The sequence below is a fragment of the Plectropomus leopardus genome, chromosome 17 (genome assembly GCF_008729295.1).
Source record: "Plectropomus leopardus isolate mb chromosome 17, YSFRI_Pleo_2.0, whole genome shotgun sequence".
NCBI lineage: Eukaryota > Metazoa > Chordata > Actinopteri > Perciformes > Serranidae > Plectropomus > Plectropomus leopardus.
In genome coordinates this window covers 17,853,288-17,977,790 of record NC_056479.1, presented here as the reverse complement: position 1 = coordinate 17,977,790, position 124,503 = coordinate 17,853,288, and the positions used below count along the sequence as shown (strand labels likewise).

Sequence of the window (124,503 nt, the reverse complement as noted above, 5' to 3'; positions counted from 1 at the left end):
ATGACATATCCCCAGAAAGGCTTAAAACACCTACAAACAGCATAAAAGAGCCTGCTGACATATGCCCTAGCATGGTTTGTTTTTTAAACAGCCAAAATCACCACACTTTGGCATGTCGAAAAAATGACCAAAAAAGCAAGGCTATAGTATGGCAAAAAAGTCAAAATATGACAAGTAGTAAAAAAGGCTGAAAACACCTCAAAACAGCATAAAAGAGTCTAATGACACATGCCATGGCACAGAATGTTGGAAAAAGGGCCAAAAACATCATAATTTGGCATGTTGAAAAATGACCAAAAAATCAAGGCTATAGTATGGCAAAAAATGTAAAATTTGACATATCCTAAAAAAGGCTGAAAACACCTCAAAACAGCATAAAAGAGCCTAATGTCACATGCCATAGCATACACTGTTGCAAAAACGGCTAAAAACACCATAGTTTCTTATGTCGAAAAAAATGACCGAAGAAGCAAGGCTATAGTATGGCAAAAAATGTCAAAATATGACATTTCCCAAAAAAGGCTTAAAACACCTCAAAACAGCATAAAAGAGTCTAATGACACATGCCATGGCACAGAATGTTGGAAAAAGGGCCAAAAACATCATAATTTGGCATGTCGAAAAATGACCAAAAAAGCAAGTTATAGTATGGCAAAAAATGTCAAAATATGACATCTCCCAAAAACACCTTAAAACATTTCAAAACAGTATAAAACAGCCTGCTGACACATGCCATAGCATAGAACACTGCAAAAACAGCCAAAAACACCATAAAAAAGTATGCCAATATAGCCCGGAAGGCCTCCTTCTTCAGCTTGAGGACCCTCTTCACTGCTGATGTCCACTAGTGTCCACTTCGGTTGCCGCCTTGACAAGCACTGACAAACTTCTGACCACAGCATCCAGAAAGCGCCTCCACAATGGAAGTTTTGAAGAAGGACCACTCAGATTCCATGTCCCCAACCTCCCCCGGGATGCAAGAAAAGATCCCTCTGAGGTCTAAGTTGAGGATCTCGCGGACAGGGGCCTCCGCCAGACGTTCCCAGTTCACCCTCACTACACACTTAGGTTTACCAGGTCTGTCCAGCAGCCTTCCCCACCACCTGATCCAACTCAACACGGGGTGGTGATCAGTTGACAGTTCCGCTCCTCTCTTCACCTGAGTGTCCAAGACATACAGCCACAAATCAGATGATACGACTATGAAATCGATCATCGAACTTTGGCCTATGGAGCTCTGGTGCCAGGTACGCTTATGAACATCCCTGTGCTCGAACATGGTGTTTGTTATGGACAATCCATGACTGGCACAGAAGTCCAATAACAAAACACCACTCGGGTTTAGATCGGGCAGGCCGCTCCTCACAATTACGCCCCTCCAGGTTTCTCCGTCGTTGCCCACATGAGCGTTGAAGTCCCCCAGAAGAACTATGCAGTCCCCAGTCTGCACCCTTTCCAGGCCACCGCCCAAACTCCAAGAGGGCCGGGTACTCTGAACTGATGTTGGATGCATACGCACACACGACAGTCAGAGACCCTCTCGTTCCCTGGGGTAAACTCTAACACAGCGGCGCTCAACCGGGGGCTCGTGAGTATCCCCACACCTGCCCCGCATCTCTCACCCAGGGCAACTCCGGAAAGTCCAGCCCCTCTCCAGGGGTATGGCTCCAGAAAGTGCTCTGTGTGGAGGTGAGCCCAGCTATATCTAGTTGGTACCACTCAACCTCCCGCACCAACTACGGCTCCTTACCCACCAGAGAGATATCGTTCCACGTCCCTAGAACCAGTTTATGATGCTGAGGATTGGCACATCCGGGGCTCTGCCCCCGCCTGCCACCCAGCACACAATGCACCCGATCCCTTCCCTGCGGACCCACAGGGTGGCGGCTCCAAGGCATATTTATGATATGTCAAAATTTGACATTTTTGACATGGCCTTTGTATATTACGGCACGTCTTCACAAGCTATTATATGCCGTTTTCAGCCATTTTCATGACATTTCAAAATTTGACATTTTTTGACATACTATACTATGGCGTTTTTTTTGCCACATTTTTCAACATGCTACATTATGATGTTTTTGGCTTTATTTTGCCTTTTTTCCACCTTGTATACTATGACACATTTTTATTAGCTACTATATGTCGTTTTCAGCCATTTTTATGACATGTCTATATGTATATGACATACTATACTATGGCGTTTTTGGCCTTTTTTTTTTGTCTTTTTTCCCCACATCGTATACTTTGACTTGTCTCTACAAGCTACTATATGTCGTTTTTATCCATTTTAATGACCAGTTATAGTTTGACATTTTTCGACATACTACACTATGCTGTTTTTGGCCATTTTTTTGACATGCTAAATTATGAATTTTTGGACTTTTTGGCCTTTTTCCCCACTTTGTATAATATGACGCATCTCTACAAGCTACTATATGTCAATTTTAGCCAATTTTATGACATGTCGAACTTTGACTTTTTTGACATACTATTCTATGGTGTTTTTGGTCATGTTTTTGACATGCTATATTATGAAGTTTGGGGAGTTTTTTGAAATTCTAAATTATGACACTATTTGCGCTTTGTTTGATATTGTATACTATGACGTTTTGCTACAAGATATTACAAGTCATTTTCAGCCATGTTTTGACAAAATTCGATATTTTTTGACATACTATACTATGGCATTTTCAACCATTTTTTTTTACATACTAAATCATGACTTATATAACATTCATTTTGACATTGTGTACTATGGCGTGTCTGTACATGCTATAATATGTTGTTTTAAGCCACCCTTGTGACATGTCTCCATGCCCTCGTGACGTTTTTTTGGACATACCATAGTATAGCATAATCAGCATAAAGCGAAAATATGACAAAAAAAGTCATACTTTAGTTTGTCATCGAAAATATGACAAAAAAGTCATAGCAAGGCTTGTCGTCCAAAATATGACAAAAAAGTCATAGTATACTATGTCGTTTGAATAAATAATTTTCATGCTCTTCCACAACTCCATTAAACTTCTCCCATTTGTTTCTCACTTTTTTGTCAAACAGCACACAGAGGGCTTTAAGAAGAGATGGTTCACAATGGATGACAGGAGGGTCATGTACTTCAAAGATCCACTGGTATCAAAACCTCACTTCATAAGTGAACTGCTGTCGTTACACACTTTGACCAACAGATGCTGCTATGCCCTTTTCTGTGACCTGTATCTGTCTCTCTGAGTGTTTTTGTTCCTTTATGAAACTACACACCAGTTTCTTTTGTTACATTCAAGATGGTTGAAGTATGTGTTTCTCCCTTCGCCTTCAGGATGCCTATGCACGAGGCGAGGTGTTTATTGGCAGTAAGGAAAACAGCTACACTGTGCTTTCTGGCCTCCCCCCAAACATTCAGGGCTACCATTGGCAGTTTGGAATTACTATAGTGACCCCAGACAGGAAGTTTCTATTTACATGTGAGACTGAAGAGGATCAGAAAGACTGGATTGCTGCATTTCAAACTGTAATCAACAGACCAATGTTGCCTCAGGAATATGCAGGTAAAATGAGAGTCCAACTCAGTCATTAGTTTATCTAGCTCTTCTTAATTTCTGTGATATGTGATTTTTCCCATTCTCTTTGCAGTGGAGGCCTATTTTAAGCACAAACCATGACTGTCTTAGTGTTTGATGACCTGTTGGTGCGGGACGAGGAGCAGGCACTGGAGCTGGAGAAAACGAAGAAACTAAGATACGAACTTTATGTCATCATAGAAGTCTTTATAAAGACTTAGGCCAGAGATATACTTGCTTTAAACTATGGGTTGGCATGTGCATGATGGCTATCTTGTGTACCCTTTGTTCGTTTGGAGTGTTTGTTATGCACATTCATAGAATTATGCAATACACTTATTACCTGTAGGGGCAGTAAGAGAAACATACTTGCCATTGTCAAGATGTGCCTAATATAGGGGCCCTGCATACCATTTACAAGTGCACCACTGTTGCTTTTTCTGCTGTTGTCTCAGAATTAACAATTAAGTAAGCTCTTCAAGTGTTGCTGTAGTTGCCAAGTGTTGTTTATTATCTACATCATGCAAATCACACAGCTCTATATAGTTTGAGTTCTTTGGTGCCATCTCGTGGAATCCTCTTCTAACATGCGTAGTAAATATGAGTGTATGTGAACATTTACATTCACAATGCAGCCGGTTGTCGACGCGAACACAAGGTTAAAAAGCAAGTATATATCTGGCCTTAAGGGTGTCAGAGCAAGAGACTGAAAGGTGAGACGTTACCATTCCAACAGTGACTCCTTTACATGCTATTCTGCTCAACGTCACCTCCATCATGTGCCAGACCCATTTCTTAGGGCGTCCAAATCACTTCTAAACTCATGAATGTCAGCTTAACTCACTCTTCTTTTACGTGATGTGACTGAAATACTTGAAAGAGGTCAGTCATCCTGACCTGACCTGACCAGAAATTGTTTGTAGAATCAGATTTGCTGCTGCTCAGATATCAAAATTTGTTTTTTTCCTCTGTAATCAGTAATGTACGCATAAATACTTAAATTGCTCAGAAACAACTGAATTAAGTGTACATTGCAGCAAAGTGTAAAAGCTGAGCCCTTCTGGAGAGGTAAATGCAGACTAAAACATTATGTACGACTCTAATGAGAAGGAATAATGTATACATGGTCTGCAGATATTCACATCTATTTACAATACATGTGTACAATAATATTTAATTCTCAGTGTATTTATTTTTTAACAGTCTAATTTGTTATAAGCAGCTTGTAATGTTTAATAAGTTATTTTTTTCATTTTTGTACACTCAAGCAGCTGAATGTAAACTGCTCTGTGTCATGTTTATTATCACTTTTAAGGATTGGCTTGCATTCCCTTTGTCTCTAGTTTTTGTAAAAGTATTACAATTGGGATCCCATATAGTATTTACATTCATGTGGTATAATTATTTATCCAGCAGAGGGAGACAGAGGAAAGGTTCTAAACTTACTACGGCCCCCATGGAAACCCTTGGAGCTCATTAACATCATGAAACCAGTGACTGAAGGTGTGTGTACATTAAATAATTTGTGTAAGTGCTGAAGAGAAAAGTGTGAAGATGTTTTTGAGCAGTATTACGATGAAGCAACAATGCCTTTGTTCAAACATGTAGAGCTAGGATCAAGCAAACTATGCTTAAGTGTCACTGAATCTGTACGACACATTGTTTTGTCTCACTCTCACTCACTGTGGAGTTGTCTAAGGGGAGAATGTGTAAGAAAATTTGAATTATGGTCATTATTAAAAGGGTAAAAGCCACATTAACTTCTGTTTTTATTGTTGTTCACTTTCAGTTACAAGACAGAAGTTGCACATTGAAAAGTAGTAAAAACAAAAAGCTAATACATTACTCTATCAAGATTGGAAAAACATTTAAATGTACAGTAAACACTGTACAGAGAACCAGTTTCTATGACTATGATGACATTGACCAAAGCAACTTATAAAAAAGAGGCCCTCTTTTATGAAGACCAAGTTAAATATTGTCAACTGATTATAAGAAACTTACTTGTCAAATGCTTAAGAAAACATGGCACTATATACCCATTTATATATTTATGAATGGAAAATAAATGCAGCTCAAGAATGTTTGCACATCTGACTACAAATGAAACATTAAAAATATGACAAATATACACATCGGTGTGTCATATACAATACTTTAAGTAACATTGTGAATATACTGTAGATCTTAACTCGCCCAATAACCCCCGAAAATTCTACTCGTACGCTTATTTACCATCTAAAGTGCTGCTATCCTCCTAAATCAAAACTTTTTTTTCATGCAGAAAAAAAATGTAAGTATTTACAACATGTTTTAAATAACAATTTCAAAATAATATACATATATTAAGAAAGAGGTTGCATTAGAGCTTTCCAAGATTCAACAATGATCCTTTAATACTGGAAAACTCCCCAAAATGTTTTAGGTTCTAACCCATGCAATGCCATGTTTCTGCAGGTCTTTTTTAAACTACTGTATACTTAATTTTTGATCTAAGGAGTTCAAGTCTACTACAAGAAGAACTGATTGTGGCTAATAATGCTATTATTTATTTCATTTAATTGTATACAAAATGGCAACATCAACTACTAGATGTAAGACATATTCCCAAATATCCACAGCTGAATCATGGAAATGCTTGGATTAATTTTATGCTGGTGAGCTAAAGTGGCTCAAAAGAGCCTGTTGGAATTACTGACATGAACACAGAACTCACGTCACTATATGTCTATTAAATGAACATTCATCCAAACGCTGAGCAAGATAACATTAAACCAAAATGTTGACATTTTAAATGATGTGATTGATTGATGTGAAAAATACTGTATATGGCTTTACAAGAAGACCATAAACTCCTTGCACAATTAAATAACACAATGTAATGCAAAGGTAGGTGTCTTTAGTTAAAATATCATGCAGCAACAGTCAAAGAAAAAAGGTGAAAGGGTAAATTCCAAAATTTTCAACCTGGACCACATGTTTCACATTTTTGTGTCTAAGTTACTAATAGCAACAACAATTTTTGACAGTATTGTCCACTATTAGTACAAGGGGCTGTAATGGTGAAACAGGCTGCAATGTGACCACCTGGGGCATTTTCGCACCATCACATTACATCCACTAAAAATCTTTTGCTGAGAGGCACAAGTTATTCTCAGTGTCAGAGTTAGAGTAAGATTCTTTTTATTTAAGCGCAACGGCCCAGAAATCGGCATCGCCAAACCCACCAGACTCCATATAAATGAACCGTACTTTTATTGTGTATGGAGCCAGTATGTTTTTACATCTAACCAGGTGAATTCAGGGTTTTCTTCAACCAAACCAGAGTTATTTTTTGTTTTGGAAAAGCGAGAAGATAACCAGGATAGCTTTTGTGAGATTTGTTTTGTGTGAGTCAACTTTAAATGAAGTGTGTTTTAAAATGTTAAAATTCCTGTTCATTTCAACAGCGTCTGGTGGCTTTGTTAATGGTGATTTTGGGGCTGTTTCTGGTGAAACAAAAGGATCTTACTCTTTACAAAAATGCCATATCAGTTAGGCTGCCCCTCTCAACTGTTGTAAAACACTTAAAACTGAAATCTATGCAAAAACAAGCATTTTTAGAAGACCTTAGTTAACAGTGCGAACAGGCCTAGAGTGTTTACATTGCACCCTGTTTTGACTGCAGCAGTCTTGCTTAATACTGGACCTGCTTCATTAATGGTTGTCACCTAGATACAAAAACATTGAGAAAAGAGGGTCAAGTTAAAAAAAAAAAAAAAACAGTTACCCTTTAAATACTGAGGTGTGTAGCGTCTAACTTTGTTTTTTGCAAACCATAACCTGGGACTACATGCACATCTGCAGAGGGAAGTGGAGGACAAAAAGCAGGACTTACAAAAATAGTGTAGGGCAGTGTGTGCGCAGTACGACAGATGAAGGTCATGTGGACTAAGACAGGGAGGTTTGTGAGTGAAGAAACAGAAGGACAAAAAGGTACCTCGCTGGAGCTGACTCCTCATCTCTGATCAGGTTTAAATATGAACACCAACAGTATGAATGTGATCCACACTCACAGACATATAATCTCTCAGATCCAGGTAATGACTGGGGCAGTCTTTAAGACCTGCAGCAGCTTGTGGTTTTCATCTCCTTGTTTACGTACTCCTGGAGCTTAAACTTGTCACTGGGATCCTTCGCAGACCGGTGCTTCAGCTCTCTAAGACAAAGGAAGAGATGGTGAGGTTAAACAAAACAAAGCCACCCACCGTCGACACTACAAATGTTCAGTTTATGCCTTAAGTTTCCCCAAAAACTAAGATTAAAACTTCCATTATTATAACTTTACCTGGAAGTCTGACCTTCACTATATTTGATTTGACACTATAGTGAAGTAGGAGACGTGTTGTGTCCAGTACTTATAAGTTTTGAAATTAAAAATAAAAAAAAAAATAAAAGTAAGTAAATAGTTTCTAGATATGGTGCTCCAGGGTCAAGGTCATTTGCACCTTACAAAAAATGTTGGTGGCCCTAACTCAAGAATTGTTACACTAATCTTGACAAAATGTCATACAAATGTCGAACAGGATATAATGATGACACTTTATATCCAAATGGTCAAAGGTCAGCTTCAGTATAACATCATGTTTAACCAAAACACTTTTCTGTTCATTACTCAGTGTCATAACTCTGGAACAGAAGGGGAGACATTTGGTCGGATACTCGATTTGTGACACTAATCTTGGCTTTCCACCTTGAAACTGCGCTAATTGTAGAGATCATCTGTGCTGCAGCGGAGAAGATGTTTGTGAAGCATCCACATTTTCATGGACATGGAAGTACACTGTAAGTGACGCTTGACTGATTCATGTTAGTTTCAAGTTTATGTCTAGAGGGGAATTGTAGCAAGTTCACCAAGCAAGGAGGTTTTTGGTTAATCATCCATCTGGTCAAAAATGAACGAACAAATTCCTTACGTACCTTAGTATCAAGTATATTTACTAGTTTATAAAGACATGATTTATGCTGCATTCACATGGACGGAAGACGGTATACTCCTTCTCAACAGCACATTAAAAAAGCAATCTGACGGAATGACAAGACGGCATAAAGAAACATGCATGACAATGTTTTGATGGCTATATTATATTGTTTTCAAAGAATCATATAAAATAAAATTATTTCTTGATTATTATTTTATGTAATTTTTCTAGTAATGTAAAGTAATTGTCCAGATCACCCCTGTTTTCTTCAAATGGGAGGGAGCTATGTAACATCCAGATGTAAATTCTGTTGTGGAGGACAGCAAAAAGTTAAAAAAAATTAAAAACAATATCCAGTTTTTCATCTTCCATCTCCCTGATTCCATGTGAATGCAGAAGTAATCAGACTGAGCCACAACACTTGCAGAGAAACTGATACTCACTTAGCCACAGCAGTGAAGGCCAGCTCTACATTGAGACCCGACCTGGCGCTGGTCTCCATGAAGGGAACTCCGAACTCCTGAAAAGTCAAACCAATGATGGTTATTGGAGAAATTCACCATTTAATGCCCAAAAGACTCCAACATGTATGATAATTTCACATTTTTAAACAGTCTGCTGCTTCTCCGATATGCCAAAAAATTGCATAAAAACAGTGCAAAAGTTCACAACCGAACTTCACAGCACAATAGTGAACTACTTTCCTTTGGATAAACTCAGCGCAGTTGTGATAAATTTGTCTCCCAGATTTTCCTCAGCAGGGGAATTTGTCTTAGCCCGCAGTGATGATAACTGATGTGCTTTTTTCCTTCCCAGACTGAGCCTTAAGTTACTTAGTGGCACTTTATTGCTCCCACTTCTGGGGAGACTTGCTCGGCTGTCTGCTATTTGTTTCGGTGTGCCATATTGTAAAGCAACAGTCGGGGAGGTCGATAAAAGGAAATGTTTGCTCCTGGTTTCAGCGCTTACAGGCTGCATTTGTAGCAACCAAGGCTGTGGAAGTCATTATGACTGACATGGCAAAAAAATGTTTTGCAGAAGGTCAAATTCCTTTATAAATCTACACAATAAAGAAGAATCTGTACAACTGATATTTGTTATGAAACGTCTACAGAACGGTAATACACCTAAGGTGTCTGGCCTTTCTTTGTCAAATCTATCTTTTGGTATGCAGGTGATACATTTTCCTCACAGGGCAGAAATAAATGTGCAAGTACTGATCTCAAGATAATCCCACCTCTCTGTAATATTCATAATCTTCTCATCTGCCATAGAAATTCAATCAGCCATACAATTACCTTTGGGAAATTACATGAAAGGAGAAAGGCTTATGTTGAAAACCTTTGGGTTTCAGTGTGTAGCTTGTCACCTGTGGCATCTGTACAATGAAAATTGTGCCCATATTTTTGTAAATTTTCAATTACTCACCTTTGCAAGTCTCTCACCATCTTCTCTTTTCACCACCCTCTCGTGAGTGGCATCAGCCTGGTGAAACGAGAAAAACAAGGTCACATGTACACCAGCATCAGTGATAAACCACAACAACCACCCACCAACTGTGCAGATCTGCTAGCTATTTGTCCACAGTTTACATACAAGCCTCTTCCTGGTGTTCAGGTCTGACGGCAGCTAATGAGTCAAGATTGACTCCCAGGATGCTAATTAAGCACTGATATGGAGTGTGGGGAGACTGAAACAGGACAGAGCTCCAAGGCAGAGACATCTGTTCTCTGTTCGGAGGGAGGGATGTGAATGGCAGCGCTAGAAAAAAATGTGTAACACTGATATTTGCAAATTATCAGGTTGAGATATTGTCAGATGTTTGTATGATTGGAATGAAAAAGAATAATTGAACTTGTGGAAATATTACCAGCCAAATTGTCACCAGTGATTGACTGACTGAGCGTCAAGTTGGTTTGGTTCCTTTTTCTTAAATGTAGTTGTGCTTGAGCATTTACTGTATGTGCTTGATGGTGTGCATGTATCAAAGTTGGGGGTCATAAATGATGCCAATAAGAAAACTTCATTTTGGAACAGATACCACAACATTTTTATCCCCCAATACATGAGGAGCATTAAAATGTGATTTTCTCTTTTCTTTTGTTAGATTTCAGAGTGTTTGTCTGTCTCTTAACAATTTCTGACTTCCCTACCCTGTATGTGGCACCAAAGCCCCATGGTTCCCACTAAAGATAAGAGCTTTAATAAAAAATCTTATATATATACCTTCATTTACACATACAAGGGTGAAATCATTTCCTAAAACAGCTGGGCACTGTAGTTGTATTTTTGGGGACTATTTTCCTCTCTGGATTAATGCACACTTGGTGCTTTTGGGATTATTTACAGGAGCAGAAAAGAATGTGTGTGTGTGTGAATGAACTACAGTGCCCATTTTTGCCGTAATAAAGGAGCCTGTCACCAAGTACATTAATGTGTTTCAGCTGCGACCAGCGGCTCTATGTGTGGCGCCGTTGGTTGGTCTGCTGTTCCACAAAAAATTCTCCATCCATCATTTTTTCATCCAGTTTTTGCCTCAAATTTTGCATGGAGGTCAAGTGTGTGTGAGAGAGAGAAGGTGTGTTTGGGTTCATGCCAATTGGTTAAAACCTTGGGGGTGGAAATGGGAGCATGTTATCTTAAATGGGTGCATAACTTCCAAACGGATTCCTCGACTTGCCATAGATTTTGTGGAAAGTATGGTCGTAACCACAGAAAAGATGATTAACCATTCATGCTGAATGGCAAAAAAGAGCAAAATATGGATGCATGAACGTACTTGGTTGCAGCTATTTCTATCTCGAGCTTTTAATAGAGTTTTGGACAACATGGAGGTGTACAGCACACACTAATGAGCCGTATATCAGACTTTGGATAAACACACAATAGGCTACTTGTTTGTAAGACCAATTCATTGTTGAAATATATAGAATATAGCCGGATTTGTCCTATAAATTCAACACTATTAAATTGTGCCTGAATTTAAAGCTGCCATACAAGAATTCTGCCTGATTAAAATATATATTCAAATTAGTAAATGGTTTATTCAAGCAAGAAAAGATATTATTAATTAATAAGAGAACTATAAGTTAGGTCCAGTTTGCAGGATTTGGTGGCAACTAGAGGTGAGGTTGTATATTGCAACCAACTGAAACTTCTCTTGCGTACTAAGTGTGTAAGAGAACTATGGTGGCTGATGCAAAAATTCAAATAGCCCCATCTAGAGCCAGTGTTTGATTTGTTCTTAGTTACTGCAGAAACAACATGGCTAACTGAAAAAGGACCCATTCGGTACATAGATATAAAGAGCTCATTTTACACTTAAGAAAATATAGTTGCAAGTATTATTAAACAATTCTGGCTCATATATCCCCTTAAATCCTGCATGCTGGACCTTTAAATGCTATTATCTTAATACTTCATTTGGCACCAAAAATATTATATAGTACTTAAGTTTGATTCACAGCCCTAGTGTGCATGTTTTTTGTTTGTTTGTTTTTTTACAACTTTCCAACAAGTCTTGCCTTGTTCCCCAGCAGCATCAGCACCACATCCTGTTGGGCGTACTCATGGATCTCAGTCAGCCATGCCTAGTAACATACAGGACAAAGAGACAAGAGAGAGACAAACAGAGAAGCTGTTAGACAAGATGAAGGCCATTATGAGTATGAAAACCCCAAAAGGAACAACCTGAGACAAGAGACAAGAAAGAAGAAATATGTAGTACACATAAAATGGGTCCAGGAAGAGAAATCCTTGTCTGGGACTTGTCAAGGACAAGCCAGAGCATTAAATCTAATAACATGAATAAAGAGGAAGAGGAAAGTAAGAGTGACTGCAGCATTTAGAAAATGAAAATGGGCAAAGGAAGAAAATAAAATGTGCAGACAGGAAATAAGGAGGCAAGGACAAAGAGATTAAAGGGATAAAAGCAAGAAATAGTATGTGAGAAGGAGAACAACTGTGAGAGTTACTGTAACAAACTCTCATCATCAGTTTAATCAACACTGTCTGCTCCATGCTGCCTTAACTACAGTAAACACACAGGGGAAAGATAAAACATTACAGGCCCACAAGCAGCACTTCTGACAGTATGGGCTCCGACAGCACCTGCACCATCCATTCACGCTTAGTGAGCATTTAATCAGCTCAGACAGACACCTGCAAACCCCTCCTGCTGAAAAAAATATTCCTCGTCTCAGCACAAAGCTTAATTGTACCCACAGTGAATAACACCACATTGGATTTCTGACTGGCTGGTGATCAATCCGCCTTTTCTTTAGTAGTCCTACTCCAGAGCTGTTTCCCCCTCAGGCAGCTCCTCTGTAATTAATTCTGGTGATGACTCTGTGTTTGTAATAGGATTTCACTGGGGTCACCTCCAGCCAAAGGTCAAGTTAAATAACAGGAGATGGGATATGCAATGTGTTGACACTGCTGCCTATGAAAAGCAGAGTGGTTCAGGAAGACTATCCATTGAAATCTTTATTTTAAAAAAATGGTAATGAATAGCATCATATAAAAAAAAAAAGTAAGAATATGAATATCAATCATCCTGCTTGCGGTCCATTTCTCACAAAGAAATCGACCCTAATTCACGTCATTTTTAAAACTTTCCTCCAGCCTATCTGAGTCTTCAGTTGTAGTCAAACTATCCCACATCCAAACTCAGGAGCTTCACACCTTCATCAAGTCAACTCCTCATCCAACAGAATGATGCATAGCCCTCTACAGGCTCATATGATTAGCATTGCATGTCCATTGCCCACATGCAGGTGCTTATAAATAAAAGATCTGGACTTCAGTCAGCTACCACCTCCCCATTGTACTGCAAATTGAACTCATGCAGTAAGTCACCCACTTTTACAAAGGCTGTAAAAAAGAGTTATTTCTCATAAGACTACATTTGGTTCTAAATGTTTGTTTAGCTGAACGGTGTTTAAAAGAAAAAAGAAACACAATATAAATGCAGATAGAAAAAGGAAAACACATAAATCTTGGCTCTTTCATTTTGGCCTTTTATTTAGGTAATATAAACTGAACTTTGGTTAGCTTACTAATTGTATTAATAATAAACCGAGCAATGATTAGCTACAATTCAACTAGGGAGCTTTTTTTCCCATACTGTTATACATACACTGCCACTAGACTATGTCGTTTGTCTCTTTAACTTATCCTCTAGTACAGTGAATGTCAAATATAGGGCCCATAGGCCCTTGCTGGCCCACCAATAGATCCAATCCTGTCCAAAGGATTGCTTTTTTACACAAAATATTGATGCACTTGTGAAGGTTATGGTTCTCTGAATGAAGCAATGAAACAATGAAAACATATTGTGTCATATTTAAAGATATTAAAAATTGAGCAAAATATAGTCCATAATCACCTTCAGTGCAAATGAATCTGTATCAGACTAACAGTATTAGTCCTCTGTTTTGTAATCTCTATAAACAAACACCTGCATGTCTTTTTTAATGGAAACACTTAAACTATGAGATCCATGAGATGTAATTTAAGATAAGTTTGGTTTGTTCTTTAATATTTCTGTTTCGATATCTACCTGCTAAGTAGTCACTTTTATGAGGTCAGCATACACATATGTTCTACAATTAGTTACAAGCTAAACTGTTATGGTGCGGGAAGCTAAAATAAATGGTTAGAACTGAAATCACGGCTCCGTAACGCATGAGAGGCTGTTACTTGTGGTGTATGAGATGTGTGGGAGAGTATGAGTGCCATATCTAGTGCTACCACTATTTCAGTGTGTCTGTGACTGACTGAAGTGTCTGTAGCTTATAGGTTAAGCTAATGCTACTGTATTTCAATGCTGGTCATAGTGGTGGTGCTTGGAGAGCCTAATATTTTCTGAGGTGGTGCGTGGTGTAAAAATGTAGGTATTATTTATAGGTTATTGTGTAATGGCTTTACTGTTCTGGTCCATTTTAGATAAAATGAGCTGTATGTGGCCGATCAACTGAAATGAGTTTGACATCCCAGCTGCAGTTTATTGTGTTGCCTTTAAATCAATGCTGACTTATGTTTGTGATTTGATGTGCTTTGGATTTAATGAGGTCAAGGAGGTTTGGTGGTCTGAGGGACCAGATGGTGGCCCTGAGGAACTTTAATAGGAGTTCCACCTGTAGGGAGTGGAGGACTGACTGAAAGGACCATGAGAGACGTTTAGAGACAGTTCCAGGAGAGCCTGTGCTATTCTGAGATTGCTGAGTAAAGACTGGGTTGAGCTGTTGAAATTTGCATCACCAGTGCTCTTCAACATAGTGCTGAAGGGGCAAAATGTTACCGAGGAACCTTTTGCATATGGATAATTACCTGAGTCATGCATAATTCAAGTTTTTGTCAAGGTCTCTCATCAGTCACTAAGGTCAACTGTCTGTCATTGTCGCTTCTCTTTGAAGTTGGCTCATCTTTGAATTATGTGCATCCTTTATAGGTGGGGTGTTTGTATAAGGTGACACATATGAGACAAGTTAACATTTTGCTGTGTATATTTGGCCTTTGTAAGAGAAGGTTATTGTTCATCTGTTTTCCCCCTTTAATCCTCCCACAAAGAATCTGACAGCCTGCCTCTTGAGTTACTCTCTCTATATGCTGAGATTGCCGATGATGAACCATAGCTTGTAATTAGATCATTCAGCTGCTTATAGTGCAGAAGAGGAATGACGTGGAGTGTCTTGACAGCAAAGATGGATCATCGCAGTAAATGTGATTTAGACATTATCAATTCAATGAAAGGAGATGATGGGTTGGTGCATTTATCCTGTTTGTTAGTTATAGGTGCTGGTGGACCTGTAATGGCTCCACTGGTACCACAAAATTAATCAAATTGGAAACTAAAAAATGATTCCAGTTAATGAATTAACCTGAGTAAATGCACATGTACTTGTGTGAAAGAGAGCAGACTCCAGTTTTGAGGAAGTGATAATTGACGAGTATACAAGCTGACATGAATAAAGATACAATGAACAGCCTGCTACTGAGAGTCATTACATATCTGTAAAAGGCTGAACAAACAGTGACTTCTTGTTGTCAGAATCTCTTACAGTGCAAACAAGGCTTGAATTATGAGGCTCTGGAGTGCCGCATTTTACATAAAAAAAAATCCTGTAGAATCTCTTATATCAGAAGCTACCTTTATATCATATCTTAGTCTCTCACTTCAGATTTACTCTTATATTCTTGAAGATAAGATTCACACAATGTGCATTAAAGCCATCTGTAGACTGTAAACACTGAAAGCAGTCTCTTTTGCTGCAACTTGTTTAAGTTGGCTAACTTGCTTGCTAACAAAATGCAACATATAAGAAACACTGCTGTTTCTTGTGATTGTCTTCTTTAAATTTTATACTGTAAGTGTTAAAGGAGTATTTCACTACTGGAAAGATGGTCTTTTCATATTAAAGCCAAACAGTGCACTAAAATTTTAAGTTAAAGTTTCTGAAGCCATTTCAAAGAGAGAAATAAGTGATACAGGAACACAACCTGGGTTTATATTTGATCAGAGCTGCCTAGTGTTAATGTTTGTTCAGAGTTTGGTCTAATTTTAATAGAGAGGGAGAGAGCAACAGGCCTCCACTTCTGTCCTCTGTTTCTGTGGTGGTGGGCATACAAAACTGCAGAAGCACAATCTTCCATTAAAGCAACAGCCCTAAAGCTGGGAAATGAGCGGGGATATCTGGCTGCTGGTCACAGTTCATCTATACATACTATTCACGTTGTAATGATAAAAAGCTGCCTGGAAATCCACAAAGATTATCCTTTTAAGGGCCATCGACACCAAAAAAGACTACTGTAACTATAACCATAACGATGTAAGTATCCACACTGATGAACGCTAACGTTTTGTAAAGAGTGCTGTCAAGCACTTCTGATTGCTGTGCGCTCCAGCCGTGCTGGCAGCTCAGGGAAATTGATACTAATGACACGTTACTGCTGTACCTTGCTCAAAGAAAGAAAAAGAAAACCAGAAGGGTATGGATTCACAATCAGGTGGTGATTCAATGTGTTGCACAATTCAGGACACTAGCTGCTGTGATGTTCCAGTATTTACAGACCGGATTGCTCCAGAACACAGACCAACAATAGCAGACATTGGAGAGTAAAATCGGGCAGATAACCAGCTTTAATTGTGCTGTGGATTGCCTACTTTTATGCTTTGTTTTTTTTTTTAAAATTATAATAGAGAACAAACTATTACGAGGAGAGAAAAATCTATCAAACAAACCTAAGAAATCACCTCTGGGTGTCATTCTTCTCCAATTTCCAGTGCATCAGTCAACATAGAAGAACGGAGCAAAACCTCATTAAAATAAAAATGTAGTCAGTTTCCAAAGGCAAGATGATATATACAAGATTTAAAGTTTTATTGGATATGCCAGGCTAGGTGGAGACGTTGTTTTGCATGCATGGTTTTTGATTCTGATGGGCTGTTCCTGCCGTTATTGTCATATTGCTCTGAAAGTACTCTCATTGATACTGTTTGCCACTGTCACTCTTGTTATAGTTGTGGTGTGGACTTATGGCTATCCACTTGAGACAGGACAGTAATTATGTGTAAGCGTATGGTGTGAGCGGTCGAGCCAAAACGAGCTAGCAGGCGATACGAGTGTCAGTGAATGCATCGGAGTATACAGAGCACAGCAGAAAAATGGGTCTTTGCCTAGCAGTAAAAGTTGTCAGCTTAGCGTACATATGCAGCACAAGTCATAGTTTTAAGTTAATAAATGCTGCTGATTCTCAAGACCAAATAAAGCTCCCGTGTGTTGCTTTCCAGCTGCTGGTTAAAGTGAGAGTTAACCCTGAAGTCACTTCAGCTGTGGGGTTAAACAAATATCCCCTGTGCTAGCTGTCTACGATCAGGGAGCTGAAGAGTGGTTAACAATTGGTCATGTTCAAGGTAAGAATATTAGACAAGCCAATCAGACACAGAGAACAGCAAATAACTCTAGTATCCTCAGTGGCCATGGCTGAAGGAACTGAGCTGGGTTCATCTTTTATTCAAGACTAATATCATGATCCCTGACCAAATGCTCAGGGTATCAAATGTCAGTGACAACGTGGCACTGTTCCAGAGGAGGTAGTACATTTCTCTTCTCATTGCCCTTTACAATGACAGATCACTAAATAGTGAGGCAAATCAGATGCAACTGGAAGTCTGGTTTGTTTGTAGCAGCAAAAAATCCCTCTGTGTACACCACTTAAGGTTTTTATTCTCAGCAACGCGTTGAGTTAAAACTTCAGTTTGAAAGTTTCTACAAAATTTCCAAATAACCCATTCAGTCAATACTAACAAAATGAAAAATGATTGTTTGCTATACTGAATTTCATAAAGCTAAAATGCCAAATGTAGGGCTGATACTCGGGCTACCTTTCCTTAACAGTGGAAGTAAGAGATGATAATGACAAAGAGACTGATGTGACGGAGGGAGAGATAAAGGCAGAGGGGTGACAGAGAGACAGAGAGGGTGCCAAAAGGAAACGAGATGGAGAGACAGACAGTGACAGTGAAAAGGTAAGACAAAGACCAAAGGATCTGTATCAGAGAGGAGAGAAGATAAAAGCCCAGGCAGACAGCTGCTTGCTGCTGCGTCGTGACATTGGCGAGACAACTTGTCACTTGCAGAGGTATGTGAGGGTACTTGTGATGTTGCCTGTTCTTCTTTTGTCACTGAGATAAAAAAGCAGAGCTGTGTCCTATCCTGAGATACAAGACTAGTTGGCTCGACTGAACGTGCAGAAATATGTTTGTTTTTTTTCCCAAAGACGTTGTTTTGACTTTTATAATAGGCAGAGATGAAAGTCACAAATTAGATTTACTCTTGTCACTGTAACAACCCGTGATGTGTCCATGGCATAACAATCAAAAACTGTCAAGTACCAAGACCATCTACATCATGTCTGGTCAGAACCGTAGATTTGTTTTCCTACTGTTTGATCAGATAGTTTAAATCAAAATGTTGCATTTGACATTAAACACATCAGAAGTCTGGCTCCTCTTGTTGAAAGAACAGTTATGTAGAAAAAACCCCCAACATGTTTCAATTTCTCAGAGTAAGAGATCAGTAATGAAACAGAAGCTTTGTACTGACTGAATGAAAATTTGTAGATTTAACAGAATGCTTGTTGCTAGTAATATAATTTAAAAAAAAAAAAAAATCATTTTAAGGTATGCACAGCAGCAGTTGTTGGTTTCTGTTTGGGAACAGTATCGCTAGCAAGTAAAAATCAACTCTAGAGTCACTGGTCACTACCTTTATAAATTCCATACCTATTTATATGGTCTATGGTTCGGACCTCCCTTGTATGCTGCCGTGCCCAGGAACACAACAAAATAAGAAATAAAGTAGAATTACCACCTTACGATTGTTTTCAAGTTGTATTTACAGTCTGTGCAGACTCATACATGGTATTTTGTTTTTAAGTGTTTTTTTTTTTTTTGCAGAACATTATAAAGTCACAGTGACGTTGACCTTGGATCTTCACATAATCATTTTATTCAATCAGCCAATTGTGTAAAATTTTGTCATATTTAACGCATGAATACTTGAGTTATAGCCAAATTCTAACCAGTTCATCTTTGAGTGAAAGTAGACTTCTGTGTCAAATTTAAGGAAATTTGCCAAAGGCAGATTTGAAATATCAGGCTTATGAGAATGAGACAGACATGAGGTCACAGTGATCGTGACTTTTGACCACCAACCAGTTCATTCTTAAGTCCAAGTGGATGTTTTTGTGAGTATTGAAGAATACCCTCAAAGTGTTCAAGAGAATGGGACTTTGTACGTACAGATGGACCTTTTAGGCAGTGGTACTATTTCAAAAGTACTGCATTAGCAACATTATTGAAAAACCTAAACAATACCAAATCCTAATAGCATATTTTTAAGATACATATGTTTCAAATCTGTGGAAAATCTTTTAAGGGATTGTCAGAATTCTGCAGCTGCAGATTCTGCTTGGGCCTGGTAACTGTTTACTCATAACAGTATCCTTGTTGTTTCCCCCAAAACAATGAAAAAATATGTAGCATTACCAGATAAATTTAGATGATTTTCCCTGAATTTCCAATGCATTCTAGTCACTGACCAAAAAGTATGCTTTCCTTACGCCGTTTACTGAATCTCTTTCCATCCTTCTAAAACTCGGGCAATACTTTGCTCAATACAATAATGACCGTGACTTAAATCTCTCAGGGAGCCGCAGAGTGACTTTCAACATGACCCAACTTCCCCTCTGTTGCACTTTTGTCTAAGCAGATTTGCTACGGGTGACAAAGCTATTCTTGCCAAGCTTTGATCAGAGTATTACACCAACAGACAGAGTGCAGAAGTCTGCACCAACAACACGCAGAGTCAAAGTGAACCCACCCTCAGGAACGTAGTGAGAAAGTAGGACTTCTCCCCTGAGAGGAGGTTTAAGCTTGGCGAGACAGCTGAGCTAAACGGAGTGGCACAGTGTCAGTGTCTGACACACGAGGAAGACACAGAGAAATCCTGTCACACTCTGGGTCGTGTGTGTATTCAAACATTCATACAGGTACAAAACCAGGCAGCCAAAAACAAATCAATACTTGACTCACTGAAAACTGGGGTTAATCATGTTTGTATTAGCATTTTTTTAATCTATCTATTGACCTTTGTGGAAGCGCTTTGTGTTTTCTTCTGCAGATTTAATAGGCACACGCTATCTCTAATAAAAGACATCAGTAATTAAGTCCCTTCTGTGTTATAAAACTTCACATCATAAAAAACAGAAAACAACAGCCTTGCATGCTGATTTCTGTGGCCTGACAGAGAGGAGAAAGGCTTTTATGTTTATAAAAGAGCAGCTGACACGTCTCTCTGCCAGCAAACAAGAGTGTGAGACATGTCTGGATGACTGATGAGCACTGAAAAGCTGCAGCCACAGAGTGAGAGGTGTCTATCCTCACTCCTCTTGATTCGCTCTGCCAATTTGTTTGTGTGCCGTAGATGCTGAATATATGCGCTGACCCTGAACCAGTTTCTCTTTCAGTCAGATAAGTTTACAGTTTTCAGAGTATATAACCCTGAATAATAAAAAAAAGTGAGTAATACTGAATAAAGTAATTGCTTCAGCTCAATGGAAAATCCCCCCCTTGTTATTCATCTATTGAAGTCTTTACAGATAATGTGATTCAGCTTGGCCCTCTGACCAAACACCACAAAGACAAAAGAAACACAAGTGCACATTGCCAAAGGGAAGAAAAAAAAAATACATATTGAGATGAAACAAGGTCAACTCAGAGCATTTGCAGATCAAAGTCTTTTCTTTGGAGAAAAACCAAACCAAAATAAAATATAACACTATGCCTGGGTTTCCAAGTTGCTCTGAGACTGTAAGTAAGCTTACATACATGTGACTCTTCTGTTTTTAAAGTTGAAGTGTTAAAGGGTAAGTATCTTACATAGGCTGTATAAAATAATGGACACAATGACCGTGACGTCGACTCACTGGTTTGTGGACTGCCGTATTAAAGCCTAGAATTGGACGAATTTTTTTTTTGGAGCCGGAAGTGACCATATTTGAACAAGAGGGTGGTGCTGTGGAGGAGCAACTGTGGCGATGCCTTCGGGACAGCCTGTCACTCAAGTGGACTGCCTTTAAATGTGCATATCTTTACACCTTAACAAAAAATAAATGGGTAATTTATATAAAAATGAACTCCCTGTTCAGTTGTCCTAAATGTTGACCATTAGCTGTAGATACAAAAAAAAAAACAAAACAGTTTTTTTACCATGCTGTAAACATGTTCATTTCCACTGTACAGTTGAGGCACTTTAACATGAGGGGCTATGTGGATTGCATCACTCTTGGAGCCAGCCTCAAGTGGCCATTACAGAAACTGCAGTTATTGGCACTTTCGCTTTATTTTTAAGCCCTGGAGGTTGCCGCCAGGTATCTCCACATTCATACATAAAAATTTGTTTTGAAAGTTCTTTTCTACACTGTAACAAGCAAAAAAAATCGTCACGGTTCCCCAGTAATGTTGTCACAATATGGAAATTGGTAACTCTGATACAACCCTCTGAAAAATATCAGAATTTAATGCCATTTTCAATGACCCTGGGAAATCTGACATTGAGGGCACACAATTAAAATTTATATGAAAAACATAAATATAACACAGCTAAAACATTACACTGATGAATTTTTTTGGTTAGTAGCATAGAAGAGCAGAGCGGCTATAGTAAACATTAACAATGAGAAAGAATGAGATTCTATTTTCATAGAATAGATAGAATTAAAGATACTTTATTCATCCCTGAGAGGGAAATTCTGGTGTCCAGCAGCCCATATTACAAGACAGCAAAAAGTAAACATTAGACACTATACATTATATGATCTTAAAATAAAAATCCTTTAGATAGAATAGAATATAAAGAATAAATAACGGTGAATGAACAAGGGAATAATGAGAAAAAAAGAGTTCTATAGTAGATTATAATAACCCATTGCTGAGTAAATAATAGTATATTCAAAGGTATATTGGAGGCTTTTGGAAATGCATGTAAAGGGTAATAATCAGTTAAAAGTATGTTTTTTAAACAGATTTTTAAATTGTAAAAATCTTTTTTTCTTTTCGGTTTCTCATCAATTTAAGATGAAATTAAAGTATTTCTTACTGATGACACTTATTCAGTTATCTTATAATGAAGAAGAATATAGTGAATATTTTAGAAAATCTTCATAAACGCTTTTCTTTCCTTGAAATGACTGCATTAGTGCACACGTTAAAATGATTTCTTTGTTTTGCTTTTTTTCTTCTGAGCTGTTTGAAAAGCCTACCTTTCACTGTCTTGTTATATATTAAAAAATAAATTTAGAAGAGCTATTGGAATATACCCCTCTGATTCAGTATGCTGTGGTTTTGATTCTCTTTACCTACTTTTGTGACATTTTCATGGATCTCGTGTGTCAAACGACATGCATGACGGCGAGAAAAGCAGAGGTGAAGGACCAATTATGTGTGTCATTCGTAGTGAGTCAAGAGGTAAACGAAATCAGTCCACAAAAACCTGCCAGCGCAAGACAAAACGTTGACCTCATGAATGGATTCCCCCAAATTCTGAATGTCTGAATATAAAAGAGGAAATCAATAATTTAAGACTTTCAATATATGACGAATTGAAAAGAATGGAGTGTGAAATGTCAAGTGCCAGCAAAATGGAGATTCAGCGTGAGCAGCCTGAAAGGTTCCAAAGCTGCATAACAAAAAGAACTGAAGTCATTAACCTGCAAATGTGTCACTTTGCCACATTTTCATTAAAATAAATTGATCTGTGCGGCATCTAACCTCATGGCAGGACTGTAGATGTAGAGCTTCCCCTGTTAGGTGTGTGCCAGTTTTGAGATTGTGTGCACACACACGGTCCTCATTATCATGATCCTCCATGGCATGTGTGCCAATTGTTACCAGAGACATGTACTGTGTGTCAGAGATGGGGTGTGGAGCTCGGCGCCTTCCTGTCAATCAAACTGATATCTTGTCAGTCCTCATGTCAGTCCTTGTAAACACAGTTCCTCTCTTTAAAATTCACATTTTTTTTTTGGTCTAAAGAAGCTTCTCTTCGTGGAGATTTTTTTTGGCATTTATCAAGTGCATTCATTGTGTTAAGACAAATTTTATTTCAGATCTCACACTGGAATTGATACAAAATAAGCCACAATAAAATAAAGAAGAAAACAAGTGTAGAAAAGCTCTGAAACCACCTAAAGCCATATAAAGACTTCACTGACTTTGAGACATTGATAGTCACCCTGTGTGGGAGGACGGTGACCTTTGCTGAGATACCTCTACTTTGATCCACCATTTCTTCTTTTGCTATTACGATCCCAACAACATCTTAGACCCAGCGCTAACGTCTTGACATGCTGCAGGCTTATTAACACTTCTGACACCAAGTGGATTCTGCAACAAAACTGTGCACTGCAAACACATGCAGCAGCGCACATCCACAGTAGTGATTAAATCAAAATCTCTGGTTCTATCTGGTTAGAATTTATGGCTGCTGGCAATTTTAACTGTATAAAAGCTTTCAGACAGGTTTAGAAAAAATCTTTTGTAAAGAAGCTACAATAAACTTAAAAAACCCCACAACATTAACTGTTGTTGTCTACTGTATTTTGCCTGTTTTCCTTTCTCCCTACCCACTTTTAGGACGGCTGTGGCTCCATGTTAACGTTTATGTAGATTATGTTCGCTAGCCTCTAACAACAGAATGTCCTCCACCACTCCAAGCCACTACAATCCATATATAACCAGAAGAAAAGCTGGCAGCAGCCCCAGAGAGAGACTTCCAGTCTGCAGCCTCAGCAACACAAATCAAGTCAGCTCACACCCCAGCTCTGGAGGATTGGACAATTTTTAAATTGCCTACCCCAGCTTTAAGAGATAGATTTGATTTGGTAACTGCATAAGTATTTCAGGTGGTGGAGTTGTAAAGGACAGATTACAAAAAAGATTAAATGTTTGCAGCAGCGCTAACATTTGACAATAAGCACAAAACACATCATGCAGTATGCAGTTTTGCAGGTCTTTGATCATAAACAGAAGAACTGGACAATTTCAGACTGTGACCTGATGACGGCACTGGATGAAAAGTCAGAGAAAGTGGTTACAGTTTCTCATGAGGGCCGCTTTGAAAGATTTGGAGAGCAACATGCTGCTCCACAAACACAAACATAATTACTCCACATAATCCACACAACATGCTGTGTTAATAGTATTGTATTGTCTGTTTATCACCAAAATTTAATTTGTTTTTGTCATTAGACCAAAAGTAATATAATTAGTGTTGGTATTCAAATTTGTAAAAGCCACCTACACTTTTTTTAGAAGTCACTTACTATTGTGCTCAAACATATAATTGAAATCCATTTTCACACTCTTTCAAACAAGGTCCTTCTGTCTGGATGATAAAGGGATTGCAGATACGTGATAAAAAGCCAGAGTAACCACAACAACAATGATGACGCCTCTGCATTTTCTCAGGCCAGTTTGAGATAAAACACTCTGAAAAGACAACAGAGATAGTGACAGAAAAACAGAGAGCTTTTGTATATCCGCTGGATCCTGTGAGTGTTTCTGCAAAATATTACCAATATTTGTCTTTGACCAGCTGTTTATGTTCCACAAGATATGTTTTTTCTCTTCAGCACAAGTTAACTGGGAATCGGAAGGGAAGCAATAATATCAGCAAACAGAGGAAAAACAATAAGGTTTACAGAGCCGAGTTTTAGAGGAATCACACATTTTCCTCAAACTGCTGATAGTTGGTGTAACTAACAGGATTCAGACACAGACAAACAATGTGGATGATGACTGCAAGACTGGAAGAATACACATTTTAGGACCCCTGGATCTCAGATTATTTGTTTGGGTGTTGCTAGATCTTGTCAGATCCACCCCTCACTCTTCCACAGCTCAATGTGCTCATCCACATATGGTCACCTCTGGCACCAAAAAACCAAGATAGAGATGGATGAAATGCTTGACTCGAGGCTTCAAACCGATAGTCCCCAAACCAGTGGTTAATGGCACAGTAGCCACGTCTATTATTCATACAGTCAATGTGTAAAACTAAGCGGCAAACTAAGAAGCTGAGAAATGAAGCCAACTGAAAATGCCAAAAACTGCAGTTCCTCACATGGCCTCTTGAGCCTGGCTACAAAAGCGAGTAAATCCCTCATGTTAAAAGTTAAAGTTCTGCATAATTAAAGGTGTCGCTATAGTGCTATAAGTCAGATCAACCCTAACATCCAAATATGGTCATTTCTTGCTCTTTAAATTCAAGATGGTGATGGCCAAAATGCTGAACCTGACGCTTCAAAATAGCAGACTACAATCCTGTGGGTGACATCACAACAGCTATGTCCGTTATCTTATAAAGTCTATTCATTAAAGTGACTTTGTTACAGGAAACTCTTTGTTTAACCCTGCATCTTAGATTGGAGCTGTTTTTCCCGAAACAGGAAAGACACTTGCAGCATAATTCTTTATAGATCCAAAGCTCTGTCAAGGTTATCCCCAAACTTTTTTTTTCTTAAACCGGCCTTTTAAATGGATTCCAAAAGGTTTAGCCTTGAATATTTGTTCTTTTCAGTACTACTTACTCCAGTTCATTAAAGTATTTTAAGGCAGTTAAAATGCAAACAACAGCACTAATACATGCCCGTCCTTTTTGATAAATAGACTCACAGTTCAAAAAGATGAAGGGGCCGTCAAGCTCTTTAATTTATGAAAATCTGACTTTGATTTGTTGTGCTGAAAGAAGAGCTACATAGACACAGTTGGCAAATCATTTCTTTCTGAGAGCATTTGTATAACTTTGACCTTCGTCAGCCCCCTCACAGGTAAAGAGCTTCCCTCTGCAGAGTTGCAACAGGGAACATTAAAAAGCACTTTTCTGGTGAGCAGGCAGAATGAGGCGTTATGTAACAAAGAACAGCGAGATGATGAAGAGGAGATGGCCGTCCCTTTTTTTCAGGCTCTCATCAACAAAGTCCTTTTTTTTTGAGCAAAAAAAGTGAAATAAAAAATCGTGCAACAAGGACACCTATTCTGAAGTTATTTTCACAGACACATTCATACACCTCTGACATGAATCCCTCCTCTGAGGCATTCCATTTATTTTACTCCTTTTAGGAAATTGAATTGCTCCAACAACAGCATCTTATGAGACATCTTCATTCATCTTGCTGTTTTTGTGTTCTTGTATGCACATAAGAGCCCCATCTGTTTTGTCACTTTGCAGCTGACATCCAAGTAAATGGAAATGTCCACAGAAAGCAGTGAACACTGACACTTTGCTTTCACAGGGCTACACTCCACTGGCTGAATCATGTGACTACAGTCAAGCACAGGCAGTAATCTACTGAAGCAACGGAGCTGACACACTAATAATGTTCCACACAGGAGACCGAATTACAGGTGATGTGTGAGTGAGAAGGTAATGATTGCTGATTACAGCGTGTCACGCCCTCGAAAACGTTATGGTCTGCAAAAATCAATGACATTCTTCATACAACGTTTGAAATGATACACTTCTAAAACGGCCAGAGTGTCCTCTGATTATAAATGAATGGTATTTGAATTCATATTGCTGCATTATTTACTGACACTTTCTCTCGTCACCATCTGGTGCGGCGGTGCCATGACATTTAACTAAACAGCTATGAGGCAGGCAGGCAGGCGGCCATTTCATTTGAAGCCAGTCCATGCCCAGGGGGCAGACAGAGAGAGATGAATGAAGGTCTTATCTCTCTCATTGCTTTCATTGGGTTTCTACAACACAGACATATAAGCATGATCAAGCATTCAGGCATCAGCACGTGCACACACACACACACAGATGCAAGAGCAACTGCAGCTGCAGAGTAATACATCATTTAACACTCAGCATCAAAGCTAGACGGTTCAGTAAGAATCATTTTATTATACTTATAGAGAATGTATTCTAATCCCGGTTACAGCTATTGATCTGCACAGTTAATATGAAACAGAGTTTGTGTCTTATGAGGCTGCTTCACTTGGACTGGTGCCCGAGCGCTGATCAGTTCTAACGCTATGAGAACACTGTGGGGATTTCAAAAGGTTCAGCTACAAAACAGCACCACTGGAGCTGGTGTCTTATTAAGGACACGTCAGCAAGTCCTATGGAACTAAGTGTTAAAATATGTTGTTGGTCACGGCCTTCAAAAATCATTATGACTGTTTTCGGATCGGAGTTCCAGTTAAAACTGTTCTAGTCTGATATAATATAACGTCTTCATTAACAATGAAAACAAAGAGGATTTCATGTAGTGACAAACCCACTGAAAATCATCACCTGGGACTGTAGTTACCCTTCAGCTCTATGGAGCAATTTTTGCATCTTTCAGTTCATTGTTTTGTTTATATACTAGGAATACTGGATTTTTTGCCGATATCCAATACGCATTTGGCCGATACTGATATATCCACTTTTTTTCCTCCCACCTGATTTTAGTGATCACCAGGTCTCTTCTGTAGTGGAATCAACATCACAAGAGGTGGTATAACATTGTCAAGCTACTTCCATTGTTGCAGCTGACAGTTATCTTTCACGCTGTTAATACGAGCTCCCTGCTGTCAGGTTAATGCAAACATTCCAACAAACCACCACTCTGGCCAAAATCGCAGCTTAGCGTGCGATCCTAAAGCTGACGGGCAATCTCTTTAATCACCAGAACAGTCTGCTGCCCTTTCTAAATGGTGGGTTTCAGGAACTGCAGGTCAATTAACAGACAGACAGACCACACTGAATTGTTTTGCTTTGATAACCTTTCTGATTCCCATCAACAGCAAAATGATTCCAGCTTTGAATGAGAGCACCACAGGAGCCAGGCTGCTTTTTAACTGAGTAACCCAGACAAATGATTTGCAGCAGGGGGCTAAATGGACTCTTATAGTCTCCCTGAAGCACTACCTCTGACAAGACGACATTCATCACATCACTAAATGGCTTTTGTATTCCTGCTCAAGTGGCTTACACCAATAAATTCTTGCCATTGTGTACAACATAAACAATAGGTTGATTCACGGTGCTGACCACAACGGACTACATGAAACACCTGAGTAACTAAAAGCCTTCAGCGCACAAACAAGATAAAATGTCAGATCTGTAGATTTTTAAAAATTGCACTTTCGTCTTTAAACCACATAAAACACAATTAAAAGATCCAAATGGCCACAGCATATATTTCAGATGTAGTGAAGTCAGAGCATGAGATGAACTGTTTTGACCGAGTGTCTCTCGCCTGAAGTGTTAAGTCTTCCTTCCTCAGATGATGGACAGCTCGTATGACGTTAATGCTTTGCTTGCCTAAATGTCTCCTAGCTGGGGAGACAATAATACACCGCAGAGAGGAGCGGAGGAGGAGAGAATGATTTGCGCCTCTCGTTTCTCCCTCTCCTTCACGGTGGCATTCATCACCATTAGCGTTCATTAACATGAGTTAGTGCTCGTTAGGCAGCGGTGTGCCAGCAGGCATCTGTAGCTTGCTGCCAGCATCTCGTTGCTGTAATAGACAATGACTTAACATGGATGTGGGGTTGAGAGAGTGAGGAGGGAGGGCTAAGCAGGGCAGAGAAGGACTTGTCAAACTTTGTCTCCAAAGATTACCCCAAATGTATCTCTGGGAGACGAAAAACAAACAAAACTCTACAGTCTGAGGCACAACTGTGCCAATGTAAAGTGAGATACAGCAAACAAAGTTTCTAAGTAGGAAAAGAGGAAAAGAGACTAGTGTTGTAAAAATCTTTTGGTGTATTGGGGCATCTATAGAAAGAGATTCACCTGCTACCCCCCAGGGAAGGGAAACAGAATCAACTCACTAAAGACAAAAAGGAACACCCTCATGTGAAACTTTGGACACAAAGGGCCAGGGTCTTAAAAATTTTCTGTAGTAGCCTAACACTCTGATATGTAAGAATTAACAATGACATCTTCTAAGTCAGGTACAGCCCTACATTCCCTGTCAAATCGGATTTGGCTGTTGAATACAAATATTTGTCGGGTTTCAGGGTGACAGTGACATTCATTTAATATCGTAAACAAGGTAGGGTATCCAGCCTGACCTCATTCTGAGCTTGTGAAACACCACCACTTTGACAGTGTTTTTGATGTAAGAATGGACAGAACCGGTTGTGTGTGTTGTTATATGCTGCTGGACAACCAGACATCACCCACCATGTTCACCTGATAACAGAATACAGCCAAAGGGAACCTTTCGCATTTGCAGAGAACGCGGCAGGATGGTGTGAGGTTGAAACGCTGCCTGTAATGACATAATGTGAGGAACACAAGGCACCTATAGAGCAGGCGGGAGGGGCGATGGATGGGTAAAACAACACACACAAAAAAAACAGACCTTCATGCAGGAGTCTGGCTAATAATAATTTTCATTATTATGGGTCTTTGCATTTTCAAACACACTAGCTTTATCCTATTATCCTAACACAATTTCAGCTAATGGGCATACATAAAGGAGGACACAGAACGCAAGAAGAAAATAAAGAAACGTTTGTGATGGTAAAACATCACATATTGAAGCTTATCAGAGCTACGGTATCTCAGCAGCCACAGAAATTAAATTTGCTGTTATGTCACATTTTGTGGAAGGTTACCAATGTAAGATTATTATAACAATATCATTACATTCAATAAAATTCCATGACTTTTCCAAAACTCTCAACATTGTTTTTTACCAAGCAAATGGCTTTTCCAGGCCTGGAAAGTGTCCTGTGAAATATCATGACTTTTCCAGGTTTCCCATGACTCTGGGAACCCTTGGGGCAACATTTTTTGCAGACACTAAATATCACACAAAAGCCAGAGAGTGTTTTGTATTAAATTGCTATGAGATGTAAATTCAACACTTCTAAACAGAAGGCGGAAGATAATGTTATTTCTGACTTTCACCAGGCAAAGCCTGTCTTCCCCTGTCTTACTCAGATTCACCCTAGGTTTGGGTCGCAACTGTTGCAGACATCTTCACTGAGGACAGGACCATTTGATGTAATGTAATCATTTTTCTCTGGAGAGGAGCATAAAACCAAGGAGTGCTGACTCTGCAGCCACTTTTGGAGGCCAAAATGTTCCCAGAAGTACATAGCACAATGACTGACTAAAAAACAAAAGAAAACAGAAAATAACTACTCAACTTGAAGAATCTCAGTTGACTGAGGGGTCTCTGAAAGAATCCTCAACTTTTAAGCAGTAGCCCTATAGAAATTATGTAAAAACAGACAATCTCCGGACTAAAACACATTAAATGTGGATGGACCAGACTGTAAAAAAATGCGTAAAACTGGAATAGCGCTGTCGTGATTTGTCCATTAATCAGTTACTATCAGCAGCCAACTACTCTGATAATTAATCATTGGTAATTGACATATCTAAAAGTTAATTGGTAATAAAAATAATTGTTTGTTGCACACTGTATTGGATTGAAGAGAGGATCATTCATTGATTAATCCAGGGCACATCAGTGTGAGGGACATTTTGTGTTAGTTGTCCTCCCAGTTGTCTGAGATGAAGGCTTTTGGACAAAAACAGAGCCTGAAGCACTGTGTGTTGGACCATGAAGAGTTAAGACAAAGGCTGACTTTGTTTCAGATAGCTGACAGTTATTCGTCCTCCCTTTGTTACTGCCTGCCCAACATATCAGTGTCAGCCCTGTCCACCTTCTGCACACACAGACACAGACACAGACACTCAGACACAGAGACACAGACACACACACCACCCCCTTCTGTCCTTGAGCTGCTGTTCACATCTGGCGCTAAAGAAGAACCTTTTTTTGGTTTTAATGATCTCTCAGGGCAGGTGGGCACATCATGTTTCTCTTGCAGAGACTGGTGACAAACACTCTCTCCTTCTTTAACAGCTCCTTTGCTGCTCTGAGAGACAAAGACATTTTTTGATGGCCAGTGTCAATTAAAGCAGTTGAAAATTGCCAACCCTCCTGTCAGAGGATGCATTTACAGAGGGAAACAACAGTTATTACGACGTATAGTAATTTGACATACACAAACACTGGCTTTGCATAACTCTGTGCAACGCTCCATACAACAAGGCAACCCACGGAGATGCGTCTTTAGCTGATGACATGTTTGACACGTACAAAAAAACGGATAAAACACAGAATATGGATGGAAGGCTCCATTGGTCTCTGTATATGTATCTAACGTTGAGTATAAGTAAGCCAATAAAAGCAGCACTCACACTGGTGCTGTTAATTATTGCACTGTGCAACAGGTGGTAGTTTTCATCTTGAATTTTCGAGATGTTCTTACAATTTTGCTGTGCATCTAATGCCTGTTGCTTGAAAAACAAAGACAGGATGTTGCAGCATTGTCCCTGAATGATGGCAAAGCCCACCCGACATCATCCACTTGGAGACGCTCCGGCACGCTTTGACCTCTTAGGCGTGACTCGGCACAACTCAATGTGCTTTAACTGGGAATGGAGAAGCAAATTAACATGGCATGGCTTAACTTGGAACGGCCAAGAGTGCCAATAAAAAAAACCATAACAGTGACATGATGAAGGTACAATGGAGATATTTCTGAAAAGCAGTCATTTGTAAAGTACTCATAAAATGGGACAAGTGGTGTGATCCAGTTTTACCAAGAAAAAAATGTTTCAGGACTGAAAAAACACATTATTTTCATTATTGATTAAGATATGAATGCTTTGTTTGATTGATTGACGGGATGTATGCACAGTTTGACTTCTCTGTATCCCTTTGAATTCTTTTTTTTTCCCTTTGTTACTTTAAGGTTATTATTATAGGTTTGTTTCTATACTTTTAAAACTTGCTTCAGAATTGTTTAGATAAACAAAACAAAACAAAAATGCACTTAAGGGAACAATCTCAGTGGTAAACTTACCACAAAGCAATATCTGAATAAAATGGAACAATTCAAAGCCATTATGGCGGCAAATGCATCCTGTAATGCTCTTTTTCTGTTTCTATGGACTTAAATAATGCATGACTATGTCAGGTTGGCTATTCGCCCTCTTGTATTGAATTTTCATTTTCTTTTAATTAGTTGAATCAATAAAGATAATGTTATGGACAGCCAAGACTAGATTGTGATTTGATTTGTAAACTGCTGTGTTCTGCAAGACAGACTGCATCATAGAAACTTTTTTTTTTTTTTAAAAGATATATGCTTAGGCACAGTTTTATACAAGAATGTTGTCTTTCGAATCTTTGAAGCTGTGTATCTATCTCGTCATGTAGAAATGACCATCCTAAAATCTGCACTAATTAATGGTTTCCTTTGAGTAATTCTTACAGTTTGATCTTTAATTATCAGATCTTTTTTCAGTGCATACAGCCACAACATTTGACGGTCTGTGCCAAGCAAACGGCAAGCTCCAGGGCTAAAAAATTTGGCCGACGAAGAAGTGCAAAAAAAATTTCCTTTAATGGCCACTACAGGCTGTTGCCAAAAGCAGGTCTATCTTGTTAGACCACCATGTAAAACAGCTTGATTTTACAGCAGAAATAACATGTGTACAGCCTGGTACAAAAAAAAAAAAGTTTTTGAAGGATTAAAAATTCATAATTATGGATGTGACCTCTTTGAGAGACAGGTGGATGCCGTCTGTTGACAACAATGACATGGCAACCATGGCAACTATTTTATAACCATGGCATAACCCTAGATTCATGGAGTGTAGGTGTGGCCATGGCTGTCACTATTTTAGGGTGTTACCAAAACATGAAAGCTAATTGTAACATTTTGGTCACCTAAAAAAATCTTGTTTAGCATTTGGTTGTACTAAAAGACCCTCTAAGAAGTCTGATGTTCAGTTTTATAGCTAAGTACAGTTTTTTTTAATGGTTCAAGCCTGTGTTAAGCTAGCAGCTGGGAGCTAGCGTTCAGGATAGATCCACCCTCTCATCCAAATATGGTCACTTCTGGCTACATATATCCAAGGTGGTGATAGTTTAAAATGCCAAACTCTAGGCTTCAAAACGGTAGTCCACAAACCAATGCGTGACATCACGGTGATTAAGTCCATCATTTTTATACAGTCTATGGTGCCAGTGAGCAGGAAAGATACCACAATGGTCAGAACTAATAACAATTTTCACAGCCAATATGAGATGAGTTCCATTTTGGTTTCGCTCCTAATTTTGAAAGGTTTGGAGCATTTTGACAAAAAATACAAAAAATAAATTGGTTTGGAACCTGAAAAGTTGGTTTCCAGATGAAACAAAATAGTAGCAGGTTTCCTTGACCTGAAGTGGAAAACCATGATTGACAATATCTGCAGGCGTCATATATTTTACAGGCAGGAAAGAGAGAATGTAGTCTTGCATATAATAGTCTTCTTATCATTATTAGTTGGTCCATGCTTGTTTTTTTTTGGATGAAAGACAAATATCTGTAATTAAAGAACAAAAGCTTGCATGTAATCAATGCCATCCCCCATGCTGATACTACTAATTACTTCTGTTGTGCATTGTGCAACGCCCTCCATTGATGACACATCCTTGATTACATTATTTCCACTCAAAACTGGTAGAAACGCAGGCTGGTTCGCTAGATAGCACCAGGATTCCAAGAAAACTGAATGGAACCACTTTAAGAACCAAAGCTAATTTGGTGGAACGGGGTTTGTGTGGATATCGCCAATCCAAAGACATGTATCTAACTGCTATTGACCAAAACAACAACCTCAGAACAGGAGCCAGTCTCTGGGGCTGCTCACTGCTCAGTAATGATTAGATGGATCAGATGCAGAAGACAAATGAACCTTCAGGGACTAATAAAATATAACTTAACTCAAACTAAATTGCTTAATAAAAGCTATTCCTTTCCAGTTTAATAAAGTTTGAGGTAAGGTTCTCTGGGAAAAAGAAGAGCAGAGGAGGTACTACTTCAGAGAAGGCACATTTAACCCAGTGACTATTTGGTTATCACTTCATCATGAAAGTGAACACTGACAAATTTTTATGATACATGTTTCTGGCTCTGACTGCCAATATTTGATTCTATGTGGAAGAGCAGCCATGTCTCATTTAACGTCATGTGGTCTTTGCCTTGTTAGAAGTAGTACGGTCCAGTGGAGAGAGAAAGAGAGGGATGAAGACTGGCTGGAGGACAGATGAGGTCCCTGGGGTCCACAGAAAGGACATTAGGTTTTGAAGAAAAGCTGACCATGCTGTCCCTCATTACTCTCAATCTCCCCTGTTCTTATGTGCCCTCTTGTTTTTCTCTCCCTCTCTTTTTCTTCAGATCATTCACTGCTTGTCTAACCATCTGTCACACGAGCTGACTTTGACAAAAACATGGATTAATGATGTTGCCTGAAGTGACATCAACAATGAAGCTAAGCATTTTGACGTAACAAAGCCATATCATCCAGTCAGTCAGTGACAACACGTGGACATAATCGAGCTACAAACATCACTGCAAATTACCATCTCAGGTGTGACATTTGAACATGTGTGTGAAAAAAATAATACACAAAGTTAAACTGAGGTTTTTAGATATGACACACATTTCTAAAACGTAGTAGTGTGAACAATTACAATAAGCGGCAAATAGTAACCTACCTGTATGTTGTCAAAGGATGACTTGTTTGTGACGTCATACAGCAGAAGCAGAGCTAAAAGAAACAGAGAGAAGTGTAAGTGTATTGATTCAAAATTCATTGACTGCAAATCATTTTATATTGTAAAATGGTTTGGTGAGAAAAAATTGCAGCAAATGTTTAATTCAGTCTTTCACCTTGATGCCTCAACTCCCTTTCAAATTAAATTATGAAAGAGTTCATTTTCATTTTCCGAGACTGATTTATTTGAGTTCTCTCTCTCGGCCCTGACAAAGTCCTGCATCACAATCAGCCAGAGTCAGACAGTCCAGAGTTTAAGACTTTGTGATGAATTCATTGCACCTTGCATGGTACATGGCATTTTAAAGACAAAACGCTGCAAAACATGGAAAGGCCAAATGGCCAAGCTGGAAACACTGGTTAAATGTGATTAAACTTGAGGATATATTACAAATTGGACACTGCTTTGATAACACTGCAGTTAACATGACTGCTCTAACAGAACTCACATTTTGACACTGAATCATCCTGAGTGGAAGCGTTACACAAGCAGCCAAACTACTATGATTTATACTTGTGTGATGGTGTGTCTGTATTGCTCTGTAATTACACCTTCAAAATGCGAGTTGGCGTTGCTGTTGAGCTTTGGTAAAGTGTAGTCAGGTTTGAGTGTTTCAACAAACAAACACAAAACATTGCTTAACAGCAAAAACATTTGACAAGATTAAACAATTCTATTATAACTTACATGGTTCAAAGCAAAACAACTGTCATTTGCTAGACAGGTTTTTCCCCACATAAACAACATGCTAACATGCCTATAACATTTTAAATTGCATAAATTAGCCTAGCAGCAAGTAGACTTTTCTTCTGCTCATATAAATGATAAATGGACCTGCATTTTTATAGCACCTTTCTGGTTTCTCGACCATTTAAAGCACTTAACCACTATATGTCAAATTCACCCATTCACACATTCATATATTGGTGGTTAAGGCTACAATACAAGGTGCCACCTGCTTCTCAGTTTTAAACATTCATACACAAAGGCAATTTTGGGTTCAGTATCTTGCCTAAGGATATAGAGAATCCCAGAAATAAGTCCTAAAACCTGGAAATGAATGAGCATTTCAGCACCTCTGGTTCCCTCATCTCAAAGTCTATGGGATTTTTGAATGGGTTTTTAGCTAGATGCTAAAATAGGGTCTTTTCTAAACACAAGTTTAAAAGACTTTAATGTTTTATTCCAAGACATAAAATACATCAGTAAATTCCCTACTCACAAACTCTGAAGCTGTTGTTGTGTCTTAAAAAAGGTGGTTAAAAAGTGGCTTAATGAGACTACAGAATGCCAGTAATCCCAAACAGTGCTGAACATTGCTTTACAGCTTCATAGCAGAGGCGACGCCACTGAAGTGCAATTGGTTTTAACCTGGTAATAGATTTTTACCTCTGGTGATTACACCTAGGCTTCAAAAATACTGAAAGTGGTGTTTGTTGTAAAGATTATCATGCTGAACAAAATGTGCAAGCATCATAAATGTTGTTTACCACAGAGCTTTTCTGCAAGACCCAAAATCAGATGGAAAAAACCCATAGGCTTTTTGACAAGGGAACGATAAACGTCATACATCTATATACTCACACAAAGGACATAAATTGCTATTTTGTGGGGGGCTTTAATGTCTTCACAATTTATTGTTTCTTATCTGTGAAGTAAGACTAGATGAAAGCTTTGCTTCTACTTAAAGAAGTGGATTTCAGTTTACAAAAATAATAAAGAGGTCTGCATCACTATGATATGGTTACATTTTTGGGATGGTGCATGTCAGGCTACAGCAAAGGGTACAAAGTAGGGTACGCACGTATGCAGAGTCATAAGTGTGATGTACATTTGAGTTTGTCTAAGCTGTTGAGCTATAATGTCAGGGACACTGTGTTGTCTCCCACAGTATTTTTCACAACTGTCCGCAAGTTTGTTTTTCCATCAGTATCGGCCATACCTTCATTTGTCCATTTCCTTACACTGATGTTTGTTGAAATGGACAGAATCAACACAGGAACACATGAAACCCTAAACTACCACCTGAGACTGCATGAGGATATTTGAAATATTTATATAACCCTGCTGTGTTTTTCAATGGTGTTTTTTTTATTTTATTGTGACCTTAATTCAAATAAAACATGCTAAAGCTGCTTAATTATCAGGTACGTCAATCTGTTTACTGCTATAATCTTGCAAAAGTGTGTATTACGGTATATGGTTAATGTTTTTCAAGTTAACATCATGAATAGAAAAAAAAATGTAAGAGCTTTTCAAAATGCAAAGATGTCTGAGTCCATGTCCCACTATCTGTCCACAGAGCAGTTCACCCAGGGATAGCTGCAGGTATTTGAGAAGCAGCGAGGGACTGTGCAGTTGAGAAAAGAAGGCGACCCAAGAGAGATGAGCATGATGCAGACTGACAGCTATGTAATAAAGCCGAGTTCTGCAAGATTTGTCCTGGAGGTGTTTCTCACGCTTCTGCTTTCACTCAATAGTTGAAGTCAGAACATAGAAAATCATAAACTGCTGCAACAAGATTTTGTGAATGGATTTATGCATGCTTTTCTGCCAGCTGTATTCTTCTACATTACATTTTTTATATTAAGCCGTTTTCCATTAATAATGCTCCAGTATCTGGAAAGGTTAGCCTCAATTGTTATTTGTGAAAAAATGAGTTTGCCAAAAAAATAATTTCTATGTTTTGTGTAAAGTATGCAGAACCTCCATTTTTTTGAGCAACAGAAACAATGGACTTAATCAAGAAGTCTCATTATATGCGAGATTCACCTGCAAATGGAAGAGTGAAATTGAGGTTTGAAGGAAGAGATGAACAGAGATTAAGAGGACAGAACTGAGAGAGACTTAATGAGAGGACCAGGAACAGACACTGGAATAGAAAGCAATAATATAACAAAAAGGGAAATTTGTGAGTCAGTTTAAAGGTGAAAACAATGACAACAATGAATAGAAAAGATAAAAACAAAGACTGAAGAACAGCAATAGGAATTGGATAAAACATTTTGTTTGTGTGTCTCTTCTTCAAATTCACACACTCACACAAACACTCTTTCAGTCTTGCGGCAGTGATTTAATTTACATCACTTCAAAACTTTTAATTTGTTCTTATTTTCATTTTCCCTTGTGAATCTTTTTATAATTTCATTTCCAATTCAAGCTTCAATGCTTGTCACTTAGTTACACAGTGTATTCTGACGCAAAATGTTCTACAGGGTCAATTTATTGTCAAACATTCAGTGAGAATCATCCTTTGTTAGAGAGTTAAAGAAAAGTTTCCAGACACATAAACAATAGATTTTGTAAGTTGTCCCAAAATATAACGCAAAATTCTCAGAAGGTGTTCTTAAGATATCACGTTCACAAAAATGAGATGAATGCAAGTTACAGTTCATCGTTGAGTCCAAGTGGACATTTGTGCCAAATTTAAGGAAACTCCCAGGTGTTCATGAGATATTGCGTTCACAAGAATAGCACAGACGGACAACATGAAAAAAATAATGCCACTGGCCATGACTATCGTCAGCGCGGAGGCATACAAAGTTGATGATTACCCATTTACCATTTCCACTGATATTATCTTTTAGGCTGTAAGCACGCACACCATTAGGTTTGATGTCGTGGTTGGGCATGATTGATCAGACTGAATAGATCATTGCTTTTTCAAATGATTTAAAACATGAGTGAACAATAGTCATAGGCACAACCAATTCCTGTGAATCACACCTACTGCAAAATGGTGAAATTGATGGGTACATTAGAAATAATTTTACAAAATGTCCAAACTTTGGAGGGGAACCTGTTAACTTAATTATTTTGTACTTAAAGTTTATAGATGTTTTTTTTATTTTAACTAATTTTTCCCCAGATTTTATAGGGTTCTCTAGCATTCAGGTGCTGTGGGCTGAAGCATCTTTCCAATACAGAGGAGGTGAAAACAAATTTTTAAAAAAAAGATTGCACATTGGATATTGATATGAATTCACATTTGTGAGCAAAAAAAAAAAAAAAAAAAAGGTAAATCTCCAATCTGAGAGAGCACTCCATCTGTCACACTCCATCAGTCTGGGATGGGACAAATAAATGATTGTGCAAAACGACTGCATGAAAGGAGACTTACGGGCCATTATGTTTTTTCCTTTTTCACTCAGGAAACTAGATGCAATTAAAGTGAAATGTTTTGCAGACATTTATTTCTGTCCTCTCTGAGCATACCTGTAATTTCAATTCCCTTTTCATGTTTTCTCCTTTTCTTTTTAATCCCCAATTTTTCTCACTATGGCTCTGTTTTGTCACAGTATAAACTAAACCGCAATATGCATATAAACGGTTGAAGAAATCCTGAAAACAGAACTAGATACTGAATTTTCACACAAAAATGAGCTAAGAAAAATATCTGATGGCTGTCTACACCATTTCTCCCACACAGCGCATACAGTGCATTTTCACCACCATCTAAAATAGTCCTCTCTACATGTATCTCTCTCTCGTCCTCTTCCTCTCCTAACTCACTGAGTCCCTCCACCCTCCCACACTCATCCTCTCTCTGGATGCAGCAGCACTTAGCTCTGGATTTACGTTCAGCTTCGCTCCGGCCACAAAAAAGTTACAGCAATGACAATTAACTTCATCAATGAAAATTCACCTTGGCCAGTGTGTGTTTGCATATAAAATGCTGTGTGTGTGTGTGTGTGTGTGTGTGTGTGTGTGTGTGTGTGTAAATGAGTTTAAGGTCATAAAAGTACTCCTGTCATCACTCCTATCTGCAAATCCTTCAGTATGTCATAATGTCACTGTCATTTGCTCAAACATCAATATTGTTGCATATAAATATAGCAGAAACAAGCCATAAAACAACTACAGTAACATGTGACTAGCTGAGGTGTTACTGTGACCATGAGCAGATATTAAATTGGTGGTCGTTGGCGTTCAACATAGTACAGCTTCCAGGCCTCAAGTTATCATCATTTATTATTAAAAGCTGGAGGCGTAAGACTTTTCAGTGTTGTCAAAAACACTGCATTATGGACTGGTGCCACTAAATTTGGCATAATGTTGCTGGTAAAGTTCTGCAACGTTGCTTACTTTAAAGCAAAATGAGATTTAATTTTGCGTAGTAACCGTCAAACCAGCCTTTTACTAATGCACATTTCTGGGCACATTCCCTTTCTTTTATTTTGTATTTTTCATTTATATATTTAATTCATTTTATATTTTTACTGAATTCTTATTTTAATACTTCTTATTTACAATTATATTATTCTCTATGCTTAGCATCAGTGTGACTGTATGATTCTCAATTAAACCCCCGGGGATGAATAAAGTATTTCTGATTCAGAGTACCAATGTCGTGCTGTTGGTGTTAGCTAAAAATAAAACAAAAACAGTAATAAAGTGCTATTGAACATAAAATTACTTACTGCCCCGTTAAATCTTTCTGCACACATCTTGAGTGTACAATTTCACAATCTACAGATAAATGAGCACAACTACTTTAACCCCCTGCCACACAGCACTTAATGATTCATATACAATTCAAGGAGTAACTTTCCCAATGTCGGCTGGTTTTTCCCAGAGATACTCTGATGTACACAGGCATACAGTTCAGCTTAAAACAGGCAAAAATCACCAGGGCTACCCCTAAAACTGTTTGTGTTACACGATCGGTTCACTGCGCAGATAGAAGGAAGGACAAAAGCACACTTTGCAGAAAGAAACTGAGTTTGTTTTCAGAGTTCATGGCAAGCTCACAGAGACTGACAGTCTCGAGTTTACACACACACACAGTGTGAAGGTAAGCAGGCAGATCAAAAGCTACATGCTTGTGTTTGAACAAAATACCGAAAGCTCGGGAAACCAAAGTAGCAGAGCCTTTTGTACAACACTTCAGAGACTTCAAAAACTCACTGACAGTCTGTTGCTGAAACAGGAGTTTGTTCAGGTTAGACAAAGTTGCAGGGAATCACAGTCAGCAACATTTATAGGCTCGGTATCTTCATGAGTGTTCAAGTGATGAGTGGAAAGTTTTTTGCTGTGATATCGCCATCGGCACAGAAGGCGTTCAGCCTGTCAAGCTCTCAGAAATTCTACAAGGGCCACCAATAAAGTTTGATGTCAGATGCTATCCAAGAAATACCAGGGGCTATTTCCAATTATTTTTTCACTCGAGCTCTTAGAACAGACAGGTGAGAAGGTGACCAGCATTTCAAAAAAGGTCACATCTCTGATGATGTGAGGAGATTCTGGATGTTAACACTGTGTTCTGTGGTGTAGACAGTGCAAACCTAACCTGTGATATGCTGCACGGCACTAATGGAAAAGTAATTGAAAATCCTGACGCTGAGATGTCTAAGGCTACACCTCAAAGATGTGTGATTTGTGTATGTGTGTGGTTTTCAGATGAAGGCAAGTTCCTGAGCTGGACCTGCTAAAAGTCCTCCGGGGTCTCATAAATTCTGCTATAATATGAAGGCCAATCACTGATGCATGACGTGCATATTGAGGATGAAACACAAATCATTTGTACTCATGCAACCATAGTCTGTCACTCACACACACACACACACACACACAACCTGCCCCTGCTTAAGTTGCGTGAATTGATTATACAAAAACACCGATCCAGAAGGTAAAACTTCCCTTTGATCACACAGGGACAACCTACTGCCCAGAGAGTAAAAGACCAAACCAGGCGAAGCATTCTCCATACATATGAGGGGACAAATGACAAACACATACTGCAACATTTTGTGAATATCAAGTACCAAAAAGGAGCAGAGCCTCCATTTTCCCCCCTTGGAGAAAATGTCGGTCCAGCTTGGAAAGCTGCTCTGTGTAAGTAAAGGTAAAATCCTTTAGTCTGTCCTTCATGTTCACGTCAAGCTGTTCTTTTCTGAAATAGTGTTGTAGTGTTTGTAATTTAGCAGTAGTATTAAGTTAATCACCAACTTATCTGATAATGGATTAATAGGATAATGTAACTTTAAAGAGAAAATAAGTAAAAATTCTCTGATTACGATAAGTTTTCTATCACATGAAGAAATTTGAATGTTTGACGACCTCTCAGGTGACCATTATCAGGCCTTTCAATTAATTATAAGAATAATATTATTATAAGGCCATACTGTATATTTTTAGGAATAATAATGTGATTCTAGCTTCTATTTCTACTCCCCTATGACAGTTAACTGAATATGTTTTTTATATATTTTTTTACATTTTATAGACCAAATAACAAATCAACTGGTCAAGAAAAAAACCAACAGATTAATTGACAATGAAAATATTTGTTCGTGCCGGTCCTAGTTAGCAGTAGTGTGTGTGTGATCTGGGAAAAGAGACTCATGGATGCAACCAAGCAGCAACCTCTGACTGAAAAATGAAGCTAAGTGCAAAAAAAAAACCTAAATGGCCACTTAAGGCTCCAAAACAGAGTCAATCCGCATAGACTCCCATTTTAAAAATGCCTGAATTTACGGCAAAAAATACATTTTATTGCCTGATACAAAAAAAGACAGTTTTAAAGACAGTTTTCTGTAGCTAATTTTGACATTCATGACAACTCATCAAGATGGCAACGGCTGAAATGCTGAAATTGAAGCTATCAAGCTATCATAACTGCTGATAACAAAAACTGTTTGTGTGACTTAAATTGTTTTCTCCTTTTAATTGCTGAGAGTTTTAGGTTTTCTTGGATCTTATTGAAGCAGCTCTGCTTTGAAAAGTTTTGTGAGAAACCGATGGAGTGTTGCCACTAAGCTTTCTGAATGAGCTTGCATGGCTTATAACAACATCAAGATGAATAAAAAGTAGGCATAGACACATGCATACACACACACACACACACACACACACACACACCCATCAGTGATGACTGATTAGACATCATCAAAGTGTTGTCCTTCTATCCCAGAAGAAAAGATGTAAAACCTCAGCTCCTGATAATGCTGCAGTGAGAGGAAAAACAATCTCATCTACACCTTGACACTAATACGGCTGTGAATTATAACTGCTATAAAAATGACATTTTCATGGCAATACAGCTGCTCTACAAGAATTCTCCAAAAACTCAATTTTGTCAAATCTTAACATGCAGAGAAACAGTGTCCAATGTATATAAATGTATTTCAGAGCTTCTTTTTCTCCCTCAATGTATCAAATGGTTAAAAAAAAACAAAAAAACACCACCAACAACAACAACACTCAAACACAACACTCAAACTGCACTCCAATGAGGCCAAAATCTGCATATTAGGTTGCATGTCAAGTATCTCAAGAGTAATAGTAAACAGAGATTGCTTTTTAACTCAGAAACGAATCCTCTGTTGTATAACAATCTCATAACCGTACAGAAGTGTGTACGTGTGTGTGTGTGCGAGTGTCTCACCATGGGCGTCACGGTAGTAGGCATGAGTGACACTGCGGAACCGCTCCTGTCCAGCTGTATCCCAGATCTGCAGAGAATAAGAGAGCAAGGTAATTACCAAATAGAATAAGAAGTTTCTATGTGTTTAATAAGTTCTCTGTTTGCTCATCCGTTCTGCTTGAGCTCATTGTGAAACCCTCCATCCACTTTATTCCTGTGATACTGGATAAGTCTGGAATATGGAAATAAGATATGCAGGACTACTGAACAAATCATTGCCTTATGAATTCAGCACTGAAAAATATATGTACTAAAAGCTGAGCTCAGTGATTTTTTTGGTTACTTGGGGGCAGCGCAGCAAGCTGTAGAACACATTACTGACATTGGGGATGTCAGTTTGGTTAACTTTGCTTTTGAGCCAGTAACTAACCTGTTAAATTCTAAGATAAATTGTGAAATTTAGGGCCTTTTCTTTCAGTCTGGCACTTCATTGACTCAGTGACCTTTAGCATTGCATTTCAAAGTGCCATCCATTTAGAGCCGCTAAAATTGAAATGTTTTGTAATTTAAATATCTTCTCTTATTTCTGCTGGCTTTGCTGACAGACAGCTGGCTGGAAGCAGGAGCATATGCAAACGTAGTGCTCACTGCCGGCCCTCCAACCTTTACTGGTTAGCTGATATTGGCCGCTCTGCACTGCTAACCACCAAGGCACTCATTTGCGAGTGTCTCTGGTCCAGCTACTGGACAGCGTTGCTGCAGAAACATGGTGGCCATCCTCCGATCTCCCCACAGGTATCCTGAGAGAGTAAGTGGCTTCATTTTAATTTGCAAAACCCCTTCAACATTGTTAATGGCACAATGTTTCCACAGCAATGCTGTTGGGCTGGGATGGCCCTTCTAATGGTAATCATCGCCAAATGAGCAGCACTGCTTGCTCGCTCCCATCAGACCCCGAGCAGTAAAATGAAGAGTCGGATATTAAAGCTAAAGATCAATATGCATAACCAGTCAATCACTATTCTTCATGGTTAACCAATTAATGGTTATCTGTTGACATCCCTAATCAATATATTAATAATCCTTAAGCTTGTGTCTGTCTGCAAATGGTTATGTATGTAGGCTTACACATCAGCAGACTTGGAGCAAAAGTAGTATTAATTAGGAGTCATGTTTACTTCCACCTGATCAATGTAAGTCCAATACTTTCCTGCCATTTGGTGCTGGGCAGGTGGCACACATTGTAAAACCTCATAATTCAAACTGTTTGAGGAAACTGATTGCTTTTAACCGTTTAAGTTTATTAACTTAAACAATTAAAGCAAACAAATCTTTGATTTGTGTACAGTAACTAAATTGCTTAGGTAATGTAACTTGGGTAAATAAAGTTACTATTACTAACAGCATTCAGGTAATTGAAATTAAATATATAAAGTATTTTGCACCTAAAATGTTTCCCTTAACTTGGTAAAAATGCACATGGATTTATCAAAGCTTTTTGTGTTGCTGAAAACAGCTTTCTGTTGCGACTGGAAAAATTGTCTGGCCAGAGTAATGAGAGTAAACCAAAACACCAATGTTAAGGGGAGTTTATCAAAACAATGTGCAAAAAGATGCTAAAAAACAAGATCAAGTAAACCACCATGTCATAGTTTCCCCCATACCTTCTTAAAAGTAGGGTGCTCAAAGATTTTACACACAGCCAAAAGATACAATTCTATCTTTTATTCCATCTTGGCAGCTAATGGTGTTGTTGTTTCTTGTATTGTGCTTAGCCAACATCATTGTTGCACTACTACCCCAAGTATCATTGCCAGCCATTAGCATTAGCTTTAGCATTAGCATTAGCAATAGAGTCAGCATGGTAAGCTAGTGTTAGCTAATAGTTCATTTCAGCAATAATCACATCCAATTTCATAACCGGTTGTAAGAAATATCATCATTAAATAATCTCAGTTTAACTCCAATGTCCTTATTTGAAATAGTCTCATGTTACCAATTGTTTGAATTAATCCATCTGGTGTCATCAACATATAGAGGTTCCTGGTCCAGCTGCCAAACCAGAAGTGGGTCAGTCCAAAGCCTTTTGTAGGGCAGGGAGACCAAGAATGTACCATATATAAGCAGTACATAGGGGTGTTTTTCATGGTAGGGCAGAAATGTTTTTGTACAGACCTTGAAGAAGTAGACAGTCATGATATTTATGTGTCAGGATTAATTGAGTGTTAATGTACATAGAAATTTTAGTTTTTGCGTATAAAGTTTGCATATGTTGCTTCATTGAATCCTATTCCATAGACTCTAAAAACAATAAATGTAGCCGCAGTGACTTCACCCACTGGTTTGTGGACTCCCATTTTGAAACTTATTTTGAGTTTATTTTGCTCCTAAGTTTGTCAGTTCAACATGCGGGTCAATCAGAATTTAATTCCCTTTTGGGGCCAGCCTCAAGTGGAACTGCCACTTGGTCACGGCACACATTGTTTGTATTATTTTTCCCGACTATTCCTAATCTTTAGCACAGTGTGGGTCATGATATTGAATATTACTTAGCTCTGGTTGGTGCCATTCATCCCATTGACCAACCACAGTGGAATAAGGCTAATTAAGTCTGTCTTTTTCCCATCAGGCATCAGTCTTATCACAATTTGGCTCCAATGGCAGTTACATTTTCGTCTCTCCCTAGAGCAAACCTGTGCAGGTTGACTGCACCCCTCACTTGATTTTTGTGGATTTGTTGCAGCATTTTTTCTGGACCCTCTTTCTTCTCTCTCTCTGTTTCTCTGTGACATGTCAGCGTTGACGCTGAATCTGCCTCCTGATTGCCCCCCATGGCAACCGTTCCCTCCAGGATCCAAAAGCTGGTAATGAAAAACGTCAATTACTGGAGGAAAAATAACTCTCCCTCTCACTGTTTGTAGGCTACAGGGTGCTCTGCAAATGGACTTTAAGCCAATTAACCCCAAATGAATACACGACAGAGAAAAGGCTCACTCCACCAGCCTCCGTTTACACCTAATTAAGATCATTAGAGATGATTCAGATAATTATTTGCTCTGTGAGAAACATCAAACATACAACAATGCTGAGCTGTAGTCAGCGTGGGTGCTAGTCCTCAAAATAGTAAAGAAGGAGAGGAGCAGGGGAAAAAATGCAAAGCCTAATGGAAGATATTTAAGGAGATGGATAAACCCTAATTATCTTTTAGGGACTTTTTCAATCAAAATCATTGATTTCCTAACAAACAAGGCCACAGACAGATCTTTAACTCACCTTTCGTGATTAGGTACATACATCAGCTAGCTATATAGCCACCACTACTAAAGCTAAAACAGGTTTTATCTTTGAGACAGGTGGAGTTGGAAACAGGATCTGACGGGCGGATACAATGCCAAAGGGCCTGCTTCTTATTCATTTGACACCTTTCTCTTGGCAACAACTCTTACATAAACCATGTAGAAACAAGTTACCATCAGTATAAATTTAACTTCTTACCTGGAGCTTCACCTTGACTCCATCAATGCTCAGGACTTTATTCTGGAAATAAAAGCAAGAAATCGTAAGTGACAGGGTTTAAATTAAAGCATGTTTTCTAACTAGCTACAGCTTCTTTAGTGTGTGGAAGAAACATCCTCAAGTGTGTGCGCATCAGTTTGTGGTTAGACACCTGGCTGAACTGTCTCTTCCTCTCATCTCCCAGCCACACTCTCCTCTTCTCTCACCATCAATATTGCATGCCTGCACCTCACTTTGGCCCCTTTTGATGAAGCCTCGCCTCTCTCCTCCAGAGGATTAACCCCCTTTGCTCTCCTTCGTCTCGCCATCTTAGGGAGACGTTCCTCTAATCTCGGCTTCGATCTGCTCCACAACACAGCAGATTGAGGCTCAGCCACATGGACGCGTGGTTTCCCAGGGCAGAGGGTGACACTATCTTGAGAGCTTGATGCACAAAGGTTAAACAACCTGCCATCAAATTCAATTCAGTGGGAGCAGGAGTTGGTCCAAGTTAAAAATAACTTGACTAAATCTAAAGCACACAAAACAATGTGCCTTATGCACACTGGGTGTTGCCAAACCTTTACAGTGCATATCTGGCCAAATTGTTTCCATAGCCATTTGCCGGCCTGGCCTGTGAGAAGAAGTGACTCAGACAGATAAATCAGCTCTGAGGTCTGGACCTGTTTTGTGCCCTCTGCTCTTCACCTTATTGACCAACAAATCTCTTGTTCCAACAACTGGGGGAGCATGACATGTAATTGATCTACACTGTATGGCCAATGTTGGACTTTCACAGCTTCCCATTTGTGAAGGAAATTAGGGATGCAAATAGTTTTTTTTTCCTGTTATCAATTAATCTATAGATAATTTTCTTGATCAACCGATTAATCACTTTGTGTATAGAAAATCAAAAAAATGTAAAAACAATAACAAAACTATTGCAATTTTCACAAACCTAATGTATTACTATGTGGTATGATTTTAGAGAAGGATTGGCATTTCTACATGAAATACACTGACAGTCTACAACCATGCCAGCAGCTCTGTGATGTTACATTGACAATCAGTGTAGGGGGGACACATTACTATTCCTTAATTTAGTAATCACATGACAGTTACTGATCATACAAGTCATTACTTGTGTTACATAATGGGTGTATTGAAACTGGTAAAACTGTTTGAAGATGTACATGCCAATAAAGCCGTCTTTAACAGAAAGAAATAATCAAATGTCCCAACAACAGCGAGACCAGTCAGTGGAGAGGTTCCTCAGCCAGCTCAGTGTTGTACTGACTTCAAGGAGGAACAGTTTGGCTGTCAAATAATTTGGAAAACTATTCCATATGAAGAGTAACTGCTGTTTTGCAGATTAACATGGCAAAAAAAGCTGGACTAATTAGCTATAAAGCCATGATTTGGTGAGTGAGTGTGTCTGGCCCGTTAAATGCAGTTCATATGGCATTTAAGCATGTTTTTTTTACTTTTAAGGTCGTCATCATTTAATGCTGTTTGAGGTACTAGTCTCTTACATTTTTTTGATTAGTAGTTGTTGGGAAATGTCAGTCCGGAACAAAGTGGTGGACTGACCATCAGACCAACATTGCCATCCATTGGTGTGGCTAGTATAAAACGATCAATTGATTATCAAATAGATGCCTTAATTTTCTGTCAATGCACTAAGTGATGACAATACACTTAGTTTGAGGCGATATTTATTCATGCATTCCCATTTTCTCTGAGCTGTTGACTGTAGAAAATAGGAGGTCAAGTTGTTTTCCGGTGACCCACATATAGGCCTCCTGGTATGCCAATGTGGGCTACATCACCTGGTGCCACAGCAACACTCAAAAGCCCCCAACTGCCCCCACTAAAGCTTTTCCTGAAAGTCGCTGCTGACCTTCTAAATCCCTGATCCCCGAGGAGAAACAGAAGATATTCAACCCTGATAAGATGCGGCTAATCTGTCAGCAGAGCACTTAGAAATAGATACGGTCTTTGTTGACGCGTTCGGTTGATTCACCTCCCTGAGAGTTGCAAGGGAGCAATCTCATACATATTCACTGGCAAGTCAAGCTCTAGTTTGTAAGTGCACTCTGATAGGAATCGGAGTCTCAAAAGACTTCCTCCCTGTTGTTGTTGTCACTAAAAACAACCCACAATGTGCTCGGAGGCTTCATAAATATTTAGTGACCCAGAAAAAGAGGCTCATGATATCACAGAGGATTTTGGATGTTTAGTTGGGCTTGATTGCACTGATAATTTTGTTGGATTTGTTAAGAGGAGTTACCTAAAATCAGACAGAATAGGACATAATAAGACAGATTTAATGAGCACTGAGAGTTTGGGCTGAGCAGGATAAAAAAGTATCTGAGCAGCTTATATGACTAAGTCTACTGTGGTAAGACGGGAGACTTAAGGTATTGTAGATTACAGGCTGTCAATCATACTTCCAGAGAAACTGTCTCCACTTAACTTTCAAAACTTCTTCAACATCTTACAAGCTGACACCACTCAGCTCTGTTTGCTAGAATTTTCAGAGAGACGGCTGAGAAGCTCGCACCAATTTCAGGTCAATTTCATTTCCTGAGAAAAATGGCAAACACCCTCTAAACAGAACATATCTTCAAACAGAAACTGCTCTACTTACCAGACACTGAATGTTAGCCATTTAATCTTTTTCCCTCCCAAAAGGTACATGAGTGAGAAGGTACAGTCAGTGCAGAATGACTCTAACAGCACTTCACAAGGATCATAAATTACAGATGCACGAGGAGCTTTCACAGGGGCCCGTGAAGTGTGAGCCAATAAAACATTAATGGCAGCGGTGTGAGGCAGAGAACGGGAGCATGATGGCCACAAAAAGGTTGTGTACCAGACAAATTCACTGTACTGATAAAAAATAATAGCTGCAGTTCCTCATGTCTTTTCTTTCACTGTGAGGGCTCAGTGATGCATGAGGCTGCCTGGCCTCAACACACACGTCAGAAATCAAAGCAATGGGAGAAATAAGTTAAAGAAGTGAGGGCATGGAGGCGCAGAGAGGCAGAGCTCTACTCTGCAGTCAATACAACTCCCAGCTGTCAAGTTTTCTAAGTCATGCTGACACAGACATATGCACACACTCACATATACTGTACCCACAAACACATTCAAGCCCTTTGCCCTCCCTGCCTGCAGAAGGTGCTCATTTTAACAGCCGTGTTTCATGATGGTTATGAAAGAAGTTTGCTCCCTTTACACTCAGTGGAGGGCAATAAAGTTTAAGTCATTTTATTTATTACTACATCAATATATTTCATGATATAGTAAATTTTCTCAAAGATTTATTGAAAAATCATTCATAGATAAAATAAAAACATAGGAATGTGTCATTTCTGCTCATCCAGTGAATTAAAACATCTGGTAAATCAAAATAATGTCTTCACATTGCTGCAAAAATCCTGTTAATCCAAATTTCTGTCGTATTACAGTGTATGTTGTCATGATGCGCAAACCTATTTCACACCAATTAAAAAGCGTTACCGATCCTCTTTATCCCTTCTCATTCCTTTCCTCCCCATCTTACTTCTTCTTAAACACAGTCTCATGTTAGAGCTTGTACAAATCAAAGTTTTTGGCCATTTTTTTTGCACAAAAGAAGCATATTTTCCTAGCACATGAGCCATGCAAGATGATCTTTGCCTCTGTAAATTTCAGATCTTTATTGCTCATTAGAATCTTTTTAATGTGACCACAATACATACATTTACCAGACAAAATCATGTCTGTAATTTAAAGGTTAATTACAGACAATTTTTATAAAAAAGTGATAGTTAAACATGCTGTGATATTTTAGAAACTAGGGTTAAAATTATTTCTCAAGAAACTCGATAATTAAGAATCATCTATGTAAATTATTTGCAGCCCAGTTTTTATTTAATTCATATATTTATATACATGCATGCATGCATTGTGTTTCACACAGATGATCACTACTGTTGCGCAACACTCTTGCTGTGTACAGGTGACGTGATTTGATGGCACGCATTTCAAGATGGAGGGAGTGAGAGAAAATAGCGAGGGGCTAAATGAAGAGACAGGCCAGACAAAATGACAAAAAGTGTCCTAAGTTTGGAATCATTTCAAGCTGGAACAAAACGAAAACCCTGTACAGAGCACCTTTTATAAAACTGAACAAATCTACCACAATAACATAACATCAATACACTACATCAGTCCAGGGAGTGGACCCGACACAAGATAACATCAATATAGCATTTGACAAAAATCCATATGATTGCAAGTTGAAATGAGCGTTGGCAAAGAATGTATGTAAATTATGGCTGATTATGCCAATTTGCAGCCAGCTCTGCGTTGTTGCAGTGTCGGCAGTAATGATAAATGCAAAAGAAAAACACTTAGCCTCCCTCTGTGGTGCCAGAGCCTTGAGTTCCCCGCTAATCTGCCAGCAAAAGTCTGTCACATGACTTAAAACTGGGGACCCAACTGTCAGATGAGTGAAAAGCTCCAGGCAGCACAGTGGGAAACCAAACACTTTATATGTACACAAAGTCGCAAACTGATATGACACAGAGCTGGTTGAAAATCTTGTTGAAAATCAGTAGTTACCCTTTTAAGAACATAAATCAGCATGGTAACTGGTTTGGCTTCTACAAACTGGCTGCAGCACGACAGCAAAACAGAGCTAACCTGTGGACATAACCACAGAAAATGAAATATTGCAGTGAATTTGTGAAAGCCTGAGCTTCATTCATAGTATAATAATAATAATTATTATTATTATTATTATGACAGTCACACACATACACACACACACTTACTCCCCTCACAGCAATCGATTAAATACCCCAGAAAGCAAAATATCAAGCGGTGCAAGTTGCAAATGAAGCCTATTACTGTAAGCAATTTAAGCACTTATAATGATTTTTCTAAAAAGGAAGCCAATTAGTTGTTTATTTAAAAGACCCTATTTTCTCGTTTGCATATTTACTATTTTTTAATTAAAAAAAAGGTTTTCTTGTCTTATTACTTGATTAATTGATGGATTTATCAGTCGAATACTTGAAATACATTACTGTCTAATTATGGCCTCCCTTCTCCCTCTCTCCTTTTCTCTTGATCTTGGATACAGCAGCGTCAGCATTTTCAAACCACAAGAAGCTCTTTCACAAATACATTCAATTAAAATGCACTGGGTATTCTCCTGTTGACAGAGACAGCACAATAAATCACATTACACCAGACACACACATAATGCAACTTGTAGACGCTGTGGGATTCATTCATTGACTTGCTGACTTCAGCTCCTATGCTAACAATAAATTCAAGTGGTAATAATTGCATGTATCTCAAATTGTTGGAAAGATTAATTTAATAAAATACTTATTAGTGTCATGTCTTTACTTGTATAGTTACTTTTATGTGTAATTGTTCTGTTTTTATGATGCAAATTTGGTAAACATATAGAAGAATGTCTATGTAAACATACCAAGTGAACATTAATTAATCTCAATCTTATTCCAGGAATTCTGGGAGGATATGCAGAGCTAAAAAGGAAGGTTTTGAGCTCTTTGTCTCAGCTTTGACTGAAAAAAAGCAAAGTCTGCTTCCACATAACACTTCAGTTTGTGCTTGATATGTAATTCCTGTTATTGACGTTTTCACTTGGGTGACCTGGTGAAGTTGAAAAAGAGACTAATTGAAAGAGCAGTGGGCCTTTGGGCCCTTTCACAATGGAAACACTGAATAACAAAATAAAAAAATAAATGGGCTTCCTCCTCCATTTCTATGACACCACAGCATGAGTGGAGCAAGAGGGCTGCTGCAAAAAATAGAAAAAAAATACACAAGCTGCTATTCTGGGGTTGAGGCCAGCACTGATGATTAGAAGTTGAAAGCTGCAGAGGATCAAGACTTTTGACAGTCTACCACACCTGCATTTAAGAGTAACTAAACCCACCCTTTTGGCTTGAGTGCCTGCACCCTAAAATGTGAAAAAAGGTTTCAAAATGGGCAGGGCTAGGAGGGGGACAAAGACGTGCCCAGTTACCCAATTGTGCTGCCTCTCGATCCACAGTACCTCCCTGTCCCCTGCACACACACAACGTTTGTGTGGCAACAGGGGGGCTTGGTTGGTGCTGAAAGCAGGGTCCTGCCACCAGGATCAGCCACGAGCAAATTCAATTGCAATAGCAAGGTTTTAAACTTCAGACGGCATATGTAAAATTTTAATACTTTGTACTCAGATCTCACGAGTTGGACCTGAATCAATCAAAACAAAAAAATAGCACAAAGTCTTTCAATTTGACACTTATGGGTCTGATCTAAAAGGCAAGGTCAGTGATATACTTAGATAACTGCTCTTATCCTGCTCTTTTTAAATCCGTCCATGTTTTATATAAAAGCTGCTTCTTAGAGAAAGCCGCAGGTTTGCTTTTGATCTTTTACCTGTAACCTGTAGAAACACTTGCTGTGATCCAAAGGCGTCCTTAGGCAGTACGAACACACTCACAGAGCATTTATTGATGCTGCATAACAGATCCATTATTCAGCTGAATGCCATGAGGGGGAGAGCCCTGACCTCTCTGAAGCTCTTCCACCAGGATCTTTTCACACACTGGCATGATACAAATCAAAAAGCAACACAACAGTGTGCAGTACGGTTGTGTGTTTGTTGTGTCCGTGTGTGCTGCTGAATAATCATCTGCGGCTGATTCACAGGACAGAGCAGGTTCTGGGGCAAGTTGCTGGCTTGGACTCAAATATTTCTTGTCTGTCCTTCAAATTTTATGAAATCTCTTTTCTCCCCTGGTGTTCAGACATGAATACAATATACAGCACAATTTGCATAGACTGCGCACACACACAGACACACACAGATACACACACACCCCTGGTGTTCAGACATGAATGTATGAACATACATGCAATATACAGCACAATTTGCATAGATTGCATGCACACACACACACACACACACACACACACACACAGACAGACTATAAGCACAGCCAAAATGAAAATGCCTCATCCTTGCTCTTCTCTGCCCTCCCTCTCATTTTTCTCAGAGAAGCCTTTCTATTTATTTTGGTCCAGTATCATCTCAGCCTTCTCCAAAGAATATCTGCCATCACATATGTTGCTCATATGCATTAGTTTTTCTCTACTGCTGACACATTTCCTGAAATCACTACTCTTTTTAGACTATTAGAAATTTAAATAAAACACAACCACACTGACCTGTACAAGCTAAACACTGTAACTCTGCCTTTCATGTTAGTCAAATGTTGTCCTCAGAAGGCATACAAAAATGCCACATACATACTGTAAAGACTGACTGACTGATTCCTAACACAAAAACAGCAATTACTCAAGTTCTGTATAATCTGTACGTATTCTGAAAAAACATAACAAATAACTCAAATGTGCACGTGCACAAATCTAAAGCAAAACCCTGTAAAAATTACCGTGTACCCTAACAGGAATGTAAACAAACAACAGGGCATTCTAGAAAAACAAACCATTTTAACCTCATCAGCATCATGTCTTGTAGGTCTGGTCCCAGACGTCTGTTTGCATCACTTGTGACATCAGCCCTGGCCAAGCAGCAGGGGAATCCATCCCTGAATAGACTTCACAGATATGCCACTAGGCGTATTACAACCAGAGAACTGAGTGTTAATTGCAGGTTCTGATTACAATATTGAGTTTCAGACCAAGCTGTGCTATGGAGCAGCTTTTTTTTCTTTTTACAAGCTTGTCCCCATTTGGTTTGCCTTGTGGACAAACACAATTAACACTGTGAGCAACACAAGATGAAACATAACTTTTGCCAGTATGGCAGATTTAACAAGCACATCACGCCACCTGTGCTGTATGAATCTGAGTTTTGCATAAAAATAAACAAAAAAAATCATATAATCCTTAAATTTCCATCTGTTGATTTTTTTGGGCTACCAAAACCTCCATTTATTTGTGGTGCTTAAGCTCTGATCAGATCAGAGATTCCTATTTTGTAGAAAACATTGATGCATGTTGTTATTTAAAAAAAAAAAAAAAAAAAAATCTCTTAGTATGTTTAAGTTTTGCGCCGACACACCAAAGCGAATACCTTGTATGTAAAAGCCCACTTGGCAATAAACCAGATTCGGATTTTGGGTACATTTTTTTTCTACTTTGGGGAAATGTGTCTTTTATGGTAGCTGAACACATGGTTTAATTAAAATGTAGGAAACACGAATTCTCCTTTTTTTAATCTTCTTGTTTATAAGGGTATATTATTTCATATCATTCAGTATTATTATAATTACATTTCATAGGTGTAGTTAGGATTGGAACATGTCTGTAAGATGATTTTAAAACAATAAAAGTGAAAAAATAACTTGGAAAAGAAAAAGAAAATTTGATGCAGCAACTTTAAAATGGCACACATTATCTGCTTCATAAGATTTACTAACAGGATCATCCTTTAGCTAAGTCTCTAATGTCATATTTATGATTTTTTTTTAAAAAAAGGGCAGAAATCGATGACCTGTTACTTCACCCAACCTGTTATCCTCCTGATTGTCTGTTTTCTGTTACAGTTTTTTTTTCTGTTGAACAACAATCATCTCTTCCTGCTTTATGTTTCTTTACCATCTTTAATCGGCTTCATCCAGCAATGCTCCAATATTCCAACAAGTCACTTCCCACCTCTTTTATGCCGAGATTAAATATTCATGGTGCTCCTCAGAGCTTGACTCTCTAGGCCCCAGTGACATTAGGGCAGCAGGTGGCAAAGCTGCTTTTCATTAATTACAAATATCTCCCTGGGCAGAAGTGAACCCCCACTGCCCACCCAACATACACACACACACACACACACACACACACACACACACTTGGACAAACAGTCATGAAAAGCTAAATTCTTGAGAACTTGTCAAAAGGGCTTGTAGTCAGCTCACTCTTAATTCTAGAATCAGACGCACAAAAGTAATTACCAGCAAAGGTCACATATGCATACACATGTAAACAGTACATGTTTTTGTATGTGTGTCCAACTGCCTCTGGCTCACATTGTAAATTTTATTTAATCTTAATTCATTTTTTTAAGGAGAAAAAAAACATTGCTGCCACTCGATGGCATGATAAAGCTTGGCACTTTAATTGCACCCACTCAGAGAAGGCAGGCATGCAGACAGGCTGGCAGGCAGGAGAGAGAGTGAATAATAGAGAAATCAGTCAGCTATCAACTAAAAAAAACTATAAATATTAAAAAAATGTATAGAAGTAGGAAACAAGTGATAGACACATGCATAAAGAAAGCTGTGTATGAGGCGGTGAACTGTCAGTGACATGCACAGTGACATACAAAATATCAAAGAGGAGCGGAAGCTTTCAGAGGGAGATGTAATCATAGAGTCAGAGCTTGATTTTTATGATGGGTCCGTTATCGTCCTCTCATATGCCAGAGCTGCCTCTCTCCCTGCTGTCTTCTTTTTAATCTCTTTTCAGGACTTGCACTCTCATACGATGGTGTCTGCAGGTTTTATCTTTTGTCCCGAGAACCAAACTTAAAGACTCAACATACAAGGTTCAAACTAAGGCTAGATATGAATCATATAGGTTATTTAAAGGTTCAGTGTATAGGATTTAGGGGGATATATAGGAAGACATGTAATACAATAATAAGTATGTTTTATTCAGAGTAAAATCACCTGAAAATAAGAATTATGGTGTGTTCATTACCTTGGAGTAAGCCATTTATATCTAAATAGGGAGCAGGTCGTCATCTGCAGAGATTGCTAAGTTTAACTGCCATGTCTCTACAGGAGCCCAGAATGGACAAACTAAAGACTGGTTCTAGATAGGGCCACTTACATTTTCAGGGTGGCCACCGTAGTTAGCAGCCCCTCTGTGACAAGTGTTGTAAAAACAGATTTTTTTAAACTTGAAACTATGTTATTCGCTGTTTTCCCTGGTTTAAATCACTGGGTTTGTTTGTTTTGGAGAGGATGAGACCTCTACAGATAATACAATTTCTGGCAATGAAGGAATTCAAACTGGAAGAAGTTTCAGCTGGTTGCAATCTACAATCCTCACTAGGCTTGGGCGGTATTATGGTATTACAGTAAACCGGGCTATTTAAAAATCCCAATGGTATGATTTTAAATGTCATAATAATAGCATGTTTTTTTTTTTTATATCAGATTACATCAAAGTGAATAAGGGGTTGGTGATTGTTGGAACAGTGGACCAACTAACTAGTATTTGTCTGTTTAATAAGGGAAGTAGATGTGAGAGAATTGCTTTTCTCCATCTTACCTAAAGTAGCAATCTCGGCGGTCTGGTGCGGGAGGAGGAGTAGCAGCACAGCACGCTAATACATTCATATAATGTATACCCCAGTGGAATTTTAGGAGGGTATGAAAAATTAGATACTGCCCAAGTCTAATCCTCACTGCTCGATACCACTCAATCCCCCTAAATCTTACACACTGCTCCTTTAAGACATTCAGTTCTTAAAAGCCCTAAAATGAACAGAAAGACCACAGACACTATATCTGTGAGTAAACAGAGAAATGTTGAGTCACACCTCCTCTGTGTCCTCAGCATCAGAAACCGTAATGTCTAACTAAACTGAAGTGATGGATAGACCAGCCTTTTGCCAACAGTTGAAGGAACTCCATCAGCATCCCTCAACTTGTCAAAGCAACAACCTCCACTTCTCTGGTGCTGTCATCAGCTCGATTTTGGGCCTTGCTGACCTACAACGTCAATTTAAAGAAAAGCTAAATCAGCCTTAGCTTTGTGCAAAAGGAAATTCAGCCACTGGGTGATTACTACCTTAAGTATGTGCATACACTTGTACCAAAGGGCATCTAGTTTTCCAAATGAGTTGCAGCAATTATGTGATGACTAACATCCACTTGTTGTGTGAGTCACTCTCTCAAAAAACATGCTGTTTAAAAGGCAACGATGACCTCATGCTAATCTGGACAAAGAGATTTTCAGCCACTAAACACACTTCAAAATGCATTGTATAATAATCTGTTCTATAAACTCTCACACATCAAAAAAGCAACTGGCAGTGAGTGTTTGGGGGTGTAAAATGCATGCACGCATGCACACGCACACACGCACACACGCACACACACACACACACACACACACTGAGTCTTTTCCAGTAAGGGATGAAGTATGAAGTAAAGAGAAAGTGATTCATATCACGCTCGTCCTAATTTAATCTGTTTCAGAGTGCCATCGCTTAGAATGGACTGGCTCATGAGTCAGTGGTGCAAAGGATGATGGCTCACTCAGCCTGCACGAGTATGTCTGTGAATGCATGTGTTTGAGTTGTATCAACTTTCAATTAATTGGATGATTATTTCCTTGGTAAAAAAAAAAATGCACACAATATCCTGCAACACAAGGTAATGTCATCAGATTGTTATATGTTTTGGTTTTTTTTTTTTAAACCCCAAACGTATTCAGTTTACAAGTGGTGGAAGAAGCATTCAGATCCTTAAAGCCGGAGTTGGTAACTTTTGTCATATTTGGTAAAACTGTCACCACATCCACAAAGTAGTGTATGAAACAGATAATTGTGAAGAAAAAAAATCATGTTCCACTGCCTCCTTTCAGTGCTTCTTATGGCATTTGTCAGAATCTACTGCAGTTGAAGGAAAACAATCAGAGCTGGGGAGTCTCTAGCGCAGCTGTCAAACATTTCAATTACTGCTTTTGACCTGTGGAAAAACTGGTAAACTAGGCTCCACTGGTGAATCAAGATGCACACACCATGGTTCTCCTTTGCAGTTTACCTTTTAGGCCTTTTTCACACTGTATGCATTGGAGCAAATAACTGCCTTCAAATAGATCTCCTGCATCCAAAAACATGGTGACAAGTCAGCAGACAATGCCAGTTTTCACGAAAAGATTTTTTTTGCCAACAGTGATGTAAGAGAGACAGCTAACAAATGTCTGGCTCCAGTCAGAAGAGAGAGACAGATGTATAACAAGAGCTGTCTGCTTGGATCTCCCCTGGTTCATTAACAGTTGCCACATCTGTTGAGCATTGTCATCAGTGTGAGTTTGTATGTTGTGTGTGCATATGTGCTGTGTGTGCCACTGACAGCCACGAAATGTGCTGCTGAATGTGTGACCGAATGGGACTGAACAGAAACCGCACCAGTATCTCACTTCAGGATTTCACCCAAGTGAGACAGACAGCCATCCGCCATCAATAATCTATTGATGGAGAGATTCATATTTCATAAGAGACTTTTAATGTTTAATATCTTCACCTAGCAAACATACTTTTACACACACACACACACACACACACACACACACACACACACACACACACACACACACACACACACACACACAGAATTTCAGGAGCCATAGCCTTTTTTTTTCATCATCTCCCCAGAGAGGTAATCAAAGTGAGATAATCTCTTTTCCTCATCCTCATCTTCTTTCATTTGAGATCAGTAAATTCACTATTTCAAACATTTTCAGTCCATTTAGCCACTAAGCTGTTATCAATGCTATTGACCACATTATAAGGACTCAACCACTGCAACCATGAAACATTGTCACCAGAGGGGTGACCAAACCACGGACAATACATCCCTCTTGATGAATCGCGTGTCGAGGTAGGATGATTGGCTTGGCATTATGGGGGTCAGAGGTCAGGCAAGAAATCTATGTTTACAGCTTCAATTTCGGGTAGTTTGACAAAGAACATCAATAATGTCGGAGCCATGTGAAGATACGGCTTCAAACATTTGTTGCCTCTTTGAACATTAAATGGATCACTTCCTTTGTAGATTTGCCTGAGGAAAAGGAAAATTCTTTGTAAGTGTGAAAAACCACAAATGGAAAAGCTTTCATGTACTGTGTATTAAAGCCCCGCCACACAACTTTGCCTGTTTTAACTTAAACACATAAAATTAACATTTTTGATATGGATCCCTCAAATTTGGCTATTTAAGAGTTTTCACCGGGAAACATACTAAGCGAAACATGGTGAAAGACATGTCTGTAAATCAGCAGACACAATTTTTTGAGCATCAGTCATTTCACAGCCCCTGTGAAATGACTGTGAAATGACACAGTCTCTGTGAAATGACTCAGAATTTGATCCACTTGGTCCGATAACATTTGGAAAGTCTACCGCAGCCACATGATTAGGGCTGCAAATCTTTGGTCAGAGACCCCCAGTCAATTGCTTCAAGTCGAGCAGTCGTTGGACATTTGTGATCCGTTGTTAGTGCTATTAGCTTAAGTTATGTTATACTTGGCATTTTAAGGTTTTTGGCTTCATGTGCTACTGAGCAACTCCCAAAAAATTAATCGGGGCACCTCCTCCACCATAAACAGTTCTCTTTATACATCCACCATCTGGGCTCAGTCACTTCCATGTTTGCTTGTGATGTCAGAACAAGCTTCAACTCTAGGCCAAAAAATGTCACCTTTAACTCACTAACTTTAACAACTATAGAAAACAGTACAAAGTCTATCACCAATGTTATATTCACCTTGGAGCCCTGATATATCTGTGAGCTGAAATCAGGCATTAATACTTGCCCTGCTCACAAGTAAGTGGCTCAGTTGAGCTCCAACTCCAAGTTGAATAACTGGTATCTAACATCAACTACAGACCTTTATTTACACGTAGAGCGGTAAATTCACACTCACTCCCATTTGCCTTTAGATGAGGGAGTGTGGGTATCCATGTACTTCCGCTGAGGTGATGGATCCAATTAAAATCTCATGTAAATTAGATGCATGGAGAAAGCTTCAGTCTACCATGTACATCATGTATCCTTTCAGGTGACTGGTTTCATCATTATAACACAATATATGCAAAAATATTCTGACACCTTTAACTCCTTATTACATTTTCAAAGACATGTAGCATGAGACTTAAGTGTGTTTTGGTGGGTGTCTCCTTCTGTGGTTATTAGAGTGTAAGATTTACAGGGGATTTGGCCCCTGTGTGACTTGATTAACCCTTCCTGCACCTCTCTGCTGCTGCTGCTGCTGCCTCTATCTCATCTGCTTTCTCCCTGCTCTGGCAGCTGGAACACACACATCCTCACTGCTATGGAAATGCACACAAACACATGAATCAAGACAATCTTGAGTATTGCCCACTCAATAAGTATATAATTCAAGTCTATTCTGCTAATAAATTGATATTATAAATCAGTCATGTAACAAACTCCACTGGTCAGCTCACCCAAAACAATGGAGGTCATTGAACACGTAAGTGACATATTTTGTTTAGCTGCCGTATCAGTTTTATTAAGGTACAAAAATACATAAGTTAATTCAGAGCAGGTGTTCTCTTTTTGCAAAAGGAAATCATCCTATCATGTTATTTGGCTTTGATCCCAGTTAATTGGTGATGAGATTAAGCACGTTGTCTTGCCTAGGGTATCGAAGGCTGAAGGTCAAATATTTCTACCATTTATTTTGAATTCCTCTTTCATGCTGTAATGCTCTTATATTCAGGAGCACAGCACCAAAATGAATCCCCCCTTGATGTTATCTTAAAATCAGGCTACAGAAATCTTGAGTGAACATTTTGCAGGCTCCTGACTCATAACCCCCCACCCCCACATACATACTAATTACACCCAAAAATAACATCAGAGGGAAGTGAAATCTGAATCAATGGGGCTGTCTGTTATGTGTGAAATTCTCCCGTTTTGCTTAAAAAGTGAAACTTGATTTTACAGGCTTCAACTCCGAAGTGTGAAACTTCTGGTCCAACTTGTAACACACAGGAGTCAGAGTGTCAGTGAGTGTAAATGAGGAGGTCACCCCTCTGGGAAAGCAGGGAGGATAGTGGAGGAGGGCACTGCAGGATATTATTGAGCAAAATATGAATATGCATATATTAAAAAAGCAAACAGCAGATTTTTTTTTTGTAGTGGGGGTGTGGGGATCAGTAAATGTTATTTCACACTCATGATTGTATGTACACTGTGGCTTCCTATACTTTGCTCATACTGTTGATCATTCTCCTTTTTTGTATTTCTATAGAATATTTTGTAATTAGATTTACAGTGTTATAAAAATAAAGGTATTATCCATATAATTGTTATTTTTCAGTATTTGTTTTCTATATTTAGCTTATAGAATGATCCCATCCTTTGTTTTATTTCAGCTTTCACACTGGTGCAGAGCAACACTGAGTCTGACCTTCGTAATTTATCCATATTTTCAAGCATAGGCTATACACTGCATTGATTTTAATAACTTTAAAGCCTATTTAAACTGTGCACTGTGCAGAAGTATCAGACTGGGTCCCAGTCTCGGCAGATGCTCAATATTAAATGACAGATTGGATGCAAAAAAAAAGTGACTGACGTCAGTGTGCCAATATGCAAACCAAAACAATGCTTGCATGTTATGTTAAGCATTGTTTGTTAGCATGTTAGCATCATTAGTTTTTGCTAATAAGAGCCTTTGTATTGCGCAGAATTTGTCATAGAGCATAGTAACACAAACTATGGGTCACTGCAGCTGCAAACAAAGTGAGGTGGGGGGCTTCTTCCCTTCTCCCTACCCCTTCCTCAACCCCCTTGCTTGGATCACACGCTTGTCTTTCATTTTGATCTTAACTACATACCTGTTTGTGACTGGATATTGCACAGTTGTGACATTATCGAATTGACAAAATCTGCTCATAGACAACCAGACATACAAACACCTGGCAAAAACGTACAGCTTCTGTGGTTGTTACCACTACAAAAGAATGGACCAGGACCATTTGCCATGATGACATCCAAATGGCTCAAAACAACCATCCTCACACCGGCCTGAATCTGATATCTGAAGCACAGCTCTTAGATTTTTCTCCTGCCAGCCATTAGTCAGTGATGAAGTCAAGCCGATCCATTGTAATTGATGTAGCGCTGCAAGTGTAAATGATTAAGATAAAGGTCTTGTGTACGATACAGACTACAAACAGGGGAAAATGAATTAGTATGCCAGGTGTGATCTATGTCTCTTAAACCTGTCAGGGTCGTTTTATGGACCGCTCTTAGATAGAGTGCTCAAGGTAAATCAATGGAAAAGGGAGGCGGTGTTGCGATGTCTCATACAGTATGTCCTGGGCTGCAGAGTGTGGTCTGTGATAACTGACTTCATCCCCAGAATGTAAGATATCTGTTCATCCTCGGGGGTAAATTATCTGTGACCAACTCATTGGAAAAATTTTAATAGTGTGGTGCCCAACGCATGTCACTGTAAGTTGAGATATGGCACATTTTTTTCACACATCAGGCAGGAGAGAGGAGGGACTGTCACTGAGGTCAAGGTTAGTCATGTATGATGATTAGTGAGAGGGTGTCACGTACACACACACACACACACACAACAAACTTTTGAAAATCTTGGGTACTAGCCAGCAAGAAACACTCAAAAGAAAAACCATCAGAAACCAAAATAAACCAAATAAGATGCAAACAAGAATTGAAGATAAATTAAAGATATTTCACTCAACCTCATTGTGTCCCCAAAGAAAAACTCAAGGGAAGTCATTACGATGTATCATCTGGAAACATGAAAGGGACCCTATGATTTTCGTGATGTGAAAAATCGTAAACAACTGTAAAATGTGTTATATTGTGACTATTGTGATATTTTAAAAAATTGGGAGCTTTTTTTCACAGCGCATAAGCTGAATGAACAGAAAAAAAACTATACTGCTATGTTTTGTTGTCGTTTACAGGCGCGCTGCCTCTGTGTGCTTCTTGATGTGTCAGTGTTTCATCAACAGCAGGGCTCAGCTCTCACACACACCGGTGGCAGGGCTGACAACACAGAGGAATTATTGAGTTGGTTGTTGCCAAGACTTTGCTCTCATGGAAATGCAGGCGAAGCCTAGCTCAACCGCAGTACTCTGTTTGCCGAGGTGGATCAAATTCGGTCCTCCGGTACTTCTTGGGTTGTCCCCAGGCAGCGTTTGATTTTTCTACATCACACCAGCCACTCACATCTCTGAGGTCAAACTGGCAGCTGCCACTTAAGCTGGAGTGCCCCTGTAATTTGAGCTGTAATTGCATTGAAACAGCCTAGGACAGCCATAACAGCCATAGTCACATGTATGATTATGTCTGCTTTCAACATAAGGTGTTACCAAGCATAAACACCTGTATGGAAATAATATTATTGGATTATTTGCACAAGAAGTATAACACACATTACCTGCAACCCTTATAAATTAGAAAATTCCACTAAATTGTGAGGGAAATTATTTAATTATTGAAGTAGTGCAATGTTTTGCAATGTTTTGTTTGGAATATTGGGTTATAGAATTGTCAAAATTGTATTAATCCTCCGCATGATTAGACCCTCTTTCTTATGACAAAAAAAAACGAAAAGGAAAACACATAATTTTGGAAAAGATAGAGCTGAATCTGGAAAAAAATGTAAATTGATTTAATTAATTGGGCTCTTTGTGGACATCTAGACAAAATTTTGTGCCTATTCAAAGAATTAGAATCACTACAAAGCATCTTCCTCCAAGGACCTTAATTGTCTGCACAAAGTTTCATGGCATTACATCAAACAGCTGTTGAGATACTTTAGTCTGGAGCAAAAGGGATTGGATCAACTAACAGACCATCACTAGAGGCCAACAAGACCCAAAGTTAGATGATCTATCAACACAGGCAGCATTCAAGAATCCTTCTTCCTAAGTCAAACAAGCCATGTTTTTTGTGCACAGAGGTGAAATTTGTGATTACATAAGAGGTCTGTCACTCGGGGAGCAAAACACATAACTGACAGCTGAGAGCAGCTCTGTTGTCTCTCAGCAGAGGTGGGAAGTGCCGCACTTCCCCCCCTCCACTGCATTTACGTCAACTGATGGATTGAAGGATTACTTCTCTCCAGTGTGATGGTGTGAGGTAGATTCTGAAGCGAGAGAAAGGAAGAAAGGTTTTTTATCTGCCACATCGGAAATGAGAAGGAGGCTTGTTGGAGTGATATTGTTAATTGGCTTTCCCTCTGAGCATCTCTCACTTCTACTTCTTCCCAGTATGATTTCCCTCTTTGTCCTTTTCTCCCTCACAATAGCCCTCAGTTTGACTCTCAAAGACATTACACTTTAAGCTTTGTTTCCAAATGAAGATATTTTAGTAGAGTCCTCTCTGAAGCTGACAAAATTCTTTTTCAGCTAATAACATTTAGGACTCATTCTGTTTATAGCTAAGATAAATGCATCAGCATCTCTGCTGCTCCTTGTAATTTTGGAATCTAGCTGAGAAAAATATGGGTTTTTTTGAGGCTACAACATTTACAAGAATAAACAACACATCGCACATTAGTTTCAGCTAAATTCTAAAAAGCAATCCAGAGAGGAACGTGACAAAAAAATGAGGAAACTAAAAGAATGATGGATGTAGACAATTACAACATAGAGACATGGTTCCTCAGTGTGTGTTTATCTGATTGCATCAGGTTATGTATTTAAGTGTTTTGTCACAGATTGGCAGAATTGGTAGCCCTGTACACTAAATGGCACCCCTGGCTAGAGAAGAGGTTCAGCACCATGGACAGTTCCTACCATACACTGTAGTTCTATGCCCATGAGTTGTTTCTTTTTACAGAAACTGTAGTCTATCAACATAAACCCCAAAAGAAATGTTTAGTACACACAGTTCAGTTCAGTTCAGTACAGTTCTTCTTAACAGGGTTAGTCTGGATCTATCTGTTTGTTTTGGTCATCAGATACCATCGAAACAAACAAATGAAAAGATCCCACTGCATGTAGCCACAGCCTGATATACAGCTTACGTCACACTGTCGCACTTCATTATGATGAACTTGGGCACTGTGGTTAGAGTTTCAGATTTTGTTGGTCCAGTCCAGTGTGGAAAATAGTCCCCAGCAGCATGAATCAATGGGTTTGGGCCTAAGTGCCACAGACAAGGTGGGTGGGGAAGTTTTGAGTGAATAACTAATGCATTCATGGTTTTAGCCTTTTCATGAGATTTGTTGACAGTAAAAATATTGAATAACACAATGCGTCTTAATAATGATTGTAGACCTACCAAAGTGAGAACTTTCATCTAATAAACATCATTACAGTTCTATCGTCATGTCAGACTAATGGGGAAACTAATGGACCTGAAATGACTGTGTCTTACTGTCTGATACCCACACAAAGCTCAAAGGCCTCAGATATTTGAATATGCACCAAAAAAAATCCAAAAAGTCATCATAAGTATCAAACTGTTTAATGTTTGTAAGCTCTTCATCTTTCAAATTGAAAAGATATCTCCTGTGGCACAACATCTTCTTTTGTTTGGATAGTTTTTATGCATAAAGGTCCATTTCAATTTGAATCACACCACTTTTCATATTTTAATGATTTCAATGCCTCTAATCTCTAATTATCTCCTAAATTAAATTCAGTTATACAGCGTTGATGTGTGTTCTGCAGAGCCAGATAAAAACACAAGCTTAGAGGAGACTTCTCCTACTTATTACACTTTGGAAAGTAATGCAGAGCTACTCCTGATTCATGTCATAAAAGAGGCTACAGTTATCTTCCACTGACATGGCATGAACTTAAAAGTGACATAAGGTGATTCTTAGGTGTCCATGCACGTTACACGTCCATATTTCACTTAACTTAAACAACAGGCTAAAACATGGAGAACACACCAGAGGTCTTTTTCCGCCCTTAGAGCAAAAAGCAACACACAGCACCTGATGTCTTCCACACAGCGGTTATGACCTGTTATTGATGCAAAAACAAAAAGAAAATCATCAGCACTCTGACTCTCACAAGCCAAGACTTTTATGAGCCACACAATCAAACACAAAGAAGCTCTGCCCTCTGGTTAACCTCTAACTTCACCCGTTGGTTAGCACCTGCATTTACATGGCAACTGATGACCTGGACATAAAGCATGGTAGCTTACAAGTGTGCTGTATTCTCTCGCTTCTCTGGTGAAATTACGCCCTTTTTCTGTGTTTTCACTTTTCACATAGCACCAGTTTCTGAATCATTTGTGTCTCCCCAATGCAGAGACAGACCATTTTTATGAAAACTCAATCTTTCCAACAGTGAAATACTTTTTAAGCACTTTTATTAAAAGATAAAAAGTTGTATGAAAACTCTGTGAAAACTGACCTTAACTTATAAAAAGGTTATACATTATAATCCTCAACCAATCCAATAATCTTCTACAAAGTGAGATTTATTATCTCTGGTAGGTGATAACTATAATATAAAATAAGCAGTGCTTCTGTTTGATCTCCAGAGGGGAAGTCACATCCAGTTTTCAAAAACATGCCATAGCCATAAATGTGCCATGGGCTGCATAGAATCAGATATATTTTTTTATCAATGTTAAACAGTAATTATAAATAAGAATGAGACTGAGAAAAAGATTAGAACAAGGTCTACATGGATTTAATATGATTAGGTGTCGTCATCCTTTCCACTCTTTTCTGTATGAATTTACGGTCCTTGCATGGAGACTTTATAATCAAATGCTATTTGTGTGGAGCTATATTTCTTATTCCAACTTCATGTACTTAAAGCCTAACAAGGCACCCATGCAGCTCTGTAATCCTGAGAACATGCTGAGGCTTAGACAAGATGAGACTACAATAAACAAGAGGGTGAAGAAAACACAGCATCTCGCTGCAGCTTTGAAGTGGGAACCGGATCAAATCCCCATATGAAGCAAATTGCCTGTCTTTCCCACCAACTAAAAAGGGATCAAAACTGTCTTTTGCTAAAAATAACAATCACTCTCTGTGTCTCTCTCACTGTGTGTCTTACACGGAAAGACAAACACGGGGAATGTTGTTGTTTTCCTATTCTTAACTTCTCAAACACTCTTTAGAAGATTTTTGCAGTCGCATAAACGGTAACTTAACATGAATAGATTCACATAAGTGTGTTAAGTCTGTTTAAGAGTCATTCTGTGTGAACAGTGAGAATAAACCTAAAATTTAAATAAAAGAACAACATGGCCTTAACTATACAGTTTGGCTGTGGTAGGATACAGGATTTTGTATTTCACAGAACTGAACCATTCGACAAGAAGCCGAAATATATAAGAAAATGGGATAATAACAAAATTATTTATGTCACACAGCCCTGTGCTACACTGCAATTAAATAATAAGTCAATATGACAAAAGCGCAGACTAAGCACTAAACTTTATGAGTTTTGTGCTTCCTCCTCCATTAGTAGTAAATGCAGCGAGCAGAGATCGCTGATGAAGGCCTCTTCTTTGCTTTGATAGGCCTAAATGTACATCGGGACTACAGGCACAGTGTTATAAGAGACGTTACATAAGTAAATAAATCAACTGCTCATCCACCCACAAACTCATCCAGCCCACACACAGAGCTATACAATGGTTGGTTACTTTAGTTTAAACACACACACACACACACACACACACACACACACACAGTGGCAACCCATGCGAGTATGCCTCTCAAGAGTATAAAGATCTAATGTTGCACTTACACTTAATGCAATGGTGTTAACTTTAAACAGCATTTTTAAACAAGTTAATTGACCACGATAAGTGGGGGAGACGGGCTGAGGAGAAAGTAAAGATAAAGTTACATAGCAAGTTTCGAGCAAGCTCAGAAAGTGTGGTGGAGGAACAGCAATTGTCAGGCACTTGCTGAAAGTGATCAGCAGACCTTTAGTGGTTAATAATTTAATCAGTTAATGGGTTAGTTTAAACCTGGCTGCTCCCATCAACATCAAAAACTGAAATCTTGGAGAAGTCATACACCACAAACTGAGGCACTCAAAAACAGGTTAGTTAAAGAGTAACTAAATAACTTGTACACATCAAATTACAGGTCTAGAGGAGTTCTACTGCAAAAGTATAAAGACTTTTATAAAATCTTTTGAGGCTTCAGAGGGAGCTGCACAATGTCGGTACAAAGTTTGCCTCTTGAGTCAGTCAGCTGGGGCTGAAGACTACAAGTTTGACAATGAAAAAAAGTGTTGGTTTGGAGTTAGAAAGAAGTGAGGTCACCAGACCTTTGATGCTACTCATCTCTGCTAGAGGATATGTCAGCTGCTGCTAGCAAAACACACCAAAATCTCTGACTAAATGTTTGCAGTTGAGTTTCATTGTTGGTAATGTAGGCAGCAAGGGACAAGGACATAAATCTCACTTTTTTAAAAATAATTCTATTCAACTCAAAGTGCTCTAATGGCATGTAAGCTGCACGACTGAAGTTACCAAAGCATCAAAACACAACTACAGCTTTACACATACAAACAATAATCATCAATCAATTGTACAAAAGAAAAGAAAAGAAATCCCATGGACAAGAGGAGCTGTAATGTATTGTTTTGCATGTGTGAGTATGTTTCTGTGTTTGTGCTACTGTGTGTGTTTGTGAAACACCAGTTTTCAATCAATTAACCTAATGTGGCAATTAGTCACTTTGTTAGTATGCAGGTTGCAGCAGAATTAGCCATAATACTTTGGAAATAACAGCTTTGCAAGACAGCCAAGCTATTACTGACGGTTTTCAGGGAATTGTCAAGCATGTAGATTTTTGATGTGCCAGTTTCCTGTGGCATATCAGGCACTGGACATTTTGGGAGTCATCTTTGTAAAATTTTGAAACTGTTCAGGACACTTGACTTTTTTCCAACATCTTGTTAGCGTATCACATGTGGCTCCAGTAAAACTGTCATGGTTTTAGTAGCGGTGGACTGCTGGTGACATTAGATGAGAGTGAGTTGGAATCACAGATCTATCTGCAGCTGTGTTCACACTACGAGTGACACAGCAACAGGTTACGAGTCTTTTTTATAAGGAAGCAGGTGACATGAAGCTACAAACTGACAACGGACACAAACAACAGCTGAGCGGGGCTGAACTTTTTTCAACGCTCCAGTGCAACCATGAAGCTTCAGTCAATCATGTTTTTATTTCTACCTGTGGTACTATGTTCCCTCTAAGTCAGCTGACAGTATGCCAGCTTTCTGTGCATTGCTATGCACACAGGGACTCAATGGGGCGACGAAATGTGTCGTTAAAATTGGGCTCAGATGATCAAAGCATCGATATTTTGTGCTAATGTTCAATTGAGATGCTTTGTGGCAAAAAGCAGAAACACACAAGCTGTGTCGCATGTGGTATGAACAAAGCACAAGTTTAAATGCCCTTGTCTGAAAATAACCAATAATCAATGCTGATGCATAATAAATAATGTTAGATCACTTTTTTTTCCATTTATGATTTATTTTGGATTTTTTTGGGTGGTATAATAACCAGTATAATGAACCATTCAAATACTGATTTGGACGTCAAGTACCAACAGTCAAAGCTTGGGAGCTTTTGTTTCGGCCCTACATGAAACTGCTGCATGAAAAAGCGGAGCGATTACAAGTTCAGTGAGCACCCAGGGCTGTTACCGCAGCCGACCCTGTGCATGAGGTCACCGTAGAGCTGGAGAGAAGCAGCCGTCTCTTTGCGCTGCACTGAGTGCTGCTCTGCTCTCTGAGCGACCGCCTGTCTCTCTCTCTTGGACACCTGAGTGTGATCATTAAAAAGATAGACACTTTCTTTCCTGGCTGTCCATGTGGGACTGCAAAACTGGCACACCAGAGACACAGCTTTTAACCAGGGAGATTAAAAAACTAAAGCATGTCAAACTAATTTAAGAAATCAATATCCTATCTTGTTAGACTTCCAACACAGGAAATACTCATAGCTCCGGGGCATATAAAGACACTGAATAGAAAAAAAAAATCCCATTAGTTCAAATGGCCCCATTTTACAAAAGGTATTAAACCTGTCAGTGTGTTTGCATGTATGTGGATGATTTGTCAGGTTTTTTGTTTCTGGTTTCACTGATTAAAACTCACCCTGAAGTCGATGCCCACAGTGGAGATGAAGCTGCCGGCCAGGAAAGCACCGTCTTTAAAACGGACCAGAAGACACGTCTTCCCCACACCTGAGTCTCCCACCAGCATCACCTGCACAAGAATACAAGAGGGAGAAACTCAGCCAGGAATAACTGAAGGGCTGAACGAAGAAACACACACCAAAAAACACGCAACCAGAGATATAAGGGATAAAACTTCAGACTGCCTGGCTGATCGATAAAGGTAAATGTCAGACTAAGCTGAAATAACGAGCATAAAAAACACACGTAGGAGCATGAATAAGAGGGCGATTTGCTCATATGTTTAATTTTATATCTGTGTCTGGTTGTTGGTCCCCAGGAAAAAAAGAACATTTGAATCATTCAGCTAAATTTGGTATTTTGGTGTGTGGCCAGTGAAGAGGGTGTATGTGAATGAGCGTGTGACTGCTCATCATGGCCACCCAGTGGATGTCCTTTCTGCAAGTGTGTGAATGTACACAACCATCTTGAATGCACATGTGTGCGCACACAAAATCAGACATGCTTGAGCTTCATTCCTGCTCTTTTTATCCCAAGCTGTGATGAAGTTAAAGGTTTGATGTGATTACTGTTATTGTGTTAGCTGTGGGACTGTGATGCCCCAGACCCTGGAAATCAAAGGGTCTCTTGGGTGCACAGAGGGAGCAGAGAGGAGATGAAAGACAGAGGAAGAAGAATGGAGGGGATGTAACGGGGTCAGATGCAAAATGTATTAGGGTAATCTGCATGAAGATCACGCCCTTTGTTTCCCTGTGCACCATATTTCAACTTAAAGTCTCTGTTTTTTTAATCACTGTGTCCGTTTTTCTTTTTTTCTCTCATGCCCTCACCATGAAACACGAGCTAAACATTTGCAGGAGTGTGCAGGAGGAGGCACCTGGTCTCTCCCTGCCCTTAGGTTGTTATAAATAAAATGCAATCAATTTTCTCACTGACTCAATGTGGAACAGCGATCAGAGGGAACAGTAAATGCTACACATAAAGTCAGAGAAAGAGATACTGATTAATCTCTGCAAAGCTCCACGCTTAGGTAGCAAAAAGCTACAGGTGGGATATTTTCCAGAAAGCCTTACAACATTGAATCAAACATTAAAGCTATGGATCTGGGAAGAATTTGAAGGGAAGATGATTGGATTTTTGCCTGAACATGTTGTCAGATCACATAACAAAATGTAATAACACTGGGGATATAGTATATCTTGCTTTAGCCCAAGCTGAAACTGGAAAAAGTGTCTTTTTTCCACAACTGTTCATATTTTGGCTGATATTGCTATGTAAATAGTATTCCACACATCTGACAAATAACAATGAACTTAATGAGTGTCCACAGGATTGCATGGAACAATTATTCCAGTTGTTTTGCATAAACAGCAACACAAAACATCGTGTACCCGCATCAAACAGCTGCTTCAAAAACACGGAGTAGGTGGCACAAGCCCCTTGAAGCTATGTTGGGAGTACACACTGAGATTCTGTGGGTGTGAATCTGTGTTTGTGTTGTGGTGAGGTGACAGTTCTCTACTCAGAACGAGCGCACTAAATCGCTCACTGTGAATGCAAACCCAGCAATGTGTGCAGCAGAGCAAAACGCATTCAACCAGTTGCACATAGTGATTTGTTTGGTGGCGGTGTGCACCTTTCCGAGTTATCGATCGTGTATTGACACAGCTGGTGGCAGGAGCTCGCTGCTGTTTAATGAATAAAGGCGGTTGTAAAACGAGTGACAATGAAAGATGAACAGGGAAACGACATCAAAAAGAATAATGCACACCAAAAAAATACGTACTGAGTGCATTCTTCTTCTCTTACTTATATATTTACGCCAAAAAGTGTCCATATATCCATTAATAGTGCAAAATGACAGAAATTAAAGCGCACTTCTATGTTAGTTGCAGTTTATTGCCTTACATACACTGAGCGCCACATCTTACCTTGAAAGCGATGTCATAAAACTCGCTGCTGTTGCTGATGGAGGGTCTGCTGGGATGGACCACGCCGTTCATCTGAACGATGCCTGGGCTGCTCCTCGCAGCTTTCCCGGCGGTCCCCTTCCCGGTGGGGCTGCCCGCAGACGGACTGCTGCTCGCGGCTTTGCCTTTGGCAGCCTTCTTACGAGACATTTCTCAAAGATTTCAAAAGCAAACAAGAAAAAAATAATCTTCTGAGTGGCTTAAAAGTTGCTGCAGCGAAGAACTTAAATTAGCAGACTTGTTTTTCACCTGCGCGTTGAACGCATGTTCCTCGCCACCTCTTCTACTCAGAGCAGGAGTGAAAATTGTCCCGAAATGCGAGAAAAAAAACGCGCTCGCTTCCGTTGTTGTTGTTGAGCCGCTTCCTGCTGCTGACAGCTTGCTCTTTTCAGGACAACCGCCTGAGCAGTGCGCGCTGTGGCGGCAGCAATATGATGTGATGTGGCAGAAAACTCCACCTTGAGCGCAAAACAGTCAGGACACAGGGGCGCACTGTAGAGAAAAGCCCCAGCCTCTCATCTTCACATTATTAACTCACTGCAGCCCTCAGAGACAAATAATATGGGTTGTTGTACAGACTGTGGTAACTTTAACCACGTGACTTTGCTGTATAATCAAGAAGGACTATCACTGATGGTTATGAGGGCACAGGACGCTGTTTATGGTGCTGAAATCCAGCTGCATTTACGTCACTGTGTGATACTGTTTTGAGAGGATTTATTTATTTATTGTTATATTATTATCATTATTATCAAGTGTTTCTGCACTAATTTTTTTTTCTTGCAGAAATATGGTTTATGGACTGCATTTGGTGCATTTAGAGCGACCTCTTTCAATAAGGCTCACACACTTTGTGATATATTCTGTAAGAGTGACAAGTATATTTTGATTGATTATGTTAATGGTGACGTCATATAATAGCTTCTTTTGCGTATAATTTAGATGAAACGACCTATTTCATTACTCTAATTCATTATGAATAAAAGAAAGTAAGGTTTTAGGTTTTGTACAGTATCGATGGTGTATGTGAGCACGTGTGTGAATGTATAGGTTGCATGTTTGCATGGACATGATGTGTTTATGTGTAAGCAATTATTTATTCATAAATTCTTGTATGCGTAAATGTGTTTAATGTGGACTATTGAAAGATTAGCTAATGAGCTTAAAGAGATCCAAAGAAAAATCTAATAAAATCAGTAACGTTTTAGATAATATATTGCATAAAGCCAAGAAATTGCCAAATCATTGGTTTTAGCATGAACGCTGTTTATATAATGTGGAGGAAAAACAGAGGAAATGGAAAGAGCCACCTGTGGAACGGAGAAACGTGCTGGAGATGTGATTTCAATAATGCAACACGAGAGGGCGACGTAAGAACATTAGATAGAGAGTCACAGACGCAACAGAGAAAAACAGGGAAGTAAAGTTAGACACTATCCATGATTTATACCCTCCCGGAAATAATAAAACAGCAATCATGAAAATTAATAAGGCAAAATCAGAAACAAGCCTGAATTAGGCCACCGTTTAAAACAGAAAACAAACTGCCTAGTACTGGGGAGGCAGCAACAACAAAAGATGACACAAATACCTACTTTTATGGGATGCATATCACGATTATTTGAAAGACTGTATGTACAAGGCAGAAATTTTAATAAATGCTGTTTTTTCAACAATTCAAAGATGCCCCAAATGTCCCCCCAATATATAGATTAAAAACTATAAATGGAAAAAATGGCTTTGCTATGACTGACAATCACACACCACCAAGGGCATCAAAAAATTGCCTTTGTTTGCATTTTTATTTATGTTTTTTAATCTCAAGTTATTAGTTAGAAATTGCTGAATAAATCATATGAGAGACTGAACTTTGTATTTTAAAAAAGATATTGAAGGCTCCCTGAGGCAAAATGGTTTTCTTCACCCCTGCACTATCATTTGTCTTTAAATGCAGTGAGAGCCGGGTGAGTGACTGCTTTTGCTGCCGGAGCACCAACGTAAACTGTCATGTTTTCCTCCAAGAAAGGGAATTTGGGACCCCAAAGCAGAGGGGAAAGAAATCAAAAAGGAAAGGAAAAGAAAGCAAACTGAAAAAAAGCTTTTGACTTTTTTTTTTTTTCAAAAGAAGTGCACAGACCGCTTATGCATAGGGCCCACAATTTGGTGCTTCACCCCTGCACACCAAAAACATGTTAAGAAAATAAGCAAATGTAGTCATAATTATAAATAAACAAAAAATGTGCCATTATTAACACTACAGGTTCTAGTTTTATGGTGTACTGCTTTTTTACGTGTGGTTTTAGGTGTGGTTTGTCCAAGTGGCGTTGCTGTACTCCAGCAGAAGCGATTGCTCGGCTACAAACACAGTATGGTCACTCCGTTTCATTTTAAATGTATCAAGTAGTGAAAAACTAGACTGCAATATGAGAGTTAGTTGGGGGCTGACCACAGGGCAGATTTGGTCCCCCCTCCAATGTTGACTCCATGGTTACAGCAGTGATACAGTAGGTCTTTATCATTAGTGGTAGGCCTCTGTACGGTTCAGTCTCCTCCAGCCTCCATCAACAAGCTGGTTGTGATCAGAGCAAAACAAGACAGTCACTGGCCTCTCTATGACTCCTACCCACACCCGTTATAATTCACAACACAATTCAAACGTCTCTCAGTGACATGGAGGATGTCACTCTTCGGCGGGGTCCACATATTGTCTCCATTAACAACAAAGAACAGCAGCATATTCTGGTCGGACCCTGATCCTCTGTGGTCAGTAATGAGATGCTGTTGTTTTCCCCCCTCTGTAATCTAGTTTGTTATGCAATATGAAATTTGTGTATGATACAACTGTCTTTCTGATCAAGAGCCAGGCTGTCTGGGCTCATTAGAATATGCTCAGAGATCACACAGCCCAGAGACCTTGCATGATCCCCACAATGGGAGATTGAAGTGAGCTTGTATTACCTCTGACCTTGACAATGTGAAGTTAAACTGATTAATCCAGAAAAAAGGAGCAATAAACAGCTTGAGTCATATTTAAGGCAGTTTCGGAGCGGCAAATAAAATTTGACAGTATGTTCACCTCTTACTGGATTTGGCAACTGACCCTTTTGTGGTAGATATTCATTATGGTAAACTTTTGATGTAAAAATAAGCGTGATCTAACATCAAAGAAACCAAGCATGTGCTATTCTTCTTTTATTCTAAAACTGTTAAACATTGCAGCAAGAAAGAAAAAAAATGATTCTACATCGACATTTTGGGGACATCACTTATTTGACCTCAGCATTTCGAAGCAGTTCTGGTTGTAAACACACAGACAGCTGTAGCCTCTGGTTTCTGTCTCTAAATCTGCTATCTGTCAGCATTTTTCCACACTCCACCCAACTCAGCACAGAGCAGGGAGCGGGGTGTCATTGGTTTGAGGGAATACAAACCCCCAAATCCTCCAGCCCCCTTGCACAACTCCCCTCGACAGCTGAGATTCGTTCTGCCCCTGAAGCAGCTGTCTAGTGCGGCAACAGCTGGGCATTTTGGAGGGAAGAGGGGACGTGGATGGAGAGAGTCGCTGGAATCCGTCCCTGGTTTCAGAGAAATTAACAGCCTTGTCAAGATGAGTTAAATATGCTCGATGAGTGTACTGTACATTGCGAGGTTATAATGTGCACTGTGTGCCATATGTTGGTGTGCGTCTCTGCTAACAAGCATATATGGCAGCATAAAAAGCTTTATGAATACAAACTGCGGAGGCAGCATTACTTTTTTCTTTGCTAAAGCTAACAAGGCAGTGATCAAATTAAATCCTTTTTTCCCAGTGTCATGCACTGTAAATCAACTGTGTGATTCAGCTGTGAAGAATGCATCAAATCACATCATTTCAACATGTTAATTAAGAGCAAATTACAGCCCGCTTTCCTGGGTGCAAGCATCCATAGAGCTGCTCCATCTCCATGACAATAAGTCAAACAGCCTGACAAGTGTGGGTGAGCGTAAGCGCAATGTACTTTGTCAGGTGCTTGAATAAATATTGTGACTGAGAACATGCCTATAAGTGTGTGTGCCCAATGCAGTGAGGTCATAACGCCCTCAGGGTCATGTCAATCTGCAGGCGCACCCAAAGGCCAGGCATTTGTCAGTTTACCCAGGGTCAGGTGCCCTGAGCTTGGGCTGGGTGGCGTGCAGCAGTCCGGCCAGTCGCTCAACCAAAGTCACAGCAACTGTTGATCTGTTGGCCGCTCTTTCTCTCAGCTGCCTGCGGCCCCGAGTGCTGTGAGGAGGGGTGGAGGGGCATCCTGCCAGCCGGCATCTCTGTTTGTCAGGCCTTGGCGAGAGCGAACATCAGTGGACTGGTACTGCCTGGCACTTATTCGCTCTCCGAGGCATCTTAAATGAGAGTGTGTGTGTGTATGTGAAGGAGAGGAAAATGGGTGGCATGAGTGTGGCTTGTTTATAGTGTGCTATACGAAAATAAGTCTGTAGTTAAAATCCTAGAATGTATACCTTTACAGTATAACTGACAATGTGTTTATCTTGAATTCCAAAATGTGAAAAAACCTACATTTGACACTCAATAGGGATCTTATAGCCTATTAATGAAAAATATAGTGCACATCAAGCCTGTTAGTGAGAGTTAATGAGGGAGACAGCATTACATGTAGACTGTGCCAAAAATATCATAATAAAAATCATTGCACCATTAATTACTTTAACCACTAAATTATGTTTATTCCAGTACAGTTAGTTTTTAATGGCCTTACTGCACACAAAGAAAAACAACCAATCATAGCCAAGAAGTCTCCAACGCAGATGTCAATCATGTCTATTGCTGCTGGTGAAATGTCAAACTAAGCAGCAATGATCAAATATGAATCAAGATTTTGTGACCGCATTGCCTGTTTTGCAATTCAAATGTTTTCAGAAACACATTTCAGTGTACTGTTTAGCTGTAAAATGAGAAAGTTGGTCTATTTGTTGCAGGGTGCTTGGTACTCTTTCGCTTTCTCATTCAAACTGTACACTAAAATATGTTTCTGAAAACATTTGAGGTGAAAAATAGGCAATGCCCTAAAAGAATCTTGATTTGAACGTAATCACCGCCGCCTAATTTCAAAAGGGGTCAAAAGGGGTAAATACTTTGAGCAGAGAAAAATCTACGCAATCAACAAGTTTCACAGAATGTCATCTTTCCTTTTCTGTTTTAAATCTCTCAACTCCTCAAATTTATCTTGTGAGCCATTGGAGAGGTCCTGTACCTGAGGTTGAGCATCACTGCTATCATCAGTGTTGGTAACTTACTTTTGAAGTGTAAATGTAACTAATTTTATTTAACTTTATCAAAGTAATGTTAGCTACTACATTTGATTACTTTTGGATTATTTTTCTAACAAATGATATAAAGCTGAAAACTTTCTGAAAATAGGCAATACCAAAAGATTACATTCATTTAATTACATTTTTTTTTTGCCTAGGTAAATGTAACTGCTTAAAAATTAATTTAATTCAAAATAAAATTTAATTTTTTTGTCATTTAATTACATGTAGTTACTCCCCAATACTACAATAATACACCAAAGTGGAACAAAATAATTCACCACATTGTGAGAGGGAATCAGATTACTGAACATCCAGATTTAATAAAGCATATTAAATATAAAGTAGTTTCATTTCAGTTAAATTTTAAAGAAGTTTCATTGCTGTAGCTGCAAGTGTACCAACTTAAACTTGGGTTTGAATCTTAATTTGATTAAATAATTTGTTAACTTTTCTCAGCTTTCATCCTGGTTGACAAAAGGCGATGCACAAATGATCAAAATTAAATCTTTCATGTCCTAATTGTATTGTATGTGCAAGTGTTTGGTACCTCTTTATACTGCAGCTAACACTAACTCATGAGAAAACGGAGAGAAATGAACCTTTGTACAAACAATGTGTTCTGGTGGCTTGGAATTGCCTTGGCATGATCATTCTGCTCAATCTTGCCATGTTTTAAAGTGCTAAAGCAGTGAAGCCAAGGCCTGACTTCAAATCTGTCATCATACAAAATTTTTTAATTCTCTTTCCTCTGCGTCGTAAAAAAGGTGACACCGTTAATTATTACCTTTCCAAAGACGTCATCACAGCATCTCGGAGTAACACTTGCAATTTCCACCTCTCCTTTAACACTGTTTTCACAGTCACTGCTCTTTTTTTCCTTCATTTTTTAATTTCGCTGTAACCCAGCAGGGGGTCTGTATTAGTAAGGCCTCAGAGAGCCGTAGCAGGGTTTAATCTGAAGTGTTGAAAATAATACATGCCCAACCCTCCCTGGACCCTTTAAAAGATCCAGACGTGAGAGTCTGAGCCAGGGTACCAGGATGGAAAAACTCTACGAGGGTAATAATCACTACCAGGGGCCCAATTTTCCCCAATATCTGCTCCTTATTTCACTCCCCTTATTTATTTGGATATAGTCCCTTTAAGTTAAATTTAATTTGAAACTGCTCTGCATTTCTATGGATTGATTTAAGGTGCAAGACACTTTTGTTTCCACTTGCAAAGATGCCAGTCTGTCATCTTAAGAAAAAGGGTACTGGGTGCATTCACAAGTGATGGGTGTGTTATCCAAGGCCCAACCATAAATCCTTGCTAATCCAGGGTGCTTCCTGCAAGCATCAGTGTCACTCTAGTCTGTTTCTGTGGTGATCAGATTTATGACCTCACACATGGTGTTGCTGTCAAACAGGAAGCATTTGGCGTCAAGTGCACCAAAACATGCAGAGTAAGCACAGGAGTGATTTCACACGCTGATCATGAGATTCAACGGCCTCGCGTTAAATCAGATCGAGTTGGAGCAGGGTGCTAAGGGGGGTAAAGAGGAGAAAAAGCAGAGATTTGCTGCAAGGCGTGCCTAAATTGCCCACTGCCATTTCAATCCTCTCTGTGCTCTCAGACGCAGAACAGATTGAGTTTTAGGCGGCCGTAATTTTTCACAGCTTAGAGGAGGCCAGAATAAAACATGACTCACTGTCCACTTTCTCCCTCATGCTGCAGGAGCAGAGGTGGGCACTACATGTCTGAGCTCAGGTGGAAGCACAGCTATAAAAGGCGATGACACACACATATATACACATAAATACGCACACATTACATACAAGCTGCGGCAAAGAGTGGGCACATAAGCACCAACTGGAGAGAGCCATGGTGAGCGGGAAAAGGTGTGAGCAGGAAAAGTGGTGTGTGTGGGTGAGTGTGAATATGCAAGAGTGTGCGTGTGTATTTGTAGAGTTTTTGCAGTTGTGACAGCTGGGATGAAGGAGTGGAGGCGGCGTGTGTGATTGGAGGAGGTGCCAACAGAGCAAGTGTCTCTTTATTTTCATCACACAAGTGTGTCTGTGTGTGGATATATGTTCATAAACGCTATGTACATCTGTGTTTGTGCCTGTGAATTTGGTCTGTATGTACAGAACAGCCTGATCTTGTTTGATATGAGCGCAATATGGAGTCGTCATACAATGTATGTAAATTAGCCTCATGTTTACTTGATACATCCATCTTTGGGTGTAATTGCTACTGTTTGTGCAGCTAAAGGGTCAATGCACCCAAATCACAAAGACAAAAAAAACACACACTATGCGTTGTAGTTTTGGTTTCATTTGCAATACACAAATGTCAATACGATTGTACAGATCTGCAAAACACCAGACTATGTCGAATGCCAACATGTTTAAAATACAGTGTCTCAATCCAATCACCAAAATAAATGTTGGCATTTAATCTGTTGAAATTTTATGTTTATTTATTTATTTATTTATTAATGTTTCAGTTATGTTTAGGCATAATAACCACTTGGTTTTGGTAAAGAAAGATTGTGTTTTGGCTTAAAAAGGTAGCACAGTCGATGCTGGAAATGCTGCCAATGTCTCGCTAAAAACAGACATTTTTGTCGAATAGTTGCAACTGGAAATATCGCTGATGTTCAGCTGAAAAACAGATGGTTTGGTGGCACAACTGCCACTCAAAACCCCGTTGTTGTCTTACTAAAAAACACCAGCTAAAAAACAGATGATTTTGGTGGCACAATCATGGCTGGAAATGCAGCTGATGCATCACTAAAAAAGCAGTAAAAAACCGCTGAGAAACAGCCAGTTTTTATGGCACAGTTGTGGCTGGAAATGCCACCATTGTATTGCTAAAAACATTTTATTTTGGCAGCATAATCACTGCTGGAAATGTTGTCAATGTCTTGCTAAAAAACAGCCAGTTTGGGTGGTACAATTTAGTCTGGAAATGCCACTGATGCCTCACTATAAACAGGCAAAAAAAACCCAACAAAAAAACCCATAAAAACAGCCAGTTTTGGTAAGAAAATTGTAGTTGGAAATGAAACCTGTGTCTCACTAAAAAACAGACAGTTTTGGTGGTACAATCATGGCTGGAAATGTTGCTGCTATTTTGGTTAAAAAAAAACCCCACTGGAAATCCCCACCGGAAATGAACTCTGGTTGACTCAATGTTTAACTCAGCACACTGCTTCCTGTGTTGGCACTGAACATTGACTTTGGATGCAGAATCCTCTAATATGTAATTCCAAGGGACACTGGTCAAGATAGATAAACGCCCACCTACAGCTCGGTTCTGTTTGAGGTTCCTGCCTGTTCCTCACCGCGATCAAGAAGTGCTCGCTCATTGGGGAATTGCAGGGTCTCTCTAAATTAAAGGAGTACTGTATGGTCTAGATGAACTCTGTATAAAATATCTTAGGATAACTTTGTTGTGTTTTGGCACTACATAAATAACATTGACTTGACTGGTTTGGTTTTGAGGTATCCACCTTTGCAACTACCCCTGGCTAACCAATACAGTGGATGTGAACAACATTTTGACCATTAAAGCGCTGAAAAATTTAACAGCTATGAGTCTTCCTAGAGGAAATGCCCCGGTTACTCTAGATAGTCAACTGACCTCACTGTGGACAGTTTTCACTGAGCCAGTATCCAAAGTATTTCCAATGAAAACTGCCCACAGCACGGTCTTTGGATTATCCAGACACACATTGCTGTTAAAGCTAAAAAAGAAAGACATTTTTTTCAATGCTTTGAGCAGCAAAACAAGTAACTCACACAACTACAAGTATCTGCATGGCCTGATACAACTACATGTCTTCCTGCAGTTTGGGTTTGCATGTTTTGGACATTGCACCAGTATATCTGCTTACTTTACATGTGATTGTGTGTGTTTTGTGTAGGTGAGGTCACTCCGGTGCTGCTGCAGTAACAAGCCATGGCAGCAGCTGCAGGGAGGCGGGCAGGCAATGATGAGGTCATTCAGCAGGCAGGATTAAGGCCGTGACAACTGGCTCTGCGGCCAGTGCCAGTGCTGACCGGGGCAGTTGTGCAGTGGGCATGGCACTACAGTCCCAGCTCCACACCAGCATTACCCCACTGTTGTTTTTTCATTAGCTTGGTACTGGCCCAGGGCGCTGTGCAGCTTGCCAGGCCCACAGCGTGAACCCACAGTTGTTGCAGGGCTTTAGGGCCCTCTTACTCCATCCCTCTCTCCCTTCGTCTCTGTCTGTGGTCGCACACTGTGACCGCAGTCCTCACGGGGAATAAAAGATCAAGTTACCTCCCAAACACACTCGTTAACTCAATTATGCAAGCCTTTAACGCTTTGATGTATAGCGATAACGCCAGGATTATTGAAAGGACAGATGCCATCTGACCACAGCGGAGCTTTGTTGCCACATGCCTCGGCTACAGTCGATGAAAGATGGACAAAATGGACTGGTGAGGGTCAGGAGAAGGAGCACTTATAACCTGATAGGGTTGAAAGACAAAGACAGACATGGAAGATATCAAAGTAGATGAAAGCTTTTTCGTGATCTTCAAATGTGAGCTTGACATTTGGGGGTGTAAAAACCTAAAATACCTTGTAATGGATGAAACAGTTCCAAATTCACTTTACCTAACATCTGTTTAAAACATGAAGGAGAAACAGGATGTGCTACGTGTGGCTCTAAATTAGGTGATTTCAGCCTCCATTTTCAATTTTCCGCACTTTAAATTCTCCTCGTTTGCTTGCAAAATGATGAAAATGCATAAAACACAGCAACTCGCCCTGCATTGGTTCCCACTTATTTTTCAGTGGAGCTTGGACATAAACCTAAAACCATTAGCTGCACCACTGAGACCAATTAGCAAAATGTGGCCAAACAAACCTTTGCTTGCTTTACAGCATGTTCTCTTTCTTTTTTTTTAACCTCCCTCCATTTTTTTTGTCCTTTTGTTGTAGACTGAGACACAGTTTGCCTCTGGCTTCTGCTGATAAGTGATTCATTTAATATGAGCGTTCTTGATGCTTTGCAACTGTACTGATGCTCTCCTAAGGCCCAAAGGCTTGACATATTGATGTCTATCTCCCACATAAGCTCCAGATGTGAACTCACTGGCTTGATGTTTGGTCCTTATGTTTTTAGGAGGACTGGATGGACTAGCTCAGCTGGAAAACTTTGCGGTCGCAGACTAACAGTCTGACCTGAAATGGCCAAAGAACAAAGAGATGATGGTGACGCACACGCTACAGTTATTCTGAGATCAGTTTTAAATTTATTCCTCCACCTCAGAGATGCTGCCTAAGCTTTTATAGAGCACACTACTTCTGTTTACTGGTAATTACAGTTAAACTACACCAGTCTGAGCACAGTTAACATTACTTTCTCCACTAGATGGCAGTGCAGTTGTAGACTCACATCATACAGGGGGGATAAACACCTGTGGGATCACAACATCTCACTTCCCGCTCTCTCCCTGCTGTCCTCTTGTGTGTCCCAAGTCTTTTAGAACGTGTTATATTACCATGCACTAAACATGGATCAGATTTAATAAAAAGAAACAATTTGATTTATCTGTTAAAGACATAAGGGAGGGACATAAGAGTCACTGTGAGTGTAGCTTTATATATTATTGACCCTATGTCTTTAAAACTGGTCTTTGCATCTTTACAGCATTGTTTTTATGGTCTTGCATTCTTCACCTGTGTTTTTATTATTAGTTATTTTATTCTATCATCTGTGTTGTTTTAAAGGGTTTTTTTTTGTTATTTTTTGGATTGTACAGCACCTTGGTCAACTGTTGTTTTATTTAATTTCAGTGAACTGTAATCAAGTAACCATGGTTACTTGTTCACTTTCATTCATAAAACCATGTTTACATACGTAAAAACAAATTTTTTTAAACATGTAAATTCATATGTTCTGTAAATACATTTGTATTGGATTTGGATAAAGAAGGGGATGATTATTTAAAATTGTGTTGATTTACTTTGCAAAATGTACGCAAGTGAAACTGCAAAAACAGTGTACTGCTATTTAGAGATCACACATGTATGTCATTGTGTAATTTGATGCTACATTTGATAATTTTCCGAGAAAAATGCTGTATTTGAACCCAGTTTAAAGCAATCTACAATGCTAATTTAAAAAAGGAAATTTTATAGACAATCTGTTATATAGAGGGTATCACAGACTACTCTTATTTAAAGCCTATTGAATCCTATTCCTAAATGTCATCTTCAAGTCTGACAGGCCAAGTTGGCTTGAAGAATAATTAATTTATTTACATATCATTTACAAAAAAACAAAGAAACACTTAAGACATTTAGCAAATACAATTATATTTATATAACAATTTGGAAATAATTAGGTAACAAGTGACAAATATCATATCATGAATGCTTTTTAAGATACGTCATTTATGCTGTGTATATAACATTATATCAGTCAAACAATGGATTTATATTTTTCTCAGATAATGAATGAATTGAATTGAATTGAATTATTTCAAAAAGAACATATATATGTGGTAAAGCTGAACCATATAGATATTAATATTGCAAAGATATTGTGGGGTTGACCATTGGTTCTTTCACAAAATAATTAAATTTCTGATAAATCATTTTCAGGAATTTGGATATCATGTCAAAGTGGGAAAGGGCAAATAATAAAACAGCTGGATAAGTCTGGTAAATTTAGTAAATTATATAATTTTACTGTAACTCAGCCTTTAAAACCAGGAAAAGTCATACAACGATATCCAAAGACAGTATACTCTTAAATCCTGATATCAGTATATACCGATATACATTGCCCAGTCAATATATATTCAAATAAAGTTTCTACTATGCGATTCAAAATTCTTCTGATTTGTAAATGAAGTTACAAAGCTGCATTGTGCTTTGTAAACATGGCGTTGAAGTCTAGCACCTGCAGCTGAGTGACAACCACAAAAGAAAAGAACCTCAGAGGAGGTACAATGTTTTCACTCTTGCGCAATGCTGTTATCAGTGTAACTGCAGTTAGAAAAGGTTCTTCATGACCTTCTCACCTTTTTTTGTGGTTGAGTTCCTTTACTTAAACCACAGCCAGAAGAACAACAAAAACAGCGTTTGATGTTGTTAGCGAGGTCTCTTTCTCTGTCTGCCTGGAAGTCCCCTTCTCTCTCTTCGTAACTACCACCAAATGGTGTCCTGTAATTCACAATGTGCATGCACATCATTTGAGAGCAGACTAAACCCAGAAGCCTGACTTTGGGATTTCTCTGCCACATTAAATGACTGCCATATTTAATGTAAATAAATGGCCAATAGAATAACAATAACACAAATAAACAAGTCAGTGTCAGAAATAAATAAAATGAATACTATAAATCAAGAGTTTTGTTGGCCCCTGGAGTGTATTTGGACGGCATTGCGGTTTGCCAGTGTCGGCAGTGTTTACTTAAGTCTCACAGGGGCACAGAAAAGATGACAAAAGAAGAAAGGAATTATGTCAAAGTAGGATGAAGTGGGTGCTGAGAAGAGAGAGAAGAGGATGGACGAGACAAAAAAGGAGGATAAAAAAGTGAGCTTGAGGAGAGACAAGCCTGGAATTAATAATCTGGTTTCTCTTGTCGGGCCGAGGAGGGGAGAGTGAGTGAGCGGCGCCTGAGGACAACAGACCGCATCCTTCCTTCCTGCGAGGCAACGTGGGGACAGGAAGAGCCACCAGGAGAGGTCACTTGGCCAGCGATTTACTTCCTGTCAGGGTCGCTGGGGATCAGGGGATAAGTACATCCGGGTCACAGGAAAAGCCACCTGTCTGTTATCAACCACCCCTGATGTTAACCTCAATGGCAGCCAGGTGGGGAATAGATGTAGGGAGAAGGGGGTAGGAGCAGGAGGGAGTCAAGGCCTGAGGGGTGAGGTGGCATCATTTCTGTGTCTCCTCTCCCAGCTGGGAGTGTGAAGTAGACAAATGAGTTTGGGGGTGAAAGACTGGCAACAATCTCACTCGTTCACATGCGACAAAAAGGGGAAAAAAATTATCTGTGTGTGTGTGTGGGTGTGTGTGGGTGTGTGGCTGTTAAGTATTTGTATTAGGGATGTCAACATTTTATCTAAATCGGTTAACCACTGAGAATATTTTTGACCACTTACACATGAGTGTCTATAGATTAATTTTGCTATGCTTCAGTTTACTGCGCTGCACACCACCTAGGTGTGTTAGGAGCTAGCTAGATATGCTGCTCATTCAACATGCATCGCTAGTAACGCCATCCTGACTCAAAAGCATTCTTGGAACCACCACCGACCCCTGAATAAACAGTTGTTGAAGCATTGTTATCACTGATAGCTCTGTTACCACGTTTAACAGTGTCAGCATGGTTCATGGTGCTAGTTAACAATAATAAAAGAAAAAACAAACATTTAAAGCTAGAAGGGGTTTGCGATAAAAAAAAATCAAGCAGCTTATTCACCTGGGCAACGTGGCTGTCTGTCTGTCAGCAAAGCCAGAATGAAACAAAAGTTGAGACATTAACATTGAGAAACATTAAAATGTCACTACCTCTAAATGGATAGCACTTTTAAATGCAGCACTAAAGCTGACTGAGGCGACTGGGTGCCAGACTAAAAGAAATAGCTTTTGTATTTCACTTCTTTTTTTTCTTTCTTAAAAATTAACTGTTACTGGTTAGTAGGTGTGGTCTGTCTATATAAAGCAAAATTAACTGAAATTGACAATTCCAATTTGCAGTGGTAGATGAAGTATCTGAAAGCCGTAGCCTACTTGAGTAAAAGTACAGATATATTATCAGAAAATGACTTTGACAGAAGTTAAAGTCACCTTAAAGAATATTACTTCTGCAAAAGTCTTAAAGTATGTTTTGTATTTAAGTATCAAAAGTCATGTTATGATATTAAATGTAGACCTATTTAAGTTTGACAATTAAGTAAAGTAAATGTACAAGTAAATGCTACTAATAAAAAAAAGTTGACAGTCAGAATTTGGATATTTATGACACTTACTTCTTCTCAACATACACCACCTTAAAAATGAAGCCTATCATACACTTGAGGAAATATGTCTTAAAAAATAAGATTTAAAGAGCAAAGTCTAATTGTCCTTCCTCCCTTACTTCCCTATTTTGTAGTAACTAAATTTCTTAAATTCATTTGAGTAAAAGTATAGACCATACATTTTATTTAGGAAATGTATGGAGTCAAAATGAAAAATGACAGCAAAATAAAAAGTCAAGTTAAGTACAGATAATTTAAAAAAATACTCAAGTACTGTTACAAAGTATTATTAGTTATTAGTTTACACCACTGCCAATTTGTATATTAAAATCTAAACAACTTGGTGTTTTGGTGGTGCCCATCTCCTCTTATCATTAAGATCTCGATCATTTAATACAATCTGTAAGTTCGCTTTACAAATGGTCACCCTCTACTCGAAAGTCTGATTTTCAAAAGCTGACAGAGCACTTTTTGGCGCTCACTACTGGGAGATATTTTCAACAAGTTCAGGCCCACTTGGTAACAACATTATCATTCAAACATGCCTTAGGATGCATATTGGGGGTTTCCAGTGTGGGAGTACATTGACTTTGAAACAAAGGGACTATACATTATACAATAATGTGTATACACCGAAGGATTGTAGCACTGAGGGTTAGTCGACACACTTTGCCACTGTGACAGAGAGAAGGGGGTACTTAAGCCAGCTGAGGAGAATGCGTGTGCATGTACGTGTGTGAGAGTGTGTTTGAGAGCGTGCCAAGCCGACCAGAGAGCGCTGGCAATTTCCTTGAGATGCAGAGCTTCACCGCACTCCCCAGGGGGAGACCAAATAAACCTCAGATGTGCAGCAGGATCTGTCCCCCCCCTACCCCTCCACCACCTCCAAAGACTACAGAAACACATGGGAGTGAAGACGAAGAAGAGAGGGATAAGAGGACAGGGAAGGGGTGAGGGAGGTAGAGAGGAAAGGGGAGATTTCTGCTGTTTCATTTTTTAAAAACTCCTTCGCTGTAAGTTGTCATCGTAGTCAGCTCCGGGGAGGTTTGCAGATGTTTATCATGTACAAGAGGGAAGAAAAAAGAAATCATAAATTGTTCCACGATGCATCCAAGGTCACAAGTTCAGACTCATAAAGTACACGAAAACCCTTGCAGAGCGTAATTATGGAAGTAAACCTCCATGTCGTAGGCTGCAAGATTTAACCTCAGAAACCTGTCTCAATCATTTTGGGACAGAGGCTGGAGATGACTGAGTGATGTACAGTATGGACATACACATCCACATTGCAGAGCCAAAAGTCATATGGCTATGCGGAGTGTAAAGAGAGCACATAACTCACAGCACCAACTCGATTACTTATGAATATCAGCTGAGTCACACAATCAATTTTAATTGAACTGATCTAGAAATTAAGTTATTCTGAGCACATAAAGAGAAAAGTGTGACGTAATCTACCCTAAATCACCTGTATTTATCAGTAAAAGCCTTGCCGGCAGTTAAGGGTCATTTTCTCTCTATCAATAAGGGGCCTCTGTCACACCCAGTTGCTAACTACAATGTGTGCACTTTAAGGAGTCTGGAAACCCTATACACCACACACATACACACACACACACACCTCTAACACCCCACCCAGTGGGAGTCCTCTGGTAATAGCTATGTGTCAACACACACTAGCGGGTAAACAAATGCACGCGCCACCGAGGCGTTTACCTGTTTACCCCCTCTGCATCACCTACCCCGATCCCATGAATGCTATCTACTGCATTGCTTCACAAATGAAGGATTTTTCATCCCAATGCTGGAATTAATATTTATGTCAGATTGAAATTAAATGGAAAAATAAGCAATAAAAGTCTAAGCTCAGAGTATATAGCCTATTAATATTCAAATTGTACAACAAAATTAAAACAGATGGTGGACCATCATGAAATATCAATAATGCAGAGTATAACAACAAGCGAAACACATGATGCACATTTTAAGAAGCGATGTATACACTGTAGTCAAATGGTCATATATTTTATACAGTGTAGACAGAGTTGTGAGTTGCAAATGAAAGCTATAAATATTGTTCCAAGATGGAGGAAATTAGTCCAAGACAGACAATACACAGTATGCACAGAAAAATGGCAGTGTGAAATACACATATGGATTATCATCTGTTCACAGTGTTGCTATATTATCAGAACATGCAATGGGAAATCTGTCATGTGTGCTGTCACATGTCCAGAGACAACACAGAGATGTAGAGCACTTTCATCCTACAGTGTTGGACTGGTACTAATTAATAATAAGACCAAATATTTACATTGCTAAAGTATTTGGAGGTGTGGGCAGAGGTTCAGAGGACTGAATTCAGGCTAATGTTCGCACAGTCAGCCAACTGTGTCTTCATGTCTTTGCATCTGTATTGTTATATGGATACAAAGAATGTACAGCCTGGCTTTAGACACAAAAAGCATACACAATCAAAAAGCATCTGTAGGGGATGAAGCAGTGAATGAAGATGCTCTGTGGCTGCAGATGACTATCTCTAACTTCCTGTCATGCTTTTGGGCCTTTAAGAACACGTCACCAATGTCCATTTTTTCTCAAGGCAACAGTTTGTAGTCTAGGCTCTGCTGCCACCTCCATGGTTTCCAAGCTCAGCTCTCCAATACTGCCAACCCTTTCCAGCAATCTGATCATGCTTCTGCATTCCCAGCCTTTGTCTTACACTGGCTGATGTACTGTAAGAACTGAGCTTCCTCATTCTACCCCATTGAATCCAAGTCCATAAAATGTAGTTTGTTATTGAGGTGATTATTACATGCCACTCCCGTAAACACATATCCTGAAAAATCATGCACTAGCCTGAGCTACAGGAGAATAAACAGACTCCCCACAGATCCCAAAACCAACTTACAAAACCACAGCAACACCGGCACTACCTTTATTTTCCTTTTTGACTTTTTCTGTTTTCGCAATCATCATTTAACAAGTCTGTAAGCTGCAGCAACAGCCAGGCTTGTGGCAAGATATGAGCTTGTGATGGACATGGAGCTACTCTTGCAATACCCAGACTACTGGGCTCACAGTGGGGAAGTATCCGTTTACCCAGGGTCTCCCCAGCTCAATCTTACTCTGGATGGATGCCTGTAAAGCCTGTAAAGGAGGAGGGGGGGCGGTTATGTGTTTCCATTACGACTATTGCGCCCCTTGAAACACTAGAAGTCTCATTTTGGGGATCCAGTTTTATTAAATCAACTGTGTGACAACGTTGGGCTGTTTCCACAACATGAGCAGGTACGGTGAGTGTGAGGTGCGCAGACAAAGTGCTCTTTGAGTGCTGCGGTCAGGCGTTTTGCCAGACACCTTTCCACACCTAGCACTCGGGGAGCCTAATTGAGAGTATGGGCTGAGCCTGTCGTTGCCGTTACCATTACTGCTCTCAACACATGGCCAAGAGGCTCTGATAGCTGTAACACTGTCGCTACCAAGGGCTCATTTTGACTGTGTGTGTGTGTTTATAGGTAGCCTTGTTGAATGTTTTTGCTTCTGTTGGTGCTGGTAAGCGGGAATGGCGGACCCTGCCACAGCATAAATGCATTTACCTGCATTTACCTAATGATGAAATTCCCAGACTGTACTATAAATGGAAAAAGAGGTGACAGGTGTGTGTCTGAAAATCAGCAGTGATGTGTGTGCACAAGTAAGGAAAGTACTGTGACGAGAGAGCGAGCAAGTCCTCTAACCCCGATAGAATAATCGAAAGGCTACAAATCATAATGAGAGCCTAAGTAAATAAATAAAAGAGGGATTATTTATTTGATTTCGGGGAAGCAGGAGCTATAACTCATGTCTCACTGGAGTTGGCGCCGGTGGTGCTGTGGTTTCCAACATGCTGGGAGCCTCCTCCCTTCCAAGCTCTGCTTAGACTCAAGACTCAGCTTACAACAAAACATACAACTGCTAACACCCTGTAAAGCACAGCATTGAAGGAGCAGGCATGCAGAGAGATAGGTCTCAGTCACAGTGTTAATGTAACCACTCGCAGGCAGGGGTTGTAGCAGTTGGTAAACCAAATGTGTCATGTTTTTCATGTACTGTTGAGGTAAAGATTGGGGATGTCACTTTTGATTAATTTTGCTTTTGATAAGGTTAACCAGTAACCAGCCACCTAACTTTTATGAAAAATCTATTTAGAGAGGGTGAAAATATTAATGTTTTGCAATGTATATGACTTGACTTTTTTTTTTTTCTATTCGCTTTGCTGACAGACAGTCAGCCAACCATGTTAACATGTAAAAACATGCCAACTTCCCTGCCTCCGTTCTCCAGCGGTTCCTCGGCCGCTCTGCACTGACCACCACCCGATCAGGTGGGAGCTAACATTTGCTAGTTAGTGGCGCTTCTTATTTGGCAATCAGCTGACAACACCATCCTAGTGGTGGAATGCATTGCTGCAGAAACATTATGCCCATCCTCCAGCCTCCCCCCAGGTTGCTGTGGTAAGTAAGCGCTGTTAACAATGTTAGCACCACAAGCGTTGCTGATACTGCTAGCAGAACTAACAGTGTTAACATAGTTAACAATGCTTAAGCAGTTTTACAGCACAAAACTGAGCATCTTAGACTACTCACAGGGGTGAGCTGTGGGTCCACCAGAGGGTGGGCAGAAGTAGTACCAACATCCACCTATAGACCCAAATGTGTCACTGGTCATAAATATTCTCCATGGTTAACCAATAAGCAATTAACCATACCCTTGTTGAGATACAGTAGAGGATATAAACAGTACAGATGGTTTTGTTCCAATAGAAATGAAGAGATATGATTCATTTTTTTTAATCACAAAATACAATGCATCAGAGGATAACGATGAGAAATAATGTGATAGTTCAGCTAAGCCTCTTCACACTCCTCTCCTCACGTTCTAACATGCTGTCTCTCTGCAACAGGAGGTCTGGGAGAAAATCACTCTTACTTTTGCTCAGATTCCAGTCCCATCCTTCTTCTCTGGCTGCTTGTTTGCCAGCTGAACAGTATACAGGGCGGCTGCCATTTTGGCAGGGTGAGTCTTTTCTCTTACATAGTTATTAAAGGCTGATTTTCCCCTCGGCCCAGGTCTCCTGAAACAAGGTGTGCTCACTCACTGGATACACCGTCAACAATCTGGACTCAATTAAAAGGGGGACTCAAAGAGTAATGGGTTTGCCAAGATGTATGAAAGAGAACTGGCCGGAAATCAATGTCATGTCACAGCCAGATATGATTATGGTAATCTATATTAATTTGACCGCAAGTATATAAATACAAATTAGGACAAGCTGTCTCTGTGTGGCCCTGCATATGTACTGCATACATGTGTGGATGGGTGGGTGCTTTCACCAGAGAGGCCAACATATGGAAATACCTTTAGATGCAACAGTGATGATGAGCGACAAAGGACAACAAGTTTACAAATTGGCTTGTGACAAGTTTCACATGCTCATGTGGTGGGTGTCACGCTGCGTCACATCACATGCTAGATGGAAATGAATAACCAAAAAGAGCAGTTGCCGTGGTGATATGTCTGCGCAGACACACACTAACACATACATGCGCACATTCACAGAAAAATAGACACATGGACACCCAAGAAAACACACTTGGCTGCAAGCAGAGTCCAAATGGTGATACTTCCCCGGGTGAGACAGCACCCTCTGGCCTGTGGGGCTAACAATAGGATCCATTCTGCACTGTCCCCTCTGCGCTGCTCACAATCCTCCTTCCCCCCTCCGTGCCTGTGACTAATGACCTCGGGGAAGGGGTAAGTTAGGGGTGAAGTGAAGGTGGGGGGGGGTGTTGATGCTGTCACTGAAGACGCCAAGACAACAACATCATCACAGAATTTGCACTCTGTCAAACCCACAATGCCATCTTAAAAAGACACGACTCTTCAAAAGTGAAAGCTAAAAATCAAGCCAAACTGGACTTAGAGCACTTTGCACATGTTGTGTCAGTCACTGTCTCTAAGTGATGCTTTCATCTGCCAGCATCAATGATGTCTCTCAACTGATGTCCATCTGTGAGGAAGTTACAAAGAAAAGTCACGTCACAGACAGATTTGCTGGGCGGCATTTGCTGCTTCAGTGAGCATGCAGGAAAACACTTTGAACATGTGTCACCGTGAAAAGACATTCCACATTAGGGCCATTAGAAGTGCTGTTAGCCAGTTGCCACATCTCCCTCTCAATAAAAAAAAGAAGACATTTCAAATAAAACCCACCGTATCACATTCCCTTTGGAAATACTTTAAATAGGCAACAGGAGTGTATAGCTGTCTGAGGTTAGCGCATGTATCACTCAGCTGGAGGATTGAGGGAGGATGGCACGAGGCCAAGCCCAGTTGAGGGGAACGTGTGCGGGGTGTGGGGGCCGGAGCAAAAGGCTTGAGCTGGAGCACACAGATGTGGAGGCACTGACGGATGTTTCTGGGACAGATGCTAGCTTTGCTCAAGCATGTGCAGCTGTGAGAACGAGGACACGTGTGTCATTGCGCTTGTGTGTACTGTATTTGGGTGTGTTTAAGTGGTCTTGTCTTCTGTATATTTGTTAGTGTGGGCGGAGATTATCTTTTGTGTTTGTGCTTATTTATGTGTCAGTCTGTGTGTAGCTCAGCGTTGATCATTTAGTTCCAATAAAAGGCAGAAATACAGTCTCAGTATTTAAAGGGACAGTTCAACCTGAATTCAAATACACACACACACACACACACACACACACACACACATATATTTATTTATTCATTTATTTATTTTTTAACTGTGGTGCTATTAATTAGTCTACATTATTTTGGTGTGAGTTGCCAAATGTCTGTGATATCAGCTGTAGAGATGTCTGCCTTCTCTCTAATATATTTGAACTAGATGGCACTTGGCTTATAGTGCTCAAAACACCAACAAACAAAAAAGAAACAACAAAAAAGTAAAAACTCATGACCTGGGTACTCAAAATAATCCACAGACCTTGTTGTGAGCAATTCATGCAGGAACTATTTCCTTTGTATGTTACTTCAACTGCTAGATAAGAGGCTCAAGTTTACATCAACGTGAGATATACACATTAATGATGTCCTCCCAACAGCAGCTAGCTCAGAGGTGCTAGGTGAGCTAGCAGTAGATGCATGTTTCCTTCTGTGTGATAATATGATTGGTAAGTGCAGTTCTGTAGAAAGACAATAGTTCCCATATGAAACTACTTAATAAGAGGTGTGCAGATTTTCTTAAATAACCGGGTCATGATTTTTGATTTTGGTGTGAACTGTCCCTTTAGTATACATAACTTTTTCTTTAGTGTGTAACTATGTATTTGCTTGCTTTTGCTTGTTTTTATAGCCTTTTAATTTGTTTTTTTAAGTTTATTTATCTATTAATTGCTATAAATGTTTTTTCAGTTTTTGTTTTTACATTTATTGCATGTCTAAGCCCCTGTTAAGTTCTTCGTCTTATATGAAATGTCTTATATATGAGTGGTGCTGTATTGCCTTTAATCTTTCCTGATTATTCATTTGTTACTTCATTGACATTATACAGTATAAAATAACCAACTGGCCCAAAATCTGAAGAATGATACACCCGAGCGACAGTGTTACAAAAGGGAACTAAGCCAAAGGATTCACAGGTATCACTGCTTCAACAGCTCGCTGCCTTTTGTTGCCGCCAGTGTGGAGCTTCACATGGCACAGAAGGACAACAAAGCTACAGAGTGAATCAGAGTGTGAGCAGTATCTGGGCCCTGCTGAGTCTGTGTGCGCATGTGTGATTGTTGTAACTGTATTCACAGTTTGTGGGGGTTACTGCGCACATGTTGGAGGAGCGATTGCTTGCATCCATGTGTGGTTAGAGATGACGCAAGCCTTGCTGGTGCAAGCTGGTGCAGCAGTCATTTAGGCCCTAATTGAACTGCCTGCTTCAGATTGCAAACAGACCCAGGTGAGTGTGTGACAGCGCCCACCTCCTCCTTTCCTTCTCTTTCTTTCACTTACATCGACTCAAACTAACTCATTCTAATGAGTTTCCAGGCCCATGTCATGAGCACTGCTCACTTCAGTGCTAATGATTACAATTTGTCCAGTCGTCTGATTAAGGAAGTGGCTATTGGAGCACCCTGCCACACTTAACATCCTCCCCCACTGGCTTGGCACGGAGCGTTTTATGGGTGCAGCCGATGGAGTGTCACTGAGGAATAGCCCTGCATCATCAAAGCTCTAATGATCCTTAATGGCATATGCATGCATTTTACAACTGTGCTGCTCACAGAAAAAACATAATTATATGTAATATCATTCACAAGGTGTAGTAAAACATACACATTCTGCAAAGAGGAGCTTAGATTGTGGTGTTAGGCACCCAGACAGGAAACAAAACTGATTTTTACAGGGCTAGGGCACCCGAAAGTAATTACTTATAACATAGGTTGAGGCCTGTAATAAACAATTACTTGGATTACACCAGCGTAGTGCCTCGTAAACACTGGGGTTCAAACTACACCTGAGTTTTCAGTCTGTCTGCTGGCTGGGCCGACGCACTACCTCATAGGAGAACCATGTGTGACAGGTTGGCGGCTCTCCAACGGAGCAAGTACAGGTTTTCACAAAATGCTCTCATCATGTTATACTTCATTACAAGGATAGTTCTGATTTTTTCTCAGTAGGGTTGTGTGGGTTACTTATCCATAGTTAGTGTATTACATACAATTGATGTCAGTCAGCATGCTCCCAGTTTGGAGAAGCAGACTGGAGTACGACACTGAAGCTGAGCAATGCGCTGCTGTGGATGGAAGTCAGCATCAGAATGTTTTTTTTAGCCACCTAAATAAAGTCCCACCGAAAAGAATGTATAGCAGTTTAAGTGTATGATATATCGAAAGTAGGGCTGTGAAATGATTGATTTTTTAAATAGTGATTTATTGCAGAATTTTATTAGTTAATCACAAGTAATTGCATTTTTTATTCATATGTTTTCAATTCCATTATTTTGCATATCAAAACAATTATGTAGTCAATCTTGACAAGGTAAAGCAATTTTTACCAGATTGGTACTATCATAAAGTGGGTCTGTAAATGGGAGACTCATAGGTACCCCATTTACATTCAGATATCTCGAGGTCAGAGGTCCCCTGTGAAATGACCATGCCGTTTTTCGATCATTAAAACTTAGCCTAAGTTTGGAGCATTATTCCGACCCCTTATCGAGAAGCTAACATAACATGATTGGTTGGTAAGACTGGGTTCCTCGGGTCTTCTAGTTTAATATGATACCAGTATTATCACTCAGCTTTAAATCTCAGCCCAGTTCAACCTCTTAAAGATGGGAAACCATTAATTACAAACCTCAGTCGCATCACAATTTACGTGTTAATTCTGACAGCCCTAACTGAGAGTATTTAAACACTTTACCTTTCCATCACACAGCCCATTCTGACAGAAAAACAATTTCTGTTCCCCATCTATGCTCTTGCCAAAGCCACCAGACTCCATTGACAAAAACAGTCATTTTATCTTGTTTAGTGTATTATATTATATTAAGAGTAATTCACTGCTTTACCCTAAATTCAGACATTTTTTTCAGTGGAAAAGTAAAGTCGCTATGCTGTCTTCAAAGCCAAACTGCATTGAGAAAAACAGTGATTTAACTTCACTGAACACAGGAGCTGTTGGTCCACCGCTGTCTTTAACAATTAGATAGTGCATGGTATTATGTGATGTGTATTATTTGGTATATCTGAAATGACCCTTTTAAACTCCAAAGTCACACAATGACAAACAAAATAACTGTTCCAGGCAGCGGTAGACCGTTTTCCCTCAATGGAGTCTGGCTTTGAAGAGAACAATATAACAGTTTAATTTTCCTGTTGGAAATCATTGTCTGAGAATAAAGTAAAGCAGTGGAAATACTGTTAATGTAGCGAGCACTTAAAGTGATATTGATTTTGGGGACTTTTTTTAGCAGGAAGATAAGTTTTGCTGCATGGCGCACCCAGTGGCTCAGTTGGTAGAGCAGGCGCCCCATGTAACGAGGCTTTGTCCTGGACGCAGTGGTAGCAGATTCGACTCCAGCCTTGGTCATCTGCTACGTGTTTCTCTTCCCCTTGACACTTAAAATGTCCAGTCCCAATAAAGGCAAAAGCCAAAAAAATCATCATTAAAAAAAAGGTTTTGCTGCTGACTCCCATCCTCAACAGTAGATAAATAAGCTTCCAGTTCTGACTCCAGCCTGTTTCTCCAAACTGGGGGTGTCCGGACTGTCATCTACTGTATGTCATATACCATACGATATTCTGGATAAGTAACCCATAAGACCCTGCTTCAAAAAATCAGAACTATCTCTTTAAGATTATCAAAATAGGAATAAGGAGCTGAAATAAATAAAGTATGGGCTAGATATTGGTAACAGACAGACAACACAGACTGATCCAGAGAATAAGGAGAAGCGACAGGTTGGGGCAAAAACAAATGCACCAGCAGACTGGTGTGACAGTGAGAGACAGAGATCTGTGAGTCATGATGCTCTTTCAAAGAGTTGAAGATCATGCACAAATAAACTACAGACCATGTGGTTCAGCCCTATCCAGGACAAATGTTCTGTTCCTTTTCTCCCTGAAGGCCAATAAAACAAACAGCATGGACTCCACAACACACTAACCCCCCCCTAAGGAGATCACACCGAGGGACAAAGTCCATCACTCTTTTCCTCCTTTTCTTTTTCACTCTTAAATATTCCCTGGCTCCTGCACCAAATCTTTCCTGTCTTCTGATCTTGGACCTTTACATCTGTAGATAAATGACAGGAGAGCAGATAAAGAAAGTAAGAAAAGATAAGAAATCAGCACCTTTGCAGTCACAAATGCTTTCCACACTTTCTTCCTTTCCTCTATCCTTCCCTCTTTTCCTTCTCTGGCCTGCTTCCCGGCCTCTGCCAGTAGGCGTAATGCTGGAACGCTCTGTTCGCCTGTTAGCCCTGAGCCCAGCCCGGCAGCTAAACAGGCCAGCACCCCGAGACGGAGCCAGGAGGAGTGAGATTAACATGAGCCCGGAGTCATTACACTGTTCATGAGCCGTGTCCAAAGCAACAACTTTTATAGCACCTGTAACACACCAGCTAATCTGTCTGACACCCCTGACCAAATAAACACAGCCAACGCCGCTGCACACACACACACACACACACACACACACACACACACCCTAGACTAATCTGGCTTTGTGCATAAAGGCATAAAATCAAGTCGTCTTTTGTGTTTGTTGTGATTTTAAAATGCAGTTGCTAAAGATGAAAAGAGGCTTTATGAGTTTACTGACCTTTGACTTTCAGTATGGTTTCGATAGCATGCAGACACATTATGCCAGACCCCTCTCTGTCTCCGCCAACACACCACCACCTCTGTCTTACCCATCAGTCAATGCCAGCACTAATCAGTCAGAATAAATCCAATAAACCAAAACGCAGACCCCAACATTTAATTACGGGAATTGGGCTCTTGGAGGAGAGCGCACTCTGCCAACACACATACTGGCCCCTTTATCGACAAGCATACTGCACTAATTGCAGCCTCTGTGATTATATCATTTAACTGTATTTAACCACATTAGTGGAATAGTGTGCACTACCAGGAGCGGACATAATCCTTGGGAAGAGGAGATGCAGATAATTGAATAATTTTCGATTCACTGGCTGATAAGGAGCAGAGTAAAGGAAGCTAACCTCTCCATGTTGGTTGCAATATTGTACCATAGTCTTCTCATTAGGCGTAGTCAAAGAAAGCCTTGTGGTGGGTTTGCCCTCAGCCGGTGACTACTGCTCTGTGAGTGAGAGGACAGGAATGATAGTCTTCCCAGAGAGGGTAGGGGTTAAAAGGTCACCTGTGATAAAGGTAGTCATATTTTAGGGCCAAATCTTGTTAAGTTGTTGTTTTTTCATACAGAAATATAACACTCTAACAGCAGGATATTGGTGAGAAACTGACTTAATTCATGCAGAAGGAAAGTTGAAAATTGGCCCGGTCCAAATACAGCGGGTCGGGTCCTTTTGAGCTCAGGCAGAGAATCAAAGCTCTGGATGAAACATCTTGAATCAGTGTAGGGTATAAGCCCCAGTCAGTAGTGCACCATTGAAGTTGGCAGTGTGTCTTCTCATAATGCAGACACTTGAAGGTCAGTCAACAAGCTGTTTCCATTAATATGTGTTAAAACTATTATATTTTTTTGAATAAGTAAAATTTAATTAAAAGTATTTGATTTTTGTTTCCTCAGAAAAAGTGAGAAAAATCTACATTTGAGTTAAGCTTTAAGAATAATTTGTCAACTGGGTGAAACTTTGGTAGAATGATTTTACTAGAGTACTAGAGTGATGTAGTCTCACCTACAGTTGGTTGGTCTGAGTGTTCAGAAGAAAAGTGTTGGTTCACACTCACAAATATAAATCTTTTAGACTGGACTGTGAGTTTTTTGAATTCCTTTTTTAGTAGAGAAACACTCATGCACAAATATTTTGGCTCTCACCTTATTCAGTGTGCTTCTGTACTTAGAAAAAGGAATTTAAAACACAGCCAAATATAAACTGTGAAAACAATTCAAACTACAAAAAATGATCATGATGATGACAATGAGGATTTGGTTGCAACATGACAGCGCTGATGAGCTGAGAGATTTCTCAGGCCCAGAGAGAGGAGCAGAGAGGAGCAGAGAGGCCCCACAGGCGGAAGTGTGGGTGATCAGCCGACAGACCAGGACATGTGGTCAGGGTCGAGGGTCATCTCACCCCCATCTCTGCTCCCCCGCACCGTTGCACACAGGAAGTCCGAATGGACGCACACACAAAACACACAGAGGCGAGCATGCACATACATGTAAAGATGCGCACAGGCGCACACAGCAAGGAAAAAAAATTCCTGGTTGCTGCTCTGGGGCTGACCCAGAAACAGTCCCCCTGCAGCAGCCGTGTTCTCAGCACAGTGATGACCTGCTCCTGGAGCTCGTAAACACAGGCCACCCAGAGAGAGAGGTAGGCGGGGGTTGAGGGGACTAACACTAGCCTAGAGGCTGCTCTCCACCGGCCAACTGTCATGTCCTGTGACCTGACCTGCTGGACCTCGAGCTGTAATAACACGCACACACACACAAACAATGTGGGAGAAAATCCAGCAAAGTCAGGAGGAACAATTCTATTTCTGATGCGGTAAAAGTCTTCTAAAGGTGTTTTTCTGGGGGTAAATCACAGAAACTTGATTCTTAAGGAGCAGTTCTGGTAAAAAGGCTCAGTTTCACAGGTAAATGAGGAAGAGATGTAACTTCAAACATGTCACAAACGTTGCTGATGGCTCAGTATAACAGGTGGCACAGACTATGCTTCCTCCTTAGATGCTCATGCAAATATCCCATCAGGTGGGGAGGAAGTGAAACCTGCTAACTGCTTAACCCCTGGCCTGTATTTGCACAGTGCGCCTCTGCTTGCCATCAGGGCAAAACCAAGCCCGATGATCTCAGTGTTGGTTTGTTTGCCAGAAAGCTGACACTAACTTACATGATTTATTTGCATAGCTTAGTGCATAGTCAGACTGGAGTTTTTTTTCCCTCATGCTTGGTAAATGTCTTATATTCCATTTTTTAGCTAAACTGGGTTCAACAGCAAGCTGCATACTGACGCACAGATGAAAAACTGCAACTGCAGGGTGGCACCGTGTTTCAGAAATGAATAACAAATGTTCTTTTAGCTTACAAAAACGGCTATAAATGGCTCCTTTCAAGCAAACTTTTTTTTTTGCTTGTCCAGAGTTAGCAAACAGAGGTTGCTGTGGGACAGAGCATTGATTATGTGCAGGATGTGTTTGGTACTAAAAGATGTTGGGGGGTGTTAGATGAAAAAACAGTGTGATGACTGTTCAGAATCCCGCCCCAGACACAGACTTTCATTAATGACTTGAGGTCTGGTCATGAACTTGTGGCCTGGTCAAATAATGAGTGCGTTTGTGGCCCAGCAAAGAAAATAACTTTTCTCACTTCTCCAAGTAGCAACTGGAGCCAATTTGTTACGTTCCTGCTGATTTTGTTAGTGTATTCCTCTGAGGCACATCTTAATTTAAATGATCAGTGCCTCAGCAGATGTGTGTGTGTTTGGTTGTGCGAAGCGCCAGATGTGTTGGGCACCTGTAGCGTGCTGTCAACGCTGAAGAGAGGACCCGGCGGCAAGCAGGACAGTAGAGCTTGTCCGGGCAGACACAGATGCGCAGGGTCACACAGGGCGACCATTGTGCTGACAACTTTATGCACAGACACACACACTTACACATACACACACACCTGGGATGAGAGGCAGCAGCAAAGTGCCACTGTGTTAAACTGAATCAGAGAGCCAGCTGCTGTCTTGCTGTTACTGGGATCCACCAGTATACCAGTCTACACCGGCTGTAAGACAGCAGAGTTCAGGCAGGGGCTGACTGGCTGACTGAATAACTCGTCACCCCATGTGTCGCCAAACACCAGCATGTTAATATGACACATAACTGGCTTGTCAGTGTTAATGAAGGATGGTAATACAGTCCAATGAGAAAGGCATCATCTTCCAAAACAAACCGAAGAAAAATTACTACTGTCCTTACATTTACACATCTCAGAGCTGTAGACTCAAGTCGTTGGACTTGAATCGAAAGTCCGGTTGCAAATTGGGTGACTTAAAGGTATGCAATTGTTGGCTACTGTTTGTAAACAGTATCACTAGCGAAAGTGAACGCCAATCTATACATTGTTTCTTTAGTCTTTCATTTCACTATGTTTGCATTTTTTTGGCACTCCATTCTAAATTTTCAAAGCTTCCTCTTGGATCAACACTATTGACAAAAACATATTGCCTCTGTTGAACATTTTTGCAAACCATGGATGTGTTAATTACATTTGCATATCATTACAAAGCGGAAACTTGAAACTTAGGATTTTACAACACTGGTTATTGTGTGGTTGGGTCATCCGATTCGCTATACAAAGTGCTCAAATGTTTTGGTGTAAGCACCAGAAAACACATTTCACGTCCATATAGTATGCCGTGACGGCATAAGCTGAGAATGCGGCCTGACAGAACCGTTAACAGTGTTATTATAGCCACTGGACGGCCGGATGGCACCTGGTGCAGCAGCATAATACACAGCCGGGCGGCATCAGTTGAGAACATGGCCAGACAGAACCTGTCACATCTGCATGATACACCGCTGGACAGCATCAAGTTGAAACACTACTGGTAATAGCGTGCATCATAATCCCACCATGTGCTGTTGACATCACAGTAGTGGCATCCTGGAACTCAATAGCAGACAGAGAAGGAAACCAAGAGCATAATATGTAGACGCGGAAGTCCAGTGCAAAGCAGTGATATGTGACGACTTGAGATGAGATGGATGGGTTAAGTTTAGGCACAAAAACCACTTGGTTATGTTTAGGAAAAGATCATGTTTTGTCTTAATATACCCTTTTCAAGGGGCCCAATCCCAGCAGGAAAAGCAGCAAGGCCTTTACAAAACACAACTGGTTTTATGTGGCACTATACATACCAATGGGTTACTACAAAATACCATGTTTCAAGCCTACAAAGCAGATGGAAACAAGCTTTACAAAAATGTATATAATATGTATGGAATGTGCAAATGTAACAACGCAAAAATGCCAAAATTTGCGTCTGGCAACTGGGCTGCTTGGATGCATTCTGCTTACATTCTGGCACCTGGTTACTGCTTTTTGATTAACCTCACCTACATGCTGTGCCCAGAGATGTTCAAAGACAGAAAATAACAGGGATATAAGAAAAAACATGCAGAGAGCAGATTCTCTGCAGATAAATTCACCACCACACACATCTAGTGGGTCATAAGTGGTGACTGAGAAGAGTTTTTACATAAAAAACTTGACTTAATGATGTCTCGACCTTGACTTTAACACTTATGATTCGTGACTCCATTTACAGAAAATTCCCTTCAGATTATAGATGCTGTTGAAAATTAGTTTAAATGTAACTTCTAGTAGACATGGACCATGAGGGTGCATGGACAACTGTTTTTAAAAAATAAACTGTCCATGCTGCTTTGTCTATCGTTTGATCATTTGACAGGAAAGTCCCTTTTTTTGAGGTTACATTGTGGCAGTTGATTGGCAATGATTTTATTTGCAGGATTTTCAAAGAATGAATCCATGTCTAGTGCATTTTGTTAAGTCTTCAATGAAAAGACCATCTATTTCTGTTTGGAGCACTAATATGTAAACCAGATTTACAGTATAGTCCACCTAAACCAAATTATAAAACATCAATGACAAGTGCTGTTTGAGGGGAAACTTTGAAAACAAATCCCCCAATTAAATCAACAGAAAAAGAGGCGAGTGTGCATCACTGAAACAGCCAGGGAGACACGTGATTGATCATCACAAATTTAGTATAATTTTAGCTATTATACATCTGGTAGGTACTGCGTTACAAAAGACAAGAACTGCTATGATACAAACTGATAAATAGATCAGCTGAGACATCTGTACACATGAGAGATGACCGCAGGGGCATAGAGGAGGTGTAGATCTGGTCAGAGGTCAGATCTAGCTATAATTCAATGCAAAATTCTCCACCACTGTAGCAGTTGAGGGTGGACGATAACAACATTCCTCCAGAGCTCAATGTCCAGTTTAAAAATGCAGATGTCAGATAGCCCCCTGTTCCCTCTATCCCCTCCTCTCCTCCACTCTTGATCTCTCCTCTTTGATTTATTCATTTTCTATGTTGGCGAGCCAGACAGGACAATGGCGTCTTTCATAACTGAGGCCGTGTTCCCACTACCAGCACCCTGCAGTCCCCCAGAGTCCCCTCATCCACCAGGCCAGTGTGATGTGACTTGGTCATGGAGGACTGGTTCTTCTTGGGAAGGAAACGCAGAAAGAGAACTTCTGTATGTATATATACGCAATAGATATTGTATATATTACACTACATAATACACTACATGCTCATTTCGTAAAACATTGTCAGACAGGAAAAACAACATCCAAATAGTCAACATTACTTTACATTACTTTGTTGTAAGGTAAATGTGATTTTAGCCTCAGTCAGGTTGTCTTGTGAAATAAATGTAAAATCAACCGACACAGAGCCAAACACCATCAACCAAATCAGTTTTTCAGTAAATAAATGGCAAAACCACCGTTATTGTACGATGTCACTACCATATTCATCTCAACATGTTTTCATCCCAAGTGGTCACATATTGCCACTTTGCAGTGGACCTCGGTGTCTACATATTACTCTCTGGTATCCTTCTGCATTTGATATTGATAGTCCAGGATGCCAATACTACCATGATGTCAACACAAGTACATGGTGGGATTGCGCTGTATGTGGTTATGTTTAGGCAACAAAAGCAATTGCTGACACATATGGTTAGGATTAGGCAAGAAGTGTAAAAAGTAGCACATGGTACAGTGTAGAAAAAAATCATAACATTCAGATTGGAAGTGAATACCAACTCCTGCATGAAAGTATAGGGTTTATTGGATCCATCCACCGTCCCTCCTGCTCGCATTATAGGGACCTTCATGCTTTTTACATTACATAATAACCAGCAGCGATTCAACATGACGCCGTCCAGCGGCGCATCATACAGCTATGAAAGGAGGCTTTTGGGGTCAGGATCTTATGCCAAAATCACAGCAAAAGCGGTGGGATTTGATGACTTCTGAATGCGAACAGGCTGTTACTCTGAAGAAGAATGTGAGGTTTTACAGTGTTAAACTGGAGCAACCATGCCTGTGATTTCTTTCTCTCCGTTAGGCCTACTTTTGGTAAAATATAATGCTATAAAATCCTACAGCAAACTACTGTTTATGTTAACTGTTGTTTTGGCTCAAAAAAGCATTAAGATTTCAGATGTTTTACTGTGTTAGGGAAAAACTGTACGTTACTGTTAGAATTTGGCCATATTTTTACCACAATTTGTTACGGCATACGGGAGCGTTTCAGCACAAGTTTAAAATGGATATTCCCCTAAGCCATATAAACAGAGGCCTGAATATGCATGGTCATTTTTCTACTTCAAAGAAAAAGATGGAAAACCAAAATAAAAAGAGACTGAATTTTCATATTCAACAAGCACCGGAAGCACTTTAGTGTTTTCTGTAAGTTTCAGTTTGGATCAGATAAAGCAATTGGTGTGGGAGTAAAATATGGAATGAGAAAAGAGGGTCAAGAGCTGGAGGGAATGAAGGAGGAGAGAGGAGTGCAGTCAAATGAGCAGGGGGGGTGAGCAGGGGTCATGTTGCCTCCCCCTGTACTTGCTCTCTGAGGTGCAGGGAGGCTGACTGTGTAGCCAAGGCTCCTGCTTAGAAAGACAGCCTTTCTTTTCTCCAGGCCCTCACTAATGCAATTGAGAGAAATTAGTATAATTATGCTCCATATTGCAGATTGAGGAGGCAATGTGGCCCGTGGGACGAGGACGGGGAGGGCAAGCTAGCGTGGGTATTTGCTGACGGGAATAACTAATTCATCAGCTACTTTTGCCATTTATCAGAGTACATTCTTGCATTTATGACATTACAGCTAATCAAATAAAGAGGTCCTGGAATGCTGCATCTTTCTCAAAATGTGATTCTGCTAATGCGAAAATGACTCCTCCTCCCTGCGGCCCTCCTAGCGACCACGTTCCAGCTGCTCTGCCCACTTGGTCACAAACACGTTGGGCAGAAGTATCTGTCGGAGCGCTATCATCCCCTGATGTCACATCTAGTGTCTTTCATTCAATAACAGCTGCACTTACGCTGAAACACATGTGAGCGCACTGCGAAGGACAGATCCATCAGACAAGTCCACTCCGGGACAGATGTCCCCGACTTTGACACGTTTATGGAAGAATAATGTGAAAAAGGAACAGTGCAAAACAAATCCATGTCAATAATGGATTTCCGTACTTGACATTGGCTTGAGACTTCTGAGAAATAGGCACAGCAGGGGTTCTTCCAAGCCTGAACCAGAAGTATGCTTTTTCGACCGCAGTTTGGCTGAACATGGTTTCAGGGCCCTGATCCACCATTTATATACACAACTGTGACAGTAATTAAAGAGTGCTGCATCCAGGGTCAAAATGAGGTGCACAACCATGATTTAAGTTTGAGCGATGTGATTCTGCTTCAAGACGAGATACAGAAAATATGGATTCTACGTAATTATCAGAGACTTAATGATCTAGAGATGTAATGATATCCAGATGAGTCACAGGAAGTGATGAGGACGCAGCACGTGTGACAATGTGACCTTGAAACACACTTGTGGAAGACCTCCTCTTCCTCAGGCCGCCCGTCCGGACCCCACCCTGCAGAGTTGGAGGGAGCGGTGGGGGGTGGAAGAACACCATTTGATCCCTGCTCCAGAGAGCGCCAGGCCTACACATCATCTATATCCTGTTTGGGGAAAGCAGCCTTTTGAAACCCATCTGCTCATCGCTCCCAATGGCATCATCAAAGCCACGTATGAGACAAGAGCATGCAACAAGAAGAGTCCGGAAACCAGCGGCTGCTTTTTATGATCAGAGATTCAGCGTTTGTAATTAAGAACCTCAAGAACAAAGTTTTAAAGCGGATGAAAAGCTGCTTTTTGCATAAATATCTGCTACTAAAAAAAGAAAGTAAATAAATGAAGGGAAGTTCTCAGCAGCCACAGATCTGATGTCCACCCACTCAGACGTCCACTGATCATATATTAAGTACTTTCATTTCAGAAGTTATAAGGTCAAAAACCAGATGATGCCTGGGTTTAGTTTGTTACATTATATGCTTACATCATGTGTGTTGCATGTATGCGACAAGAGTCATCCCACGCATGGATTCACAACTGGAGAGGGAGAAGACAACACAAAATCTGTTGAAACTAATGGCTTTCAACAAGTGGTTTTAAAGCTAGAAAATAATTGAATTCAGAAATGCAAGATAAAAGGCCCTGTGAGAGAAATGAGCGACAAATCTGATTACGACCAGAAAACAACTTCTATTGAATCTGAATGACCCAGATTTATTTGTGAAACAAGAAACATACACAGTGCACTAATTTTTATGGAGAATATAAAAAATCTGCAAACAAAGAAATCCTGACAAAGCTGATTAATATCAGATCTTATCTGTTTAAATTAAATGTGTTAGATTTATATGAGAAACATTTTCATAGTTTAAAACCGATTTATGTGTAAAGTTGTAAGTTGTAAATGATTAAGTATTGATGACAAAATAACAGAAGTCCCTATGCACCGCCTGTACAAGGTGGGAATATCACGCCATTAAACCTCCTCACTATTCTATAGAAGACAGGTATGACAACGGAGGTAGTAAAAGTATTTTGACAGCATGTAATGTGCACGATCCGTCCACGGGGGATTTAAATAGCAGCAGTTTAAATAGCAGTTAGTGACTGGCTCAAAGAACAGCAGCTATAAACATTTGAAAATTGGGAAAACAATGAGATCCTTATCCTCTTAGCAGAGGATGAGATCAGTCCCCATATAACAAAAACAGTATATGATTGTTATTGTCATGTGATACCATTATTTTTTTTTAGCAATTGCTCCTGATGTGTACACTAGGGGCGGAAGCTGTTGTGTTAAACATCACAGCCATCATGCCTCTTTTGCTTTCGCTATGCCAGCATGCTGTCTATGATCATACTGGAACAGAATGATACCACCGTCACTTGGTTCTGCATGAAAATGCAAAGGGGGCATAAAGAAGGGACTCTGTAGCAGCCCTGTAGCAGGATCTCTGTGTAAAAAGGACCAAAGTGTATGAGGTTAATCGTGGAAAAAGTTTGTTTTTTTTTTACTATATGAAAATATCAAATATATGCTGTAAAGCGAAAACAGATTAAGACAATAATGTAGCAAACCATACCAGTAAGTGACTATTAAAAACACATTACATAGAAAAATCATTAAATCATATTAATAAACATTAATTACTGAGAAAGAAAAGATTCAGAATGCTTTAACTGCTTCGCAGTGAAAAATTGGTTCGAGGGGAGATTTACACTGGAGATTTGTGGCAGTGCAGGGTAATAAAAAGTTTTGTGACCAAAAAGGAAAAAAAAAAAGATTGTCAAGGTTGTCGAGACACATAATGTGGGCCGTTAATCAGTCACGGAGCGGAGGGAGGCGTCTCCCTCAGGAAGCAATTAGCTGTGTTGGACCAGTTGCTAATAAAACACTTGGGTTACAAGCTACCCACAGCCCAGCCAGGCCAGGGGACCCAAGGTACTGTGTGTGTGTGTATGTGTGTGTGTGTGTGAGAGAGACAGTGTGTTGAGGCCTAACAGGTAGACAGAGAACGCTACAGTAGCAGCAACTGGTGCAACAGCACTGTTTGATGGTTTCAGTTGCAAAGTGATACTTCATCCTAGAATCTATCTTTAGAGCATCAGCACTGACCCTCTGTGGGCTTGAAATGGCTGTAAAAAGTTTGTCATATGGTCAGATTGAATGTTTTCAGAGTGAAACTACAATTACCACCTCGCAGTTCTATGCCTCTGCAAACCAGCCAAGTTGCATTTCACATCTATGTCTGTCTAGACACTTGATGTTGGGGCAAAGTCTAGTCAATTCAAGTCAAGTCAATTTTATTTATAAAGCCAATTATCACAAAACACAGTTTGCCTCAGAGGGCTTTACGGCATACGACATCCCTCTGCCCTTAGACCCTCACATTGTCTAAGGAAAAACTTAGAGACGTAAAGTAAAGTATGTAAGGACAGACAGATGTGTAATAGAGGTCGTAAATAACAATTAAATTACAACAATGACAAAAAGGAAAGACAAAGAGAGACAGAAAGAGAAAGGGGAAGAGAGAGGGGGAGAGATGCAACAGCAATAATGGTACCAATAGCATGTCATATAACAATGGTGATAGGTGTAAAATTACTAAATGCACTCTTAAAGACTCGCTGTGTCTGCAGACAAAATAATGAATTGAAAATATAGATATGGATCAACAACATAAAAATATGATTGTGCTGTAAGGGTAGTTTGTCAGACGTTTTTGTGGAGACTTTGATTTTTTTCATTGCCATGAAAACAACTGGCATTCAGTGTAACCAAGGTGACCACAGCTGCTCCTTAGCTCTGTAGCTAAACACGTAGGCAGCCAATCAAGGACTGCATTTTAGTCAATGATGTATCATGCCTGCTGCTGCTTTGAAAACATTTATGGTGGCTCCCACAGCAGCAAGTGCTAACTTTAGCATTAGCAGAATAAACACAGCGATAAGTAAAGTTAAATCAGTAATGGAGTCAATTACAATGATTAAACATCAAAAAGAGGATGCACTCGAGTTTCTCGGTGGAATTTTTTTTGCCATTTGTCTGACTGGATTTGGGCAAAGCTCGATTCACTAACTGGCTCTGTTGGTGATGAAGATGTTCCCTAGTACAAATACAATGTTTAGTGTTTTTTGGCCACTCATTGCTCTACTGGAGGGGCAGATAGGCTGCAAATCTGGGGATTGATAAACTACATGCTAAATACATACATGAGCCAAAATTAAGACTCTAAAACCCAAACAACTCACAATAAACAATACAAAACAATATAGAGCTAAATCCTGATTGATGCCATTAAATACATGACATCAACTTTTTCGAAATGAGCCTCACCCACTTCAAACCAGTAAGAAGAGCTCAGAGAAAAACAGAGGTATTGCTTAAGTGAAATAACAAAAAAGTGTTTTTGCTTTTGTGTTTTTATGGAGGAACCCATCATCTACAGTAAGGAGCTTATTGAGAAAATTGGGTTTAACGGCCTTTAAAGCCTGCAGGGTGTGTGACTTTTGAGTATATAATAAGAGTATATTTGAGGAACAGTCAGACCAAAGGGGGTAGTGGAAGGCAACAAACCATTATCCCACAATGGGAAGCCATTGCCCTCAGTAGGGAGCCTCTGGAGTCCAGAATAAAGCGGCCAGCAGCCACTAAGAGGATCCCAAAAACCACCTCTTGCCGTGTGGCGAGCACACTGTTAGATTAGGTTTCATCTCAGCATCCAGGCCCTGCCAAAGCCCAGACACTAGACACAACAAAACCGGCCCCTTTAGGAAACAAAGCCCAAGAAACGCCACTTCAAACTCTTCCCCTGAGGGGAGAGACGGAGTGAGAAGAGATAGAGAGAGGAGAAAGACAAGAGAGAAAGAAGGAGGAGGAGGAGGTGGTGGAGATAAGTGGAAGCACATTGACAAGCTGTAGACAGCAGGCACTTCTCTGCATGTTTAATGTCCAGCGCAGTTTCCAATGTTTAGGAAGGATCTGTTGAAAAGATTGGTTACTAACTATTCACTTGGGACCCAAAACTCCACTAGATGGCTTTTTTGTAAAGGATTAGTCTCAACAAAAGGTTCCCATTTTTCAGATTTTGAGGAAGGTGTTAACTTGTGAGTCTCATAAACAAAAAGCCCATTTGGCTGGCACATAAGAAACACTGCTTCTCAGACACATCAATCTTGTATAATAAGTAACTTAATGGCTAAATAACATGATGTCTAATATATGTTATGAAACATTATTTGATGATATATCTTCATTATCACCATTTGTCATTTTACCAGTTCTGTTAGATGTCAGTGGCCCTGACACACCAAGTCAACAACTGGCCGCAGTTCAATTCATCATTGTTAAATGTTTTGTCACTGTTACATTTTTTTGTCTCTATTTTGGTCTCCATTTTTACTTATTTTTTGCTTGTATTTAAATGTACATATTTGTATTGTATTATTTTGTCTTATTATTCCAAGCTCAGTATCCTACACTTCCTGTTTTTATTCTAAAAGTCTAACCAGGTATAGGGGTGCAAATCAACCTTGGCTATAAACGTGTACCTCATCTACTTTGTATTTCATTTATTAAGCAATGCTTTATGCTTTTACCCTTGTCAAATAAACAAGTAAATAAAATAAACAAAATAATAATGTTGGCCTGCCAGTTAGCATCTGTTGCCCTAGTTGCTGTAGGTTGCACCGCTGAACCTTGTTGGCCCCCATCGGCTTTATTCCACCAATTTAGCTTGTTGAATTGGCCTAAGAGATGATGGAGCCCATCAGCGAATGAAATCGCTCTGACTGGCAGTTGAGCTCAGTGCGCGAGGAGAGAAATGATAGTGAGAAACGTAAAGAAAGGGCCAAAGTCAAGAGGGAGTAATATCAAAACTAACTTGTTATATAAGGTAAGATTATTTTTCTTTAACCTTCAGCAGAGTCACTTCCTGATGGCTTGTGTAACTGCTCACTGATGCACAGTAAAAATGCCTTGATTTTGAAATCAGACTGTGTTGTTAATGTGCTAACTGGCTAAATATCGTCAAAAACAGTCCTCCGTTGTCCCTTTTTGAATGGCGGTGACAGATGGCTGCCACCTGCTGGTATGAAGGGGTAGTTCCTCTGATTCAGGTGCTGAATGTACCTGCTGGTTGGCCATGGATTGTAGTCTTTGCAGTGTGCTCATGCGCAAGTTATTGGCGCAGACACAGGCGACATGAGGAGACGCATCAGTCAACTTTGTCACTGCTATTTCTTTGATGTCGATTTGGTGTGTCTGTGCTTTTAGCCTGCATGCTTGAAAAGAAAGGAGATCTGAAGTGAAAGTAGTACTAATCGCTCTCAGATTCTGTCATGGGGAATTAATTTAAACTGTGATCTTATCTCAAAGCATAAAACTAACAGAGGTGGCTTCTAGGTCACTGTTGAAATACTGAAGATTTTATGAGATATTTTTGTTCTATTATATAGGATTATTCAGCATATAGCAGAAATTAGGCTAAAGAGCCCTCTGAAGAAAACGATGTGGAAACTGTGGCTGCATTAGTGCAACAAAATCCAGTGTTTCACTTCTCGAGGAATGTCACGGTGGTCAAAACAAATGATTACAGACAAACACGAAGCGTTTGGATCTGCCGGCCAAATGCAATTAGTCATAGCAGACACACGCAAAAGGCAGATTTACGAAATCAAATCCGAGCCCAATGTAATATAGATTTGGAGTCTTCCAGGAATTAACATTAAATCAAAAAAGATGTACAGCTGAAATGAACAGGGATTCAAACCCAGGTACACTTTCGACATCCACATCTGACGTTAATTGAAAACTTTCCTTGGATTTGGCAGACTGAACCAGCGACATACTAATGCTGCTGAACTCCACACAAATCTTCCGTTTGCTTTCAGTTGTTTAGACTACGCCACTGCCGATTATTACCTGTTTCCAGAGTTATGCACAAACACAGCTAAGCTCTTCCTACAACAGAGTGAGGCTCATCGTGCATCTCTAAACTGCGGTGTGAAGTCATTTGTTGTGGGAAAACATGTATGTATGTTTTAGTGCGCATGGAAACTGAGGTGTGTCTGCGGGGCCAGATTTTCGCACGCTGTGTGGTCCTGCCTCCAGAGGTGAGGAGAAGAGGAACCTCACCCTTCGTCAACAGAACCGGAGAGTGTGTTCTCTAGAATCTCGGCGGAGTGCTGATTTGCTTTTTCCCAGAGAATGACTCAATATAGAGAGGAACAGAGAGCGAGAGGGAGCAGAGAGTCTCTACGTTATCAGACCCGAGGGAGCCAATGGTAGGCAGATACTCCCAGGAAGGCGGGTTTCACAGAAGAGATGAGTCAGCAAATGTGAGCAAGGATGCAATCAGTCTGTCAAAAGCCGGATGATTTAACAACGAAAACAGAGCAAATGCTCTGATGTCCAGAGATGAGAGGAGTGTGAGGGAAAGGGGAAGACCCGAGGAGCGGTGAAAGCAGAGGGAAGGTGGGGGAATGATCTGGGGAATTCTCCGTCCACATCCTTCTTTTTTTTATTGAAACATTTTGGGTCAGGCGTGCCCTCCCCTCCTCCCCCTCCTGGCCTGAGGGTCTCCCCAGCACACATGTTCACTCTGCGGCCAGCTTACAGTGATTAGCCAGGCCATCCTCTTTGACAGGTGCACCGTCACGCTCTCATAGGCCGGGTGAACCCCCCCCCCCCGCCTGCTCCGCCTCAACAGATACACTTGGTGCATCCCTGAGCCAAGTTCATCTCTCTGTGAAGACAAACCAGCAGGAGGGCATTCATTCAGACAGGCTAAGAGAAAGACAGTCAATCATGTGTAGCAGTGTTGGAATGTAACTAAGTATATTTACTCAAGTATTGCACTTCAGTTCAAATTTCAGGTACCTGAACTTTGAACTTGAACTTTGAGTGTTTTCTCTCAGTGTCACTTTATATTTTTACTCTACTACTTTTCAGAGAAAAATACTGTACTTTTTAATTCACTACATGTATTTGAATGTTTAAGTTACTTTACTGATCGAGATTTTTGACATGAAAAAAAAAAAGAGAGTTAATAAAACGTGATGTTTTGTTACATATTAAATTATCAAGCAGTTTATACAAGTACAGCTGCAATTGATTCAACTATTTTTGATGAACATTTTTTTCAATTCTTTTTAAGTTATCTGGGGTTTTTTTCTGTTTTTATTTTTTTTTTCTGGGATGTTTTTAATTTTTTTTTAAAATAATTCTTAGTTTCTGCTTTTTTAAAAATAATTCTGAGGTTTTTTTTAAAAAAAATTTTTCTAATAATTTTGAGTTTTTACTATTTTTTTATTTAATAATTTTTTTTTTTGTGTTGTGTTTTGTTTTTTTATTTACCTATTTAATTGTTAGAATTTTTCTGTTTTACTTTTAACACTTTAAGTATTTTTCTTGTATAAACTTACTTACTTTCACTTAAGTAAAATTTTCACTGCAGTACTTTAACTTTTAAAAGAGTGTTTTTTATAGTGTGGTATTAGTACTTTTACTTATGTAAGGGATCTGAATATGTAGCCAGTGCTTTAGGTGGAAGGATAATTAGGCAACACGTGGATGTTTGAGATTAGACATTACTGTCTATTTCATTCCAGATGATGCTTGTCTATATTAGTGTTGATTTCAAAAGCCTAGAATATCTTCCGCGATTTATAATCTTTGGGTTAACCACAGCCAGTGGCATTTCCTCCAGAGGAATCACATACAGCCAATATAAATTACCCAGTTGAACGTTAAAGCATTCAAATAAAACAGATATTAGACAGACCTCATTATGTTTCTTGAGTTCTGCGAATACTAAAGAGCTAGCTGCTTTGCCTTTTTCTCCAATTTAAATGGCCTGTAATTACTTTCAGTCTCAGGGAATCAACTTTGGTTTTTACAGTTGTAAGCACTTAAGGAAAATTATATTCTTGGCACCTGAATTCCACTGTGGCACAGCTCTGCTTCCCAGGTCTACACCGGTCTGATCGAAAAAACACCGACAGCAGCAGCAGCAGCACTGTGGCAGCTTCAGTGTTTGGCAGGCAACACAATGCAGCAAATGCAGAGAAGCCATAAGAATCATTTAAAAAAAAGGAAGGAGGAAAAAAAATCCAGACATGCCGTCTGTCTGCTTTCCTATTTGCATTCTAGATGTACAGTATAGTGTGACACTGCTTACTGGGGAGGTGGGTGTAAAATAGGAGTTTTATGGTTCAAAATTAAAGTGAAGAAAAAGAAAAAGAGCGATTGTAACCAGAAGGGATTATCGTGCTGATGGCAACAACAAAGTACAAAACAGAGTGTAGAGATGCCATCCAACTCTGGTGTTTAGTGAGCATGCAGTACACTGTCAGATGGATAGCATTATTCATGGTTAGACTCAGTTGCGAGGACAGGCTCCTGCATTTTGCTGAATGTATCTGGCTACTAAATGTTCATGTTCTGCATGAACATCAGTTAATAAACCAATTTTTTCATAGTTCATTATAGTCAACAAGTTGCTCTGCTTCATTATTACTCAATTTTTAAAAGCAGTTACGCTCACAAGAACTTTAAAGGAACAGTGTGTAAGATTTAGGGGGATATAGTGGCATCTAGTGGTGAAGATTGCAGATTGTAATCAGCTGAAACTTCTCCTGGTTAGAATTTCTTCAGTGTTCAAGAGGTTTTCACCAGGAGCCGAATTAACTGCAGAGGTCTCCACATCAGTGTTTGTCCAGTGCTTTTTGGCATGTCAGATACAGGCTGCTAGCCTGGCACCTGCTAATGTGTGCTCCTTTTTTCATTTGGTAACTTAAGATCTAGACTTCAGGAGGTTTTTGATAGGAGCCAAACTATCCAGAGATTTTGCTGACCGACAGTTCCATTGCAAAGCAACAGCAAACTACTGCAGCTGATGTAAAAACACAGATGGCCCTATGTAGAGCCAGCGTTTGCTTTTTCCATTTTGGGCTACTATAGCAAAATGATGGTGGAACATGGTGAGAACCCACACCCTATGTTGATATAAACAGCCCATCCTAAGTTAATTTAAATGCAAGCTTCTTATTTTCAGGTGATTAAACACTAGTGCTCACCGGAATACCGTTTTCTGGGTTCTGGAGCGTCACCATTCATCAACAGTGATTAATTGAAGCTTTGGTCGGTGGGGGAGGTGCTGACAGACACTGTGCTGACACCTTGCGCCCCAGAGCTTGGGCGACGGAGAGACCGTGTGCTTCAAAGCTTCACCGACAGGTAGGGTCACAGTCACCTGTCTAGTAAGGGATGACCAACTTCTCATCCCAACAGTTTTCTGTGTCGAGAGAGAGAGAGACACAGTGCCCCACGGACTGTTATGTGAGAGAGAGCTCTGTGTGCCTCTGACTGCTCGACAGCGGTTGTGACACTTTATAGTTTGAAAAAGTAAAGTTTGATAGTTTGATAAAGTTAGAAAAAAAAACTCAGACAGAGACGCAGTACAGCAATCTATGTCCAGTGTTCTAAATTAGGCTGTTAAACTTCGTTGTGCATGTGCAAGTGTCGTCATTATGGAAGATATTGAAATTCACCTGTTCTGTGCTGGAGGTCATGGCAATACTCAAGGTGAGCTGCAAGGGGGCTCACATGAGTGCGTAGCCAAATATTTGGGTACAGCTCTGATACAAAAGACAAGATACTTATGACTTACTTATAATATTATGTATATATATCATATATTCATTTTCTACTAATATATCCACCTAAATCCTACACACTGGACCTTTAAACTGGACATATATTTAGAGAAGACATTTTGACAGGCCAGTTTTACAACCATGTTCCTCTTCCATTTACACCTTGCCTCAATGAGGACTCACTTCAGTTGCTCCAAATTGCTCTGAGCAGTTAGACACAAAGCACTTCAAATGGCCAAACGCCTGGCATTAAAGAGTGACTCAGTGAGCTTTGGTGCCTCTACTGACCTTGGTTTAAACTGTCCTGCAGATGCAAATTTTCATTTTTGCATCTTATTTTGCATTCAAAACTTCCCAGTTTGCTGCGGCAGCTGGGCAACATGCACAGTGTGTTGTGATCTGGGCCAGAAAGGAGAGAGTGGCAGCTTTGAATAAGCAAATAAGTTCATTTCAGCTCTGTGCATTTTTTCATATTGCCCAGACCTTTTTAAATGCAAAGTGGCCCACTTGGAGCGATGCCTATCATTACACATGTTACTGCTGAGAAATAGGGAAATGAATGGTGCAGATATGACAGTTAGCTGGCACTGGCATATATGGTTTACTTCCCTGTTCTGCTGCAGTTCAGTTTGGTTGTTTGCATGTTTTTTTCCCCTCACATGACACTTAAATATACAAGCTCACTAAAAGATGAAGAAGAATTGTCATTTCCTGTAAATATGATAGGAACATGACATTATGTACAAGGTTGTACACTTTCTGTGTCTCTCTAACACACACGCACACTCAGAAAATAATATTATGCCTTGTTTGTGCTGTTGTCTAAACAAGAAATCCTTGTGGACCACCTCCCCGAGCTCCTAACCCCAACCCCCCAGCTGTGTCCCAGGGAGGTGAAACCCAAACCAGAGTGCGGAGAGCTCTCTCAACTCCTCAACCTCTCAACACATCCTCAGCACTACCCTTTGAAAATAAACCACGCCGGCAAGCCCCCGTCTCAAACTCTCGCCTCATATGTGTGCACACATGCCCCACACTCCGCTGGGAGCTCTTTGGAGACTTCCCCGCCGCTGTTCCAGGAAGCAGATGTGAGAATGGCAGCAATCAGGCATGACGCTTCGCTAGGCAATGTGGAGACCATTACTCTCGCAGTGGAAGATTCGGAGGAGAAGTGAGATGTGGGTGCATCTTCTGCAGTCACCCAGAGTTGGTTAAGATGACACAGTGCTAAGCGGAGAGCATGTGATAAGTACCATATCAACAGCACATGGCTTCATTTTTTCAAATCGCGGGCTGGACCCAGATTGCGGGGCTCAGACAAATGTAACATGACAAATGAACTGATGTAAATTAAAGTGAATGATAGTGATGCGAGAGTAATTGGCCACGAAAAAATAAAAAGGAAAACCACTCAAACAATAACACACCCACAAATGAGCCCAGAGTTGATGAAATATTTAGTGATTTTAGGACAGTGACACTTTCGTACAGCTTCCCACACTCTAAAACATGTGTAGAGATGGAGCTCCAGATGGCTGGAAGTCTGCATTTTTCTGAGATCCACCTTCTAATGATGATCTCTCTCACACTTCCACACAAATTGTAATGTGAGCAAGTGAGGAGCCCTGCAGTGTGTTGTTTCTACTGTATCAGATGAACCAGGGTGACTGATAAGAAAATGAACAATAACCTGGAGCACCGCATGAAGAGTGGGAGCTGTGTTTTCCCAACTGGTGCAAAAGGCTCCGAGTCCATCAGAAAGAAAAGCCCCGTGGGGTGCGAGTGACAGCGCCGTGATGGAACTGATATCAAGTCACTGAACTTGGTATCTCAACAAAGCTACAGCCACATGAATGGCAGAAGACCACTGACCCGTGAAAAGAATTGAAGTCATTCAGAAATGATGGAAGAAATGACAACTGGATGATATATAACCAAAAAAGAATCAGCTAGATGGAAAAGTTGCACAGGGAAAACACACATATACTATGCCATCAAAGGGCAACAGTGGAGATAGGGATGATTTTTGAAGCTGATTGCCCTCAGAGAGAGGAAGAAAACATTGCATACACAAAGGAATATCAGAGGAATCATGAGCGAATGTTCCCAGTGAAAGAGAAAAACTGTACTGTAGCGCTTGCTGGTCAGTGCTTGCCTGCAGGACTTTCAACTGGTGATAGGGACGTCTCCAAGTATCTCTAGGCAGGAATACTAAGTGGGTGGGACAGTGGGCTCTTTCAGGATAAAGCCCTGTGGGGCATAGTGTGTATGAAATGACATTCAAGCATTTTAAGGATAGGACAGAAGGACTTATTATAAATGTGGCTGATTTATCGCTCACAGGATGGGGGATGGTTACAGTGAGGTGTGGGGGAGGGAGCAATGTGCGTCAAAACTTTCATTAATGATGCAGAGGGGCTTCAGTGACAGAAACATATTTTATAAAGCTGGAGAATATAGTTCACAAAGCCCACAGCTTTCTCTACCGTCAACCCCCCCTGCATTTCATTAGCATATTGCTTTTATGATTATCAAAAAGCTTGTTTATGGAACATGACGGCAGAGAGAAAACATATGCAAAGTTAATACAAAAATTCATCCATATTTTGGTTGGTGTTTCCACAGAGATGCATGAAAAAAAGCAGCTTGTCTGGAGCTGGAGCTGATTAAGGGTGAAGATGGAGACGATAAAGTGGGAACATCATTTTTCATTTTTTAGCTTCAATACTACTTCAGTGTATCTGCTGTTCTTCAGCAATTTTTTAAAGGATTGGAGAAAAAAAATCACCAGTGAAGCAAATCTGTGCATTTTATGTCACTTTGTTCCATGATGGTGCATGTCCCCTGCAGAGAGCATTGTGTGACATCTGATCCACCTCAACAAGCACAAGAACGCTCGCCTGCAGGACTTCCTCTCTTCTCTTTCATTCATTTTCTCTCTCCATCTCCTACCACCTCCGTTTGAGCTGCGCAAAGCCGGATAAGGGTCATCTTACCAATGTCCCCATTGCGATGCAGAAATTTCAACATTTTGGCAGCACCCTAACCTGTTAACATCTCAACTTCACAAAGCTGACAGGATCTTCCTCTGCTTTCTGCAACACTTTCGTCGCCCTCGTTATAAGTGCTGTTAGGGAGTCACAAAAAGCCACATAAGCAGTATTAGTAGGCCTTAGTGAGGCAACACTTAGGGATATGTTTATGTGTTGTTGTAATTATTTGTATTGCTTTTCTAACTTTCTGCCAACATTCTCCCACCATATGAATGACTCCAGTGATGCACACTTGTTTGAGTGGGCAGTATTTCCACTGAGGCAGTCCTTTGACATGTGCATATTGCTGTATTGCTGTTTTGTGGGTGTTGCTCTGTTTGTATTTTGACATGGTATAATGTTTGTTTGTGCGTGTGTTGGGGTGGGGAAGGGGTGCTCTGAGGATGTGTGTGCATGTGTGTGTGTGGGTGGGGGAGGGAGGGAGGCACAGCTCTGCAGCCTGATATTCTGGGAACGGCAGGGTGGCGTTGTTGACCCACCTGCTCCCTTCTCTCTTCAGCTGGATCTAGTCGAATTTCAGCAGCTGCATCCCCTCACAAAGCACCTCTTTGTAATCTTCCCAAGGCGCACAAATACAACTGCAACCAGGAGAGGAGAGAGGAAGGAGGAGGGAAGATGGACAGTGGAGACAGAAAGAGGAAAAGGGCGGTAACTGTTCTGCTTGGTGTGCACCAGTGTCATCATACTGTATCTTTAAGTAAAGTTACATACAGTAGCAGGCGCCTTTATAATGGAGTCACGCTTTGCTGCCAAGAACTAGAATTACCGCCTAACGGTATGCCTCCATGAGCCAGTTAAGTTGCACTTACAGTTTGCATCCATGTCTGTGAAAACATGGATGCTTCACACTCTTAAATTCAGAATCTGACCAAATGTCTCCCCTTCTGTTCCTGAGATATGACTTTGAGTATTAGCCAGAAAAGTGTTTTGGCAGAATGTTAAGTTGTTACATTCAAGTTGACCTTTTGGATGTAAAATGCCATTACTTCTGTCAGTATATCCTGTTAGACCTTTGTGTGAGATTTTATCATAATTAGTGTATCATTTCTTGAGTTATTGCCAAAAACATGTTTTGTGCAGTCACAGTGACCTTTGACCACTAAATTTTAATCAGTTCATTCTTATGGTCAAGTGGACCTTTGTTCCAGATTTGAAAAGAAATCCTCAAAGCCCTCTTGAGATAGTCTTCATAAAAAATAGAGACGCAAGGACAGAGTAACCTTGACCTTTGACCTTCAAAATCAAATTAGTTCACAATTAGTCCAAGTGAACATTTGTGTCGAATTTGAGAAAATTTCCTCATAGTGTTCTTAAAATATCACATTGTCACAGTGACCTTGACCTTTGAACTTGACTTTTGACTACCAAATTCTAATCAGTTCATTGGTAAGTCCAAGTGAATGTTTGTGCCATTTTTTTTTTAAAAAAACTTGCTCACTGTGTACTTGAAATATAGCATTCACTAGATGGATGCAAGGTCTTACTCATCTTGACCTTTGACCACCAAAATCTAATTAGTTTATTGTTGAGTCCAAGTGAATGTTACTGCCAAATCTATCCAGGTGTTTTTGAGATATCGCATCAACAAGAAGGCCAGGAGGTGACAAAAGAGGTGACCCTGACCCTGACCCTGACCTCTGACCTATGACCACCAAAATTGAATTATTTTTGGTTCAGTCCAAGTGGGCATTTGTGGAAAATTTGAAGAAATTTCCTCAAGGTGTTCTTGAGACATTGTGTTCACAAGAATTGGATGAATGTATGTAAGTACAGAAGAACAACCCAAAACTGCCCAAAACATAATGCCTCCGGCCTTGGCATAAAAAAAATCCTCTTCATACACACACATAAGTGACATGATGTAACACTAACACCTGTGCACATGCATGTATGCAAAAGTAGCCTGCATGATTTGACAAGTGAATCATATTTAAATAAGCAGTTTAAAATGTGTATGCAAAGTATCTTTGCAAATGAAGGCCCCAAAATAAGAAAAAGCAGCCTCACAGATAGAAAGTGACAAGAACTGAGAAGTGTGGCCCATTTGTTTTCCATTAGTAAAATTTCCCTGTGGCACTCTCACTTGCAATGGATCTCATGCCCCTGGAACATGCCATGACACATACATGTCATCTTGCACTTCACACCGCACAGAAAAAGCGAAGCCCGTCTCATTCCTGTCTCTGAGCCACATTTTAGTTTAAACCTTGCTTTCCAGAATTTGCATCCCCAAAACAAGGCCCCGTGCCCCCCCCCCCCCCCTTCCTGTCTGCAGTACTGGGTCCCTATGGCCCGAACCCAGACTCACTGGTGGCATAGGAAAGGAGACGTCATTAGGAGATTAACTACAGCGGCCCATTTTACTGCCATCATAAATATATGTACCTGAGTTTGAGGCCATAAACGCACCCATGAACCAAAAACGGGGCTGTTGGGTGGGGGGCCGGGGTCATTGGTTCTGATTAACTTTGGTACCAATTTATCCAAAAGCACATGTGGACGACTCATGGGCCACTCAAATGCTGCACAGAAACCAGCACAAACATGCATGTGCACATACACATGTAAATGCATATATAAACAATTTCTCCAATTAAGAGGATTGTGCTGTTTTACTGTTCGATGCATAGTCTGCCTGTAGAGAGTCATATCATTGTCAAACTATACATGATGAATTAAGCTGCCAAACTAAACAGGGGGGCTCAAAACTCTAAAGTATGAATGCAATAATCAATCAAATAAATGACATATAGTTCATTTAATCCATAAAAGAAAGTTGCACACAGCACCATAAAGCAGCATCTTGTTAAATGAGGGACCCTATAGCTCCGTAGATGTATACTGTGTGGTAAATGTAGCCAAAGCTGTCCATAGAGGCTGCCATTAGCAGACACAATAAGTAGGTGGAGCAGGAGGCGAGGGTGCTTAATATTTCTTCAATTTGGCATAAATAAACGCAAAAAGTTGCACTGAAATGTTTGGCAAAAAGGAAAACATTGAAATTACAAAAATCTTTGAAAGTGGAAGCAGCAGAGACACACTCATACACACAACACAGAGAGGTAATCCAAGGTGAGTGTGATGAGTGGAATCGAATGTTGTTGATTTGACCATCTTTGGCAGATATGTAATTTCATCTACGCACTGATAGTCCTCAGAGCTGAACAGAGTCACCAGTCAGAACACTTTGAACTTCACTAAAGGTGATCCAGTGTCCAAAAACTGATCTGAGTCCATTCTGCAACAATGGATTATCTAATAAAGTGTCAGTTATTCAACAGAAACAACATAACATCTGGGTGATAAAACAGCTCAGGATTAGTGTGAATACACAGCAGAAGGTGGAGGAGAACACTACATTTCCAAAGAAAGCTAAGTTAAATTCCTCTGTGAATGAAAAGGTCAGACTCGATGGTTTACTGAAAAGACTCTTTATATCCTTCGTGCTACAGAAGTACTTCCGTGGTCTCTTTTGTCCTCAGCTACAGCTCTGCACCTCTTTAAAGGGAACAGGAAGTGACCTTGGTGACCTCTACTCCCACACCATGTGACCTGTAGCTGTGCACCACCATGCAGTCATGGCCAAAACACCCCACAACAACCTAATAAACTCAACAAAATTAACCTGCTTTAGCTTTAGCGTCCAGCCATATTGAAGTGCTAGTTTACTCATGAGCGCTGTAAGCTTTGAGTTCTTAAATTGTCTTTGTGTAATGGACCTGAAAGCTACAGCACAAGACTCTCTTTTCTTTTTGTTGCTTTGCATGTTTTCAACAGTCGGGAAAATCCGTAAACAGTTGGAAATAGTGAAGTGGCGACCACGAAATACCCTTTTATCTACAACCAGTGGAAACAGTTAAAAAGTGCTTCCTTCTTTTCCTGCCTGAGGCAAGTGATGTCTGTGTGACAGTTGGTGGAGAAGCCATACATGTTATGGATCAAGAATGTCAAATTAAAGGTAGACACTACAGGTGGATATGGTAAAACTTTTAACTAATAGAGATCACCATAAAAAGTTTTTTTTTAACTTACAATTACTTTTTGTATTAGAAGTTTTCTAAAATGTTATATTTAAATATGCAAATGAAATGTTATCTAATTATATATGCAATTTTTGCATACATTTCTAAAACAGAAATGTGCATTTTGGATGTTTTTCCACCACTAGTCTGAAAAAACATTTGTTACGGAAGTCCTGAAATGTAAAAATTAACCAGTGCATTTAAAAAAAACAAAACTTTTCACTTCCAGTGTCTCCCCTTATAAATTTATATATTTATATATAAATTTCATATATTTATAGGAAATTTATATATAATATAAATTTCACTGCGGATATGATCTTATAAAACACTTTCTATGCAGTAAAGATGCAAACATTTTCAAAATCGGTCCTACTAGAGAAAGAGAGAGAAAGAGCTGTGGCATTTGGAAAACCTGCAACCACCAGAATGCTCTGAGCTGCACCGGACCAGTATACACTGCCACTGGTGGGACGTAATACAAGCTTGAGCATTTTAATAAGAAACAATATAGTGGCTAGCTGGTACCAAAGGATCTTATATTAATCATTAATATCAATCATCAGCACTGCTTGGTTTTTCACCCTTCATTTTTACAATACAGTAAACAGCATAGCACCCACTTCCTGTGCACAAATTCTTGTGAGCTAAAAATGAGTAATCGTCAATACAGTAACAGAATCTTGGTTCATATTTGGACTGCGTAGTTGTTATCTGCTGGATGACACTGAGCTGAGAGATGAGCAGGGAGATCTTGCTGCTGGTATGATGGAGAGAAGTTTACCACAGCTTATTTACACATACTAGCCACATTGTTTTGATAAAAACGCTGGTTAAAAATTGGCAAAGTATCCCTTTATAGAGGAGTGACAGCTTAAAGAACAAAGAACCCATCCACAGATCACACCTTTCTAGATTGTGAACAAAACTGAGTCAAAAGCAAACAGTGCTTTAGAAATTTATCATATCGTCACAGATTTTTTTTTTTGTTTTTTGGTAAACTGAATTGGTGCTGCTTATAGCTATATTCATGACACAGCCAATGTTAGGCCAGTTACTTGAAAAGTAATAACAGTTACTCATTGCATATTATCTTAGACAATGTCATTACAGTACCAAGATATAGGCTGGCCAGTTGAGAAAGTGAAAGGCAAAGCTACATTTCCATGGTGATGTCACGTCAGCCTGCATGATTTCGTTTGAGCCTTTTTGAGAGCAGATCTGAGGGTATGTGCTGTAGCTGACTGTGTCTGTGCATGGTGCTAATCTCTGGATAATGTTGCAGTGCTGCTTGCTCTGGTCAGTAATATGGACCCTGATGGGTGTTTATAGGGGAACAAGATCGCTTTGACAAAAGACGGCATGTTATGGAGGACGACGGGGAGTGTAGTGTATTTCTGCAGCTCCGACCATTCTTCATTTACCTTTCTACCTATTAATGTGTTCAAGTACATAGTTAAGTATAACAAAGAGGCTGTAATTTGCAAATATACTATGTCTGTAATATGTTTTTACAGCTATCCTGTGGGACAATCACCTGTGATCAAACGGTAAAGCACTAACCAATTTTTAAGTGTGCGGTAAATGAACCCACGACAATTATTTCATAGCATCATATAATATTTAACAACATGGATTCAGATTATTATTACACAG

General features: G+C 39.8%; 2 protein-coding genes across 2 annotated transcripts; one reads left to right on the top strand and one right to left on the bottom strand.

Annotated features, from left to right (window-relative positions):
• Window positions 1-2,942: 2,942 nt before the first annotated feature.
• On the top strand, window positions 2,943-5,312 carry LOC121957121 (arf-GAP with dual PH domain-containing protein 1-like). Its single transcript, XM_042505639.1, has 3 exons — window positions 2,943-3,135; window positions 3,323-3,551; window positions 3,637-5,312. Exons 1-3 carry the CDS (start codon window positions 3,004-3,006, stop codon window positions 3,663-3,665), a joined length of 390 nt encoding a protein of 129 aa, XP_042361573.1. The 5' UTR covers window positions 2,943-3,003; the 3' UTR covers window positions 3,666-5,312.
• Window positions 5,313-5,325: 13 nt separating this feature from the next.
• Window positions 5,326-72,998, bottom strand: LOC121957120 (ras-related protein Rab-26-like). The gene is made up of 9 exons (XM_042505638.1): window positions 72,437-72,998; window positions 70,465-70,575; window positions 46,581-46,622; window positions 43,107-43,173; window positions 34,661-34,713; window positions 12,049-12,114; window positions 9,953-10,009; window positions 8,968-9,044; window positions 5,326-7,761 (listed from the first exon to the last, which is right to left on the bottom strand). Exons 1-9 carry the CDS (start codon window positions 72,623-72,625, stop codon window positions 7,662-7,664), a joined length of 762 nt encoding a protein of 253 aa, XP_042361572.1. The 5' UTR covers window positions 72,626-72,998; the 3' UTR covers window positions 5,326-7,661.
• Window positions 72,999-124,503: the final 51,505 nt, after the last annotated feature.

What these genes read in the sequence shown, in the direction of transcription:
- LOC121957121 (XM_042505639.1), top strand. Translation starts at nt 3,004, where the DNA reads ATGCTCTTCCACAACTCCATTAAACTTCTCCCATTTGTTTCTCACTTT. An exon ending in TGTACTTCAAAGATCCACTG is followed by an intron (nt 3,136 to 3,322) that starts GTATCAAAACCT and finishes CTTCGCCTTCAG; the next exon opens with GATGCCTATGCACGAGGCGA. An exon ending in GTTGCCTCAGGAATATGCAG is followed by an intron (nt 3,552 to 3,636) that starts GTAAAATGAGAG and finishes TTCTCTTTGCAG; the next exon opens with TGGAGGCCTATTTTAAGCAC.
- LOC121957120 (XM_042505638.1), bottom strand. Translation starts at nt 72,625, where the DNA reads ATGTCTCGTAAGAAGGCTGCCAAAGGCAAAGCCGCGAGCAGCAGTCCG. An exon ending in ATGGTGAGAGACTTGCAAAG is followed by an intron (nt 9,045 to 9,952) that starts GTGAGTAATTGA and finishes TTGACTTTTCAG; the next exon opens with GAGTTCGGAGTTCCCTTCAT. An exon ending in GCCTTCACTGCTGTGGCTAA is followed by an intron (nt 7,762 to 8,967) that starts GTGAGTATCAGT and finishes CCTTTGTCTTAG; the next exon opens with AGAGCTGAAGCACCGGTCTG.